This window comes from Equus asinus, chromosome 12, assembly GCF_041296235.1.
Source record: "Equus asinus isolate D_3611 breed Donkey chromosome 12, EquAss-T2T_v2, whole genome shotgun sequence".
Taxonomy (NCBI): Eukaryota; Metazoa; Chordata; class Mammalia; order Perissodactyla; family Equidae; genus Equus; species Equus asinus.
Genome location: NC_091801.1, coordinates 41,332,823 through 41,475,774, shown reverse-complemented (window position 1 = coordinate 41,475,774; position 142,952 = coordinate 41,332,823). Strand labels below are relative to the sequence as shown.

At 45.9% G+C, this 142,952-nt stretch overlaps 3 protein-coding genes and 1 long non-coding RNA gene across 11 annotated transcripts; 2 read left to right on the top strand and 2 right to left on the bottom strand.

The window, feature by feature from the left end:
• Positions 1-7,661: 7,661 nt before the first annotated feature.
• LOC123284618 (ral guanine nucleotide dissociation stimulator-like) lies at positions 7,662-10,418 on the bottom strand. The gene is made up of 7 exons (XM_070480930.1): positions 10,353-10,418; positions 10,199-10,252; positions 9,706-9,780; positions 9,109-9,141; positions 8,622-8,743; positions 8,312-8,415; positions 7,662-7,987 (listed from the first exon to the last, which is right to left on the bottom strand). The coding sequence occupies exons 2-7, from the start codon at positions 10,238-10,240 to the stop codon at positions 7,830-7,832; spliced, it is 534 nt and encodes a 177-aa protein (XP_070337031.1). The 5' UTR covers positions 10,241-10,252; positions 10,353-10,418; the 3' UTR covers positions 7,662-7,829.
• A 28,587-nt stretch (positions 10,419-39,005) lies between these two features.
• On the top strand, positions 39,006-41,735 carry LOC106841638 (ral guanine nucleotide dissociation stimulator-like). The gene is made up of 6 exons (XM_014857740.3): positions 39,006-39,195; positions 39,614-39,688; positions 40,253-40,285; positions 40,654-40,775; positions 40,982-41,085; positions 41,410-41,735. The coding sequence occupies exons 1-6, from the start codon at positions 39,154-39,156 to the stop codon at positions 41,565-41,567; spliced, it is 534 nt and encodes a 177-aa protein (XP_014713226.3). The 5' UTR covers positions 39,006-39,153; the 3' UTR covers positions 41,568-41,735.
• A 15,659-nt stretch (positions 41,736-57,394) lies between these two features.
• LOC123275652 (ligand-dependent nuclear receptor corepressor-like protein) lies at positions 57,395-124,429 on the top strand. 8 transcript variants are annotated; one of them, XR_011493262.1, is made up of 8 exons: positions 57,395-61,351; positions 91,081-91,154; positions 92,935-93,003; positions 108,424-109,647; positions 118,882-119,040; positions 119,640-119,805; positions 122,292-122,415; positions 122,914-124,429. XR_011493262.1 is itself a non-coding variant. In XM_070481343.1 (5 exons), exon 5 carries the CDS (start codon positions 111,052-111,054, stop codon positions 112,363-112,365), a length of 1,314 nt encoding a protein of 437 aa, XP_070337444.1. In that variant the 5' UTR covers positions 57,409-61,351; positions 91,081-91,154; positions 92,935-93,003; positions 108,424-109,647; positions 110,463-111,051; the 3' UTR covers positions 112,366-114,968. The 8 variants fall into 8 exon arrangements, 2 of the variants coding, with proteins under 2 accessions (XP_070337444.1, XP_070337445.1); XR_011493264.1 differs by lacking the exon at positions 108,424-109,647 and having other exon boundaries at positions 57,418-61,351; XR_011493261.1 differs by lacking the exons at positions 108,424-109,647; positions 122,292-122,415; positions 122,914-124,429 and adding an exon at positions 117,617-118,013 and having other exon boundaries at positions 57,404-61,351; positions 119,640-121,226.
• Positions 95,349-108,426, bottom strand: LOC123275814 (uncharacterized). The gene is made up of 2 exons (XR_011493265.1): positions 103,567-108,426; positions 95,349-103,198 (listed from the first exon to the last, which is right to left on the bottom strand). It is a non-coding gene; the product is annotated as an uncharacterized lncRNA (long non-coding RNA).
• Positions 124,430-142,952: the final 18,523 nt, after the last annotated feature.

Genomic DNA, 142,952 nt, shown 5'->3' with positions numbered 1-142,952 from the left:
GAGCAATTCATTTGATTTTTTTTGTTTCTTTTCCAGATTGGCGCCTGAACCAACATCTGTTGCCAATCTTTTTCTTCTTCTTCCCCTTCTTCTTCTCCCCAACCTCCCCTCCCCAGTTCATAGTTGTGTATCCTAGTTGTAGGACCTTCTGGTTGTGCCATGTGGGATGCCCTCTCAGCATGGCCTGATGAGCCGTGCCATGTCCCTGCCCAGGATCCCAACCCTGGGCTGCTGAAGCTGGGCACGGGAACTCCACCACGCGGCCGTGGGGCTGGCCCCCCAACTCATTGAATTTAACATGTGCTCTCTCTCTCTCTCTCTCTCTCTCTCTCTCTCTCTGGGTTGTCTTGTTTCAGTTTCGATGGGCTGGGGAGTAAGGTGAACATCCCTGAGGACTCCCCTTGCTGAGTGGACATGTGTGGTCCTGGTGAAAGCCCTCACCCAGTGGGGCTCCTAGAGATGTGACTCAGGGGCACTAATTCCCTTTTGGTGCCTGGCAAACTGGGACTCATCTTCCTCTGTCTGCTATTTGCTCTGTATTATGTCTGCTCCTTTGGAAGACAAAAATTTGTGTCCAAAGGGAAAGTTCCAGAAATGCTTCCAGGGATGATGATGGGACTTTGATTTCCAAGTGAGTATTTCTGGCATCTGATTCAATTCCGTTGTCATTAATCAAAAGCTGGCTCGTTCTGGATTGGTTCCATCCTTTCACAGCGATAGCACCATCTTCTACGGTCATTACCAAAAATGATCATTTCGTTTGAAAGCTCTTCCCTTAGAAGCCACTGCTGTGTTAGTACTTTATCAAGTTAAAACACTTAATTTTACATGCCTGGGTTTCTGTTTTGGTTTTTTGGTTTTTGAAAGCAGCTGAGCATGTTTGAACTGAAAATGAAAAGTATTTATTATGGAAGTACCCATGCTACCTCATTAGGATAGAATAGGACATATCATTTATTTGTTATAAGATGTGAAAATTCAGAAGTTTTCCCTTGATCGGTAAAATTGCCCCTCTCAAGAAAGTTTTTTTTCTTGATGTTCAGTAACTTGTTTTGGAGACCCACGGGGTCATGTCCAGTGAGATAGTTCTGTTGGAGTGAGGATAGTGCTGCTACAACCTGTCCTTCATGCCACCTGCGACATGCCCTACTCTGCACCACAGACCAAGGACGGTCCTTCTGAAGACAGGGCTATGTTTGCATTATGAGTTGAGAGATGCTGCAAAGACCTCCTATGGTTTCCCTTCTACCCTACACTACACAAATAGACACTTAGGCTTTTAAGTCTTGGCATTTCGTCTCGAGTGTCTGTTAAAACGTGAGTATCTAGGATAGAAAGCGGCTGTCATCCAGAATCTTACCAGGGTTTCCTGCTGGCCACTTTGGAGGACAGAGCAGAGTGACCCACTAGGGGAGGGGCGCATGACTGCCGGGCCTTGGGGAAGAGCTGACCGGAAGCTGACTCACCAAGGACCGTCCATGCTTGTCTTGGTTGGCAGTGACAGCAGCTGAACGCAACTTAAAGGATTTTAATTTGCATGCAGCTTTGCACAACAACTTTCCATCTTACTTCATCCTCCTTGCTTCCTGTGACATTTGGGGATAGGATAGTTTCAGGGATTCACTGAACATGTTTGCAATGTTCAAATAGTCTTGTATGATGTGTGCGCTTGTTAATTGAGGTATAATTGACATATACTTTATATTAGTTTCATTTGTACAATATAATGATTTGCATGTATCGTGAAATAATCACCACGATAAGTCTAACTAACGTCTGTCCCCAGACGTAGTCAATATTCATTTTCTGGGTGAGGACATGTTGTGTTTTAAGGTGCAGAAGAATCGGTAATGATGTCATACTTTTCCGTATACAACTTGATGAATTTGAACATAAGTGTCCACCCATGAGACCATCACCACCATCGAGGCCATAAACATATCCATCATCTACCAAAGTTTTCTCCCACCCCCTTTACTATTATCATTATTTTGCTTTAAGAACACTTAACAGAATATATACTCTGTTAGAAATTTTAAGGACAAAACACAATACCGTGAGATTGCTACATTATACGCTAGGTTTAATTTTTAGAGGAACCTCCAGACTATTTTCCATCATTACGGTATTAGTTTACATTCCCATCAGCAGTTGCAAGGCTTCCCTTGCCTCCACAACCTCACCAACATTTGTCACCTCTACTTTTTTTGATAATAGCCGCCCTAACCGGTGTCAAGTGATATCTCCTTGTGGTTTTGATTTGCATTTCCCTAAAGATTAGTGATGCTGAGCACCTTTTCATGTGGCTGTTGGCCATTTGTGTGTCTTCTTTGGAAAAATGGCTATTCTACTCCTTTGCCCATTTGTTAACTGAGTGCCTTGGTGTTTTTGCTATTGACCCGAGAGATGAAAAAAGAAAAAAAATGTCCAGGCATTATGGATGCTTCCCAGTTGATGCAGATGATTTTGTCTTTATGGTGATGACAAAATATCGTGTTGTGTGCTTTTTCTTCAGCAGTTATCATAAGACTAGCAGTAGAATGGCAAAGCAGATAATCAGGATCTCCCGGGTTTCCAGTTTTACAACACAAATAAGACGAGTGGTAAGGAATTTTTGATTATTTCAAGGAAATTATTGAGATCACAGTCCGTGGAATGTAGGACTGACAGGTCCACGAGGAAATTAAAGTGAGGACATGGTGATCTGGCATCACTTCCGATCGGAAGGAACAGGTATCTTCTGTATGAATGTTTGAAGACATATTGGAAATCAGGAATTTGTGGTGGATGAATACATTTTCTGAAGGGTTTATTTCTTTATTTAGGAGGAAGATTACCCTGAGCTAACATCTGTGCCAGTCTTCCTCTCCTTTGTCCGTGGGATGCCTCCACAGCGTGGCCGATGAGTGGAGTAGGTCTGCACCTGGGATCTGAACCCGCAAACCTCAGGCCCCTGAAGCAGAACACACACAACTTTAACCACTCAGCCATGGGGCTGGACTCTACCTTATTTAGTTGTGAACATGATCGTTTGGGTTATGTAAATGTCAGGACCTGGGAGTGAGTCGCTAAGAGTGGGGTAGTTGATAATGTCACAATTGATTTAGAACCCAAAGAGGCTAAGAGCAACAACTGGCCAATGGGTTAACCAAAGGAATAGTCAGAAAACACAGAAAGGATGGGAATGGGGATCTATAGTAAGCTGGGGGATCACGTGTCCTCAGAGAGAGTGCCAGGACTTGCACAGAGGAGAATGGCAAGAGCAATAAAAGAGAATAAAATCACACTGAAACAAGGAGGGGGTGTTACGAGATGGGGGAGGAAAACTGATCTGGAGCAGTCCTGAGTTTTGACCTTGAGCTTTCTGTCCTTGACCCAAATCTGCTTGACGATGTCCTGGGACACAGGTCAGAAGAGCTCCAGAGGGAGAGAGGAAGGGTGGAAGTACAGGGAAACTGAGATAATTGTCCTAAGAAGCCATGCTTCATTTCTCATTTGGGTCCAGTTTCATGATTACTTTTACAGGATGAGAGGAAAAGAAGTGATGATGGTCAAGTCTTCGCAGAGGAAGCTGCGTGATCGTGGGAATCAACCCAAACCAAAGCCCGGATTAAGAATTCCCATCTCTTTGAGGATGCGCAGTTACATATTCAGAAGGCCAGTTACTAGAATGCCATCCCACCCAGCAGTGAGGGGTCACTGGGAGAGCACGTGGCACCAGCCCCAACAGGTCTGCTGGCAGGAGAGAAGTGGCAAGCCCTTTGGAACTTGCCGTAGCCTTGCAAAATTGCACCTTGCAGCAGAGGTGAATTCCTGCGGGGTGCGCTCGCATGGGGTGCCCCGTCCGGTCCCATACACACCCCTGCCCTTCCTCAGATTTGGCAGAGATGATTCTGGGAACTGGTCTGGGCATCCCACAGCTCCACAGCCAACAATTGCTGGTGACTGTGGAAGATCTGAGCAAACAGGAGGGGACAGGGAAGAGGGCGGGAGAGAGCAATTGTGGACAGGCTCAGCAGCGAGGCAGAGAAAGTGAGCACCCAAGAAGGATGTGCTGACAGCACCAGGAAAGAGAGGAGACGCTGGTGCCCCTGCGATGGAGCCCGGCACTTCACTGACGTCTCCTTGAAGGGTCCCACGTTTTCTTGCTTGAGCTCTTGCAACTTCAAGACATACCAATCCTTTTCTTTTATTAAACTCCTCTGTGGGACATAGGAAGCATAGACAGGGATTTCTTGTGGAGGAGAGACTGGATTTCAGCTGAGTAGAGCAAGGAGGGCTTTCCGTTTCACGGTGCTCTCGCATTTTCCTTTCCGAAGTATATTATTTATCTGCGCTTGAAAGTCACAGAGAGTTACCGATTCGCGGGATGATTCCGTTGTCGCCCTCACAGCGACACAGTAAAACCTACCTAGTCGGAATGGATCATTCCTTCTGTGTAATACTCCGGTAGATTCCAAAGATCATTTCAAAAGCGCTGGTCTATCTCTGTTCTCAAATAAGAGGTCTGCTTCCAGGTCTCCATTTTTCTGCTCTTTATTGCATGTTAATTCAGAGTTGCAAGGAGGAAATACCACATTCGCCTCAATCTTTAGATCTCTATGTGCTGGAAATTGGATTCACAGAAATGGACAAGGCCTTTGAGGGATCGTGCTGTCAACAGAGACCTTTTCCGGCATCAGCAACGTGACAATAAACCGCTGCTTGTTAGGACTTGATTGTCTATTGGAGGGATGGAGCTTGCAGTATTATGGAAATCCTCTTTAGAATTGCTTACCTTCACGTGACAGATTTATCAGTTTCTGAGAGTGATGTGGTAAAAAATGACCTAGGGTGGCGCAGGGCTTAAACTGGCCCACTCCACTTTGGTGGCCCGGCATTGGCACGTTCGGGTCATGGTTGTGGACATTCACACCGCTTATCGGGCCATGCTGTGGCAGACATCCCACATGTTAAATAGAGGAAGATGGGCACACATCTTAGCCCAAGGCTAGTCTTCCTCAAGGGAAAAAAAAAAAAAACCGAGGAAGATTGGCAATGGATGTTAGCTCAGGGTGAATCTTAGCCCTTGGGCATCTTCAGCTGTGGTCATTTGCAAAATATGTAGACCATGCATGTACTGGGCAAGCCCAGGCAGGACAGCGCAACCGGCCTCCCGCCTGGATGCTTGGGGCTGCTTGTTGTGGAGCCTCTGCTGGAACCGTCTGGGTGGATTCAGTGCAGAGAATGATGACAACGGACTGCCTTGCTTCACCCTCAGAGTTTCCCCTGAGTTTTCTCCATCTTGACATGCAAAGCAGACACTGTGTGGAGCCCTCGTGTTCCTCTGGGACTCGGGCTTCCCTCTGCTCCTCAGCCTGGAGAGGAGGAAGCCCACGTGTGGACTTCAGGAGATTCCTGACCGCGTTTTGTGGGCTAGCACGTCCTGGGCTTGAAGTCCCCAGGGAATGAGCAGAATCCAATCCAGGTAGGACTGCCATGACCCGGACCCTTCAGGAAGGCAGGTTATGGTCCCCTAACCAGGCAGAGCACCATGACCAGCCGCGGGGTTTGTGGAGGGCGAAGGGAAGATGAAATGGGTCCTGGAAGAAGGTGCTTATAAATACCAGCTACCGAGAGGGAACCAGCTGCAAAAGCGTGCATTTGAGGAGTATGAGTATTATTTCTTGATTCTGTTTGGAATAAGTTAGAGTGCATGATATATTTGTGTGTGAGTGAACATATATATATAGCTCTCTCTCTAAAATTTATATCAAAGTAACATAAAGACTGATGAGATACAGGTGCTGCACATGTGGGCCTCTTTTTGTTGGCGATCAGTTCATTTTTGGCCATTGGAAGCCCAAAGAGGCAACGAGTTATTGTCCTCTGCCGTCTGGTAGGCTCATGACAAACAAAGCGCTGCAACCAAAGGGTCGGCTCTCAGGAGCCTCACGGCCCTGTGAGGGAAACCCCTTGGACACGGTGTCTTCCTCCTGGGCCTGGACTAGCCTTGGGACTTGGCACTTCTCTTTCTCTGTGGCGGGAAGGTACAGCCGGCTCCGGCTTCCATTTAGAAAGTCACCTTCCTGGATGGCTGTGCCATACCAAGAAGGGCCTGGGCTGCTGGGAACCAGCATTCCTCCTCAGCTGCTGGCCGTACTGAGGAGGCCTCCCTGGCAGGGTTCACGCTGCTGTGTGTCTGGGTGACACTTGCAGCCATCAGAAAGGAGGGGAGAACTCAGAAGGGCCAAGCACTTCCTGTGGTCCTAGTCTTACAGGGGCTTTCCCGGGGTGGGGCGGGGGGGGGGGGGGGCGTTCAAAATGCCAGGTGGTAACCCTCTAGCTCCTGGTCACCGGGTGGGTTCTTGGAGTGAGCTCGGAGCAGTGTCTGCTCACCACCAGACTGGAACCATTTAAGTGTTTTAATTTTGTCAGGCTGTGTTTACCCGTCATCCGTTTGCTTGCGTTCCCTGCTGGACCCCTCAACCACCCTCCTCTCACGACTCATCTCTGAAAGCTTCCAACGGGAAAGATTCACACCCACACCATAAACAGAGCATAAGGCTGGGCAAGAGAACACAGCCCTCCGAGGGGCTGCATGGACCGAGGGGCTCAGGTCCTCCTGCCCCGTTAGGATGAGTCAGAAACAACATGCCTGAGTGTGTGAACAGGTCATTGCCTGAGACCACACACCTCAGAACCACAGGGGCCCAGATGTCACCCTGGGCAGCGAGGGAGAGTATAGGTCATTCTTTGGCCAGGATTAGGGTATCTAATGTTTGCAAGGCAGACTCCACCCGTGATCCGTCAGACCCTGCCAGGGAGGAGTGGCCACGAGGTACGGGACAGAGAGGCTGAGGCATTGGAGGGAATTTCTGCCCTTCCAAGAATTGTAGAAGGAAGTGCACGGAGGCAGGGAATCCTGGTGGACAAGGAGCAGTGATGCGTCGGGAAGGAAGCCCAGATGCAGCCTTCAAAGCGGCATCACAGATCTGTCCCCCTGGATACCAAACTTGCAGGGAAAGGAATTCAGAGCCGTGGACCGGGATCCCAGAGGATTCCATCCAGGTGAAGGGTGAACATGGAGCCCCCAGAGGGGCCGGGGGAGGGAGGGTCCTGCCTGCCCTTAGTCCATCTGCACATGACCTTCTCCGGCCTTGACCCTCCACATGCACGTTTTGAGCTTTTACATCGTTCTCTGCACTTAGAGCTGCTGCTGTCCAGAGCCTGATTAGAAAACGACAAGTTCCTAACATCTGGTGAAGAGGAACCTCCACAAGAGAAGCCGAAAACGTGGCCTCTCCTCCAAAGGGGTGGAAAAGCAGCCACTGTCCTGGGGCAGGTCGTGGTGCTGGCCCGTGCCATTTGAAAGACACCCGCATTCCAGTGGTTGTTGCTCTGCCTGTGAAAGTACCTCCACCCTCTAAATGCCAGGAGTTCTGGGTGCTGTCTCTGCTCCTGGCCCACGTGAACCACACTGAAATGAACCCATCCTCTGAGTAAGGGGGGGCGCGGAGGTGTCCTTCAGTATCCAGGGAGGGGCCTGGCCCTTCTCCCTTCTCTCACATACAATAAGCCGAGACCCTGCAAGATTTCTTCATTCCAGGAGGAACGCGAGAGTCTGTGTCTCCTTGACACGAGCACAGGAGGGGAAAGAACCAGACCGTGACTCGCAGGCTGGAACAGAAACAGGATTTTAACATCAAATTCAAAACTAGCACTAACTATTAACACGAAAGAAATACGGCCCCTTCCCAAGTGGTAAACAGGCGCTGGGGTGGAGATGCCAGGCCTGTGGGGTGGGGTCGTCCCCTCCCTCTTGGGCTCCAGGGGTCCCAGGAAAAGGCTTAGAATGTTCTTCTCCCCATCAGCATGGGAGGAGCCGGCCTGGGGCCCCGCGTGTTTCCCAGCTGTGTCCCCGCCGCTGAAGAGCAGGCTGCACTCGAGCTGTTGGAAGGACCGGGATCTGCCACTGTTGCTGGGTTCTGCGTCGGGGGTCTGGTGACTGAAGAGAAGACACTGATGACTGGGGGGTCACACCAGTATCCCAGCCCAACACCTCAGCCCCACTGCATTCTGCTCCAAACCTTGTCCTGAGTGTTCAGTCAACACTACCCCATTGTCCCTGACATGGGAGCTGGCATTTCGCTTCACCCATTTCACAGAAGAGGAAGCTGAGTCCCACAAAGGTCAAGGGAATTGTCCCTCACAGGCCTGGGCAGCAGTGGAGCTGGGATCCCCGTGCCGGCTGTCCATCTCCCTAGGCCCGTGCTTAGCCCGAAGCTTTCCGGAGCCCCTGGCTTCAGTCCCTGCCTGTCTGGACACTCACCGAGCCCTGAGCTGAGAGATGCGCGGTTCTTCCTGGGCAGGAAAAACCGGCGCATCTTGCCGGCCCTCTCCTGTGGGGGCTCCAGGTGGCAGGACAGGCTGTAGCTAAAGGACAGAGTGGACTTTTCAGCTACCGGGAGCCACACCTCAGGTGACCCTCCCAGAGACGGCCAGCAGCTGGAGTCCCAGGGCCCCACGGGTGACCATGCGACAAGCCCCGGGACTGACCCGGAAGCCACGGGCACGGGCTCCCTGGAGCTGGCCATCAGAGAGAGTCCGCCTTGCCCTCACCAACTCCTGCCCCGCCTCACCTCTCATCCTCGCTGAGGGGCTCCATGGCCTCGAACCAGGCCCCAAATCGCTCCTCAGCCTCAATGTGGTAAAGATGGACTGCCTCCTGGAGCAGGAAGATCTGCTGGGTGACTTTGAATTCCTGGGAGAAAGGGCATGATGCAGACGGGGCCTGGGTGGGGGACGGTGCTGGGGACTCAGACAGGTGAGAAGAGGGTCAAGGAGCTGGTCTGGGGTCTTGGCCCACATGGGAACCCTCCTTCCCTCCAATTCCGTGCAGGACTTGCTCGTTCTCACACTTGGCTTGAAATAGCTCCTCCTGCAGGAAGGTGTCCTTGGTGCCAGCCCCTTCCCCCACGCACCAGTGGGACGGCTTTCCCAGCTCTGGGTGCCGAACTCTCCCAAGAAAAGCAAGGCCCAAGGCATCGGGCCAGAGAAGGTCTTCCCCGGAGGAGTCTCTGATTGCCACAGCCCCACCCACCGCACGGGGAGGCCACAGCTGCTCACCTCACTCCTTTTCTCATAATTGATCTCATTTCCCTGGAAGGCAGAGAGCCAAAGTCCATGAGCAACAGCCCCCTTAGCCCATAGCTAGCCCCCGTCTCCACCCTTTCTCAGGTTGCACTACCAGCAGGGTCGACCAGGGAGCAGGCGCTACCAGAAACAGGAATGGGTCCCGGGCAAGACTCTGAGCTCCAGAGCAAGGAGGCCACGGGGCTATGGCTCAGGGACATTCTAAGACAGCCCTCTCTGACAGACAGACAGACTGAGGCCTCAGGCAGGAAGGGATGCTCAGCCACTCGTGTGCTTCCTGCCTTGGAGGGGCCTGGCTTCACTCCCTGCAGGGGCGGGGCCTGAGGGAGAGGCTGAGTCCAGCTCAGACACACCCTCCAGCAGCTCCGCAGTCAGGCAGCCTGGACTGGCGGCTCACCTGGATCCTATATTCACTCATCACTAAGATGGGCATGACACCCAGCTCCCGGGGTGGCTGTGAGGCCCTCACGAGAGGACTCTGCCAAGGGTTGTGAGCTCAGGCCTCAGTGCAAGTCTCTCCTCCCAAATCTCCGAATCCTGATCCCCAGCCCCACCTCCAGGCTCACTCACCTCCAGGTAATCCTCCATGTTGGTGTCCAGCAGCAGCAGGTAATTGAGGAATGTGCCAAGGAAGGGGATGAGCCCCTGTGCCAGCAGGGTGGAGATGGTGATGAGATCCCGCTCTCAGGAGCCGTCAAAGACCTCTCCTCCACTCCTCACCCCAGCCTCCTGCCCAGCCCAAGCTACCCACCTAGGCGGCCTCCCCCCAGTTTCCTCCTCTTCTCTCCTCCAGGAACCCCAAACTCCTGCAGGCACCTCCCAGCAGCCGGCTCTGGCAAAACCCAGGGTACGTGGTCCCCGCCCCTCCCTGTCCCAAATCCGTTGTGCGCCCATCCGTTCCAGGCCTCCTCCTGGTCACTTCCAATGCAGGCATTTCAGGTCTGTGGCACCAGGAGCAGGGCTGGAGGAGAAAGGCTCCCTCTCTGCTGGTAGAGACCTCCGGCTAGGAAGGGGAGTCCCCTCTCCTGCGACTCCTGGGCCCCTCCTCCACAGGCACCCTTACCTTCTGGGCACCTATGGGGCCCGTCTCCAGGCTGGTCAACATAGAGGTCGCCTCCTGCCAGGGTGTTGACAGGGCCAGTGAGCCGATGCTCCCCTCCAAGTGTCCTCCCAGACCCCTCCCAGATCGGGGACCCTGGACATGTGGCCCCAGTCACCTGGTGCCCCTGCGGCTCCCACCTCCAGGGTGCTCTGCTTCCAGAGCCATCCCAGCTCCAACACTCACTCCTGTGTGACCTTGGGCCCGCCCAGGCCTCCCTGAACCTGTTACCTCGTCTGGAAGGTTTGACGAACTCTGTCTGCCTCCCACAGTCTCCTGAGGCCCAAGCGTCATCTGACCGTCATCACTGCTCTCCGCTCAAGCCTGCCTTTGGAGCCAGGTCCAAGCTCCCCACATTCCTCCCCACCCTTGAGCCTCGTCACCCACTGTGAGGCCTGCACCACGGCTCATCTCCCTCTGGCTCCCAGATGAGGAGACCAAGGCCCACACAGGGGCAGGGACTTGCTCAGGGGGCCCCAGAGGAGAGGCTGCTCCCCCTCCCAGCCACAGGCCCTGTCTCCTCTGCCCTTCACACCACCCTCTGCCCAGCCGCTGACCACAGTGCTGTCCTCGGGACTCTCAGACTGTGTTCGGGCCCCCAGCTGGGCCGAGCCATGGATGGAGGGAGATGAGGTGTCTCAGGAGGCCTGGTCAAGTGGCTTCTGCCAGCCCCAACCCCCAGGAGTCTCTGATCCCAGGCCGAGGCCAAGGCCTTGCTAAAGCCCTCAGCTCCCTAGGATCCCCTCAGGGAGTTCCCCTGCACAGAATTCTTTCTTCATCCGCTCAGGATGGGGACCCCGAATGCCACGTCTGACTAGCAGGGGAGGGGGCGACCAGGGCACTGCGGGGTGGCATTTCCTTTCTGTTTTACGAGGAAACTTCTGACGTCTGGGCAGGAAGGATCCCTGAAGAAGCCATCAGTTCCCTGGGCACTTGCCCTTGCCCTCCGGGGCACATGTCATCGCCAACAAGGACCTGGGTGAGCATCCCACTGGGACTGTCTGCAGCGCCCACTTTAGGGGCCAGAGTGGGGAGTCACCGAGGGGACACAGATCTGTCCCAGGTCCAGGGTCCGTCCCAAGGCTGGGAAGCCCCTGAGTGCCCCCGGCCCGTGGGATCCGGCAGTGCCCATCCCTCAGGCAGGCAGGGTGCCCTTCTTGCGAGGCACAGTGAAGACAGAAGGAGCAGTGGGGCCCTGGCTTCCTGAGCACAGACTGGGCTGACTTCGGAAGAAAGGAAGCCCGCCCACTCGCTCCAGCCAGTGGCCAGGAGGAAGATGCAGGGCAGCTGATGGAGCAGCATGGAAGCCAGACACCGGCACCTTCTGCCAGGTCCTCAGCCTCCTGGAACAGTCCAGCCCGCACCATTCTATCCCATGCCCCTGGCCTCCTGTCCCAAGCTGCCCCCACCTGCCCATGGAGCTAGCACATCCCTCTTCCTGTCCATCTTTTCCTGACCAACTTCACGTGACAGGAGAACCAAAGCTCATCCTGCCGGGTCCCCTCCCCTCTCGCTCCCCCTCCTTCCAGATGTGCAGCCTCCGTCTTACCTTCACCAGCTGCCTCCTGCTCACCCACTGGTCTTTGATGAACCTCTTCAACTTTCGAGAGCTCTTCCTGAGGGGAGAGGAAAGGAGGAAAGAAAACCCGGGGCGGTTGAAGGCGAAATGCCTTTTGTTGAGAACCCGGAAGGTTCCAAGGGCCTGGGGCCTGGACGAGGGTTTTCCCTGGGTTCTTCGGAGCTCTGAGGTCACCGTGGGACTCGGGTGGAGGCTCTCCTGCGGTCACCTGGGGCCTCCATTCCCACTCCGACTGAGCACACTGTTTCTAACAGTGTTGGTTGCCGATGAGGGCTCCGTTGCTGCGAAGTACACCCTTGGAAATCTCCAGTGTGGCTCAATCCAGGATGTGACAAGGGGGGAACCTGACTCCTGAAGCAGAACCACTGCCTAGGGTCTCAGAGAGTCTCAGAGACCCGAGAAAGGAGGCCAGTCCCCATCCCTAGGGTCCGCTGCCTCCCGGATGGTCCTAGCTGAATGAGGGGTCCATGGCAGTCGTACGGGGGATGTCTGGTCCGCCCTGGTGGTGCTTGGATGGAGCACGGCCTACCCACCTGGCAACTCGTCCCCATGTCTTTTGCAGACGGCTGATGGAGGGGCTCTGCAGAGCAGACACGATGGCACGCAGGGACGCATAATTGCCAAGGACTCGGCACTCCTGAGGAAGGGAAGGGAATGAGCTGCGACGGCGGGCTGGAGCCCTGCTTCCTCTGGCTTGTGTCCCCTCATGGGCTTCTGCTGTCCTGGATGAGGCAGATGCCCAGGGAAGCGAGGGAGGGCACACCTGGGAGCTGATGAGTAACGCTCGCGGGCAGGAAGATTTTAGCTCAACCCAGGGCGGGAAGGGAGCTTCCCACCACTGGGACCAGCACTCAAGGTCAGCAGGCCCTTGGCAGCAAGGGGCCTAGGACTTTGCCGAGGCCCAGACCACCGACTTCAAGGCTGAAAGCTGCGAGAGGAGAAGGGGCAGTCCCCCTGACTCCAGGGAGGGGCTCCCTGGGCCCTGCCACTACTGACCTTGGCCACCTGAATCCACAGCTCGACGACTCTGGCCCTGTCCTGGGCCGTCATGCTGAGGTCCCCAAGGCACGTCGTGATGACGCAGCCGGACACGTGAAGAAACTGGTTGATAGTGGCCCGAACGGTGGGAGCCAGGTACTCCTGGCTCCCATTGGGCCGCTGGCACCACACAAAACCCAGGCAGTGGCGGGGCTCCACCTTCTTGAACAGCTCCTGGGGAGGATGGGGACTGTCACCTGACCCTGCCACACCCGAGCTCAGAGTCTGCAGGCCCCCGCAGCCCCAGGCAGGAGGCACTGGTCAGCTGCAGCTCAGGAACCTGAGGAGGTGGCCTGAAGCTTCTGGGAGTCTCTGGGTTTTGTCTGTGTCCGCTGAGGCCGCCCAGCGCAGGATGACCGAGGACCCAATAGGGGCGGGGAAGAGAAGTCCCATTGGCTCGCAGCCCAGTCTTGCTTCCCCCAAGCACCAGAACACGGCTCACACCTGCCCATCTCAAGGGGCATCTTCCACCCGTTCTCATCACCCCCTGGTCCCACTCCCCTTTCAGATGCACGTTCCCCCGAGGCAGCAACAACCGTGGGCTTTGTTTGCCTGTCTTCCATGTAGGTAAGGACGCACTAGGTGTCTAATAAGCACGGAGGCTGTTGAGGCCTCCTGGGCCGATGGGTGAGTGACCCAGGACTTGGCAGCACTCCAGTGAGCTTCCCTCCCCCACCAGAGGGCTATTCTCTGCCCCGCTTCCTCTCTGTTCGACCTCATCCATCTGCACAGCCACTCTGCCCGGCAGGTGCCCGCCCTTGGTGTGCTCTCTACTGTCCATGTGGGGACAGCAAGGACTTGGGGGCCAGAAGGTGGCCCAGGTCACCCGGTGGGTAAGTGGGGGAGCTGTGACTTGCACCCACATCGTTGGATTGCGGCTGAGGGAACAGGAGGTCTGGGGCAGCTGATGGCCCAGCAAGGCGGGCCCCACCTAGCCCAAGAGCCCCGCTGCTCACCGCATCCATCCGGGTCAGCTGCTCGGCCACCAGCTTCGGAGGGAAGTCCAGCAGCTTAGGCCTCTCCTCTCTCAGCTCGGCGCTCGCTTCTGCGGTGACTTCGGCAGCTGGAGGCAGAGATCGTCCAAAAGTCAATGGCGCATCTTGCTCCAGCTCAGAAGCTGGCACTGGGGCTGAAGCTGATGGCGCTCGCTCCGGCCCTGGAGAGGCCGATGGAGGTGAGGCTGCTGGAGGTGAGGCTGCTGGTGGTGAGGCTGCCTCCAGCTCCGGCGCGGACGGTGGAACTACAGCTGGAGCTGCCTCTGGCCCCGGAGCTGGCCCTTGCTCTGGCTCTAGAGCCGGCAGGAGCTCTGGAACTGGTGCTGCAGCAGGAGAAAGAGAAAGTTTCACCTACGTACCCGACTTTACAAGACAGGAGAGACTCCGCTGTCTTGAAGGGAACCCCCGCCTGTGAACCCCACCACAGACAGTCTTCCCAGACTGCTGTCCCCTCACCTTCCAGCTCTGCCCTCCTGGGCCCCAGATGTTGCAGCTGGACCTGGGGAAGGTAGGCAGGGCCTCCCAGGTGCGACCCAGGCCAGATGACACGCAGAGAGGCCAGCCGCATCCTGAAAGAGGGAAAGGGCGTGGGCTCCCAGAAATCCTGCATTGGGTCCAGCCAGGTGCCCACCATAGAAGACGCGGTACTGGGCGGAAGCAGTTGGGCCACAGAGCCAGAGGCCTGGCCGTCACTTCCACACTGTCCTCCCAAGGCACCCTGCTTTGGGTCTGGGCCCTGTGCCTGCCCCTTTCCACCAGGGGGGAATCCCACCCCGGCGCTGACTCCTGTGTGGCCATCCTGGCAGTGGCAGGCCTGCTCATCCAGCAGGTGGAACACGGGGTTTGTGTGAGTCTCTTCTTCCCACTGCCACTCTTCTCGCAAAGAGGCTGGACACAGTCCAGCCCAGCCCTCCACACCCTTGTGCAAGTGGACTGAGGACTGAGGCCGATGTGTGAGCGGCTCGCTAACACCCCTTCTCTTCTGGGCCTGCTGGTGGTGGTCAGAAGGGGTGGATATGGAGAAGGGGAAGCGGAGGGAGACGGGACTGTGGTGGGGATGGGTCGCTAGGGAACAGCTCAAGCCAGCCTCCCCTCTGGTTCCCAGGGGCTCTGGGACCCCACCCACAGCTCTCTCTCACTCCTATCCCCTTGCAGTAGAAGCCATCAGACCTCAGCCCTCCCAGAGGAATCAAAAGATGAGTGAGATCAGAGTTGTGCCGGGCCCGCCCCAGCCACAGTCCTCTGTCCTCTTGTTCTCCCCCAGCCCTGTTCTGTGGAGACAGGAGGCCCTCGTCTGGCACTCAAAGAACACTCAGGTCTTTAGTTGGCGCTGGGGTCCATCATGCATGAGAACGTGGGAAGAGGCCTCCAGTCGTAAAGGAGCATAGGAGGGCATCCCCTGGGACAGGCGGGGGACAGGATCTGTGGATGATATGGTGTGTGACTATCTGAGTCTCAGGCTGCTGCGGGGGTCCAGGGGCTGTGTCTGCTTCATTCACTGCGTTGTGCCAAGTGTCTCTAAAGCTCCTCTAAAGCATGTCACAGGTGCTTAATATACAGTGTTCTCGAATGAACTCCAACCAGAAGCATCCCCGGTAGCTGAGTGGGCCTGGGGCCCCTCTGCGGCCCCGGAGACCCCTCCTTGGCTACTCCAAGGACCCTCCCCACGACCAGCTGGATGGAATCCCACACTCCCTGCCAGAGTGCTTTCCGTGTGCCTTTGCAAACTCAGAAAGGCCCCATCCCAGCGATGGGGGAGCAGACTGCTCTTCATCGGGGACAGGGAAAGAATAACCAGGAACAACCACGGCACGTCTCTCAGCCCCTTCTGTAGAGCCAGGCCCCAGGGAAGCACCTGCCGTGGCTCATCCCATTCGTGCCCACCAGAACCCGATGAAGTTTATCCTCTCCCACTCCACTTTGCAGAGGAGCAATCGAAGCTCAGAGAGATGGAGGGCCGTTTCCAAGACACACAGCTGGCAGTGGGCAGAGTCACCACTGTGCTGAGGAGGGGCTGGGCACTCACGTAGCAAGTAGGTGGTCCAGGACCCCGTGGGAGGTGAGGACAGCCGCGCAGTCGAACATGATGGTGGTGACGTTGGCCACGTTTCGAGGCGCCAAGGCTGGTCCTATGGACGGTGGCAGCCTCTCCAGCAGGCCTGCCTGGAGGGCCCGCATCCTGCAGGCCTCATTCCGCTGCCCGAGTGACTCTCCGCGCTGGGTGAGATGAGGAAGGACACAGAGTCACCAGCACCAGCGTGAACCTCCAGGAAGTCAAGGTCTGGAGGTCCCCCAGGAACTGTGAGCCCCTCAGGGATGTGTGCAGAGGAGGGACAGGATTGCCCACAGCCAACCGGTTTCCAGGCTTGAAAAGTCCAATTTGAGTTTGGGCGGGGGAAGGATTATACGATGAGTTCCTCAGGACACTTGGCTGGCTTGGCAAGGACAGACCGCCCCGCACCAAAGCGTGCATTAAGAGCACTGACCAGCGAATCCAACACAAACATCCCCATTCTAGAGATGAGAGGATGGAAGCTTCGGGCTGCCAAGCGGCTGCTCAGGGTCCTGTGGGTCGGAACTGAGAACCGCCCTAAGCCAGGGCTGCAGGACTCCCCCGCTCCCCCACCTGAGGCTTCATGTGCTCCTGACATGACGGGAAATGTCTGGTGGGAACCTCAGCCCTCCCCAGTCGGGAGACAGAGACGCTGTGAGGATCTGGCTGACTACAAGAAAGGACGCTGGTTTTTCTTTCTTTGACACGAAAGGGAGGTTTGAGACCCTCGTTACAGAGGTTTCAGATTCAGAAAATGGCAAATTTCAAAGATGCCCCTGGCCGAGTGTGAAGCGCAAACATCAGTGTTTTGTCTACTCCGCCTAGGGTTAGGAAAGAGCGACTTCCCACCCTCCTAGGTAGCTGGTGAGGAGGCGTGGAAGTCCAGATTCCTTTGGGACTGGGCCCTTGGGACACTCCAGTGGGAAAGCCCTGGGCGGGTCCAGGGGAGGGCTCCAGATTTGACTCTGGATTGTGGACACACCCCGGTGATCTCAGGGCCCCGGGTGTCACTCACTCTCCCCTCAGTCCAGCCCCGGGCAAGGTCGGTGGTCTGCTGCACTTGCCCCCTGTCCAGGGAGATGGAGCCGTAGGACCCATGCGCCAGCTCCTGGACCATCTCCTGGGTGGAGCTCTGCAAAGACAGCGTCCGGTGGCCGCGGCGGCAGGTAGCAGGGGCCTGCCTGCACTTGCCCACAGGGGGAAAACTCTCCCACACACCGAGCACAGACAGAGGGGCATCCGCATAGACCTCCAGACAGGGAGCGAATGAGATGACACCTCACGGGCTTGGGATTCACCTACGGGTAGGGCAGCTTGACTCCCAGCACTCACCTTCCATCCTGCCAGCCACCACCTGGGATATGAACACGACATACCGCCAGGCTTCCAAGCCCTAACCGTCTGCTCCCGTCCAGGGTAGCTCCACGCTCATCCCTGCCTTCCGTTACTCCATGCCCGCCAACACACACACACAATAAGGGTCAAGGGGTGTGGGGCTGCCCGCGTGGGAGGGTGGGATCACACTTGTGGCCTGACCCGGAGTGGCCCGCCCTGGGCTGCCTTGTGTTACCTGAGGGTTCCTTCTTCCGAATGGCCTGAGGTCTTGGAGGTGCGGTCTCAGCCAATGTCGACAGCGATGGAAAAGACTGTCATTGTTGGCTTTCTGTGCGCCAGAGCCTCGCAAAGAGGGGATACATGAACACATCCTCCTGTGTCGAGCGTCTCTGGTCAAATGGGCTATGTGTACAAAATGGCTGCCTGGTGACCAGAGTTCTAAGCTCTGTTGGGGTCGGTCGCCAAGGAAGTGAGGTCATGTCTCCAAGGTTCCAGGATGGGGGGCCCTTCCCTCCATCAGACCCACCCAAAGCCCCCTCGGGGCTGTTGACCGCTCACCCTCCTTGCCCGTGTCATCTCCCGAGCTGTACAGAAAGTTCCATCACAGCCCTCCCCACAGCTCCTTGGGATCGGAACCAGCGCCCCAGCTTTGAAGAGAGAGCGCCCAGTTCGGATCGCCTTTTTCCTAGCAGTTCTGTGTCCTGGAAAAGCCACTGTGCCTCTGAGGGCCTCCCCAGTCTCCCAACCTGCACGATGGGATGGCGCTAGAAACACATTCCCAGGGACGTCTTCGGGTGGACATGTGATAACGCCTCCCATATCTGGGAGGTGGTGCCACCTGGGTCTGGTCCCCGAACTTAGAGGTGGAAGAATTACAAGAAGGGGTGGATGCAGTCGGGAATACCTCTCCAAACAGGCCTGGATGCCAGCCGTGTGATTTGGGAAAAGTCACTGCCCCTTGGGGGCTCATTGTCAGGTCTGCACCTTCAAGGGTTGGAAGTTCGAGGAAATTCAGATATTGTCATTCACTAGCATTCAACCTTTCCCAGTCTCCTGTTGGCCTTAGAACCAGACCCAAGCGCCTCATTGTCGGCCTATGTGGTGGGTAGCCTCCACCAAGGCTCCCAGCGCTCCCTCCCTCCTGCTGTGCACATCCTTGTGGAACCACTACATCCCGAGTAACTGGTTTCTGAGCAATAGAATACAGCCCAGCTGATGGAATGTCACATCCAAGTTTTAATTACCAAAACTCTGTCACTTCCCTCTTGCTTGCTTTCCTGAGTTCCCTCCCTTTATCTCCCCCTCTGTTTCCATCTCTTGCGCTCTCTCTCTGTCACATTTCTGGAAATGAGATAGCAAGTGGCGATGATTTCAGTTGCCCTATGTAGAGGCCAAGGGAGGCGAGATCTGAGGGAGCGCCCAGCCAACAGTCACACGGAAACTCAGACTCTCAGTCCCAATGACTCCTGACACCACCCGTGTGAGTGACTTGGGAGCAAATCCTCCCCTAGTCTAGCCTCAGTTGAGACTGAAGGTCCTGCTTCGCGGAGACCTGGAGGCAGAGGCTCCCAGCTAAGCCGTGCCCAATGCCTAGACCACGGAAACCGGGAGAAGTTCAATATTCGTACTTCAGAGGTGCAACTTTTGGGAGCAGTGTTGTGAGAGAGAAACCCAAATGAACGCAGACTCCCGGGTTCCCTGATCTGGCCCCATTAACCGCCGCCCCTGCCGCAGCTCCTGTTGCTTCTCAGGCTCCCTCCAGCCGCCTGGGCAGCTTTCTGACCTCCTCTGCTCACGCTCACTTCTGCCCCAGAGTCTCTGCACCAACAGCGCCTTTCCCCCTGACTCCCTGTTCCCGGACCTACGCAGGCGTGGCTCAGTCTTGTCCTTCTGGTCACAGCCTAGGTCACTTCAGTGAGGCCTTTCAGAATCTCCCAGGCACAGTCTCTGCCACCACACATCTCACATCTGGAAGCGTCTTCAATTGTTTCCTCCTTCTTGCTCCCATTTGGATAAAGCGAGCCCAGGACGAGGGGCTGTCTGCTTTGGCTGAAGGAGACGTAATTCCTTCTGGTTACCCCGGGCACACGGCTGTCTCCTCCAGGCTGAGTTTTTCCCACCACCAGTCCATCGGGAAGGCACACTAGCCTTCCCTCTCTCCCGGGGGGCTGGTGTCCCAGGAACACGGTGAGCCGTCCTCTCTCCCTGTCATGCAGCACCAGCCCCTCACCCCACGGCCAGAGAACTAGCACCCAGTCTGAGACTCCACCACATCCTGAATTCAGTTACTGCTGAGACCCTCCCATCCATTTGGGGATTCCCTGGTACCTCCTGAGGGCGTCTTTCCCTGAGACCCCACTCCCAGCCTGCCCTTGCTTATTCCAGTAACAATGGCCTTTCCTCAGAGCCCTCCCAGTCTGGAGAAGAAATGTGTTGAAAGGTTCTCTGTGTTAATTTTCAGGGCCAGGGGAAATTGGTAGAAGTAATTTGGGTGTTTCTGTGCAATAGTTCCCAGGAAGAAGATTCAGCCCTAAAAAGAAATGAACTTCTGACACATGGTACAACATGGATGAACCTCGCAAACCTTACGCTCAGTGAAATAAACGCAACCCAGAAAGACACCTATGATACGGTTCCCCTTACATGACGTGCCGAGCACAGGCAAATTCATCGAGATGGAAGGAAGAATAGAAGTTCACGGGGGCTGGAGCTGAGGGTCATGGGGAGGCAGTGTTTAATGGGGACAGAGTTTCTGTTTGAGATGATGAAAAGAAGTCTTGGAAATGAACACGGTGATGGTTGCACAGTATTGTGAATGCATTTGATGCCACTGAATTGTCCACGGAAAAATGGTTCAAATGGCCAAGTCTAGGTTATGCATACTTTGCCACAATCAAAAGGCACTTAAAACTGCAGCGGGGGCTCAAGATGCAGGTTCTGGGGCCCTCAAGTCAGCATATGGGCCAGGTAGGTGTCCAGGGTCTGAGATCTTGGACCCTGGTGAGGCTCTGGAGTGGTCCTGATTGATGCTAGTTTACAAGTTCAAAGTAACAGGATTGGAGCAATTTCACCGATTGGGGGATAAGAAAGGAAACAACTGCATTCAGTCCCATCCAACGTGGAAGAGACCTTTTTCTTAATGGGAAGCAAATGTCAGTCCTTCAAGGAAGTCACTTCTCAACGTCTCTACCCCTCCCCAACCCCACCCGCTACTCCCAGAAAGACGCCGCAGTGCAGAGCTCGGGTACCGTGGTTGTGGCCTCATCCGTGAGTCATGTTTGGGGTCAGATCCCCTGTTTTCCTTCCCCAGCCATGTGACCCTGGGCATGTCACTCAACATGACTGAGCCTCCATTTCTTCAACCATAAAATGGGGAGAATCATCCTGGTAGGGAAATTATGAAGGTCACAAGACTTTCTCAGAGGAGGTAGCACATGGCAGAGGCATTATGCTGAGAGCCGCGCCCCACAGGTCACACGTTTTCTGATTCTGTTGATACGACCTTCTCAAAACAACAGCGTTATAAAGATGGAGAACAGACGAGTGAAGGCCAGGGGCTGGCCGGGCAGATGTGACTATGAAAGAGCAGCACGAGGGAGGGCCTGTGGGGATGGGACAGTTCTGTGTGTGGATTGCAGTGGTGGTGGCGCAAATCTGCCTGTGTCATAAAATGGCATAGAACCGCGCGCGCACACACACACACGCACACACACACACACCCCAGTGAGCTCATGTCAAACTAGCGACCTCAGAAGTCTGCGGTCTGTGGGTTTAACACTGTCGATTCATGTCCTGGTCGTGACGCTGTACTAGAGTCCCGCAAGATGTTAACCCCCGGCAGAAGCTGGTGGAAGGGTCCAAGGCACTCTGTACTATTTTTGTTGCAACTTCATGTGCTTTCATATTTATTCAAAGGGAAAAGTTAACAGTGAAAGACACAACAGGACACAGCCTGGCATGTAGTAAGTGGCAAACAACACGGTTCTCGGTGACAATTCTTTGCGATTGTAATTGCACGTTCATTTCCAGTCTCTCTCGATACACAGTGACCTTGGTGAGGGACGGACACACCTCACTAACGTCGTCTGCCCTCTGCCCAGCACAGAGCACGCGCCCACTCAATATTTGTCCACTAAATCCCCCGTGGTCCCTGCGCCAGGTGTTCTTACGTCCGTGTTCACTGACCCTCCACGACAACCTTAGGCAGTGTTATTCTTCGTGCTTGGCAGGTGAGGAAACTGAGGCACAGAGAGGGAAAGTAAATTGTTCCAGGTCAACACACTGGACCGACGAGGAGGTGCCATGCCCTGCTCTGGAGGAGAGCAGAGGCTGTCCATGGCAGCTCCAGGGTCCCTCACGGCGGCTCCTCTCTGCGACTGCCAGGTCCTAACTTTGAGGCCAAATAGCTTGACTTCCTAGAGGGAGCTGGAGAGAGAAGTCACCTACCTGTGGCGCTGAGGGGGTCGGTGGCACCAGTGGGTTCTGTGGGAGGAGCATGGAGGTCACAGCAGCTGAGGAGAAATGGTCTGGAGTGAGACCGGGGACTCCGAGGGGGGCATGGAGGCCACCGCGTGCATCTTTCCTATCCAGCCTGAGCCACTGATTGCGGGTCCTCTGGCTTCTTCTCCCGTGGGTGCCCTGGGATGAGGAGATCAGTCGCTCTCCCTAAGGGGCCTGCAGCACACGGTCATCAGAGCCCTGAGGACTCACCGCGGGGAGTGAGGGCTGAGGTCCGATGTGTAACCTGCTGTGAGAAAAGGAGACAGAATTGGCATGCAAGAGGGGCACGAATGTCCAAAATACAGCCCGAGGACCACCAGCCCCACCCACAACTGACACTTCCAGTCTACACGCTTCCACATTATGATTTAGGAGCAACTATCTCTTATTCCTAAAAGGCTGACAAATCAAAGATCCAGTCCCTGTTTTCATGAGTTTGCAATTTATGTGTGAGATCAATGCACTAACCTTGCTCGAACATGGGTTTGCAAATTGTGCTCTTCAGGTTCCAGAGGTATTTAGAGGTGCTGGCAGGGAGAGAGAGGAATAGCCAGACTCTTGAATGCCCATTGGCTTCAGAGGGATACTCTCTTTCATCTGACTGGAGAAAGGCTTCTGTGCCTCAGGCAAGGGGACGAATCACAGCCCCAGAGTGCAGAGCTGCAAAGGGAAGAGAAGGATTCACAAAGTGCAGGGCCTTGGGGTCCCTGAGCCTTGTTGCTCAGCTGGAAGACTAGACACACAGGATGGCTCCTGAGGAACACTGGAGAGTGCACATCCTCCTGGGGCCCATCCTTAGCTTCAGTATGGGGTTACTAAATAGATGCTCCCCATCGACGTAGAGGCTGTCGCTGTCCAGGATGAAGGAGCCCAGCTGAGTGCCCCCACAGGTCTCATGTCTCAGCTTCCGTGACAGCCCCTCTTTTTCCAGCTTAAGGCCCACAGTGTCAGGATGGAGAGTGAGGACAGTATCGTCTCCGCCGGCTGTTGCAGTTTTCTCAGGCCTGGAGCTGGAGGGACACAGGCATGGGGAGGTGGGGACTCCAGGCAGGGGCGCTGAAACGCCTCCCTGAGGGAGGGGGCAGAGACAGCAGGAAGACTGATGGGCAGCTTGGAACAGCCTTGGTGCTGGGGGAGGGTTGTAAGTGAATAGGACAGCCAAGGTCCCTGAACACAGAGGACGTAGCACCTCCAAATGTTGATGTCGGTGCTCAACTCTGAAAGGACGTTCATGATACGGCAACGCACACCCTAACAACAAAGCATGCGGCAGCGAGCGGAGGCAGGACTCTGGGCACAGGACCAGGTGAAGCAAGGCAACATCAAGTTGCTTAAATTGCAGCTCTGCCACTCACTATCTGCATGCCTCTGGGTAAGTCTCCCAACCCCTCTGGCTCCTTTTCTTCATCTGTCCAGTGAGGTGAGAGTTCAGACCTCACAGCACTTAGCACTAGTAACTGTTCGATGAAAAGCGGCCATTTTCCTTAGGTATTAATAGGGCCCACATTCTTGGTGTCAATGGACCTGGCAGGGAGAGAGACTGAGCCTTTTGAAGGCAACACTTAGGGCAAGCAGCCGTCCTGGGATGGAGGCGGCGATTGGGCTGTGTGGGATCTCAGAGCCAGAAACATCTCAGGGCCAGTGGAAAGGGAAGACACGCTGCATCACGGCTGCAGGACAATGGCGAGGACCTTTGGAGCTGGGTCATTTCATCCTCAGACAAACGGGTTCATGACTGGGAGGTTCACACGAGGGCTGAGGCCACCCAAGTGCTCATGCGGGGGTTCCCACGTTGAAACAATAGATAATGCTTCTAAAAGATTGATCAACATGCTCTTGTCCTGAGAAGAGTGGGGAGAGGCTCAGTAGCTGTGCACTGTTTCCTCATGAGATGCCTCTGTCCTTAGTAGTCCTTTTGGGGTTGCTTAACACTTGTCGTTTCAGCAGGTGCCCTTGCCCTGGAGGGAAGAGATAGCAGGGCTGCTGAGCGTTGGGCTAGAGTTTCAGTCTAGGGGGCCGGGCCCGTGGCCAAGTGGCTGAGTTTATGTGGTTTGCTTTAGTGGCCCAGGGTTTCACCCGTTTGGATCCTGGGTGCGGACCTGGCACCATTCATCAGGCCACGCTGAGGCCGTGTCTCACATAGTGCAACTAGAACGATCTGCAACTAGAATAGACAGCTATGTACTGGGAGGCACTGGGGAGAAGAAGAAGAGGAGGAAAGAAAACAACGTTTAGCAAAAGAATTTCAGTCTTGTCTCTCCTGTGTGTGAGGACCTCCACATTCCCAATCTTTGTTCCTCATAGCTGTCTCATTTCATCTTTTCTCTCGGTTTCTTTCTGTTGTTAACCACTTCAGACACTTGTCTGTTCTACTAATGTCCTAGCCTCTATCAGGCCTTTATCCTACCTCTTCCTGCAGAGCAGCTATGCCTGGCACCTCATTGCCGTTCAAATCTCAGCTCAACCATCAGCTGCTCTGAAAGACCTTGCCAGACCACCTTCTATGAAGTAGCACTTCTGAATACACACCTGGCCCTCAGGTTTTCTCTTCCCATATCACCCTGAGTATTTCTTTCATGGAATTTACTATCATTTGCTGTATTCAGTCTTTAGGCATTTGTCACCTTGGCGCCGAGTACCTAGTTGACACTCGCTTTATGCTGCTTGCTGGAATGAATGCATGAATGTAGCAATGTCTGTACGTGTCCACATTTGTGGGTTCTATTTGAACAGACAGAAAATCTTTCTGGATCTTAGTCATGACTTTGATTCTAGCCCTGTCTCCTCATCTGGCCCCAATGTGGATCTGAGAGCCCCTGAGTTTCCAGGAACCTGATATAGAGGCTTGATTGATGCCGTGGAACCTGTCGTACCCCAGCTCTGAAGATTCATTTTTAAAATTGAGTCCATGGGGGCTGGCCCGGTGGCGTAGCAGTTAAGTGTGCACACTCTGCTTCAGCGGTCTGTGGTTCCGGTGAACTGGCCCACTCAGCTCCCAGGCGTGGACCTATGTACCACTTCTCAAGCCACGCTTTGGCAGGCATCCCACGTATAAAATAGAGGAAGATCAGCACAGATGTTAGCTCAGGGCAAATCTTCCTCAGCACACAAGGAGGATTGGCAGTGCATGTTAGCTCAGGGTTAATCTTCCTCAAAAAAAAGAAGAAAAAAGTCAAGTCTATGAGTCTTTTTCATGCTTGTGTCCTGACCCAGGCTGGGCCTCCCCATCCCTTAATCCTGCCATGTGAGTCTGGAGTCATGGGATATAAACTGGAGTCCTGAAATTTGAATTCCGCCTTCAGGAATTCTTTGTTTCGTGAGTCAAGACCCTGCACATTTTCTACATGCTGTAGACATGATGCACACTCTCCACTTCCTCACCGCTCCGTCCTGACCAGCTCAACCATTTGTGTAACATGCCTAGTTCCAGCAGAGTGTTAAATATGTGACATGTGCTACAGACCAAGTTATGTCTGTGCGCCCCCAGATGGATTCCTGAGCAGTAGAGCACAGTGGTCACATGGTTTTTGGGGGGTCTGACAGGCCTGTGTTCCGATCCTAGTTCCCTGCTTCAAGACTGTGTGTCCCTGACCAGTTGCTAAACATCTCTGTGCCTCGGCCACCTCATCGGTCAATCGGAAGGGCTCAGTTTGCTTTTCTGCAGAACAAATTTAGCCCACATTCTGCTGAATGGTGATTTGTTCTGAATGCTGCTGGGAAGTTCTCCTGCCGGGGCTGGCTCAGCTGATCTCAGCTGAGGCTCACTGATGTGCCTGCGGTCGGCCGCTGGCTGGCGGACCTCGGGTCTCCCGCACATTCTCTCATCCCCCAGTGGGCACCTTGGGCTCATTGAGCTGCTCCGAGTTCCAGGAGCAGCAAGAAATGGCAAGCCCTAGTGTACACGTGCTTCCCAAGCCTCTGCTTCCGTCACATTCACTAACATCCATTAGCCAAGGCCTGTCATGTGGCCGAGCCCAGATTCAAGAGATGGGGAAGTAGACTCTGCTTCTCACTGGGGAGAGGAATTTGTGTGAGGATGGAAATGAAAAGTGCTTAGCAAAGGTCCCGACATGTAGACAATAAGCGGTAAAGGACTCGCACCCTTTCTTACACCCAACTGTGAGAAGGACCCCAGCACGTGGGAACCCCAGCATGAGCACTTGGGTGGCCTCAGCCCTCGTGTGAACCTCCCAGTCATGAACCCGTTTGTCTGAGGATGAAATGACCCAGCTCCAAAGGTCCTCGCCATTGTCCTGCAGCCGTGATGCAGCGTGTCTTCCCTTTCCACTGGCCCTGAGATGTTTCTGGCTCTGAGATCCCACACAGCCCAATCGCCGCCTCCATCCCAGGACGGCTGCTTGCCCTAAGTGTTGCCTTCAAAAGGCTCAGTCTCTCTCCCTGCCAGGTCCATTGACACCAAGAATGTGGGCCCTATTAATACCTAAGGAAAATGGCCGCTTTTCATCGAACAGTTACTAGTGCTAAGTGCTGTGAGGTCTGAACTCTCACCTCACTGGACAGATGAAGAAAAGGAGCCAGAGGGGTTGGGAGACTTACCCAGAGGCATGCAGAAAGTGAGTGGCAGAGCTGCAATTTAAGCAACTTGATGTTGCCTTGCTTCACCTGGTCCTGTGCCCAGAGTCCTGCCTCCGCTCGCTGCCGCATGCTTTGTTGTTAGGGTGTGCGTTGCCGTATCATGAACGTCCTTTCAGAGTTGAGCACCGACATCAACATTTGGAGGTGCTACGTCCTCTGTGTTCAGGGACCTTGGCTGTCCTATTCACTTACAACCCTCCCCCAGCACCAAGGCTGTTCCAAGCTGCCCATCAGTCTTCCTGCTGTCTCTGTCCCCTCCCTCAGGGAGGCGTTTCAACGCCCCTGCCTGGAGTCCCCACCTCCCCATGCCTGTGTCCCTCCAGCTCCAGGCCTGAGAAAACTGCAACAGCCGGCGGAGATGATACTGTCCTCACTCACCATCCTGACACTGTGGGCCTTAAGCTGGAAAAAGAGGGGCTGTCACGGAAGCTGAGACATGAGACCTGTGGGGGCACTCAGCTGGGCTCCTTCATCCTGGACAGCGACAGCCTCTACGTCGTTGGGGAGCATCTATTTAGTAACCCCATACTGAAGCTAAGGATGGGCCCCAGGAGGATGTGCACTCTCCAGTGTTCCTCAGGAGCCATCCTGTGTGTCTAGTCTTCCAGCTGAGCAACAAGGCTCAGGGACCCCAAGGCCCTGCACTTTGTGAATCCTTCTCTTCCCTTTGCAGCTCTGCACTCTGGGGCTGTGATTCGTCCCCTTGCCTGAGGCACAGAAGCCTTTCTCCAGTCAGATGAAAGAGAGTATCCCTCTGAAGCCAATGGGCATTCAAGAGTCTGGCTATTCCTCTCTCTCCCTGCCAGCACCTCTAAATACCTCTGGAACCTGAAGAGCACAATTTGCAAACCCATGTTCGAGCAAGGTTAGTGCATTGATCTCACACATAAATTGCAAACTCATGAAAACAGGGACTGGATCTTTGATTTGTCAGCCTTTTAGGAATAAGAGATAGTTGCTCCTAAATCATAATGTGGAAGCGTGTAGACTGGAAGTGTCAGTTGTGGGTGGGGCTGGTGGTCCTCGGGCTGTATTTTGGACATTCGTGCCCCTCTTGCATGCCAATTCTGTCTCCTTTTCTCACAGCAGGTTACACATCGGACCTCAGCCCTCACTCCCCGCGGTGAGTCCTCAGGGCTCTGATGACCGTGTGCTGCAGGCCCCTTAGGGAGAGCGACTGATCTCCTCATCCCAGGGCACCCACGGGAGAAGAAGCCAGAGGACCCGCAATCAGTGGCTCAGGCTGGATAGGAAAGATGCACGCGGTGGCCTCCATGCCCCCCTCGGAGTCCCCGGTCTCACTCCAGACCATTTCTCCTCAGCTGCTGTGACCTCCATGCTCCTCCCACAGAACCCACTGGTGCCACCGACCCCCTCAGCGCCACAGGTAGGTGACTTCTCTCTCCAGCTCCCTCTAGGAAGTCAAGCTATTTGGCCTCAAAGTTAGGACCTGGCAGTCGCAGAGAGGAGCCGCCGTGAGGGACCCTGGAGCTGCCATGGACAGCCTCTGCTCTCCTCCAGAGCAGGGCATGGCACCTCCTCGTCGGTCCAGTGTGTTGACCTGGAACAATTTACTTTCCCTCTCTGTGCCTCAGTTTCCTCACCTGCCAAGCACGAAGAATAACACTGCCTAAGGTTGTCGTGGAGGGTCAGTGAACACGGACGTAAGAACACCTGGCGCAGGGACCACGGGGGATTTAGTGGACAAATATTGAGTGGGCGCGTGCTCTGTGCTGGGCAGAGGGCAGACGACGTTAGTGAGGTGTGTCCGTCCCTCACCAAGGTCACTGTGTATCGAGAGAGACTGGAAATGAACGTGCAATTACAATCGCAAAGAATTGTCACCGAGAACCGTGTTGTTTGCCACTTACTACATGCCAGGCTGTGTCCTGTTGTGTCTTTCACTGTTAACTTTTCCCTTTGAATAAATATGAAAGCACATGAAGTTGCAACAAAAATAGTACAGAGTGCCTTGGACCCTTCCACCAGCTTCTGCCGGGGGTTAACATCTTGCGGGACTCTAGTACAGCGTCACGACCAGGACATGAATCGACAGTGTTAAACCCACAGACCGCAGACTTCTGAGGTCGCTAGTTTGACATGAGCTCACTGGGGTGTGTGTGTGTGTGCGTGTGTGTGTGCGCGCGGTTCAATGCCATTTTATGACACAGGCAGATTTGCGCCACCACCACCGCAATCCACACACAGAACTGTCCCATCCCCACAGGCCCTCCCTCGTGCTGCTCTTTCATAGTCACATCTGCCCGGCCAGCCCCTGGCCTTCACTCGTCTGTTCTCCATCTTTATAACGCTGTTGTTTTGAGAAGGTCGTATCAACAGAATCAGAAAACGTGTGACCTGTGGGGCGCGGCTCTCAGCATAATGCCTCTGCCATGTGCTACCTCCTCTGAGAAAGTCTTGTGACCTTCATAATTTCCCTACCAGGATGATTCTCCCCATTTTATGGTTGAAGAAATGGAGGCTCAGTCATGTTGAGTGACATGCCCAGGGTCACATGGCTGGGGAAGGAAAACAGGGGATCTGACCCCAAACATGACTCACGGATGAGGCCACAACCACGGTACCCGAGCTCTGCACTGCGGCGTCTTTCTGGGAGTAGCGGGTGGGGTTGGGGAGGGGTAGAGACGTTGAGAAGTGACTTCCTTGAAGGACTGACATTTGCTTCCCATTAAGAAAAAGGTCTCTTCCACGTTGGATGGGACTGAATGCAGTTGTTTCCTTTCTTATCCCCCAATCGGTGAAATTGCTCCAATCCTGTTACTTTGAACTTGTAAACTAGCATCAATCAGGACCACTCCAGAGCCTCACCAGGGTCCAAGATCTCAGACCCTGGACACCTACCTGGCCCATATGCTGACTTGAGGGCCCCAGAACCTGCATCTTGAGCCCCCGCTGCAGTTTTAAGTGCCTTTTGATTGTGGCAAAGTATGCATAACCTAGACTTGGCCATTTGAACCATTTTTCCGTGGACAATTCAGTGGCATCAAATGCATTCACAATACTGTGCAACCATCACCGTGTTCATTTCCAAGACTTCTTTTCATCATCTCAAACAGAAACTCTGTCCCCATTAAACACTGCCTCCCCATGACCCTCAGCTCCAGCCCCCGTGAACTTCTATTCTTCCTTCCATCTCGATGAATTTGCCTGTGCTCGGCACGTCATGTAAGGGGAACCGTATCATAGGTGTCTTTCTGGGTTGCGTTTATTTCACTGAGCGTAAGGTTTGCGAGGTTCATCCATGTTGTACCATGTGTCAGAAGTTCATTTCTTTTTAGGGCTGAATCTTCTTCCTGGGAACTATTGCACAGAAACACCCAAATTACTTCTACCAATTTCCCCTGGCCCTGAAAATTAACACAGAGAACCTTTCAACACATTTCTTCTCCAGACTGGGAGGGCTCTGAGGAAAGGCCATTGTTACTGGAATAAGCAAGGGCAGGCTGGGAGTGGGGTCTCAGGGAAAGACGCCCTCAGGAGGTACCAGGGAATCCCCAAATGGATGGGAGGGTCTCAGCAGTAACTGAATTCAGGATGTGGTGGAGTCTCAGACTGGGTGCTAGTTCTCTGGCCGTGGGGTGAGGGGCTGGTGCTGCATGACAGGGAGAGAGGACGGCTCACCGTGTTCCTGGGACACCAGCCCCCCGGGAGAGAGGGAAGGCTAGTGTGCCTTCCCGATGGACTGGTGGTGGGAAAAACTCAGCCTGGAGGAGACAGCCGTGTGCCCGGGGTAACCAGAAGGAATTACGTCTCCTTCAGCCAAAGCAGACAGCCCCTCGTCCTGGGCTCGCTTTATCCAAATGGGAGCAAGAAGGAGGAAACAATTGAAGACGCTTCCAGATGTGAGATGTGTGGTGGCAGAGACTGTGCCTGGGAGATTCTGAAAGGCCTCACTGAAGTGACCTAGGCTGTGACCAGAAGGACAAGACTGAGCCACGCCTGCGTAGGTCCGGGAACAGGGAGTCAGGGGGAAAGGCGCTGTTGGTGCAGAGACTCTGGGGCAGAAGTGAGCGTGAGCAGAGGAGGTCAGAAAGCTGCCCAGGCGGCTGGAGGGAGCCTGAGAAGCAACAGGAGCTGCGGCAGGGGCGGCGGTTAATGGGGCCAGATCAGGGAACCCGGGAGTCTGCGTTCATTTGGGTTTCTCTCTCACAACACTGCTCCCAAAAGTTGCACCTCTGAAGTACGAATATTGAACTTCTCCCGGTTTCCGTGGTCTAGGCATTGGGCACGGCTTAGCTGGGAGCCTCTGCCTCCAGGTCTCCGCGAAGCAGGACCTTCAGTCTCAACTGAGGCTAGACTAGGGGAGGATTTGCTCCCAAGTCACTCACACGGGTGGTGTCAGGAGTCATTGGGACTGAGAGTCTGAGTTTCCGTGTGACTGTTGGCTGGGCGCTCCCTCAGATCTCGCCTCCCTTGGCCTCTACATAGGGCAACTGAAATCATCGCCACTTGCTATCTCATTTCCAGAAATGTGACAGAGAGAGAGCGCAAGAGATGGAAACAGAGGGGGAGATAAAGGGAGGGAACTCAGGAAAGCAAGCAAGAGGGAAGTGACAGAGTTTTGGTAATTAAAACTTGGATGTGACATTCCATCAGCTGGGCTGTATTCTATTGCTCAGAAACCAGTTACTCGGGATGTAGTGGTTCCACAAGGATGTGCACAGCAGGAGGGAGGGAGCGCTGGGAGCCTTGGTGGAGGCTGCCCACCACATAGGCCGACAATGAGGCGCTTGGGTCTGGTTCTAAGGCCAACAGGAGACTGGGAAAGGTTGAATGCTAGTGAATGACAATATCTGAATTTCCTCGAACTTCCAACCCTTGAAGGTGCAGACCTGACAATGAGCCCCCAAGGGGCAGTGACTTTTCCCAAATCACACGGCTGGCATCCAGGCCTGTTTGGAGAGGTATTCCCGACTGCATCCACCCCTTCTTGTAATTCTTCCACCTCTAAGTTCGGGGACCAGACCCAGGTGGCACCACCTCCCAGATATGGGAGGCGTTATCACATGTCCACCCGAAGACGTCCCTGGGAATGTGTTTCTAGCGCCATCCCATCGTGCAGGTTGGGAGACTGGGGAGGCCCTCAGAGGCACAGTGGCTTTTCCAGGACACAGAACTGCTAGGAAAAAGGCGATCCGAACTGGGCGCTCTCTCTTCAAAGCTGGGGCGCTGGTTCCGATCCCAAGGAGCTGTGGGGAGGGCTGTGATGGAACTTTCTGTACAGCTCGGGAGATGACACGGGCAAGGAGGGTGAGTGGTCAACAGCCCCGAGGGGGCTTTGGGTGGGTCTGATGGAGGGAAGGGCCCCCCATCCTGGAACCTTGGAGACATGACCTCACTTCCTTGGCGACCGACCCCAACAGAGCTTAGAACTCTGGTCACCAGGCAGCCATTTTGTACACATAGCCCATTTGACCAGAGACACTCGACACAGGAGGATGTGTTCATGTATCCCCTCTTTGCGAGGCTCTGGCGCACAGAAAGCCAACAATGACAGTCTTTTCCGTCGCTGTCGACATTGGCTGAGACCGCACCTCCAAGACCTCAGGCCATTCGGAAGAAGGAACCCTCAGGTAACACAAGGCAGCCCAGGGCGGGCCACTCCGGGTCAGGCCACAAGTGTGATCCCACCCTCCCACGCGGGCAGCCCCACACCCCTTGACCCTTATTGTGTGTGTGTGTTGGCGGGCATGGAGTGACGGAAGGCAGGGATGAGCGTGGAGCTACCCTGGACGGGAGCAGACGGTTAGGGCTTGGAAGCCTGGCGGTATGTCGTGTTCATATCCCAGGTGGTGGCTGGCAGGATGGAAGGTGAGTGCTGGGAGTCAAGCTGCCCTACCCGTAGGTTAATCCCAAGCCCGTGAGGTGTCATCTCATTCGCTCCCTGTCTGGAGGTCTATGCGGATGCCCCTCTGTCTGTGCTCGGTGTGCGGGAGAGTTTTCCCCCTGTGGGCAAGTGCAGGCAGGCCCCTGCTACCTGCCGCCGCGGCCACCGGACGCTGTCTTTGCAGAACTCCACCCAGGAGATGGTCCAGGAGCTGGCGCATGGGTCCTACGGCTCCATCTCCCTGGACAGGGGGCAAGTGCAGCAGACCACCGACCTTGCCCGGGGCTGGACTGAGGGGAGAGTGAGTGACACCCGGGGCCCTGAGATCACCGGGGTGTGTCCACAATCCAGAGTCAAATCTGGAGCCCTCCCCTGGACCCGCCCAGGGCTTTCCCACTGGAGTGTCCCAAGGGCCCAGTCCCAAAGGAATCTGGACTTCCACGCCTCCTCACCAGCTACCTAGGAGGGTGGGAAGTCGCTCTTTCCTAACCCTAGGCGGAGTAGACAAAACACTGATGTTTGCGCTTCACACTCGGCCAGGGGCATCTTTGAAATTTGCCATTTTCTGAATCTGAAACCTCTGTAACGAGGGTCTCAAACCTCCCTTTCGTGTCAAAGAAAGAAAAACCAGCGTCCTTTCTTGTAGTCAGCCAGATCCTCACAGCGTCTCTGTCTCCCGACTGGGGAGGGCTGAGGTTCCCACCAGACATTTCCCTTCATGTCAGGAGCACATGAAGCCTCAGGTGGGGGAGCGGGGGAGTCCTGCAGCCCTGGCTTAGGGCAGTTCTCAGTTCCGACCCACAGGACCCTGAGCAGCCACTTGGCAGCCCGAAGCTTCCATCCTCTCATCTCTAGAATGGGGATGTTTGTGTTGGATTCGCTGGTCAGTGCTCTTAATGCACGCTTTGGTGCGGGGCGGTCTGTCCTTGCCAAGCCAGCCAAGTGTCCTGAGGAACTCATCGTATAATCCTTCCCCCGCCCAAACTCAAATTGGACTTTTCAAGCCTGGAAACCGGTTGGCTGTGGGCAATCCTGTCCCTCCTCTGCACACATCCCTGAGGGGCTCACAGTTCCTGGGGGACCTCCAGACCTTGACTTCCTGGAGGTTCACGCTGGTGCTGGTGACTCTGTGTCCTTCCTCATCTCACCCAGCGCGGAGAGTCACTCGGGCAGCGGAATGAGGCCTGCAGGATGCGGGCCCTCCAGGCAGGCCTGCTGGAGAGGCTGCCACCGTCCATAGGACCAGCCTTGGCGCCTCGAAACGTGGCCAACGTCACCACCATCATGTTCGACTGCGCGGCTGTCCTCACCTCCCACGGGGTCCTGGACCACCTGCTTGCTACGTGAGTGCCCAGCCCCTCCTCTGCACAGTGGTGACTCTGCCCACTGCCAGCTGTGTGTCTTGGAAACGGCCCTCCATCTCTCTGAGCTTCGATTGCTCCTCTGCAAAGTGGAGTGGGAGAGGATAAACTTCATCGGGTTCTGGTGGGCACGAATGGGATGAGCCACGGCAGGTGCTTCCCTGGGGCCTGGCTCTACAGAAGGGGCTGAGAGACGTGCCGTGGTTGTTCCTGGTTATTCTTTCCCTGTCCCCGATGAAGAGCAGTCTGCTCCACCATCGCTGGGATGGGGCCTTTCTGAGTTTGCAAAGGCACACGGAAAGCACTCTGGCAGGGAGTGTGGGATTCCATCCAGCTGGTCGTGGGGAGGGTCCTTGGAGTAGCCAAGGAGGGGTCTCCGGGGCCGCAGAGGGGCCCCAGGCCCACTCAGCTACCGGGGATGCTTCTGGTTGGAGTTCATTCGAGAACACTGTATATTAAGCACCTGTGACATGCTTTAGAGGAGCTTTAGAGACACTTGGCACAACGCAGTGAATGAAGCAGACACAGCCCCTGGACCCCCGCAGCAGCCTGAGACTCAAGTAGTCACACACCATATCATCCACAGATCCTGTCCCCCGCCTGTCCCAGGGGATGCCCTCCTATGCTGCTTTACGACTGGAGGCCTCTTCCCACGTTCTCATGCATGATGGACCCCAGCGCCAACTAAAGACCTGAGTGTTCTTTGAGTGCCAGACGAGGGCCTCCTGTCTCCACAGAACAGGGCTGGGGGAGAACAAGAGGACAGAGGACTGTGGCTGGGGCGGGCCCGGCACAACTCTGATCTCACTCATCTTTTGATTCCTCTGGGAGGGCTGAGGTCTGATGGCTTCTACTGCAAGGGGATAGGAGTGAGAGAGAGCTGTGGGTGGGGTCCCAGAGCCCCTGGGAACCAGAGGGGAGGCTGGCTTGAGCTGTTCCCTAGCGACCCATCCCCACCACAGTCCCGTCTCCCTCCGCTTCCCCTTCTCCATATCCACCCCTTCTGACCACCACCAGCAGGCCCAGAAGAGAAGGGGTGTTAGCGAGCCGCTCACACATTGGCCTCAGTCCTCAGTCCACTTGCACAAGGGCGTGGAGGGCTGGGCTGGACTGTGTCCAGCCTCTTTGTGAGAAGAGTGGCAGTGGGAAGAAGAGACTCACACAAACCCCGTGTTCCACCTGCTGGATGAGCAGGCCTGCCACTGCCAGGATGGCCACACAGGAGTCAGCGCCGGGGTGGGATTCCCCCCTGGTGGAAAGGGGCAGGCACAGGGCCCAGACCCAAAGCAGGGTGCCTTGGGAGGACAGTGTGGAAGTGACGGCCAGGCCTCTGGCTCTGTGGCCCAACTGCTTCCGCCCAGTACCGCGTCTTCTATGGTGGGCACCTGGCTGGACCCAATGCAGGATTTCTGGGAGCCCACGCCCTTTCCCTCTTTCAGGATGCGGCTGGCCTCTCTGCGTGTCATCTGGCCTGGGTCGCACCTGGGAGGCCCTGCCTACCTTCCCCAGGTCCAGCTGCAACATCTGGGGCCCAGGAGGGCAGAGCTGGAAGGTGAGGGGACAGCAGTCTGGGAAGACTGTCTGTGGTGGGGTTCATAGGCGGGGGTTCCCTTCAAGACAGCGGAGTCTCTCCTGTCTTGTAAAGTCGGGTACGTAGGTGAAACTTTCTCTTTCTCCTGCTGCAGCACCAGTTCCAGAGCTCCTGCCGGCTCTAGAGCCAGAGCAAGGGCCAGCTCCGGGGCCAGAGGCAGCTCCAGCTGTAGTTCCACCGTCCGCGCCGGAGCTGGAGGCAGCCTCACCACCAGCAGCCTCACCTCCAGCAGCCTCACCTCCATCGGCCTCTCCAGGGCCGGAGCGAGCGCCATCAGCTTCAGCCCCAGTGCCAGCTTCTGAGCTGGAGCAAGATGCGCCATTGACTTTTGGACGATCTCTGCCTCCAGCTGCCGAAGTCACCGCAGAAGCGAGCGCCGAGCTGAGAGAGGAGAGGCCTAAGCTGCTGGACTTCCCTCCGAAGCTGGTGGCCGAGCAGCTGACCCGGATGGATGCGGTGAGCAGCGGGGCTCTTGGGCTAGGTGGGGCCCGCCTTGGTGGGCCATCAGCTGCCCCAGACCTCCTGTTCCCTCAGCCGCAATCCAACGATGTGGGTGCAAGTCACAGCTCCCCCACTTACCCACCGGGTGACCTGGGCCACCTTCTGGCCCCCAAGTCCTTGCTGTCCCCACATGGACAGTAGAGAGCACACCAAGGGCGGGCACCTGCCGGGCAGAGTGGCTGTGCAGATGGATGAGGTCGAACAGAGAGGAAGTGGTGCAGAGAACAGCCCTCTGGTGGGGGAGGGAAGCTCACTGGAGTGCTGCCAAGTCCTGGGTCACTCACCCATCGGCCCAGGAGGCCTCAACAGCCTCCGTGCTTATTAGACACCTAGTGCGTCCTTACCTACATGGAAGACAGGCAAACAAAGCCCACGGTTGTTGCTGCCTCGGGGGAACGTGCATCTGAAAGGGGAGTGGGACCAGGGGGTGATGAGAACGGGTGGAAGATGCCCCTTGAGATGGGCAGGTGTGAGCCGTGTTCTGGTGCTTGGGGGAAGCAAGACTGGGCTGCGAGCCAATGGGACTTCTCTTCCCCGCCCCTATTGGGTCCTCGGTCATCCTGCGCTGGGCGGCCTCAGCGGACACAGACAAAACCCAGAGACTCCCAGAAGCTTCAGGCCACCTCCTCAGGTTCCTGAGCTGCAGCTGACCAGTGCCTCCTGCCTGGGGCTGCGGGGGCCTGCAGACTCTGAGCTCGGGTGTGGCAGGGTCAGGTGACAGTCCCCATCCTCCCCAGGAGCTGTTCAAGAAGGTGGAGCCCCGCCACTGCCTGGGTTTTGTGTGGTGCCAGCGGCCCAATGGGAGCCAGGAGTACCTGGCTCCCACCGTTCGGGCCACTATCAACCAGTTTCTTCACGTGTCCGGCTGCGTCATCACGACGTGCCTTGGGGACCTCAGCATGACGGCCCAGGACAGGGCCAGAGTCGTCGAGCTGTGGATTCAGGTGGCCAAGGTCAGTAGTGGCAGGGCCCAGGGAGCCCCTCCCTGGAGTCAGGGGGACTGCCCCTTCTCCTCTCGCAGCTTTCAGCCTTGAAGTCGGTGGTCTGGGCCTCGGCAAAGTCCTAGGCCCCTTGCTGCCAAGGGCCTGCTGACCTTGAGTGCTGGTCCCAGTGGTGGGAAGCTCCCTTCCCGCCCTGGGTTGAGCTAAAATCTTCCTGCCCGCGAGCGTTACTCATCAGCTCCCAGGTGTGCCCTCCCTCGCTTCCCTGGGCATCTGCCTCATCCAGGACAGCAGAAGCCCATGAGGGGACACAAGCCAGAGGAAGCAGGGCTCCAGCCCGCCGTCACAGCTCATTCCCTTCCCTTCCTCAGGAGTGCCGAGTCCTTGGCAATTATGCGTCCCTGCGTGCCATCGTGTCTGCTCTGCAGAGCCCCTCCATCAGCCGTCTGCAAAAGACATGGGGACGAGTTGCCAGGTGGGTAGGCCGTGCTCCATCCAAGCACCACCAGGGCGGACCAGACATCCCCCGTACGACTGCCATGGACCCCTCATTCAGCTAGGACCATCCGGGAGGCAGCGGACCCTAGGGATGGGGACTGGCCTCCTTTCTCGGGTCTCTGAGACTCTCTGAGACCCTAGGCAGTGGTTCTGCTTCAGGAGTCAGGTTCCCCCCTTGTCACATCCTGGATTGAGCCACACTGGAGATTTCCAAGGGTGTACTTCGCAGCAACGGAGCCCTCATCGGCAACCAACACTGTTAGAAACAGTGTGCTCAGTCGGAGTGGGAATGGAGGCCCCAGGTGACCGCAGGAGAGCCTCCACCCGAGTCCCACGGTGACCTCAGAGCTCCGAAGAACCCAGGGAAAACCCTCGTCCAGGCCCCAGGCCCTTGGAACCTTCCGGGTTCTCAACAAAAGGCATTTCGCCTTCAACCGCCCCGGGTTTTCTTTCCTCCTTTCCTCTCCCCTCAGGAAGAGCTCTCGAAAGTTGAAGAGGTTCATCAAAGACCAGTGGGTGAGCAGGAGGCAGCTGGTGAAGGTAAGACGGAGGCTGCACATCTGGAAGGAGGGGGAGCGAGAGGGGAGGGGACCCGGCAGGATGAGCTTTGGTTCTCCTGTCACGTGAAGTTGGTCAGGAAAAGATGGACAGGAAGAGGGATGTGCTAGCTCCATGGGCAGGTGGGGGCAGCTTGGGACAGGAGGCCAGGGGCATGGGATAGAATGGTGCGGGCTGGACTGTTCCAGGAGGCTGAGGACCTGGCAGAAGGTGCCGGTGTCTGGCTTCCATGCTGCTCCATCAGCTGCCCTGCATCTTCCTCCTGGCCACTGGCTGGAGCGAGTGGGCGGGCTTCCTTTCTTCCGAAGTCAGCCCAGTCTGTGCTCAGGAAGCCAGGGCCCCACTGCTCCTTCTGTCTTCACTGTGCCTCGCAAGAAGGGCACCCTGCCTGCCTGAGGGATGGGCACTGCCGGATCCCACGGGCCGGGGGCACTCAGGGGCTTCCCAGCCTTGGGACGGACCCTGGACCTGGGACAGATCTGTGTCCCCTCGGTGACTCCCCACTCTGGCCCCTAAAGTGGGCGCTGCAGACAGTCCCAGTGGGATGCTCACCCAGGTCCTTGTTGGCGATGACATGTGCCCCGGAGGGCAAGGGCAAGTGCCCAGGGAACTGATGGCTTCTTCAGGGATCCTTCCTGCCCAGACGTCAGAAGTTTCCTCGTAAAACAGAAAGGAAATGCCACCCCGCAGTGCCCTGGTCGCCCCCTCCCCTGCTAGTCAGACGTGGCATTCGGGGTCCCCATCCTGAGCGGATGAAGAAAGAATTCTGTGCAGGGGAACTCCCTGAGGGGATCCTAGGGAGCTGAGGGCTTTAGCAAGGCCTTGGCCTCGGCCTGGGATCAGAGACTCCTGGGGGTTGGGGCTGGCAGAAGCCACTTGACCAGGCCTCCTGAGACACCTCATCTCCCTCCATCCATGGCTCGGCCCAGCTGGGGGCCCGAACACAGTCTGAGAGTCCCGAGGACAGCACTGTGGTCAGCGGCTGGGCAGAGGGTGGTGTGAAGGGCAGAGGAGACAGGGCCTGTGGCTGGGAGGGGGAGCAGCCTCTCCTCTGGGGCCCCCTGAGCAAGTCCCTGCCCCTGTGTGGGCCTTGGTCTCCTCATCTGGGAGCCAGAGGGAGATGAGCCGTGGTGCAGGCCTCACAGTGGGTGACGAGGCTCAAGGGTGGGGAGGAATGTGGGGAGCTTGGACCTGGCTCCAAAGGCAGGCTTGAGCGGAGAGCAGTGATGACGGTCAGATGACGCTTGGGCCTCAGGAGACTGTGGGAGGCAGACAGAGTTCGTCAAACCTTCCAGACGAGGTAACAGGTTCAGGGAGGCCTGGGCGGGCCCAAGGTCACACAGGAGTGAGTGTTGGAGCTGGGATGGCTCTGGAAGCAGAGCACCCTGGAGGTGGGAGCCGCAGGGGCACCAGGTGACTGGGGCCACATGTCCAGGGTCCCCGATCTGGGAGGGGTCTGGGAGGACACTTGGAGGGGAGCATCGGCTCACTGGCCCTGTCAACACCCTGGCAGGAGGCGACCTCTATGTTGACCAGCCTGGAGACGGGCCCCATAGGTGCCCAGAAGGTAAGGGTGCCTGTGGAGGAGGGGCCCAGGAGTCGCAGGAGAGGGGACTCCCCTTCCTAGCCGGAGGTCTCTACCAGCAGAGAGGGAGCCTTTCTCCTCCAGCCCTGCTCCTGGTGCCACAGACCTGAAATGCCTGCATTGGAAGTGACCAGGAGGAGGCCTGGAACGGATGGGCGCACAACGGATTTGGGACAGGGAGGGGCGGGGACCACGTACCCTGGGTTTTGCCAGAGCCGGCTGCTGGGAGGTGCCTGCAGGAGTTTGGGGTTCCTGGAGGAGAGAAGAGGAGGAAACTGGGGGGAGGCCGCCTAGGTGGGTAGCTTGGGCTGGGCAGGAGGCTGGGGTGAGGAGTGGAGGAGAGGTCTTTGACGGCTCCTGAGAGCGGGATCTCATCACCATCTCCACCCTGCTGGCACAGGGGCTCATCCCCTTCCTTGGCACATTCCTCAATTACCTGCTGCTGCTGGACACCAACATGGAGGATTACCTGGAGGTGAGTGAGCCTGGAGGTGGGGCTGGGGATCAGGATTCGGAGATATGGGAGGAGAGACTTGCACTGAGGCCTGAGCTCACAACCCTTGGCAGAGTCCTCTCGTGAGGGCCTCACAGCCACCCCGGGAGCTGGGTGTCATGCCCATCTTAGTGATGAGTGAATATAGGATCCAGGTGAGCCGCCAGTCCAGGCTGCCTGACTGCGGAGCTGCTGGAGGGTGTGTCTGAGCTGGACTCAGCCTCTCCCTCAGGCCCCGCCCCTGCAGGGAGTGAAGCCAGGCCCCTCCAAGGCAGGAAGCACACGAGTGGCTGAGCATCCCTTCCTGCCTGAGGCCTCAGTCTGTCTGTCTGTCAGAGAGGGCTGTCTTAGAATGTCCCTGAGCCATAGCCCCGTGGCCTCCTTGCTCTGGAGCTCAGAGTCTTGCCCGGGACCCATTCCTGTTTCTGGTAGCGCCTGCTCCCTGGTCGACCCTGCTGGTAGTGCAACCTGAGAAAGGGTGGAGACGGGGGCTAGCTATGGGCTAAGGGGGCTGTTGCTCATGGACTTTGGCTCTCTGCCTTCCAGGGAAATGAGATCAATTATGAGAAAAGGAGTGAGGTGAGCAGCTGTGGCCTCCCCGTGCGGTGGGTGGGGCTGTGGCAATCAGAGACTCCTCCGGGGAAGACCTTCTCTGGCCCGATGCCTTGGGCCTTGCTTTTCTTGGGAGAGTTCGGCACCCAGAGCTGGGAAAGCCGTCCCACTGGTGCGTGGGGGAAGGGGCTGGCACCAAGGACACCTTCCCGCAGGAGGAGCTATTTCAAGCCAACTGTGAGAACGAGCAAGTCCTGCACGGAATTGGAGGGAAGGAGGGTTCCCATGTGGGCCAAGACCCCAGACCAGCTCCTTGACCCTCTTCTCAGAACCTGTCTGAGTCCCCAGCACGGTCCCCCACCCAGGCCCCGTCTGCATCATGCCCTTTCTCCCAGGAATTCAAAGTCACCCAGCAGATCTTCCTGCTCCAGGAGGCAGTCCATCTTTACCACATTGAGGCTGAGGAGCGATTTGGGGCCTGGTTCGAGGCCATGGAGCCCCTCAGCGAGGATGAGAGGTGAGGCGGGGCAGGAGTTGGTGAGGGCAAGGCGGACTCTCTCTGATGGCCAGCTCCAGGGAGCCCGTGCCCGTGGCTTCCGGGTCAGTCCCGGGGCTTGTCGCATGGTCACCCGTGGGGCCCTGGGACTCCAGCTGCTGGCCGTCTCTGGGAGGGTCACCTGAGGTGTGGCTCCCGGTAGCTGAAAAGTCCACTCTGTCCTTTAGCTACAGCCTGTCCTGCCACCTGGAGCCCCCACAGGAGAGGGCCGGCAAGATGCGCCGGTTTTTCCTGCCCAGGAAGAACCGCGCATCTCTCAGCTCAGGGCTCGGTGAGTGTCCAGACAGGCAGGGACTGAAGCCAGGGGCTCCGGAAAGCTTCGGGCTAAGCACGGGCCTAGGGAGATGGACAGCCGGCACGGGGATCCCAGCTCCACTGCTGCCCAGGCCTGTGAGGGACAATTCCCTTGACCTTTGTGGGACTCAGCTTCCTCTTCTGTGAAATGGGTGAAGCGAAATGCCAGCTCCCATGTCAGGGACAATGGGGTAGTGTTGACTGAACACTCAGGACAAGGTTTGGAGCAGAATGCAGTGGGGCTGAGGTGTTGGGCTGGGATACTGGTGTGACCCCCCAGTCATCAGTGTCTTCTCTTCAGTCACCAGACCCCCGACGCAGAACCCAGCAACAGTGGCAGATCCCGGTCCTTCCAACAGCTCGAGTGCAGCCTGCTCTTCAGCGGTGGGGACACAGCTGGGAAACACGCGGGGCCCCAGGCCGGCTCCTCCCATGCTGATGGGGAGAAGAACATTCTAAGCCTTTTCCTGGGACCCCTGGAGCCCAAGAGGGAGGGGACGACCCCACCCCACAGGCCTGGCATCTCCACCCCAGCGCCTGTTTACCACTTGGGAAGGGGCCGTATTTCTTTCGTGTTAATAGTTAGTGCTAGTTTTGAATTTGATGTTAAAATCCTGTTTCTGTTCCAGCCTGCGAGTCACGGTCTGGTTCTTTCCCCTCCTGTGCTCGTGTCAAGGAGACACAGACTCTCGCGTTCCTCCTGGAATGAAGAAATCTTGCAGGGTCTCGGCTTATTGTATGTGAGAGAAGGGAGAAGGGCCAGGCCCCTCCCTGGATACTGAAGGACACCTCCGCGCCCCCCCTTACTCAGAGGACGGGTTCATTTCAGTGTGGTTCACGTGGGCCAGGAGCAGAGACAGCACCCAGAACTCCTGGCATTTAGAGGGTGGAGGTACTTTCACAGGCAGAGCAACAACCACTGGAATGCGGGTGTCTTTCAAATGGCACGGGCCAGCACCACGACCTGCCCCAGGACAGTGGCTGCTTTTCCACCCCTTTGGAGGAGAGGCCACGTTTTCGGCTTCTCTTGTGGAGGTTCCTCTTCACCAGATGTTAGGAACTTGTCGTTTTCTAATCAGGCTCTGGATAGCAGCAGCTCTAAGTGCAGAGAACGATGTAAAAGCTCAAAACGTGCATGTGGAGGGTCAAGGCCGGAGAAGGTCATGTGCAGATGGACTAAGGGCAGGCAGGACCCTCCCTCCCCCGGTCCCTCTGGGGGCTCCATGTTCACCCTTCACCTGGATGGAATCCTCTGGGATCCCGGTCCACGGCTCTGAATTCCTTTCCCTGCAAGTTTGGTATCCAGGGGGACAGATCCGTGATGCCGCTTTGAAGGCTGCATCTGGGCTTCCTTCTCGACGCATCACTGCTCCTTGTCCACCAGGATTCCCTGCCTCCGTGCACTTCCTTCTACAATTCTTGGAAGGGCAGAAATTCCCTCGAATGCCTCGGCCTCTCTGTCCCGTACCTCGTGGCCACTCCTCCCTGGCAGGGTCTGACGGATCACGGGTGGAGTCTGCTTTGCAAACATTAGATACCCTAATCCTGGCCAAAGAATGACCTATACTCTCCCTCGCTGCCCAGGGTGACATCTGGGCCCCTGTGGTTCTGAGGTGTGTGGTCTCAGGCAATGACCTGTTCACACACTCAGGCATGTTGTTTCTGACTCATCCTAACGGGGCAGGAGGACCTGAGCCCCTCGGTCCATGCAGCCCCTCGGAGGGCTGTGTTCTCTTGCCCAGCCTTATGCTCCGTTTATGGTGTGGGTGTGAATGTTTCCCGTTGGAAGCTTTCAGAGATGAGTCGTGAGAGGAGGGTGGTTGAGGGGTCCAGCAGGGAACGCAAGCAAACGGATGACAGGTAAACACAGCCTGACAAAATTAAAACACTTAAATGGTTCCAGTCTGGTGGTGAGCAGACACTGCTCCGAGCTCACTCCAAGAACCCACCCGGTGACCAGGAGCTAGAGGGTTACCACCTGGCATTTTGAACGCCCCCCCCCCCGCCCCACCCCGGGAAAGCCCCTGTAAGACTAGGACCACAGGAAGTGCTTGGCCCTTCTGAGTTCTCCCCTCCTTTCTGATGGCTGCAAGTGTCACCCAGACACACAGCAGCGTGAACCCTGCCAGGGAGGCCTCCTCAGTATGGCCAGCAGCTGAGGAGGAATGCTGGTTCCCAGCAGCCCAGGCCCTTCTTGGTATGGCACAGCCATCCAGGAAGGTGACTTTCTAAATGGAAGCCGGAGCCGGCTGTACCTTCCCGCCACAGAGAAAGAGAAGTGCCAAGTCCCAAGGCTAGTCCAGGCCCAGGAGGAAGACACCGTGTCCAAGGGGTTTCCCTCACAGGGCCGTGAGGCTCCTGAGAGCCGACCCTTTGGTTGCAGCGCTTTGTTTGTCATGAGCCTACCAGACGGCAGAGGACAATAACTCGTTGCCTCTTTGGGCTTCCAATGGCCAAAAATGAACTGATCGCCAACAAAAAGAGGCCCACATGTGCAGCACCTGTATCTCATCAGTCTTTATGTTACTTTGATATAAATTTTAGAGAGACAGCTATATATATATGTTCACTCACACACAAATATATCATGCACTCTAACTTATTCCAAACAGAATCAAGAAATAATACTCATACTCCTCAAATGCACGCTTTTGCAGCTGGTTCCCTCTCGGTAGCTGGTATTTATAAGCACCTTCTTCCAGGACCCATTTCATCTTCCCTTCGCCCTCCACAAACCCCGCGGCTGGTCATGGTGCTCTGCCTGGTTAGGGGACCATAACCTGCCTTCCTGAAGGGTCTGGGTCATGGCAGTCCTACCTGGATTGGATTCTGCTCATTCCCTGGGGACTTCAAGCCCAGGACGTGCTAGCCCACAAAACGCCGTCAGGAATCTCCTGAAGTCCACACGTGGGCTTCCTCCTCTCCAGGCTGAGGAGCAGAGGGAAGCCCGAGTCCCAGAGGAACACGAGGGCTCCACACAGTGTCTGCTTTGCATGTCAAGATGGAGAAAACTCAGGGGAAACTCTGAGGGAGAAGCAAGGCAGTCCGTTGTCATCATTCTCTGCACTGAATCCACGCAGACGGTTCCAGCAGAGGCTCCACAACAAGCAGCCCCAAGCATCCAGGCAGGAGGCCGGCTGCGCTGTCCTGCCTGGGCTTGCCCAGTACATGCATGGTCTACATATTTTGCAAATGACCACAGCTGAAGATGCCCAAGGGCTAAGATTCACCCTGAGCTAACATCCATTGCCAACCTTCCTCGTTTTTTTTTTTTTCCCTTGAGGAAGACTAGCCTTGGGCTAAGATCTGTGCCCATCTTCCTCTATTTAACATTTGGGATGTCTGCCACAGCATGGCCCGATAAGCGGTGTGAATGTCCACAACCGTGACCCGAACGTGCCAATGCCGGGCCTCCAAAGTGGAGTGGGCCAGTTTAAGCCCTGCGCCACCCTAGGTCATTTTTTACCACATCACTCTCAGAAACTGATAAATCTGTCACGTGAAGGTAAGCAATTCTAAAGAGGATTTCCATAATACTGCAAGCTCCATCCCTCCAATAGACAATCAAGTCCTAACAAGCAGCGGTTTATTGTCACGTTGCTGATGCCGGAAAAGGTCTCTGTTGACAGCACGATCCCTCAAAGGCCTTGTCCATTTCTGTGAATCCAATTTCCAGCACATAGAGATCTAAAGATTGAGGCGAATGTGGTATTTCCTCCTTGCAACTCTGAATTAACATGCAATAAAGAGCAGAAAAATGGAGACCTGGAAGCAGACCTCTTATTTGAGAACAGAGATAGACCAGCGCTTTTGAAATGATCTTTGGAATCTACCAGAGTATTACACAGAAGGAATGATCCATTCCGACTAGGTAGGTTTTACTGTGTCGCTGTGAGGGCGACAACGGAATCATCCCGCGAATCGGTAACTCTCTGTGACTTTCAAGCGCAGATAAATAATATACTTCGGAAAGGAAAATGCGAGAGCACCGTGAAACGGAAAGCCCTCCTTGCTCTACTCAGCTGAAATCCAGTCTCTCCTCCACAAGAAATCCCTGTCTATGCTTCCTATGTCCCACAGAGGAGTTTAATAAAAGAAAAGGATTGGTATGTCTTGAAGTTGCAAGAGCTCAAGCAAGAAAACGTGGGACCCTTCAAGGAGACGTCAGTGAAGTGCCGGGCTCCATCGCAGGGGCACCAGCGTCTCCTCTCTTTCCTGGTGCTGTCAGCACATCCTTCTTGGGTGCTCACTTTCTCTGCCTCGCTGCTGAGCCTGTCCACAATTGCTCTCTCCCGCCCTCTTCCCTGTCCCCTCCTGTTTGCTCAGATCTTCCACAGTCACCAGCAATTGTTGGCTGTGGAGCTGTGGGATGCCCAGACCAGTTCCCAGAATCATCTCTGCCAAATCTGAGGAAGGGCAGGGGTGTGTATGGGACCGGACGGGGCACCCCATGCGAGCGCACCCCGCAGGAATTCACCTCTGCTGCAAGGTGCAATTTTGCAAGGCTACGGCAAGTTCCAAAGGGCTTGCCACTTCTCTCCTGCCAGCAGACCTGTTGGGGCTGGTGCCACGTGCTCTCCCAGTGACCCCTCACTGCTGGGTGGGATGGCATTCTAGTAACTGGCCTTCTGAATATGTAACTGCGCATCCTCAAAGAGATGGGAATTCTTAATCCGGGCTTTGGTTTGGGTTGATTCCCACGATCACGCAGCTTCCTCTGCGAAGACTTGACCATCATCACTTCTTTTCCTCTCATCCTGTAAAAGTAATCATGAAACTGGACCCAAATGAGAAATGAAGCATGGCTTCTTAGGACAATTATCTCAGTTTCCCTGTACTTCCACCCTTCCTCTCTCCCTCTGGAGCTCTTCTGACCTGTGTCCCAGGACATCGTCAAGCAGATTTGGGTCAAGGACAGAAAGCTCAAGGTCAAAACTCAGGACTGCTCCAGATCAGTTTTCCTCCCCCATCTCGTAACACCCCCTCCTTGTTTCAGTGTGATTTTATTCTCTTTTATTGCTCTTGCCATTCTCCTCTGTGCAAGTCCTGGCACTCTCTCTGAGGACACGTGATCCCCCAGCTTACTATAGATCCCCATTCCCATCCTTTCTGTGTTTTCTGACTATTCCTTTGGTTAACCCATTGGCCAGTTGTTGCTCTTAGCCTCTTTGGGTTCTAAATCAATTGTGACATTATCAACTACCCCACTCTTAGCGACTCACTCCCAGGTCCTGACATTTACATAAGCCAAACGATCATGTTCACAACTAAATAAGGTAGAGTCCAGCCCCATGGCTGAGTGGTTAAAGTTGTGTGTGCTCTGCTTCAGGGGCCTGAGGTTTGCGGGTTCAGATCCCAGGTGCAGACCTACTCCACTCATCGGCCACGCTGTGGAGGCATCCCACGGACAAAGGAGAGGAAGACTGGCACAGATGTTAGCTCAGGGTAATCTTCCTCCTAAATAAAGAAATAAACCCTTCAGAAAATGTATTCATCCACCACAAATTCCTGATTTCCAATATGTCTTCAAACATTCATACAGAAGATACCTGTTCCTTCCGATCGGAAGTGATGCCAGATCACCATGTCCTCACTTTAATTTCCTCGAGGACCTGTCAGTCCTACATTCCACGGACTGTGATCTCAATAATTTCCTTGAAATAATCAAAAATTCCTTACCACTCGTCTTATTTGTGTTGTAAAACTGGAAACCCGGGAGATCCTGATTATCTGCTTTGCCATTCTACTGCTAGTCTTATGATAACTGCTGAAGAAAAAGCACACAACACGATATTTTGTCATCACCATAAAGACAAAATCATCTGCATCAACTGGGAAGCATCCATAATGCCTGGACATTTTTTTTCTTTTTTCATCTCTCGGGTCAATAGCAAAAACACCAAGGCACTCAGTTAACAAATGGGCAAAGGAGTAGAATAGCCATTTTTCCAAAGAAGACACACAAATGGCCAACAGCCACATGAAAAGGTGCTCAGCATCACTAATCTTTAGGGAAATGCAAATCAAAACCACAAGGAGATATCACTTGACACCGGTTAGGGCGGCTATTATCAAAAAAAGTAGAGGTGACAAATGTTGGTGAGGTTGTGGAGGCAAGGGAAGCCTTGCAACTGCTGATGGGAATGTAAACTAATACTGTAATGATGGAAAATAGTCTGGAGGTTCCTCTAAAAATTAAACCTAGCGTATAATGTAGCAATCTCACGGTATTGTGTTTTGTCCTTAAAATTTCTAACAGAGTATATATTCTGTTAAGTGTTCTTAAAGCAAAATAATGATAATAGTAAAGGGGGTGGGAGAAAACTTTGGTAGATGATGGATATGTTTATGGCCTCGATGGTGGTGATGGTCTCATGGGTGGACACTTATGTTCAAATTCATCAAGTTGTATACGGAAAAGTATGACATCATTACCGATTCTTCTGCACCTTAAAACACAACATGTCCTCATCCAGAAGATGAATATTGACTACGTCTGGGGACAGACGTTAGTTAGACTTATCGTGGTGATTATTTCACGATACATGCAAATCATTATATTGTACAAATGAAACTAATATAAAGTATATGTCAATTATACCTCAATTAACAAGCGCACACATCATACAAGACTATTTGAACATTGTAAACAAGTTCAGTGAATCCCTGAAACTATCCTATCCCCAAATGTCACAGGAAGCAAGGAGGATGAAGTAAGATGGAAAGTTGTTGTGCAAAGCTGCATGCAAATTAAAATCCTTTAAGTTGCGTTCAGCTGCTGTCACTGCCAACCAAGACAAGCATGGACGGTCCTTGGTGAGTCAGCTTCCGGTCAGCTCTTCCCCAAGGCCCGGCAGTCATGTGCCCCTCCCCTAGTGGGTCACTCTGCTCTGTCCTCCAAAGTGGCCAGCAGGAAACCCTGGTAAGATTCTGGATGACAGCCGCTTTCTATCCTAGATACTCACGTTTTAACAGACACTCGAGACGAAATGCCAAGACTTAAAAGCCTAAGTGTCTATTTGTGTAGTGTAGGGTAGAAGGGAAACCATAGGAGGTCTTTGCAGCATCTCTCAACTCATAATGCAAACATAGCCCTGTCTTCAGAAGGACCGTCCTTGGTCTTTGGTGCAGAGTAGGGCATGTCGCAGGTGGCATGAAGGACAGGTTGTAGCAGCACTATCCTCACTCCAACAGAACTATCTCACTGGACATGACCCCGTGGGTCTCCAAAATAAGTTACTGAACATCAAGAAAAAAAACTTTCTTGAGAGGGGCAATTTTACCGATCAAGGGAAAACTTCTGAATTTTCGCATCTTATAACAAATAAATGATATGTCCTCTTCTATCCTAATGAGGTAGCATGGGTACTTCCATAATAAATACTTTTCATTTTCAGTTCAAACATGCTCAGCTGCTTTCAAAAACCAAAAAACCAAAACAGAAACCCAGGCATGTAAAATTAAGTGTTTTAGCTTGATAAAGTACTAACACAGCAGTGGCTTCTAAGGGAAGAGCTTTCAAACGAAATGATCACTTTTGGTAATGACCGTAGAAGATGGTGCTATCGCTGTGAAAGGATGGAACCAATCCAGAACGAGCCAGCTTTTGATTAATGACAACGGAATTGAATCAGATGCCAGAAATACTCACTTGGAAATCAAAGTCCCATCATCATCCCTGGAAGCATTTCTGGAACTTTCCCTTTGGACACAAATTTTTGTCTTCCAAAGGAGCAGACATAATACAGAGCAAATAGCAGACAGAGGAAGATGAGTCCCAGTTTGCCAGGCACCAAAAGGGAATTAGTGCCCCTGAGTCACATCTCTAGGAGCCCCACTGGGTGAGGGCTTTCACCAGGACCACACATGTCCACTCAGCAAGGGGAGTCCTCAGGGATGTTCACCTTACTCCCCAGCCCATCGAAACTGAAACAAGACAACCCAGAGAGAGAGAGAGAGAGAGAGAGAGAGAGAGAGCACATGTTAAATTCAATGAGTTGGGGGGCCAGCCCCACGGCCGCGTGGTGGAGTTCCCGTGCCCCGCTTCAGCAGCCCAGGGTTGGGATCCTGGGCAGGGACATGGCACGGCTCATCAGGCCATGCTGAGAGGGCATCCCACATGGCACAACCAGAAGGTCCTACAACTAGGATACACAACTATGAACTGGGGAGGGGAGGTTGGGGAGAAGAAGAAGGGGAAGAAGAAGAAAAAGATTGGCAACAGATGTTGGTTCAGGCGCCAATCTGGAAAAGAAACAAAAAAAATCAAATGAATTGCTCACGTAGGGCACGCAAAGCGTCTAACTGTGAGGTGCAACAATGGAAAAACAAACTTACTGGCCTCCTGGCAGGAACCTTGTTCTTTAATGAGCACAGGCCTCGTGCTTCACTGTCTCATCCCCTGGGAGGATGCTGTTTGGTGCGATAGAGGATGAACTTTCCCTGCAGAGGTAAACATGCATTTGTTCTTATAAAATCAGGATTCTGCTCTCTACTTTCATATCTCAGTTCTCAAATATCCACTGTGATTATAATCATTTTACTATTATTTGAGACAATTTCAAAGGTTACACAATATGCAATGAAAAGAATGTCCTAATTTGTTCCACAGTGGCCTGAAGGGAAAGTCACCAGACAACAGGCGGGGAGGGAAGGCTTACTTCAGCAGCAGTTTGAACAAAGGGATCTCGGAGGACCTGACGTTTTGAACTGAAACGGAGTATAGAGTAGGAATACGTGTGTGGATCCTGGGGCGGAGATGAAGGGTGACTGCTCAGTGTGCTGGCAGCAGCAGTGCTTGTTCTGTCAGGTGGTTCTGAGAGTTTGCGTTAAACATCACTCCCTGGATGTCAACTGTAGTCATCAGACGAGATCGGAGACCGAGAGGTGAAGGGGTGTCTAGTTGGCGAGGGGGAGTTAACAGCTTCCGTTGGAAATATGTTTGCTTAAGGTGCCTATAACATACACCTGTAGCATTATAGCTCAGAAATAAGATCTGGACGGGGTTTTTAGACATCGTCATCATAGAGATAACAGTGGAAGGCATTCAAAGAATAGAAGAAATGCACAAGAGTACTGAGACAACGTAGGGTCAATGGAGAGAATAGGGCTCACATTGAGTCCTGAGCTTTCGCAATAGTGCTGTGTGAGAAGGACCCTGTGAAGGACACCAGGGAGTGTGAGCTGGTTCACAGGCAGTCAGGAGCCTGAGATGTCGAGAAACCGAGGACAGGGAATCATTCCAAAAGACAATCGTGGCCCAGTTCTGCGTTTGTTCCAAGTAATAGAAAGATGCAGAAACACTCTTTGGATTTAATTATGGGGAGATAGCTGTGATATTATCAAGATTGATTAATACACAGACCATTGGTGATTCAGTAAGTCTGAAGTGTGGGGGAGTGAGGAGATGGTAATTCCATGAACACTGATCTTTCAGGTTCATTGTGAAGGGGAAGGAAGACATGGGGCGAGAACTAGACAGAAATGGGTTCAGGAGAGGCTGTTGTTTCAATAATGAAGAGATTGAATGAGTGAAAGGAATTCGATGGGGGAGGGGAGGGGAGGTTGCTAGTAGAGAATATGACATTTGGACTCAATAATAAAACTTCTCTAGAGAGGAGGAAGAAGGGAGACAATTAGGCTAAACCAAGGATCAAGATGAATTTTCAATGGAATCAGTAGAGGAGTCATTGATGGTTAAGAATGGTGGGATATTTGTAGACTTTGTGGCAGTGAGCTCAAGTATTTCTTGTAATGATCTAACTCATCAACATAGTAGGAGATGACCCCCTTGGTGGAAAGTGAGAGGAAAGGTCAGAAGTTTTTAGATTCGAAAGGCTCGGTGAAGGTCTGAAATATTTATGAAGCACGGAAGGATGCATCAATTATCAAGGCACCGTAGGATGTAAAGGGAAGGAAAAGGAGGACATTACGCTTCTCTCCTGTCAGGATGTGTGTCTGCTGGCACAGCCTGAGCCAGCAGCTGGGACGGCTGCTCCGTGTCCTGAGAAAACAGGGTCTGAGGTGGAAACCTACACCGTGGAGCGGGCCGGGCAGTTCTTCGGGAGATGTGCAGTGACATGTGGAGAGCCCGCGCTGCTCAAATCACAGCCTAATTTGCTAATGACATCTGAATCCCCCAATACACAAACACACACTGTGGTAATGTCTGGTAACACCAGCTAAATTGACAGGAAAAATGTCACAGCTCAGTGTCATAAGTGGACACTGAGCATCCTGGCTGCTAGAGTATTTCGGGTCTTCGTTGTTGTCAATCTGGATGTTTCAGACATGCATCTCTCTTCTCACCACTGAGACTGTGCCTGTCGCCTCCTACTCAACCTCTGAGGCCCCACTGTGATGCAGTCGTCTTCCCTGACGCTTCCTCCTTGGCTGGTTCACTGTGTGCTCTCTGTGCTCCTGACGGTTTGCCCCTCTTTAGAGCTCTTTGCACGTGGACCCAGAGTTATTTCTTTACCCTGCATCTTTCTGGCTGGTTTGTGAGCAGGGTCTGTCTCTTATTCATCTTTGCAGCTCTGTTCTTCCACACAAGAATGCCAGCAGAAGCTGAGGGACATACCCTAAAGGGAAGACTTAGTGATTGTATTATTGGCGGTACTTTGATGTTTTGTTTTGATTTTGGTGAGGGTGCTAGAGGGTGGACTGCCAATCAGTGCAAGTCCCAATCACTCAGTGCTCAGCTTATTATTTTGACTTGAATTTTACTAATGAGTTTGTGTCATTTACTCAATGTACAACATGCTTGATTGGGCTAAATGAGGAGAATTCCATAACTCAGGACCTGCAGGGAGGCTGATGCATGCACAACAATCTGCAGTACTGTCCCCAAAGTGGGATTACACAAGTCTGGGCAAAGTCCTCGGAGGACCAGGAGAGGGGGCCCAAGGAGGATGTGGTTGAAAACCAGAACAGTGATGACATTGCTTCACATTTTGCTGCCTTGACACCCTCAGACCTCAGGGCTTTGCTGTCTATGATCATTCTCAGAGTGCTGGGAAGCCCGTTAGGTATCGCACTACTGCCGTCCCCACTACTGTAGATTTTGGTAGAGTGTTTACCTTGGCTTTAATTGTGTCTCTACAGAGCCAGCCACCTGGTGGTCTGCTCATGTCGGGTCACACTTGATATTTAGCCTTTTGTGGTCAGAGACAGCGCTGTCCTGTGTATTCATTCCTCTGGGGCCTAGAACACAGCAGGTGTCCAATCACTAGGTGGAAGGCATCCATCCTCACAGAGCCTTCAACTCTGTGCTTTGTAATTGTCGACTTTAACAGAAAGATTTGAAAGTACAGTGCTTCGCAGTAATTTTCTGATATTGTCAAGAAAGACTGTCCCATCAAGAATATGAAGCGTATCTTTATGAAGTGTCTTTACTTGAATGGGGATTAAGTTGGCTGCCCTGGAGACATTTTCCTGTCATTTCTGTTCGTCTACTTGCTAGTTGCATTGTATCTTTGATAAGTACTTTCTCAAGATATTGAGCAGTGTTTGCTAAATCTTGACTTCTGTTTCTTTTATAGATAGTCACTGATGATTTTCCCCCATTCCTCTTGGTCCAAAACTCTTTCATAAAGAACAGATTTGAGTATCTTCTTATTCACTGTGGAGGCTTTTGTGGTCATGATGTATATCTCATAGACTAGACCTCAGGGATATTATGCTTTTGATTAAAGATGAGTATTTATTATATTATTATGGTGTATGTAGGAGGAGAAACATTGAGAAGGAATGATGGTTTTCAGTTTCTCAGGTATGTATATATATATATATATATATATATATATAAAAACATATATATTGAAAATTTTGGGGGCCGGCCCAGTGGCGCAGTGGTTAAGTTTGCACGTTCTGCTTCTCGGCAGCCTGGGGTTTGCTGGTTTGGATCCCAGGTGCGGACATGGCACCGCTTGGCAAAAGCCATGCTGTGGTAGGCATCCCACGTATAAAGTAGAGGACGATAGGCACGGATGTTAGCTCAGAGCCAGTCTTCCTCAGCAAAAAGAGGAGGATTGGCAGTAGTTAGCTCAGGGCTAATCTTCCTCAAAAAAAAAGTTTCTTAATAATGAACGTGTTACTTTTTAACTCAGGATAAGATAAAATTTAAAAAAAGAAGCTTGTTTATGATATAAAGGTGGAGTTGAGAACTGGCATATAATGCAGGTAAGTCATACCCAATGGAATTTACTGCAGAGCCGTGTGTTTTCATCCCTCCATTGACAAGGCGGACATTCACGCGGGTCCAACTCAGGCTGAGTTTGCCTGGTGACCAGCTCTTTCTTCTGACCATCACCTCTGGGATGTGAGTTGTTGTCAGTGGCTCTGCTGTGGGCACCAGGGCCGGTCACAAGGTCTGCTGCAAGCCCAGGAGAGTCCCCCATGATCCTGCTCCAGGGCCAGAACATCAGCATACTGGTGACTCCATGTGGCTTTGTTTCCTGGGTGTATCTTGTAGGTAGCCTTGTAGACTCATCGGGTCATATTCTGGTCCCTGGAATCTATGACCACGTGGCTCCTCTTACTGAAGAGGAAAAAAAAAAAATGTACGAAGCCATTGACCTGGACCTAGAAGAATACCGGAATAGCAGCCAGGTTAAGAAATTTCTGTTTGACACCAAGGTATGATCACAAGCTGATGGATAATCTGAACAAAGAATGATGGTAACAAATATTTTCCCAAGGCTTAACTTACCGTGTCCTGTTTATCTGCACATCTTAGAACTGAAAGCAGATGTTAATTCCAGGGGGGACTTTCACTTTCAAGGCCACTTCCCTGTGGTCTAGATCAAGCAGACCTTTATCTGGGGTCCCACTGGCACCGGACTCAGGCACCTAACCGTGGAGCAATTGCTCATTTCACAGATGCGTTTTTCCAAATCAGTTTTCTGGACTCAATCCCAAGCCGGCCTGCAGCCGGTGAGCTGGGCTCCCTAATTGTTTAAAGATTGAGAATAGTCTGAGGTTATTCCAGCTCCATGACCCTAATTGTTCATTTTTCTAGACAAAACCAAGAGACTTAGGGGCTAATCTGTAGACTGCTACGTCACTGCTGCCTTGGTGTAATAAGCAGACCCAAAGCCGAAAGCGTTACTGGCAAATTTAGATTTTTTCCTTTTCCCTTCTCCTCCTCCTCCTCCTCCTTTTTAAAACGCTTGCCTGCTAGGGTGTTTGCTAGCTATGGCTGGTTCCTGGGGGAACAGCCAAGAGAGGGAGAAGCATGCAGAAGAGAGTGATAGAGTTTATTATCATGAAGCGTAGCTCTTCCTCAGACTAGCTCTACAGCGGCCATAGCAAGATTGAAAACTGGCTCAAACATCTGCAGAGTTCTTTGAAGCCTTCTGAAAAATAAAATACATTTAGCACACAAATTATCATTGCAATGACTGGGATAGAAATTTATAACTGAACCCAAGTTTCTGAAAGGGCCCCTTTGCCATCTAGAAACTGCAAACTTCAGCGACGAGGGGCCCTCGCCAATGGGAGTGGCTTGGGCAGGCGAAGGCAGCAGAGATCTCGTGTCCTGAGGGGAAAGTCCACTTGTACTGTTTGTCCAGACATATCTAAGTGAGGCGATAATTAACTTGCCATTAACCGTGTCACAGATGTACAGAAATTGGTGATGCAAGCAATACAATTCAACTGAGTTTTAATTAAACATTCTTTCATACAATAAAATACTTTTATTTCAATTTAGGAGGAAATTCTAATGCACCTATGGAGGTACCCATCTCTTTCTATTCACGGGATTGAGGGCGCCTTTGAGGAGCCTGGAGCTAAAACAGTCATAGCTGGCCGAGTTGTAGGAAAATTTTCAATCCGTCTAGTCCCTCACATGAATATGTCCGTGGTGGAAACACAGGTAACAAACGTGCATTGTTCTTCTGTCCAGCAGCGCCGTTCCTGAGAGCCACATGCCACACAGTAGTGAGCAACTCAGTTGTTAGCATTGAAGTATCACTTTTTTCCAATACAGAAGGGACTGGAACAAATGTCAAGAAACCAATAGGATTTTTGTTCAGTAAAAATCTCTTTCCTCAATTATATGCAATTACAGTCATCAGACAAATAACCATTTGGAGTTGGAGTGATGGGAAATTTTTGAAAACTAAATGGTGCATAAAAAGGCAAGATGGGTTTTACACACAGACGGAGAAGCTACTTGTCTACGGCTGGACTGAGCCGGAAAATCTTTACCCCCAGCGTTAGTTTGTCCATGATGTCTGAAATCAACCCCCTGAAAGCAGCCACCTTAATGAAAACGTTTGTGTCTGGAAGGAGGTGTGTGTCTGAAGTATCGACCTATCATCAGTGCACCTCAAGTTGCACAGAAGGTAGACTCTGAGGAAGGGAGCTCAAGGAATACCTCGGCGCCCTCTCTCCATCCACTGTCCGCGTTTATCGTCGTCTTAGCGCTAATTACATTCTCAAAGATCCTCCTTCCCCTCTGCGTCCCTCCGTTTTTTTTGTTTCCATCTTCCTTCCTCCTTCCCTTTCTGGATGGACTGTTCCTCCTCCTCACAGCACACACTTTACATGAGCGCAGGATGGTCTTCGTCTTGCTCACGGCTATGTCCCAGCACCTAGAACAGTTCCTGCCACGTGACAGGTGTGCCTTAAATGTTTGTCGAAGGGATGAATATTTCAGAGTATGGAGTTTTTCTCTGGTGGATCTCCATAATGGCAACCGGAATGGAGCCCAGGGGAGAGAGAAAGATGCTGTCAATGAGCCTCCTTCACAGCTTAGCGTGAAATTGCTCCCACTTTTTGGAAATTTCCAAGTGTGTAATGTTCCCAAAATATTCCTTAAGATACTGATGAGTCCAAAAAGAGGGATATTCAAACTGAGAAGTTCTACTTGTATTGTGTTTCATAATTACCTCAAACATTCATCATATTTGTATGACCCACAATATCATTCAAGGTTTCATAATTACCCAAATTCATAATAAGCCGACATTAACAGTGAGACACTGTGGTCGGGGAGGGGTGGGGACAGGAGGGGGGATTGGAGGGTCTCGGGAGGGGTGGGAGTGAGAGCAAGCATTCCTCACACTGGGCGCAGCTCTCCGTCCTGGAGACCCGGCTCACTCCGCGTCCTCCCTGTGGAAGAGCTGAGGGAAAATCAGAACGCTTGAATGCGTCAGCTTGGGATTCCAATCAGTTTCTTGATACAAGGCTATGAGAGCTACTCAAAATTTTCTCTTACAACTGAAAATGTTACCTTTAGGTAAAGCAGCATCTTGAATATATATTTTCCAAAAGAAATCGTTCCAACCAGATGGTTGTTTCTATGGCACTAGGACTACACCCACGGATCGCAAATTATCTTTAAAGATAATCAGTATCTTGCAGCAAAAAGAGCCATCAAAACAGGTTAGACTTATGCTATTTTGATTGCTGGTCTACACTGGGAACAAGGGGTGGTACCCCGTAGGGCTGTAGATAAAGCAGACACTTTTAAAACTTCACTGTGGACTCTCCTTTTATATGGGCCGCATTACTGATGGTAAACGGTGTGGTTCAGGGCTCTTTACACACACCGTCTCATGAATCCTCCCAACAGCCTTCCCCGGGGTGCAGATTAAGGCGCGAGGAGATTAAATAATTTGCTGGAGGGCACTCAGCTAGAAGTAGCAAAGCCGGGGTTCAAACTCACGTTCTGGAGACCTGAATTTGGGGGAAAATGATGGACTTGGAAACCTCCCAACCCTCCTTCTGCAAAACTCATGGAAATATTGGCCGATACATAAAAACTTTTAAAAGCACAGCCGAACTTGCACGAAAGTAAAGGAAGTCCTCTGGGGTTAAAAATGAAGAAGCTAAACTGTGGTGGAGCGAGCAAGCTGGCACCGCGCTGCCCTGTGGGGACTTGCTCTTCCCGGTCACAGAGCTCTGGGTTTAATGGCCTCCAGACCTCCTTGGAGCACTAACTCTCTGCGTCTATGAGTACAAGGGACACAGACATCAAAAATTAGAGGACAAGTCCAACACCGAGAGCCCTACTTCTCTACACAATCATCCCCACTGCCCTCAATTGTAGCAGTATTTTACCAGTAAACTTTGGGGGTGAAGAAATGAGGAAGAAGAGTTAGGAAGTTAAATGGAATGCCAGCTGAAGAGAGATGTGTCATTGAAATGTGAAATTCAACAGTAAAGACACGAAGTACAGGAAAATGCAGGAATGCATAAGGCACCTTTTTGTCTGTCTGTGTGCTAAACCAGTCCTGCCAACAAAGGACAGTCGTCTGCCACATAATGAGTTTTTCGTCAACCACGGGCTGCATGTATGACAGTGGTCCCATAAGATTAGCACCATATCACCTAGGCGTGTGGTAGGCTATACCACCTAGGTTTGTGTGAGTACACAACAATTAAACCATCTAACAATTAAATCACCTAACGATGCATTTCTCAGAATGTATCCTGTCATTAAGCAATGCACGAGCGTACATCATCTTTATTCACATTCACACCTTGCTCTGTGGATCCAGAAGACACGGCATGTTCTCTTTTGTGTCTTCATTTATTTTTCATTCCCACTCCATCTCTGGCAACTTTCCCTATAGCCTAGAAGGTTTCAACTCATCTCTTTCTAAACCCCAGGATATCCATTAAAACTGTTTCCTGGGATACCTTGAAAGTTGAGTACAAACACTGCAACATTCAGGTGAAAGTTGAGTACAGCGATTTATTCATATGTTGGTTACAAAACACCAAAGACATGTGTTCCTAATATTTAATAGTAGTGTTTCTAATACTTAATTCGTGAAGCAACCATAAAAGTAGGTAGGTACATCTTCTTGTGGTACTCTGGCCAAAAATACGTGACCTCTTCCAATCGTGAAAAAACGTCAGATAAACCCAAACTGAGGGACATTTTACAAAACAACTGATCAGTACTCTTCAGCAGGGTCAAGGTCATGAAAGACAAGGGAAGACTGAGAAACAGTCACAGACAAGAGGAGACTAAGGAGCAATGACAAAATGCAGTGTGGGATTCTGCATTGGATCCTGGTACAGCAGAAGGGAAAGAGTGAAATTCAAATAAAGTCTGAGTCTAGTTAATAATATTATCCAATGTTAATTTCCTATTCTTGATAATTGTACAATAGTTATGTAAGATGTTAACATTAGGGAAAGCAGAGTAAGGAATATATGAGAACTCTCTCTGTACTACTTTTGCAACTTTTCTGTAAGGCTAACGTTAGTTTAAAATATTATTTAAAAATATTTTTTAAAAGTAGATAATAGTAAGTAAGGCAACCACAGTTTTCTTCTTGACTCTATTGACTATTTTAGAATATAAATTGCATGATATCAAGACGCTTACTTATCCCAGCCACCAAATTTCATGGTGGGGGAAAAAAAAAAAAGAAAGAAAGATAAAGTGAACACGACATTTGCGGAGATCACTGGGGGTAGTCTTCTCATTAATTTATTCAATGCCTTCTTTTCCTGTGTTTCAGTGTTTGGAACAGAACCAGATATGATCCGGGATGGATCAACCATACCAATTGCCAATATATTCCAGGATGTCATCCAAAAGAGTGTGCTGATGCTCCCGCTGGGCACTGTGGACGATGGAGAGCACGCGCAGAAGGAGAAAATCAACAGTGAGCAGGTTCTTGAGGGGGCTGATCTCTCAGTGTGCAAACCACAGGGTGTCCACATCAGTAACCTTCCGACATGCTGCGTATTGTAGACTGAATTTATGTCATCAAATCTTCCTGTTTAAATTGTAGACTACTTTTCCTCCATTATTTGAATGGAAATAACAGTTTCTCTTTATTTCTTCTTTTGTTAGGTGGAACTACATAGAGGGATCCCAATTATTTGCTGCCTTTTTCCTAGAGATGGCTAAGCTGCATTAACAATGACGGGAACCTTCCAGCTTACATCTGAGCTGCTGACATATCCCCTCTCTCACATCCCTGGACAGCAATAGAATCTAAATATCCAGAGAATTTCTGTCCAGTAAATAATATTTTCCCTCTTTAATACGTCTTTGGACATTTGGACCAGTAATAAACTATTTTAAAGGTAGAGACACCGGAAATGGCTTAATGTCTCTGTTGCACACCTCTCTAAAGTCACAGCTACCTTCAACAACTTGATTTCCCCAAGTCTGGCCGCAGTAGTCCCTGGACTGGACTCATTCTGCCCTTCCAGCACAAGGATGGTTCTTCGATTAGACTTCTCTTGCCATTTGATTGGTGGAATTGCTCTAGTTTGCTGTGTCCTGAGGTGCTCAGGACACATAATCATTCATCCACGGACTGTCAGTACTTATGTCACCGTTGCTTTCACCACACATTCCTTTTATATTGTTAATAAAAACATTGGTCTACCCCACCGACTACCATGATTTCCCTGGGGGTTCATTTTCAGATGAGTTATTGAAGCGTGATACATATTAACTTCTTGCCTCCCCTTCACTTTTTCCTTTCTTGAAAAGTTTTGAAACAGAAATGACCAATATTCACACTCTTATGCCATTTGGGATTCCTTGTGAGAAGATGCGTCTATCTTTATTCTAAGCCTCTTTACCTTTGCTGTGAGTGACGCCAGCCCACCGCCCCTCCTGCATCCTGTTCTGTCTCACTACCCCATCGGTAGAGGCCACTCTCCCTCTGACACCTGCGCACATGGAAATTCACCACAGCAGAATCAGCCCTGATGGAATTTCTCTCACCCCGTTGGAATTTTACTCAGTGACTACATCTAAATTGTTCAAAGCTTTAAATAGCATCAATTTTAGACAGAGAACTGATCAACCTGACATCAGTAACACATCCCAAATTTGAAGCTGTCAGCTCAGGTTGCATTCATCAGTCATTTCAGTCGACCAGCTTGTTTGGCTCGATTGGATTGGATGGTGTAAACAAATAAACAAAAGCATGTAATTTTTCTACAGCTAAGTATAAGTAAACAAATCACTTCAGTCTTTAGGAATTCACTATTTAAATAGCATTAATGGAGAAGAAGTTAAGGGTTTATTAAAAATGTTTCTCTTATGATTCCAAATAAAAACAAAGTGCCACACATTCCATCTCTTTGTGGGTGCTTGAAATGTCAGTTTTAAAGCTTGCTGCGTCATGTCTAAAACGGCTGGATCATGGGGCCAGCTTACCCTGCCTCTTGTCACAGAAACGGGACCCACCTGTGGCCTCAGCCTCGCTGAGGCATCCATAAGGAGCCACTTCTTCTCTGGTGCTGGACAACATCAAGTCCTCTTGGTTAAATATTCGCAGGTGTTTGGTACTCTTTACTATTTAAGCACAGTCCATGCTCGCCAGATTTGGTTGAATCTTGTGAGGTTTTCAGATTCCGTGGACCTACCTGATGTATTTGGCAGAGGTCCCAAGGACTAACTGTACACGAGGTTTCTGACGCCAATTTATATTTTAACAAGGGTGTTCATAGTAGTCAATTAACAAAAGTTGGTTGTAAAATAGAACCATTTCTGAGCAAGGGAACATCAGTTTTACCAAGTCACCAAATAAGAAGATGTATTTGCTGATCTTCATTCCTGCTGAATCTCTGAGACCTGCAGTGTCTTGGTCAATTATTCAGCTGCCACCAGGTGAGGAGAGGAGGAGGACGAATGAGGTCATTGAATCTAGGAGATTCCAACCCTGGGATGCCTGAGTCCAGAGCTGTGGTTTTCTGCCTCCCCGGGTCATGATGGGTCTCCCCAGCTCTCATTGATGGGTCCACGTTTTCTACCCAAACCCAAGCCATGTGGCTACCTGGGTCTTGCTGTGGTTTGGGAGCCAGATAGGAAGTATTTTCCAGACAGATTACATTCAGAGGGGTGACAGAAATCCGCCCAGTTATTAGCCACAAGACCAATTAACTAGTAATAAGAAGACAAAGAGGTTGGGGATAGAGAAATTTAAGTATTTGCTTTAAAAAATTTTACCAAAGAAGCATATGCACATGGATAAAGATGACCACCCAGTGATGACTCCAGGGATGGAGAGGGAGGAGGCGGGATCGCCCGGGGGTTACCCGCTCGGGGAGCCGCTGGAAGCGCCAGGTGGCCTTCCCGGTCAGACGCCGCCAGCCTCTCAGCCTGACGCGCGTCTCCCCTTCCTTAGATTGACTCCTTCGGCTTTCCGTTTTCCTCTTGGGGAGGGGTGGGACTTCCGGTTTCATCTCCGGAAGACGACGAGCCGGAGGAGTCAGTCCGAGGGGCCAGCAGGAGCGATTCCGTCGGCAAACGGGTAAGTTATTCTCTGGTCGGGCCGGGGGGGAGGCTTGGAGGCGGGGACCGTGCAGCGTCTGCGCGGGGCCTGGGGGCGGTGGCTTGAGGGCTCAGGCCCGGGCAGTTGGGCGCCGGGAGTCCCGCCAGGGCCCTTCGCTCTTCCTCCTCCCTCCTCCCCCCGCCTCCGCCCCTCCCCGCTCGCCGGTCCCTCCGGACGCCGCCCAGACTCGCCCGACGCCCGCCCGCCGCCCGCGCGGCGTCGCAGCCGCCCTGCCCCCGCCGTCACCTGCTCGCTCCGCGAGCCGTGCTCCCGGGGACCCGGCGGGCCTCCGTTTCCCCGCGGGCCCGGGCTCTCGGCGCGGGAGCGGCGCCCCGGGCGCCCCACGCACCCCTGCACGCAGTCGGGGCGCTTCCGACCGCCTGGCTTCTCCGACTGGAACGCGGGCGCCCAGGCTGGGAGCTGCCCGGTGTCGGTTTCTAGTCCGGGCGGTGGTGTCCGTGGCTGCCCGCCCACTCCCTGTTTTCCCCAGCGCCCCGATGCGCTGCTGCCACCCGCGCCTCCTTCGGTTGAGGATGCTGGTGCCCGAGAGCACCACGCCTGGAAGTGGACGGTCCTGGCCACTCAGGGTCCCGCTGCTCTCAGCAACTAGCGGGAGACCCCAGGCTGCCGCACGTCGCTGTTGGCAGCAGCGGGATCGTCCCTGGAGATACCCACCTCTTCCTAGTCGGCGAGCACGGCCTGAGGGTGCGTGCCCGCTTTCTGGAGCTTAGTCGGGGGGAGGTGGGTGCCAGGAGCTGCTGACCCCTGCGGTTGCGTTGAGTTTTGAATAGCCTGTTTATTGGGTTGGGGGGTTCTGGACTAGGACATCTTGGCAGGGTTGGCATCTGTGGACGCTTATGTAGGATTATTTTCTAGGTAATCATAGCCCGAATGGTGATTGTGTCGGGACTTTACAGTCCGTGCCGGTGGAACTAGTTACAGTATGCACCTGGTTTGCGGTGAAGCGTTAGTCCAGATGCAGCGCTGCCTGGGGAAGGTCACTAACACGTATTGATTAGAACATCGTTAGGAGAGCTCATTTGATGTATACTCTGTAGACTTCATGTAGCACGGCAGCCTTGTAGGGTCGGAATTACTATTCCCTTTCCACAAACTGAGACTAAAGTTAAACAGTTTGACCAAAGTTAAGGTCAGGATTAGCGTCTCAAGTGTTTGTGACTCATTGTTTTTCAAGTTTTGTAAGGTTACTGACTCCTGCTGGCACGTGTGAAAAACACTGAGGCAAGGCTCTCTAGTAGCTGGTGTCTTCTTGCGTGACATGCAAGGCAGGTGTGATTATTACTGATAATACAGTGGCTCCTGGTGCCTTTTTTAAAAAACCTGTTTATTTTGGAATAATCTCAGATTTACAGCAAAGCTGTGAGATAGCACAGAGAGTTCCACTTGTATTCAGCAAAGCAGAGTGGCTCCACTTGAGCAAACTGCTTCATGCCAGTCACCATTCTAGGTGCTGGAGAGAGTAACACGCTGCCCTAGATGATTTCAAGGTCTGGTGGAAGAGACAGATCCATAAACAAGTATAGTGCCTTTTGCTCAGTGCTGAAATGGAGAGAGGGGAGCACAGAGTGATTTATGTCTGACTGCCTGGGAAGGAGTGGCGCGAGCTTGCAGGATACAGCATTTGAGTTAGGTCTCAAGGATTAGTGGGTATTCACTTGATTGATGGGACATTTCTGCCCACATTCATGCTACCTAGGTTTGTGTTCGAAGAGAACTCTCTAACCTTTAGAAAGCGGACTCTTCTTATTTGATTCTCCTCTGTTCGTCTTTCTCACATCTCCTCTGAGAGGTTTTTGTCATAGTTTCCACAGGCTGTGAGAAGAATCGCGGTTTATAAATCCATGACTAGGAGATGAAATTAAGCTGTGTTTCTTAGTAATGGAAGTATCTAGATCTGTACGTTTTAAAATTCTTTCTCTTTCATAGCTGCTGAGTACTTCAGTGGTCTGATCACACACATTCTTTATGCGAGGTTGGAGCACAGTTCTTCTGAACTATGCCCACAGCAGAGGGGTATTTTGAGTGAGTGTGTTGGTCGTTGTGGGCTGCTCTAGGAAAACACCATAACCCCAGGTGGCTGAAACAACAGTCATTTACTTCTCCCAGTTCTGGAGGTTAAGTCCAAGATCAAGGTGCTGATTCCTGGTGAGGGCTCTTCCTTGCTTACAGCCAGCCACCTTCTTGCTGTGTCTTCACATGGCAGCGATGGAGAGAGAACTCTGGTCTCTCTTCCTCTTCTTCTAAAGACGCTGATCCCGTCTTGGAGACCCTACCGTTCTGTCCTCATCTAAACCTAAGCACCTCTCAAAGACCTCATTTCCAAATACCATCACATTGGTGATTAGGGCTTCGGCATCAAAATTGTGTGTGTCTGTGTAGGGGGGGCGGGGTGCACAATTTAGTCTGTAGTAGGTGGGTTTCTTGGAATTTTTGTTATTATGAGGAATTGCTCCAAAATAGGCTTGATAGAGAACTAAATAGGAAACTGTAAAATTAGCATTTATATGGCTTTTGCTACAGCAAAGTAGTAAACACAATTTTATTTAAAATCAGAAGAAATTATTGTAGATACGTTAAGTCTGATTCAGAGGCTGGTGGATGCCAAGAAGAAATTTTAATTGTTTCATTTGGATGAAAGAGAGAAATACGTGGTGAAATACTGCAGTGGTGTTTTCACTTTTAGGCCTTATACAAATGAATGCTTTCATGGTTATCAAATTAGGGTGTAAGGACTGTGGTAGTGAGCTATTGCAGTTCCCTCACTGATCAGGAGGCTGAGCCCCACAGAAGCTGAGCGGCTAATGCATTGTAGAGGTGAGTGGCAGAGCAAGGATTGGAATCAGGCCTCCAGATTCACGGGGCCAGTCTTTCTGCTGTTCCATCAGTGGTTCTCAAACTGATGGTGCATCAGAGTCAGCTAGGGGGGCTTGTGAAAACGCAGATGCTGGGCTGGGTCTCTGAATCAGCGGGTCTGGACTGGGACTGAGAATTTGCATTTCTGACAAGTTCCTGGGTGATGTTAAAGCTGCTGACTCTGAGGGCACACTTTGAGAACCCCGGCCTTATGTGATGTTGCCTTTGACCTCTTCTAAGAGGATAGTAAGTAAACGTCTGTGGGTTTATACCAGCTTGACCCTTCCTTGACGTTCAGAGAATCAAGTTCTTTAATTTTGTGTTGTGTACTGTAATGCACCAACAACATGATTAGATGGAAAAATGTACTAGAAATGGAGTATGTTTTAGAGTCATTTTGGCATCTTCAGGGATGATTTTTGGAGATAATTGTAGAGGTCAGAACCGCTTATGCAAAGGGGATACACTTGAGCTCCTAGCAGCAATCACACTAAAAAGGGTGCCGGTATTGATTGCTAGATTGTATGGGAGTGAAAAGTTCCTTCCAGTTTTGTTACTCTATGTTTTTCTTTCTCATTTTGTGTACTGAAATGTTCTTAATGTATCAAAATCTTATCAGGCCCCAGCACAGTTCCATGCCCATAGTAGATGTTAAATAAATATAAGTTGAATTGAATTAAAAAAGATTAATAGGGAAAATGAGGTAGATTATTTATCTGGAGAGACTTCAGTGCCCTAGGAAAGTTAGTCGGCTCTCTAGATTATCCCAATCACAGGTTTTTAGTGAATACTTACAGATTATTCTTGTTTATGCCTTATTTGCAATTCTTGGGTTTTTTTTAGCACAATTATTGGAGGAGGTAGCATATTTTTTTTTTCCTTTTTCTCCCCAAAGCCCCCCAGGACATAGTTGTAGATTCTTCATTGTAGGTCCTTCTAGTTGTGGCATGTGGGACACCACCTCAGCGTGGTTTGGTGAGCAGTGCCATGTCCACGCCCAGGATTCGAAGCAACGAAACACTGGGCCACCTGCAGTGGAGCGCAGGAACTTAACCGCTCAGCCACAGGGCCAGCCCCGAGGAGGTAGCATATTTTATGTAAGAGTTATTGAGTGATCCCCCATATCTCTTTATCATTCATCTGAAATTATTTTTACAAACTTTTTACTTTGAAATGATTATAGAAGTAGAAAAAAATGGCAAAAATAGCGCAGAGAATTCCTATATACCTTAGACCCAGCGTCCCTTTGTTAGCATCTTATGTAACCATAGTGCGGTTATTGAAACCAGGCAGTTGATACAGTTAATCTAAAGTCTTTATTCGGGTTTCACCCCTGATATCTTTTTTCTGGTCGAGGATCCAGTCCAGTAGCCCACACTGCATTTAGTTATGGTGTCTCCTTGGTCTCTTCCAATTTATGACAGTTTTTTATCTTTCGTGACCTTGGTACTTTTCCAGAGTACCGGTCAGGTATTTTGCAGAATGTCCCTCAGTTTGGATTTATCTGGTGTTCTTTCATGATTAAATTGAGGGTTAAGCATTTGTGACAAGAATACCACAGTGGTGAGGTTGTTCCCTTCTCAGTGCATCATATTGGCACATGTGTGATGTAGATAGGTCTCATCGCTGGTGAATGTTAACTTTTGATCTCTTGGTTGAGGTGTCTGACATGTTTCTGTGCTCTAAAGAAAAAAATTTTCCCTTTGTGATTAATGACTCTCATAAGTTTACTGATTGTAGTGCAGATGTTTAAATGAAATGAATATAGAATGTCAGAATCCTTTGAGCCTGACCCTAATTATGAGATCTTTCTTATCTTGGAGGCTTCATTATTATTTGTTAGATCCCAACATAGTAGGGAAGGGTAAAGCTGTAGACTTCTAGAAGAACAGTTATTTGTTCAAGAACTTGTACCTGATCTTGGTCAGTCTTAGTCTTGAATTGTCAACAGCGGAAGCTCTTTGTTCCAATTCTTTTTCTGTGGTTCTACGATCTGTCTCGCATCTGTCTTCCAGTGGATGACTTTCCATAACTACATTGCGTTTCTTCAGATTCTCCCTAGAGCATTTTTGTAGAAGATTTGTGTGCTTCAGTTCATCACAAGGCAGTTGCTCCAAGTATCCTCTTGTTGACCCACTTCCTAGTCCATACAGCTGAGTGTGTGTGTTCTCTTTGTAGACTATGCTGATGAAGTGCTGGAGATATTACATAGATACATAGACACATATAAATTGTCTCTATTTTCAAACTGTATATCCCTTTAATATCCCAACAGGAGTCAGTTGGAAGATATATATGTGGCCTGTCTCCCTCCCCCTCATCCCCCTCCAAAGCTCGTAAGCTCCTTAGAAGCAGGGAACAGATCTCTTTTTGTTTACCAGTCACTTGCTTGGTGCTTGGCATACACAAGGCACTCCATAAATATTTGAGAATAAAAGAATATCATATGTGCATCTTGTTAACTGGTTTTAGAAATTACCAGACTATTAGAAACATCTTTCCACATTAACACAGCTATGTAATCATCATAGTATTCCACTATAGTCATGCCTTGCTTAACAATGGGGATACGTTCTGAGAAATGTGTCAGTAAGTGATTTTATCATTGTGCAAACATCATAAAGTGTACTTTCACAAACCTAGATGGTCGAGCTGTTGACACGAATAAGCAATAATCATTCTACAGCGGGGAGTTTTACTCGAGCCAAGCTGAGGACTGCAGCCTGGGAGGGAGTGCAGCCTTCGTAAGTGCTGTGAAGAAGAGTGATTTTTCAGCACCATTATATACCATTTCCAAACAGACATACATCAAGTGTGACAGGGGTACATTCTTTCAAGGGTTCAAGGAGATACTTTGTTATAGATTAGTACATACACAGTGGGTCAGCATGACCCCAGTGTCATGGGAAAGGACACTTACCTTCAAAAAGTACTGGTGTCATAAGAAGAGAGGCATTGGTTCTTACCTTCAAAGAGTACATTCTGGGGCCGGCTCTGTGGCTGAGTGGCTAAGTTCGCGCACTCCGCTGCGGCGGCCCAGGGTTCGGATCCTGGGCATGGACATGGCACCGCTCATCAGGCCACGTTGAGGCGGCGTCGCACATCGCACAACTAGAAGGGACTGGAACTAAGATATACAACTGTGTACGGGGGGGGTTGGGGAGATAAAGCAGAAAAAAAATATTGAAAAAAAAGTACATTCTTTATTTTGGGACAATATACAACGAACATTTGACAGGCTGTAAGTCAGGCTTCTTTGGTTTAAATAAAATTTAGTCCAAATCGCATTTAAACCAGAACGGCTTCCCCATACACCTCAATATATAAAATTTTCTTCTATCATAGCCTCCTACACATGTAGGCTCTGTGGTACTAATCTCATGGGATCGCCATCATCTACGTGATCTACTGTTGACTGAAACGTCCTTAGATGGCGCATGACCGTATATGGATGTGCTGCAGCGGCTTCGTCTGTAACCCATCCTGCGTTGTTGGAGATTAGGTTGTTTCCAATTTTTTCTGTTATAAAGAGTTCCATGGTGAATATTCCTAAATATGTATTTTGTTCAGTTGTTTCCTTAAGATAAGTTCTGTAAAGAGTCATTGATAGCTCAAAGAAGATATGTATTTTAAGGCTTTTGATATATTGCAAATAACCCTCTAGAAAGTTTGTATAGATTTATATTCCAGCCAGTACTGTTGAGAATGCTCATTTTGCCACACTTTCCCCAATGTTCAACTTTCAGTTTTTTAGAATAAGACTAAATTTAGAGTTAAAAAAATTTTTTTGTGTGTTAACGATTTGCACCTTTGTTTTTCTTCTTCTTCTCCCCAAAGCTCCCCAGTGCATAGCTGTGTATTGTACTTGTAGGCCTTCCTGGTTGTGCTCTGTGGGACGCTGCCTCAGCATGGCCTGATGAGTGGTGCCATGGCCCTGCCTGCAGCCAGGATCCGAGCTGTCAAAAGCTGGGGCTGCTGAAGCCGAGTGTGTAAACTTAACCACTTGGCCACAGGGCTGGCCTCTTTTTTTTTTTTTTGTGGTATTTTTAAGGATTCTTCCTGGAGTATGGTGGGGTGGGGATCATAGTCTGACTAATTTGCTAATAACCCTCCAAGTTTTCCGTATTGAAATTATCCAGTTTTTGGTTTGCCTCGATGAGAGAGCAGAATAAACCTCAATAAGGTAGGGGTTAACAGGAATCATTATCCTCTCTGAAGTTATAGTTGGTCATATCTGTGGGCCTTAGCCAATAGGAAACTTCTTGAGAGTGGGATACATTTCTAATTCATATCATTCAGAAAAATCAACTACAGGTGAATTAAAGGCTTAAATGCAGAAGGCAAAACTATGAAATTTTTGGAAGACAATGTAGGACAGTAATTGTGTGACTCTAATACAAGGAAGAGCTGCTTAAACAGATCACAGAAGGTGTAGACCATAAAGGAAAAGATTGACCGCTTTGACAGCATTAATTTGACAGCTTGTGGTTATGAAAAGAAACCATCAAGAAAGTGAACAGACAAGTCACAAGTGAGAATAGATATTTTCAGGACGTATTATTGAGAAAGGATTGTATCTAGAAAGGTAAACAGTGACAAATCAGTAAGAACAATAGAAAAATGGGCCTATGACCCAAGTAGGCATCTCACAGAAGAGGAAACCTGCATGCAGAGATTCTCGACTTCATTAGTAATGAGGGAAAGGCAGTTTAGGACCAACGTGGTGTATAGTTTCATAACATTGGGTTGGCAACAGTGTAAAAATCTGACAATGTCTGCTGTTTAGGAAGGTCGGAAATAACTGGAATGCTTACACACAACTGGTGGGATTGCAAATTGGTACCATAACTTTGGGATTACCTAGTAAAGTTAAAGATGGATGTACACTTTGACCCAGTGATTCTACTCCTGGGTCTTTATCCTGGAGCAGTGCTTCTAAATTGTGTTTTCAGCATCTCACAGGAACTTACTATAAATGCAGAATTGGGGGCTCCACCCTAGACCTATTGAATCAGAAGCTTTGGGGATGAGCCAGCTTTCAGTCTTAACAAGCCGTTCAGGTGGTTTAATGCATGCTAAAATTGGCAAACTGCTGCCCCAGAGAAACGCATGTATGTGAGTGCCTGAGGACATGACAAGAATGCTCACAGTTGCACTGTTTGTAAAAGGCAAAAACTGGAAGCAGTGTCCATCAGAGGAGAATGGATAAATTGTATTCCTATAGGAGTGCAACTGAATGGATTTTAGCCACCTGCACCACTGAGGATTATTGTCAGGAATATCATATTGAGGAAAAAAAGCTACTTCCAGAAGAATGCACATAGTGTTTTTCCTTTTTTAAAGTTTTGAAACATGTAAAGCAAAAGTCCATACTGTTAGGAATACAGATATGGCAAAGTAATGAAACAGATTAATTACAAACACATTCAAATTAGTGGGTAGCTCTATTAGAAGAGAGAAGGTGATAGGGATCCCGAAACGGAACTGAAAGATTAGGAATTTAATTTTTTTTTTTTTTTTTTTTTGGTGGGGAAGACTCGTCTCGAGCTAACATCTGGTGCCTGTCTCCCTCTGTTTTGTGTGTGGGATGCCTCCACAGCATTGCTGATGAGTGGAGTAGGTTTGTATCTGGGACGCGAACCTGTGAACCCAGGCTCCTGAAGCTGAGTGTGCAGAATTTTAACTGCTTGGTCATGGGGCTGGCCCCCTGAATTTAATTTTCTTAAACTGTGATCTGTACTCAGGGTTTTGTTATGTTATGCTTAGTGCCTCGCACATATTCAAATTATTTTTTGTACCTGCCAAATTTTTAAAAAACATACACTTATGTCTTTTCTTTTTGCGAAGTCTGTCTACACAGGGACTATTCAGTTTGTATGAAAAAGATCTGGTGGGGTGATGGTGGGGAAGATATGTTCTTGCAGCATTATGGTCTGAAAGTCCTTTCAGCAGTAGGGATATCAAACAGAAGATTGTTTTTGATGATGATGATGGTTAATACTTGCTGAGCACTTGCCAGGTGCCAAACACTGGTCTAAGGACATTACGTACTGAGTTTATCCTCAGTTAACTGAGGATTGAGCCTCACAGTGAGCATATGGGGGTTGGTACCACGACTCCTCCTGTTTCCTAGGGGAGGAAAGGTGTGTGGATACAGAGGTGAAAACGGTAGAGGCTGTCTGACTCCTAAACACTCTGTCAGACCTGGTCAGAGGGAGAGGACAGCCAGACAAGAGTGTTATGCCTGAGAGCGTTGGAGTTTCGAGACAAAAAGGAAAAGTCAAAATAGGAATGGGAGTGTGGAAGACTGTGGAGAGGGAAGGCTGTATATACCCGCATTTTTGAAGTTGCTTTCTTTATCTTAGTAGGTTTGTTTCTAAACCAGCGTATATGATGGTCATTCTAGCAGATGCTGAGTCCCTAAAGCAGAAAAGTAATTGCATTTTGTTTTTAGTTTTAAGGATTGCACCTTCCAGTTCATTAGAAATTGGTAAGATCACACCATAGGATTTGGGAAATCTTACTTCTTTGCCTAGGCAATTGGTTGCTAAAAAGGGCACTTTGGGGGACTCTCCCTTTGCCTATTGTTTTCTAGCCTTTGATAATTTTTTTGTATCATAATTATCTCATATTATGAGGACTATTTCTTAGATAAACATTGGTTATATTGTAAACTTTATTTTAAGCCACCGTAGTATGACAGTCACTCCTTAAAATTAACAAATACGGAAAAAATTAAAAGATGTTCCAGAAGCCATAAGTCAAATTATATGAAACCAAATAGCACTGCTGTTTTTGTTTGGTATTCAATTCAGAGTGCTCAAATTGTCTAAACCACATGAACTGTCAAGCATTTGTAATTGTGTAATGTCATACTTTGCAGCAGAGTCAGCCCCTCACTAAGCTGACAGCCAGGAGAGTCCTTCCATAACAGGGATGTCTGCATTTGAGACACACGTAGTGCTTGTTGGAGATCCGAACATAGGCTTCTTGAAACAAATTTTAAGTACTTCAGCTCTTCTGGTTTCAGATGCATTTTGCTGAAGCTGGACAATCTCAGTCTTAATTGCCAGTGCTTTTCAATGTGTTGCATGTTCCTATTTCTCTTTTATTTTCTCTTATATGCTTTTTCCCCCCTTTAAACAAAAACACAAAAAGTTTTAAATAAAAACAAGTAAGGTAATAGGAAGCCTAATAGGAAAAAGATATTTATTGTTTGATGCCTTTGGAATAATAGCAGTGTAATCATCAAATGTAGCCAAAGCCCAGCATGCTTGTCAGTTACTAAGGATAATGGAAACTTTGTGTTTTAAACCTAGAGCAAGCAACAAACCACTTCTTTCAAAGTGTGTAATTCACTTGTGATTTCTGCTGATCGTGGATTCCGGACCAGAATTTGATGCGTATTATTGGATCAATTATTCTAGAATGAGAAATCACAGTTATAGAAGTTCATATAACTATAAAACCATTAGAATTTAAACTAAGGTGGTAATCTACTTTTAAAAATAGCTTAGACAATTTAGATCATTCGAGGAGAGGTAGTAGGAATTATAGTCTTTCAAAAAATGAGACCAAATGGTTTTCATTAAGAATCTTCAGGGTCTGTAATCTGGTTTTCCATATGGGTGGTGTTTAACACCCTAGGATTTCAGGGTGGGAGGTGGAGGCAGTGTTTGCTAAAAGTGACATTCCTCAGAGTCATTTTGCATGAGAGATTGTTTTGGAATCCCTGTGTGACATCCCTATTGAGTGCAGTTTGTTTACTCTCCTTCCTGATTCACCTTTCTTCTCCTTTTTTCCCCTCTTCTCCACACTTAAGGTCTCTGTCTAGTAAATATATGTTAGGTTTATATTATTTTTTTTTGAAGTTAGAAGGGACTTTACTCCAGGGGGTCCCAAATCTGGCTCATCAGAATCACTCAGGGAGCTCTCTGAAACTACAGATCCTTGTCCTTACCCCAGACTCTCTTAATCAGGATCTCTCCATGGGTGGGACCAAGGGATTCATGTTTGGCTGATTAGCTAAATTGATAAATGATTGGTATTGGCTGTGGTTCCCTTGTGTTACAGACGTGGAGGTAGTAAGTCCAGGCATGCTCTTCCAGGGACAGTTGCATTTCTCAGAAAAGGTTGTCGAAGGTCTCGAAAAGCCTTCATTAATGGTAGAGTGACAAGCGATATGATAATTTTTGGGCATTGGTATGTGGCAGAGATGGCTAGCTGTCCATCTAAATCAGTTCTGTCCTTCCATAAGATACAGTTCTACAGCTCCAGGTTTCACTTTTCAGATTCCCTTGCAGCGAAGCAGGTATGAGTGGAAGTGGTAGATGCCCCTGTCCGGGAGGGGGAAATTTCCCCCTTATTCCTCTTGAGTTCTTGTGGCTGGCCTCATAGTAAAATTAACACAAGACAGATTAAAGAGAAAACTCGAATGTAATGCGTACACGTGGGAGATCATAAAATTAACGCTCAGAAGTGACCAAAGCAGGCAGCTTTTATACTTTTTACACACAGAAACACTAAATTTGTGAGGATTTGACAGGACAAAGATACTTAGGTTTGGGTGCTTCATTAGTAAGCAATCTAAGCAGAGTTTGGACTTATGGTGGTAAATTAGTAAAAAAGTAACAAGGTGTGTTTATACAGGCCTCTCCGCCTTGAATTCCACCCCCTCCCAGCCCCACCCTTTTTGCTTGAGGAGGATTGTTCCTGAGCTATCATCTGTGCCAACCTTCCTCTGTTTTATGTGGGATGATGCTACAGTGTGGCTTGATGAGCGGTGCTAGGTCCGCCCCGGGATCCAGACCTGCAAACCCTGGGCCGCCGAAGCAGAGCACGCCAACTTAACCCTTATGCCATTGGGTCAGCCTCGTGAGGAAGCTGTTTTTCACATGGGAGATTCGTTTGCTGCTTTCAGGGGGAAATGGAAAGGGTCAAAATGCAATTTTTGCATCAGCTGCTTCTCAAATAACTAAGTCAAAATAATCAGTGTGCCATTGTAGCATACTTTGGGGGCGGTCTGCCCTGGGTCCCAGCACTGCTTTTGAGTCAAGATTGCAAGACTACTGTTAGTTATGTCTGACCAGATGCTGAAAGTCAAAGGTCAGCAGATGGAAGCAGAGCTGGTTGGGACCTGGAGAAGAATTGTCTCAGAGCACGTCTCGATGATATTTTACCAAGAGTCTGCTGCTTCCAGGCTTGCTTTCTTCAGTCAGCTGAATGCAGGGAACGAGGAAGCTCCAGGGCAGAGCTGCAAGATGGAAGGAGCCAGGATCCCTGAGTCGGCCTGGAACAGACCGCCTGCTGACCAGGAACACCTGCCGTGGAAGTTTACCAGAGCGAGAGAGAGACTTCTGTTGTGCTTTGGCCAGTTGTCAGTGCACTTTTTATACCAGTATGGTATTAGGGCATTATCTTCTTGTTAGATGGATTCTAGCCACTGTATCCAAATCTCAAAGGAAAGGCAGGTTCTGAGTATGTAGAAAATTAGTATTCTGCAGTTTTCCTTCTCCACGTGTATAATTCTGTTATCTATTCCTCAGAATGTAGACGTGTGATGTGACAGAGTTGGGACATTTTATTAGGCTGCAGTACTTTCTTAGAGGTGTAATCTGAAGGAGGCTACTACTCATGTGAAAACTGGTGAATGAGGATTTGTGATGCCAACTGTGAAGGTTGCCAGCAGTGGAGGAGAGACTGATCTTCAGAGCACTCTTGTTTAATAATGATCTTAGGGCTAAGAATTATTAGTTTTTATTGATTTCCTAGAATTTACATAATTGAAAAGTTAGCAAATGTATAAGGTGTGTATGATGTGGCATTTTCCAAACTTAAGTCATTTCCCTACTCCTTCATCGTTTCTGCTGTGTTTTATACCACAGCATTTTATCTCACTCTTGTTTTTTGTTTGTTGTTCTGTTTGTTTGGTAACGTCTGTTGCCAAGCTTCCTTTTTTTGCTTGAGGAAGATTCTCCCTGAGCTAACATCTGTGCCAGTCTTCCTCTATTTTGCATGTGGGATGCTGCCACAGCATGGCCGATGAGTGGTGTAGGTCTGCACCTGGGACCCGAACCCACGAACCTGGGCCACTGAAGTGGAGTGTGCCGAACTTAACCACTACACCACAGGGCCGGCCCCTTTCTCACTTTTTTTTTTTGAAAACTTAGCATTGTCATAAGAAGTAATACATGTGGAGTCATAGGTTGGTGTGTTACTTTTTCCTAATATCTATTTGAATAATACATACTTATTTAAAAATCCCAACATGTGGTAGATAACTTTATTTGAAACGCCACTAGTGATATTTCTGTCATACTTGGGAAATACTGTTCACATAATGAATATTATTTTTTAGGATCTTCAGTGCTTAATCCATAAAATTCTAATAGAAATAGATGCAGTCACAGGAAACTAGCGGACGTACTGTGTCTAACAGGGCTTTGGTTACAGCTTTTTCCTATCACAGATTAGTATTCTGTTTGATTAATATCTACATTTGTTTGTGACTGAGGGACAACGAAAACAGTGTATTTAAATAATTTTTGAACAGTGTTAAGCAGGATGTGCTTCTAAAGTTAGTGAGGAATGGGCCTAAGGAAGTGCTAATGAACGTGAAATTAGGGTAAAAAAATCTTGGAAAATACTGATACTTGTGGTAGAGAAAGAATTTGATAATCCCGTGATCCGAGGGTGAAGAAGATAATGAGGCTTGAACGGCCCGGGGAAGCGTTGTTAGATTACTGACTTAAATTTCAGGTATTGAGGAAAGAATTCCAGTAGGGAAGTTTTTCGCATTTTCCTCCTCTTCTCCTTTTATTTGCCCATATCTTTTTGTTCACTTGAGAGTATGTAAGATGTTGTCCTGGGGACATTTCCTATCAGTGTCAGCAGGAAAGAGTACTTTGTTGGAGGGGTGCCCTGGCGATCCTTGGTAGCTGAGGAAGTACCCACGTGCTTCTTCTCTCCCCTCTCAAATGGTTTTAAAGTTCTAGAATTTGCCTAAACCATTGGATTTATATATAATTTAAATGCTAACTTCTTCCGTCATTTTGGTAAGTTTGTCCCTTGGTGTATAAATTAATACTTTAAATTTGTTCTAAAACATCTGTGTTTAAAGTTGAAAAGCAAGTTGCTTATTTCAGGTGTTCCAGAACTTTGTAGATGAGTCTTATACACTATAGACATTGAGCACATTGAAACTTAGTCTTTTTGGTTTTCCTTTTGAAGAGTCTAACTTCATATATAGTCCTGTTTTTGCTCCTGACTTCCTTTACCCATTTTTTAGGATTTGAATCATTAACACCCTATACCAGCAGGCAGGATAGTAAAAGCAGGCAAGGTAAATAAAGGAAAAGTGATAGAACTTCAGATGAGTTAATTTTGTAATTTGTGTTAGATCAGTTAAAACAGGAGTATGTTAAAATAGTCAAAGAACAATCATTTAAACTTTGGAGATTTTTTGCCCTTTTCTCACTTATAACAATTAATTGACAGTGAGATGTGAGAGACACTGACAGAGCTTTAGTGAAAAGCAGCAAAATGGAATTCAGAAGGAGAATTTAGAGGGAAAACTTGAAAATGGAAATGCAGTTTTGCTAGGTGAAAACTAAGGAAAAGGGGATCAGGAAAGTTACAGAAAAATGATAGCATTCTCGAATGAATGGCATAACGTTTGTAGAGAGAACCTGCTGAGATGGTGAAAGAATCTAGAGATGTGTGTGATTGCAAACCTCCCCCCTTTTTTAGCGAATAGACCGTTTAAACTAAATTAAGAAAAGGATATAAAGTCTGTTGTTTCAGTTTTAATATTTCATGACTGATTTTATAGATGAAATTATATTTTACAATAAATAGGAAGAAGAATTTATGTAGCCTGTTCTATTTGATGTGAAACAGCAAATCTCGTCTCTCTGTAGCTGTGAAGAAAATTCGTTATAATGTCTTTAGTTGTAAGAGATGGTTTCATTGTGATTAGTTCCATTGATAATAAAACAACCTTTTCAAATGGCATACGACACGAATGATCGTGTGTGTCTGCTTTTAATGGCATTGAAATTTTTTCATTTTCTGTTTTACTCATAGAATTTTCCTTTTTTTATGCTGTTTTCCTGTTCCAATAAGAATTTTCTTCCTTTTAAAAAAAATCAAAACAATTAGATGGAAATATTAACAAAGCATTAATTTTAAAAATACATTTTGAAAGGAGATATATTGAATTTTAACTTTTTGTGTAAAATCTTTCCTACTACACAAGATAGCTTTGTCAGAGGTGGTTAAGATCGCCATAAAATTGACTTTATTACTGGATCAATTTAATGTATTTGGAAAATAGTACTTGAAGTGTAGGACCATTTTAATAAAAGAAACGGCCTAGTAAGAAAACTGGGCTAATGTTACAGTTTATTTTTGTCCCATGACTTGTCACGTTATGTTGCTGTTAACTACATCCTCACGAGTAGTGTTGGGAAGGGGAGACTCTTTGATAATGAAAGGGGTGAGGTCTGTTTATTCTGTTACAGTCACCATGGCTTGATCCCTATTAGTATGGCTTTTTAATGATTGTTTTAGCTGTAACTTGAGCACTAAACAAATATTCTAATTTTTAACTTGCAGGCAAAATCAAATTAGGTATTTGAAACAGAACATGAGGATCCCCTGGAATAGGAACAGTATTCTATTCTGACTTGAGTGTGAATTTTTTTCTCTCTGTCGATAGTTTTATTTACTCTGACCATTTGGGCTTAAGAGCACATAGTTCTAGCTTGTCTTCGGTTTGTCCTTGGACTCTGGCTGGGGAAGGTTATTTTTAGAAGTAGGCTAGACATGGCATGTGAGATGCTTTGGAGGTGGAACTTAATCAGATGTGAGTCCTGTGACCAGAGGCCCCTACATCTCCGAAGTTTGAATGCCTCCTGCTAGGTGAGGGTGAGGAAGTTTTGTATTCTGTGTGGCCAAAAGGAGTGTGACTCATTCAGCCCCAGTGGCATGTGGCTGTATAGGTGTTTACTGCATGGGCTGCCCCCTCAGGTTTGGGGAAGAGTAGAAATAGAGGTTGCTAACATTTCTGAGCTTAGCTGGACAGGAACTCATGGCTACTGTTATCTTTGAGGCAAGTTGTTTGCTATAAATGATTCTAGGGGCCAATAAGAATGAATGCCTTCATCCAAAATGAGGTTTTTCAGGAAACATGAAGACATTTCTTTTATTCCATACAAATCTAAATTTGAAACTCTCTACCTCATGTCTTTGTTAGTTAGCTCTTTAATAATTCTTGATTTTAGTATCCCAGTTTTTCATTGTAAGCCATGTCAAGTCTGGTTTTGGTAGTGGGAGAGGCATAAATGTAAATGTCAGTTTATTAAGTTTTGAAATCTTTCAGAAGTTTGATGGGAATTCTTCTCTTCAACCAGTATACTTCATGGACCTCCTCCCGTGTCCCTTAATACTATTGTGATAGTATAGAACATTCTTGTTAAAGGTTGGAGGGTATAGGAAAGGAAATCTATGTAAAATATATACAAACGAGGGGTGAACTTGAGCTCTATCTACTCTTGCCAAGGTGCAAAGGAGAGAGAGGGCATTATATTAGTTATCTACCGATGTGTAACACATTATGTCAGAACTTAGTGGCTTAAAGCAAATAAGCATTTATTATCCCCCAGTTTCTGTGGGTCAGGGTGTGGAGTAGGCTCATTACCCAGTTGGTTGTGGCTGCAGTCAGGATTTTGTAGGGGCTGCAATCATCTGAAGGCTTGCCTGGGGCTGGAGGAGCTGCTCTGCAGGCAGCTCACTCCCATGGCTGTTGGCAGGAGGCCCCAGTTCCTCTTTGGCTCTTGGTAGGAGGCTTCGGTTCCTTGCCCCCTGGGCCTCCATGTGCACAGGCTGCAGAAGTGTTCTTGCGACAGGTCCCCCACTTCCCTGGGCGGAGTGATCAAGAGAGGGGGCAAGCAGGATACCGGCACCTCTGTGACTGTGTCTCCAGAGCCGAAAACCCTCACTGCTACTGTTTTCTGTCCCTTGCAAGCACTTGGTCACCAAGGCCAGCCCACACCAAGGGGAGGGAATTAGGCTCCACCTTTTGAAGGGAGTGTCAGAGAATTTGTGGACTCATTCTGAATCGCCACAGGCATTTTCCTAGTGGGGGAAGGTAGAGTTAACAGACTTACCCTCAGGAATGCAATGCAGCCTGTCCCTGGCACCTTGAGGAGGTGGGTTTGGCTGGACCCGAGTGTTCAGGAGCTGATCCCATTGTGAATAAACAACTATGTTACACATCCACTTGTGGTAAAATTGCTTCTGATGTTACCAATAAATGGTTTTTAGGGTGTTAAATTTTACTCTTTTGTCACGGAAGAAGTTATTCAACTTGTGACCGTTAGCATTTTCATAGAAGAGTGATTTTTTTCTTTGTAGGATCAGATACTTTATTTTGTGGTCTCTGTTACAAAGTGATGTTTCTGATGGGAGAGTGTGGTGAGAGGAGGATTACATAAAGCACAGCTCCCTTTGGTTACCCTTAGGTTATGCACATGGTGTTTTGTAACGACAACGAATACTACAGTTTTCTCCTGAACAGACTATATATGGACTTGGTGGTACTTTATTAAATCAGGTAATCGTATAAGACATATACTTTCGATAAAAGGTCCAATTGAAAATGGTAGATTAAGAAAGAGATCTGAGCAGTCCGCTAATTTCCGTTTATTCCTGTCTTGCTCAGCTCGCAGTAGGCCTGTAGGAAGTCTTACCTGTCCTACCTTGCCCTTCCAGGAGGAGACTGTGCTGTAGGATCTCCACAACTTCTGGAGTTCGTCCTTTTTTGAGCTCCTCAAAGGGAAAGGGCAAAAGAGCATTGGGAGCTTTTATAAATGCACGTGTGTGCACGCCAGCCATGCTGCACACTATCCCCTGTTGTGACTTTACCATGGGCCTGGTGCCAACACGTGCTAACTGCACACTGCTTGCACCACTAATTTGGGTAAGTCTAGGAGGGGTGAAGGGTGAGATGGCGTGGGATGGAGGCAGGGAGAAGGTGGTTTCCTGTGTGGGTGGCCTTGTACCAGTGAGAGAGGATGTCTGTGAGTGTGTGTGTGTGTGTGAGGGTGTGTGTGTGAGTGTGTGTGTGTGAGTGAGAGAGGGTGTGAGAAAGAGACAGAAAGCAAGCTCAAGCTGCCTTAATGTCTACTGGTTAGAAAAGAGAGAAGAGATGAAAAGAGAAGTGAAGACTGGAACAAAATAAGTGAAAACTGGAACAAAAAGGAGGGAAATGAGGGGAGAGACTTCACGTGTGCTGCCCATAGTCAAGATAGCATGTGAAGTGGTTGAGAAGTTAACGTTTCCTGGAATAATTTCTTTAAAATGCTGAAAGAAACTTCCTGTGAGAAGCGGCCACCAGGTGTCATCAGAAGGCTGCTAGTGATTTGTTTTGTTCTTGTTCTTAAAGAGTATTGGAGTGTTTCGATTTCTTTCTTGCAAGTGTGTTTTTTTTTTCTTCTTTTTAAACCATAGCAGAGACTGTTTCAGTCAGAGCGGGGACTTTCTTTTGGGAGTTTCTTGCTGGGCTAATAATTTTTTATGGGTAACACTGAAGATCAAGTTACATGTAACTTTTTAGTCAAGGAACAGCTAGTTGAGAATTTGGATAAGAGTTGATAGTCTAAGTGGAATTGCATATTTGAAAATCTTTGTGGAGTTGGATGTTGTTGAATTTGCATAGGCAGCATGTGCTTTAAGATTTGGGAATAACGTATCTCATTATTGTAGTCTGAACACCTGCTATGTCTTGTGAGTCTTGAAACCTGACTATGGGAAGAAATTCGAGGCTCATTTTCTTTCTCCAGTGGAACAAGTCCCAGTTCTTTCAGAGAGGACAGAGATGATGCCTTTCTTAAGGGCCAACAGTGAATCCCCTGCTTGTTCTGTTGTTTGCTTTGTTCTTGAGGGAATTAACGATGCTTTCTGGTACACAGTAGGCTTGCAATAAGTGTTTGTTGAATGAGTAAACGAAATCTGTCTCCAGAAAAATGAGCCCTTAAACTGTCCCAATTGGGTGATTTTTGAATTCTTCTTTAAGAAAGACCCCATCCCCTGTCTCCGTTGGTTACAAGGTACTTGTTCGAATAAGCTTTCTGATGAAGATTTTTCTTTTTAATTTATATTTGCATAAATTTCCTCATTTCTGTTTCATCTCCTGTAGATCACTATAAGATACTTTTCTAGATCACTTTAAGATACTTTTTACATCACCTTGCACTCCCGCTTACTGACATCATTCTAGTTCTGGGCTTTATCAGTTAAACTATTAGAATGTACTTTTTCTGTCTCGAGGCTTTCTCGACCTATACTATGTCCTGTGTACTGAAAAATTAACCTTCCTAAAGCGGTGCTGTGTTTTGGTGACTCCCCACTGACGCTACTGGATAAATCCCAGCTTTGAAGTCAGAGCCTTCTGTGATCTGGTCCGGGCTGGTCATTTGCCTTTGTTTTAAGTTGCTGTGCAGTAGACAGCCAGTGCTGTCGCTGTCTGGACTGCTCACAGCCTTGCACACTCACTGTGTGTGTTTTTGGCTTTGCTTAATCCCTTCCTTCTACTTGAGATGTTTAACTCTTCCTATCTGCTTCCTCAACAAAAGATAAAAACGGTTTTAGTTTCTTCAAGGTTTAGCTGAAATAACATTTCTACTATTTTAGCCAGCTATTCTACTTGGGAGTAGGATCTCTTGCTCATTATACTGCTATAGATCTTGGTGTGTATCACACACGTGATCCTGTTTGGCCTTGTGTGAATTCCTTTGCGTATATGTCACATGGCTCCTAATAGAATATGAGCCTAGTGAGGGCAAAGAATGGGTTCATATCAGTGTACTTCCTTTCATATGCTAGGCACTCAATATATATTTGTTGAATGTTTGTTCTTTCTTGATATAATGAGATGATGAATTGACGACCTCAGATGTGTATGGATGAGATTTGTGCACCATACAGCTTTGCGAAATGTGAAATTGCCCTATAGATGAAGCGCAATCTGTTCTTTTGTGTATTTTACTAAAGAATGTCAACTGAATTCCTGGGGAAGGGGAAATGCTGATATGTCCTCCCCTGTCTTCAGGACACAGATGGCCCAGACGTGTTTGTGGCTCAGTGAAGGTGAGGGAGCTGCTGAGCTGCCAGTCCACAAAGATTGATGAAATCTGAGAACTTCAGAGGAAAGAGCTGGCGTGGCACCAAGGCCATTAGCATATGGAATCCTTATCAAGTGTATCTCGGCTTACTTGCACATTGAATTTTCAGTTAGACTTCTTTTAGTTTACTTAATTACCTGCTTATAACAATTCAAATAAATCCTGAGAAGTTATGTTTTGTGTAGCTAGGGAGCTGACTTCATGTAGATTAACACTGGAGTCCAAAATCGGAGAGAAGGGAAGAGTCTCACGTATAAACTTCACATTGTGTCTTTGTACTCAGTTCACTTTGGGTTCTGTCTAATGGAATGCAGTGCCTTAAAACATTACATGGTTGTGTTTTCAACTAGTTTTATCTTCTGTAGTATATTTATTTTCTAGAAGGATATATTTTAAATGTTTTGGCACCGATAAAATGTAGAGAAATGTAAATATAATAGCAATTAGACAATTTCATTTTTAAGATTAGTAATTTCTCTTTCAGTGAAGAGAAGGTGAGTCATGTATGGTAATTTTTCTATTTAAAATGGGGTACTAGCATTATAGCATATGCATATATATTTTTCTTTAAAATCAATGAGTATTCAGTATTGGTACTAAATTCAAACCTGGTTGTTCTTTAACATTTTCTAAAATTGATCTTCCCTTAATGGGCTTTGCGTAGATAGGACAGAAGTTGAGCCTCATGTTCAGTGATTTCTCTCCTATTTCGGAGCCCAGTAAATCTTCACTATGGCCATCACTCCGTCACTTAATCCACTTCATGTACTTACACTCTCAGCGATATCCTAGATTCAGTGTTCAAAGCCTAAAGTTCAGCCAAGTTCCCTCATTAGAATTCCCACCTTTGGTTAGTCTCGTCATAGAATTTTGAGAGAAAAGACCCGAAGCTCACTCTTCTACATGAACCTCATAAAAGTTAGCATTTCCTAGCTTAGAATGGAACCAGGGACACGGTACGAATGTCAGAGCCTTAGGACTTCTCCCCTCCTCACGCCTGAATTGTTGTAAGTCATTCTAGTTCTTCCACGTGGGATGCTGCCACAGAATGGCTTGATGAGCAGCGTGCAGGTCTGCGCCCAGGATCGGAACCGGTGAACCCTGAGTCACCGGAGCGGAGCACATGAACTTAACCAATCGGCCATGGGGCTGGCCAGCTAATCTTTTATGTAAACTTAATTCTCGGTCAAGATGTCCTGGATGCTCTTGGTATTTTTAATCTCACATTGTTCATTTTCACTCTTAACTTCAGTCTACAGAATATGTCAAAATGGGCGCCCACAGAGAACCTTTCTACACTGAAGTTTTTTTTCTTGGACTGATTCTTCAGGCCTAGAAGCTCTCTTTATTGGGCAAGTGACAGGGTAGCAAGTTCCTCCCCGGCTCTCAGTATCAAGAAGGGTTTGATTATAAAAGAGAGCTTCTCTAAACCTGTTCAGGAAAATAAATAGTAAAATATACGTCTGTCATTTTCATAGGACTACCTCATTGCCAGAAAGAGTCCTACAATCTTTTCCGCGTTGTCATGTACCTCTACTTAAAGGGCATAAAAGAATATCAGGAATCACTTTGAAGAATTAATCTAGCCCAACACACCCTTATAAAGAAGATTTAATAGTTTATTTAATAGTTTATTTGACCACCTACTCAAAATTTGTTTCTCTTCAGTTTTCCTCTAATTCTGCAATTTTGTTACAGTTTTACCTAAGTTTCAAACAGATAATCACAATTTAAATTAAAAACACACACTTCACAATATAGGAACAGCGTGACTGAAAGATAAATTGTACATCTCAAGTTAGCACAACAAAATCTGTTTGATAAACTGCCAAATAAATCTTTGAGTTGCCTCCCCTACCCTTGAACTGATTTTTTCTCTTAAGGGCATAATTAAGCTTTCATTCAGAATGCCGTGTACCTCACATTGCGATTATTGCTCTTATCAAAATCAACCAGTTGTTCTCCTCAACTTGCCCTGAAATTTTAACTCCTCCGGAAAGCTCTCAGTTGCACACTCTCTACAAACATTCCACCCATCTCTGGTATCCAATGCCCACAGCAACTCAAGGAGGAGTTTGCAATTTTAATACGTTCCAGAAACAGGAGTTGAAAAATGACGAATTCACGATGATGAGAGGAAATTCTGGAGGTTTTTAAAAAAGAAAAGATTCTATCATATTACTGGACTGTAAGAAATATCACTAGCAATCTTTTTTCATACAATCCTAGAGTTCATTAACATTAAACCTTTGATCATGTAAGTAGAGTTGCATGACCCCATTTCATTACTGTTATTAAAAATAATGGTACCTACCCTGTATCTCCCAATCCATGAAGGAAAATCACCTACAAGAGAAAAAATTAATAAACAATGCCCAAATAAACCCACACAGAATCGATACACACTAGCGTTGGTCAATTCTGGATGCCAGAATTTCAGAACACTACCTTCAGCAAATCAGACTCCATAGAGCTCTCTTCAGTGGGAAAAATACTTACTTTCTCTCACTGTAGTTCCGAAGATAATTAATGTGCGGCTTTAGCACTTAAAGAGGTCCCAGTTAGACATTCTTAAGTGCAAACAACATTCTAGGAAAAATAGTTTGTTTCAAGTCAAACCATGCAAGTCTCATGTAAACTGTAGACTTTTTCCATCACAAAAAGGAGCTTCCGGGGTTAAAAAGACATTTGAGCTCCTCGTACACGGTTTTCTAAAAAACAGCACCCTGTGATGTCATAAGTTGCCAATCTTCAAACTTCCTTAATTCAGGACACGAGTGCAAGGTAAGAAAATAAAGTCATTTTCTTGAGGACTTCAGACTTCCCTCACCCACAAAGAAGAGAGAAACGAGCAGCGGAGCCACCTCGAGTTAGGGTGCCTGGCCGCTAACGCCGGTCCCTACAAGCTGGGGCCGGCGGCGGGGTCCCGGGGGACCAGGGCCGCACTCGCTCCGCAATGCAGAGGGCTCGGGGCTGACGGGGGCGGGCGCGCTGATCCTCCGGCCCGGCCGCAGCCCCGGCGCCCTCCTGACACCGACCACCCCACCCCACCCAGCCCACCCCGGACCCGGCGGAGGGAACCCACCCACCGGCCGCCAGGCGGTCAGCGACGCCGACCCTGCGCGAAGGGGCAGTGGTGAGCAGCGGGCCGAGGGTCCCCTCCGAGCCCCGGCTGCCGCCACTCACCGCAGCAGTGGCCTTCCGGGCGGCGGGGATGATGGCGGGAAGCGGGGCAGACATGTTATTACCGCACATACACCGGCTCGACCTACAACGCGCGTCGCAGGCAGAAGGGAGACAGGGCTCCCGGCCCGCCCCACCGGGCGCGCGCACAGGTGTCGGCGGCCCGGCGGCGCTCTTTCCTGCCGGGCGTCCGGGACACCCTGGGGGAGACGCTCTCAGCCCCAGCGGGACTGCGTGGTCCCTGGAGCCTGGGCTTGCCTTCTGCTCCTGGGGCGCGATAGTGAAAAGAATGAGCCCCAAAGCCAGTCATCCGCAACCCCACATACTCCTTTGTTTCCTGAAGCTGGGGTGGACTCGTTTGCGCTGGGAGAGGTCGGTCGAGCTTTCGCTGTATTTCCGTTTGGGGCTACACCAGTGTGCAGTTTTGGAGTCGACTCCCCTCCTCCTTTAAACTTCAGCTGAAAGAGAAAACATTCAGTTGTCACCGAGAATGCACAACTTATTGATCGATGGATAGTGACATAGTACTGATTTAAGCATGAGAGTAGACGGTCCCTTTTCTGCACAGGTGGGTCAATGCATATTAAATACATGGTAGGATCTGGGAAAGTGCAAGAAATAGAAACCCGTAGAACCAAAATGGCCAGACCTTCCGAAGTTTATCGTTCAGTGGAGAAAGTTAAATGATAGACACAGTCCTTAGGGAGTACAGTGTAAGATAGAGAAAGAAGCTGGTGAACAAAAGGCTTTAAAACACACACACACACACACACACACACTCCACTTTAATTCATTTGATAACCAGAATGCAGTCGTACTGTTTTTTATCTTTGTTGTCTTGGATTTGAGTGCTGAGAATTTGGGGGGCTCTCAAAAATGTTAAATTGATGCTGATTTATTGAAAATGATAATGTGACATTTCACTTATGAGTCTACAATTATGTCAGGCTTTTAAGTACTTGGTTGTGATTTAAGTATTTGGTTGTGATGTTAATAGAGACTAAAACTATCTTTAGCTCTTATGTCAACCTATATGAAGCTGTCTGGGGGGCAAGCTCAAAAAATGAGTTTATTTGGGAATAGCCGAGGAATTGCAATTCTGGACGTGCAAACTATGGTGAACCATAGGCAAGTTGGAAGAGACCTGGGGAAAGTTAGTTTTTATTAGGTGTTAGGAGGAAATTAAGGAGGGTTATTTAGAATAAAAGTTCATGGGAGAAGAACAAGAGTGTAAGGTTGTGACAATGCGTTGTCGCTGCGGCAGGGACGGATCTTCCTTCCTTTTCTTAAAAGCAGGAGATGAAATTCCTAGGTGAAGATGTCCTCTGTTGCACCAGCAGAAAAGTTACATTCTTATCATCACGGATAAGAAGTTGGGACTGAGAGAATTTTATACAAATAGGCCTCGTTAAAATACTTCTTATCGTCCATCTTCCTGCCAGTTAAGCAGGCAGCAGTGAGTGGTATGTACGTGAGAGGTCCCCCTTCAGGGTTTCATGACTCCATTTTAAAAGAGGTTTTCCTTTATTTTCGCACTTACTATGAACAAAACATGTTCCAAGACACTACTAGTCTGAGTTTTTCTGTGATGTAATATGTAGAGTTCCAGGTGCCACCAAGCGGTTCTATCAACTGACTTCCGTTAGTTGGGAGTAGGACAGCTCAATTTTATCTAGAGACATGCACAGCATAACAGCGTTTGGGTCAAGGACGGAGGGCATATAGGAGGGTGGGTCCCGTAAGATTAGTACCATATAGCCTAGGTGTGTAGTAGTCTATACCATCTAGGTTTGTGTGAGTACACTCTATGATGAATTGTGTAAGTACGCTCAATGGTGAAACTGCCTAACACATTTCTCAGAATGTATCCCCATCATTGAGCAATGCGTGGCTATATTTCTGTCATCCTCCCCTCTTCGCCAGTCCAAATGCTGCTATTCCTGCAAGATTCACCGAAGTCTTACATCCTCTAAGGAACCTTAGTGTTCTAATTAATCTCTTTGTCCCCCAGATAAGAGAAAGAAAGAAATATAGTAATAGAGAAACGACAAAATTAGCATTATTTTCAGAGGATGATTATGCTAAGGTGTTTAAAGCAAAAGCCAACTGAGTAAATTTGAAGATCGAATTGGCTCTATTCAACAATTCATGAATTGAGCAGCATCCCAGCTAGCAAATAGAAGGGAGGTCCAAGGAGCTATGCAAAGTGGAAGGCTGTTATGGGCAGAAGGGACAGAATAAAGGAAGTTTCTAGCAAAGAGCAGATTCGGGCAAGATCACCTTCCTTTGGGGAAGAGTAGTGTGGGGATCTATGAGGCAGATTACTCACTCATGCCGACCAGGTAATTCCAGATTGACTAGTTAAAGGTCACATTCCTGTGAGAGACTGAAAGTGCAATTAAGTCTTGATTTATTGATGTGGGACTTAGCACAAGTGACACCATTTTGTTCCTGTTTTTTCTTTTTTAACAGTTCTCCCCCTTTGCATGAGACTCTTAGCATAACTTGAAAGATGTGATCAAAATTTAAGGCATTAGTGCCACTCTCAGCTACCGCTCTGTTGGTCTCGCAGCTTTTACTGTTTCTCCGTGTTATAGTCACAGGTCATGATGAGGTTTTCTGCTGAATCCTGTGGTATTCACAGGTCACGACTTCACATTCATTTGCTTGATGGTTAGCAGCTGCAAACACGCATTTAAAGCTTTTGAGAGAATGCAGTGCATCAGGGAGATTACTATGAGTGTTACTGGTAGGATCATTCCCATGTCTGGAGTGCACTTCAGAGCCATGGTCCCCAAGACCCAAACCAATCAAAATCCAATAAGTGAAAGAAATACTCTGTTGAAGGAGTCACCTTTTTAAGCCAAGTGGCGTACTCAGTGATTTTATGTAGCTAAATTTCAGCTTCCCCAGAAGTGTTAATCCAGGTGCAGCGGGTGGTGGCCACAGCACAGACACATCCTTGCTCAGCTAACAAATGATCAAGGGCTGTCATATTATCAAGAACTACTTTGAGCTGAGAGTCTAGAGATTTTCATTGGGCAGCTATTGCTTTAGCAGCGAATTCTGCAATACTTTCAAGAGTTAAGGAGGGATTTCTGATCACAGCCTCATTTGTACTCACTCCTAACAAAGGAAGTAGGGACCTGCCAAAAGAAGCACATCCTGAATCATGAAGGCCTCCTGGCAGGTCTTTTCGAATTGGATGATTAGGGGAGTTGACCAATGAAGTGTCTTAGCCTATTTGAGAACAGTTGAGTGGCACAGTTAGATAACCTAAGGGGCATTGCCCAGTTATGTGTTAGCCATCTAAGCATTTATAGGTCCAAGGAGAATGATCACCACCACCGATGAAATTAAATCCTGTTGGGGCATAAACCATTACTGCTCAGGTGGCATTGTTCATGGGTTCCAGCATCATGAACAGATTGGAGTTTTTGATGATGAATCCAGCTGTCTGAAAGGTTGCTCTCCCTTAGTAATGGCTTGGGAGATATGATGGTGGCATTATCTTGCCAGGCCAATGCCAGAGTAAAGGAAAGAAAGAGAGGAAGACAGTGTTTCATGTTCAGTTACAATGGGAAATCTTGATCTGGTGTCTTGGGTGGAAGCAGTCTACGTCAATGTCAGCTGCTTCTCCTGCTCGTCAGTTTGATTCAGAGGTCTTCAGTGTTTGTAAAGGACCAGAGGTCAGGAGGAGCTTTCTTCCACTGTGAGATGTGTAGCCAAGGTTTAAGTCCTGGAGGTTTGGCTGCCATCTGGGTCGGGAGGAAGACCTAGTATAGTCCTTCCCAAGGAGATTCAAGGACAGTCTTTGGTCTCAGTGATTCCAAATCAGAAGGATGGGAGGAAATAGGAAACATTAGGTTGGAGAGTGGTAGCCAGATATTTGAGAAAATTAGAAGAATTTAGGATCCAGTTCAGTTTACAGGTATATAACAAAACCTCAAAGACGATTAACAGGGTTAGAATCTAAATATCTACAAAGGTGCAAACATAATTTTTCTCTCTACAATTACCCCAATTTTTACCAAAGATAATCAGAGTAAAACTAATTTGTTTGTATTAAACTTGGCCTGATTATTTACATGAGTGTAGCAAGAATGGTGATTGACCACATAAGCTCTTTTAAGACTGCTTTGCTGGAACTTTTTATAAGGAATCTCAGATTTGACTCTTTCAAAGCCTCTGAGGCCAGGAAGCCAAGCCAAGTTTCAAGCAGTTCCTTACAGCTGTCTGGTCATGTCTGAATCTATGCATATCTCTCTCAACTATGACATTCCAGTCAAAGCCTTGGTAACATAGCCAATGTTTTCAATTGTACCCTGTTAGAAGGAGAACAGATTCTTCTTGAAATTATGCAAGTAACTTACTGTATTGCCATGAAAAGAACACTTGAGTTTCTAAATTCTGGAGGGATCATACAGGGAGAAAAAGTAAATGTTTCCTCTTTGTTTACAAAGGTATACTTTACCAATTGTAAATCATAGGTAGCTTAAGAGAAAAAGTTTCCTTAAATCTGGAAAAGCAAAACACTAAAGAACCAGAAATGTTTCAAACAAGAAGTCGTAAAAATTATAACTATCCTTCTCAGCTTATTCAGTCCCAGGTTATGAATTCTTGTTCTGCTTGAACCCAGTTGTTTCTTTTCGTTCTGGAAATTCTTTTAATCTGAAAAACTAATTCTAAAATTCATAAACATGTAGGAGTATCCAGGAATGTTAAAAAAGAAATAGAGTAATTGGCAGTTTATTGAAGGGGATTAGAATGCACCACCCAAAATATGCCATATGGATTATTTTGAGTTAAGGCCATTGAGAATCAACAGATACAGAAAGAAGCCTTCTTGGAGATTCTTTCTCTGACTAAGAGCAGAAACTTCTAAAAACTGAGGGCTGCCATAAATCTCTTCTCCTAAGGGAGTTTTATGGCTATGAAGAAGACAGAAAATCGGCACCAACATGAGCCTGCACAAACAAATTTTAATAAATAACCTTTATCTTTCCTTAGTTTCCCCCTATATTTACCTCCTCACAATTTACCACCCTTAGAAGCTCAAACCTCTTTTCCTTTGTCTTGTCGTTTCTTCACAAATTTATTTCCCTTTGTTAAAATGGTAACAGTCTGACTGCCTCTTTAGGATTTTCATGTCATTTCTGAGGCCCCTCCACCATATACATGTGAAATAAACCTTTTTCTCCTGTTAATCTGTCTTTTGTCAGTTCAATTTGCAAGACCCCAGTTATTGAATCTGAGAAAGTAAAGGAAAGAATTTTTTTCCTCCTCATCAACATCGTCTAGAATTACAAAAATTACAAGAGTAAATTACCAATGTAGGAAAGGATAAGCAGATCAGGTCATTTACTGAATGCCCTTAGTTACTCAGATTTATTTCTAGAACAGAATTAAAACTCCAGAAAAAAAAAAAAGCACACGGGAGAAATAAGTACATATTAGAGGTGGCATTTCAAATCAGTGGAAAATGATAATTTTTCAGCAAATGATATTAAAGTAATTGGCTACATTTGGGAGAAAATTCAGGTGGTTCCTCCATTATTCCTCCCACCAAATTTTAGTCAGTATCCAGAAATTCAAATGACTAGCATTTACAAGGAAGTGCCCAACTTTTCTAATAATTAAAGAAGTACAAATTAAAACAATTTATTACTTTAGATCCATGATATTGGAAAGAGTGGAACAAGGTTAAATTGCGTACACTGCTAATGGTGTGTGGTATAAAAGGGAATGACCCTGAAGAACAATTTGGGAAGATCCAGTAAAGTGGCAGATGTGCATAGCTATGACCCAGCAACTCTACTCTGGGGGCCTACTTTGGAAACCCTCACATGTACGTACACAGAGAGACATATAAGAATATTAACTGCAGCGCTCTTCCTAAATTGAAAACTGAGAACAACCTAGACACTCATCAACAAGAAAACAGATAAATTCATTTATATGTGAAAAGACGTTAAAGTACCATATATTGTTTCTTTCCGATGTTTTATTAAGATATGTGATGTACAATGAACTGCACATACCTAAAGTGTACAATTTGATAAGTTTTGTTTTATTATATACTACTCAAACTATAACCACAATCAAAATAAGGAACATATCCATCACACACAAAACTTCTCTTGCTCCTTTGTAGTCTATCCCTGTCTCTTCCCTCTGTGCCCCATCCCCAGGAAACCTCTGATTATTTTGTCACAGTAGATTTGTTTGCATTTTCTAACACTTCTTTCTCTCAGCATCACTGTTTAGAGATTCATCCATGTTGTTGTATCAGTTGTCATTTCTTTTATTGCTAAGTAGCACCCATTATATAGATATAACACAATTTGTTTATCTGTTCCCCCGCTGATGGGCTTTTGAGTTGTTTCCGGTTTGGGGCTATTACAGATAAAGCTGCTATAAAGAATCTTGTACAAGTTTTCATGTGCATGTATGTTCACATTTCTCTAGGAGTGGGACTACTGAATCAACTGGAAGGTGAAGTCTTGACTGTTTAAGAACCTGCCAAAATGTTTTCCAAAATGGTTAGTTTAAACATCTGATCAAATCTTTTGCCCATGTGATAAACTGGATTGTCTTATTATTATTGAGTTGTAAGAAGTTTATGTCTATTCTAGATAGAGTTACTTTGTCAGATAGATGTTTTGAAAACACTTTCTCTCAATCTGTGGCTGGATCGTCTATTTTCTTATGTGTCTTTTAAGGAACAAAAATTTTTAATTTTCATGAAGTCAAATTTATTGACTTTTCTTTTATAGTTTATGCCTTTTATTTTAGTTTATGCTTTATTTAAGAAATTTTTGCTTAACCCAACATCACTAAGATTTTCTCCTATATTTTCTTCTAGAAAATTTATAATTTTGGCTCTTATATTTAGACACTTATTATGATCCATTTTGAACTAATATTTCCATATGGTGTGAAACAACGATTAAGACCTTTTTTTGCGTATGGCTCTCCAATTTCCTATCACCATTTATTGAAAAGATGATCATTTCCTCTTTGAATTCTCTTGGCTTCTTTGTCAAAAATCATTTGTCCACAGGATAGCCACATAAAAAGAATGAAGTTGTACAGCTATCTCATACCATATACAAAAATTTACTCAAATGGATCAAAGAGCTAAACGTAAGAGCTAAACCTATAAACTCTTACAAGACTACGTAGATTTAAGTCTTTGTGACCTTGGATTAGGCAATGGTTTCTCAGATTTGAATAGACATTTCTCCAAAGAAGATATACAAATGGCCAATAAACACATGAAAACATACTCAACATAATTAACTAATAGGGAAATGCAAATTAAAACCAAATGAGATACCACTTCACATCTGCTTGGATGGCCATAATCACAAAAGACAGGTAAGTGTTGGCTAGGGTGTAGAGAAATTGGAACATTCATGCTGTTGGGAATGTAAAATAGTGCAGCTGCTTGGGATATTTTCCAAAGTCTGGCAGTTCTTCAAAAGGTTAAACATAAAGTTACCCAGCAATTTCACTCCCAAGTATATAACCAAGATAACTGAAAACGTATGTCCTCGCAAAAACTTGTAAACAAATGCTCATAGCAGAATGATTTGTAAAAGCCCCAAAGGGGAAGCAAATGTCCATCAACTCATGAATAAATAACCAAAAGGTGGTATATCCGTACAATGAAATATTACTAAGCAAGGAAAAGAAATGATACATGCTACAACATTGAAAGCATTCAACTAAGTAAAGAATCCAGTCACAAAAGACCACATATTGTATGATACCATTTATGTGAAATGTCTAGAATAGGCGAGTCCATTGAAACAGAAAGTAGATTGGTGGCTGCCTAGGGCCAGGGAAGGAGGATTCAGGAGGAAATGGGGAGTGACTGCTAATTGATACAGGGTTTCTTTTGTGGGTGACCTAAATTTTCTAAAATTAAATAGTAATGATGGTTGCGCAACTCTCTGAATATACGAAAAACCATTTAATCGTACATTTAAAATGCGTGAATTGTATTGTATGTGAATTATATCTTAATAAAACTGTTATTTTAAAAATCTATTGTCCATAAATTTGTGAGTCTACTTCTGAACTCTCTATGGTGTTCCACTGGCCTGTGACTATTCCAATACCACGTTGTCTGGATTACTGTCTCTTTATGATAAGCTTGGAATCAAGTAGTTTTAGTCCTTCTACTTTGCTCTTCTATTTCCAAGTTGTTTGGCTATTCTATATCCTTTGTAGTTCCATATTAATTTTAGGGTTGACTAATTTATTTCTTCAAAAGAACCTATTGAGATTTTCATTGAGATTCTCTCAAATCTACAGGTCAATTTGAGGAAAAATGACAACTGAGTCTTCCGATCCATGAACCAGTATCTCTCTCCATGTATTAAGGTAATCTTGGATTTCTGTCAGCAATGTTTTACACTTCTCAGTGTATAGTCCTGAATATCTTTTATCAAATTTATTCCTAGAAAATCCATGTTTACGTTATTGAAAATGGTACTTTAAATTTCAGTTTGACCATTTATTGCTAGACATAGAAACGTAACTAATTTTTGCATATTGACCTCATATCTGCAATCTTGCTATACTCACTTAAAAGTTCTAGTAGCTTTTATTTGTAGATTCCTTAGGGTTTTCTTAGACAATTATGCACTTGAAAATAAAGACAGTTTTACTTCTTTTCCAATCTGCATGTTTGATTTTTTCTTTTGCCTTACGGTACTGTCTAGGACATCCAATAGAAGTGGTAGGTAAACATTGTTGCTTCATTCCAGATCTTAGGGTAAAAGCATTCAGTCGTGCATCCTGAAATATAAGGTCAACTGTAGGGTTTTTGTAGATACTCGTTATCAGGTGGAAAGAATTCCCTTTTATTCCTTGTTGGCTGAGAGTTATTGTACTGAATGAATCTTTGTGCATCGAATGTTTTTATATATATATTAAAATGATTATTTTTTCTTTAGTTTGTTAATATGGTAAACTATATTAATTGACTTTAACATTAAGTCAACTTTGCATTCCTGGGTTAAACCCCACTTGGTCATGGTATATTTTGTTTTTTCACTCAATTCATGATAAGTTGTTTGTTCAAAAATTGTGCAGAATTTTTCCATCTATTTTCATGAGGGATATTGGTTTATAGTTCTTTTTTCTTGTAATGTCTTTATCTGGTTTTGGTATCAGGATAATGTTGGCTTCATAAAGTGAGTTGGACGGTATTCCTTCCTCTTTAAAAGTCTGGAAGATTTTGCGTAGAACTGGTATACTCCCTTCTGGGATGTTTGGAAGAACGTGGGGGGGAAATAGGGAAATGCTTGTCAAGGGGTACAAACTTGTAGTTATAAGACAAATAACCTTTGGGTCCTATTGTACAGCATAGTGATTATAGTTAATAATACTGTATTGTATACTTGAAATTTTTTAAGAGAGTAGTTTTGTTTGAGGAAGATTAGCTCTGAGCTAGCATCTGCCACCAATCTTCCTCTTTTTGCTGAGGAAGATTGGCCCTTAGCTAACATATGTGCCCATCTTCCTCTACTTTACATGTGGGACGCCTGCCACAGCATGGCTTGATAAGTGGTTCCCATGTCCGTGCCCAGGATCCGAACCGGTGAACCCTGGGCCGCTAAAGCAGATCACGCAAACTTAACTGCTATGCCACTGGGCCAGCCCCAAGACAGTAGATCTGAAGTGTTCTCACCACACACAACAAAAAAGTAACTATGATGGATGTGTTAGTTAACTTGACTGTAATAATCATTTCACAATGTATATGTATATCAACTGTTTGCGTTGTACACCTTAAGTACATGCAATTTTTATTGTCAATTATACTTCTGTAAAGTTTGAAAAAAAATGTTTAGTAGAATTCACCCATAAAGTCATCTAGGCCTGAAGTGGAAATCACTTTCCTTAGTAGGCATAAAGCTAGTTATGTTCTTTATATCTTTTTATTAAGGGTAAAAAAAACAGCTTTATTGAGATATAATTTACATACCATACCACTCACCCATTACAAGTGTACAATTCAGTGGGTTTTGATATATTACATTATTGATCTTTTAAAATTGTGGTAAAATATATTCAACATAAAATTTGTCATTTTAACCATTTTTAAGTGTACAATTCAGTAGCACTAATTCCATTCAAAATGTTGTGCAGCCTTCACCACTATTTTCAAAACTTTTTCATCACCGCCAACAGAAAGTCTGTAATTGTTAAGCAATAAGTCTCCACCCTACCCTCTCTCTAACCCCTGGTTATGTCTACTCTACTTTCTATTTCTATGAATTTGCCTATTCTAGATACTTCATATAAGTGGATTCATACAGTATTTGTCCATTTGCATGGCTTATTTCATTTAGCATAATGTTTTCAGTGTTCATCCATGCTGTGTCATGTATCAGATCTTTATTCCTTTTTATCATTGAATAATATACCTTTGTACATATGCACTACATTTTGCTTATCCTTTCATCTGTGGATGGACACTTGGATTGTTTTCACCTTTTGGTTTTAGTGAATAATGCTTCAGTGAACATTGACATAAAAATATCTGTTTGAGTCCCTGCTTTGAACTCCTTTGGATATATACTTTCAGCTTTCAACATCTGACCATGATGCGTCTTGGTGTAGCCCTCCTTTCATTTATCCGACTTCGAGTTTGTTGAGCTTCAGGGATATATATTGTTTTTATCATATTTGGGAAGTTTTCGATCACTACATAGTCAATATTTTTCTGCTCTTTTCTCTCTCTCCTCTCCTTCTGTTACTTCCATTACACATAGGTTGGTGTGCCTAATGGTGTTCCACAATTCTCTAAGGCTCTGTTCATTTTTCCTCATTCTTTTTTCTCTCTGCTCCTCAGATTGCATAATCTCCATCAGTCTGTGTTTAAGTTTTCTGGTTTGTCCATCTTTCGGTTCAGATTTATTGTTGGGCTCCTTTAGTGAGTGATTGTCCAGCCACACCCTTGATGTTCTCTCCAGAACAGATTTTCTCATTTTTTTGTAATGTAGATAGGTTGAGAACTTTCAAATCTTCAGTTTTGGTTTCTTTTTCTAACTTGCACCTCAAAACTCTTCCAGCCTCCACCCATTCCCCAGTTCTAAAGCCACTTCCACAATTTTAAGTATCTGTTACAGCAGCACCCTACATCCTGGTACCAAAATCTGTATTAGTTTGCTAGGGCTGCCTTAACAAATTACCACAGACTGGGGGGCTTAAACTACAGAAATTAATTTTTTCACAGTTCTGGAGGTGAGGAGTCCAAGATCAAGTTGTGGGCAGAGCTGTTTCTTCTGAGGCCTCTCTCCTTGTTTTGTAGGTTACTGTCTTCTCCCTGTGTCTTCACGAGGTCTTGCCTTTAGACGAGTCTTTGTCCAAATTTCTTCTTCTTGTTTGGACGCCAGTCATCTTGGATTAGAGCCCATCCTAATGACCTCATTTTAGCTTAATTACCTCATTAAAGACCTTTTCTCCAAATACAATCACATTATGAGGTACTGGGAGTTAGGACTTCAACATACGAATTTTTCAGGAACACAGTTCAGCCCGTGACATACTTCCTGGTATGGAACCTGCATCCTGTCAGCAAGCTGGGGTGTGGGTGCTCAGGGCCCGGTGTTTTCAACCTGCTCCTACCTGTGGTAGAGTTCCACCTTCCAAGTAGGGGCTACTTGGGGTAACAGAGCCCCAGTCCTCTTGGCTACATTTGCCTGGAATAGAACTTCTGCAACATGAAGCTGAGAACGTTAGAGACTGCAGCAGCCTGCTCTCCCAGGGAGAAACTCTCACCCTAGACTGCGAGCTAAGAGGAGAGAGAGGGTCTCATTTTCTTGTAAAGCTAGATCACTCCGACTTGTAGGAGGGGTGGAGGTAGGAGTGGGACATGGCTCAAATGGCACAGACTTGCTGTTTTTACCCAGATTTACTAGATTTTCCTGAATAAATGTTTTTTAATTTGCTGTATGCCATTAGGACAATTTCCAGAAAATTTAAATTTAAAAATAATAATGATTTTTACCATTTTTCTTTTTTTGAGGAAGATTAGCCCTGAGCTAACATCTGCTGCCAGTCCTCCTCTTTTTTTGCTGAGGAAGACTGGCCCTGAGCTAACATCTGTGCCCATCTTGCTCTACTTTATATGTGGGATGCCTACCACAGCATGGCTTGCCAAGTGGTGCCATGTCCACACCCAGGATCCGAAGCGGCGAACCCCGGGCCGCCAAAGTGCAATGTGCGAACTTAACCACTGTGCCACAGGCTGGCTCCAATTTTGATCATTTAAATGATCGTTTCATGGGGAAATGTTCTGCCGAGCTCCTTATACCACCATTCTGGAAGTCCTGTCTCTATTACTTCTTGAGTCAACTTGGCTAGTTTGTGTCTTTCAAGGAATTTGTCTATTCAATCTAAGTCATTAGTTTGTTGGCGTAAAATTGTCTACTCTATTCCCGTATCACTTTTAATGTTTGAAGGTTCTGTAGTGATGTCTTCTCTCTCTTTCCTGATATTATTTATTTGTGTGTTTTCTCTTTTTTATCCTTATAGGACTTGCTTGAGATTTGTCAATTTATTGATCTCAGACAAATCGTTTTTGGTTTAATTGGTTTTCTCTCCTTTTTGGTTGTTTTTTATTTTTATTGATTTCTTTTATTTACTTTTTTCCTACTTATTTGGGTTTATTTTGGTCTTCTTTTTCTGGCTTCTTAAGCTTTAACCATAGTTTTGAGAATTTTCTTCTCTTCTAATATGAGTTTTTAATGCTATAAATTTTCCTCTAAGAACTGCCTGGCTATACCCCACAAATTTTGATATGTCATGCTTTCATTTCCATTCTATTCAAAATATTTTAAAATTTCTTCTGGGATTTGTTCTTTGATGCATGAGGTATTTAGAAATACGTTTAGATTCCATATATATGCGGATTTTTCAGTTATCTTTTTTTTTTTTTAAGATTTTATTTTTTTCCTTTTTCTCCCCAAAGCCCCCTGGTACATAGTTGTATATTCTTCGTTGTGGGTCCTTCTAGTTGTGGCGTGTGGGACGCTGCCTCAGCGTGGTTTGATGAGCAGTGCCATGTCCGCGCCCAGGATTCAAACCAACGAAACACTGGGCCGCCTGCAGCGGAGCGCGCGATGTTAACCACTCGGCCACGGGGCCAGCCCCTCAGTTCTCTTTCAAATACTGTTTTCTCTGAGTTTGAAAATTTTTGTAATTGAGGTCACATTGGTTTTTAATATTGTGTAAATTTCAGGTGTACATCATTATATTTCAGCTTCTGTATAAGTTACATCATGTCCACCACCAAAAGTCTAGTTTCCATCTGTCACCATATATATGTGCCCCTTTACCCCTTTTGGCCTTCCCCCACCCTCTTCTCCTTTGGTAACCACCAATCTGTTCTCTGTTTCTGTGTGTGTGTTTGTTTGTTTATATTCCACATGAGTGAAATCATACAGTATTTGTCCTTCTCTGTCTAACATTTCACTTAGCATAATACCCTCAAGGTCCATCCATGTTGTCGCAAATGGCACAATTCCGTCTTTTTTATGGCTGGGTAGGATTCCATTGTGTACATATACCACATCTTTATCCATCATCTGTTGATGGGCACTTAGGTTGCTTCCCGGTTGTGGCTATTGTGAATAATGCTGCAATGAACATAGGGGTACATGTATCTTTTCAAATTAGTGTTTTCGTCTTCTTTGGATGTCTACCCCGAAGTGGAATAGCTGGATTGTATGGTAGTTCTATTCTTAATATTTTGAGAAATCCCCATACTGTTTTCCGTAGCGGCTGTAGCAGTTTGCATTCCCACGAGCAGTATATGAGGCTCCCCTTTTCTCCACATCCTCTGCAACTCTTGTTATTTCGTGTCATTTTAGTAATAGCCATTCCGATGGATGTCAGGTGATATCTCATTGTAGCTTTGGTTTGCATTTCTCTAATTATCAGTGATGTTGAACATCTTTTCTTTTCTTTCCTTTTTGGAGAAGATTAGCCCTGAGCTAACTTCTGCTGCCAATCCTCCTTTTTTTGCTGAGGAAGACTGGCCCTGAGCTAACATCCGTGCCCATCTTCCTCTATTTTATGTGGGATGCCTGCCACAGCCTGGCTTGAGAAGCATTGTGTAGGTCTGCCCCCGGGATCTGAACTGGAGACCCCAGGTTGCCAAAGTGGAAGGTGTGAACTTAACCGCTGTGCCAACGGGCCGTCCCCTGAACATCTTTTCATGTGCCTGTTGGCCATCTGTAAATCTTCTTTGGAAAAATGTCTGTTCATATCCTCTGCCCATTTTTTGATTGGATTGTTTGTTTTGTTGTTGTTGAGTTGTGTGAGTTCTTTCTATATTTTGGAAATTAACCCCTTATTGGATATATGACTTGCAAATACTTTCTCCTAGTTGGTGGGTTGTCTTTTCATTTTGTTGATGGGGAAGACTTTTAGTTTGATGTAGTCCTGTTTGTTAATTTTTTTCTTTGTTTCCAGTGCCTGAGGAGACATGGTATTCAAAAAGATACTGCTAAGACTAATGTTGAAGAGCATACTGCCTATGTTTTCAGCTAGGAGTATTATGGTTTCATGTCTTACATTCATCTCTTTAATCCATTTTGAGTTGATTTTTGTGTATGGTGTAAGATAATAGTCTACTTTCATTCTTTTGCCTGTGGCTGTCCAGTTTTCCCAACACCATTTATTGAAGAGACTTTCCTTTCTCTATTGTCTGTACCTAGCTCCTTTGTCGAAAATTAGCTGTCCGTAAATGTGTGGTTTTATTTCTGGACTCTCAGTTCTGTTCCATCGAGCTGTGTGCGTGTTGTGTACCAGTACCATGCTGTTGTGATTACTGTAGTTTTGTAGTATGTTTTGAATTCAGAGATTGTGATACCTCCAGCTTTGTTGGTTTTTCTCGAGATTGCTTTGGCTTGTTGTTAGTTTCTAATGTAATACCATTGTGGCCAGAAAGCATAGTTTTTATTATTTGAATTCTTTTACATTTATTGAGACTTTCTTTACGGCCAATCTTACCGTCTATCTTGGTCAGTGATCCAGTTGTATTTGGGAAAATGTTAGGTAGAATGTTGGTTGATAGAGTTATTCAAGTCTTCCTTTACTGATTTTTCTGTCTACTTCATTTGTCATTTATTGAGAGAAGGGTATTGACATCTCTAATAGTGGCTATAATTGTGGATTGGTGCAGTTCTTTTAATTTTATCATTTTCTGTTTTATGTATCTTGAAGTTCTGTCATTAGGTGAATATGTATTTAGTGTTGTTCTTCTTTTCCATACAATTTGACAGTCTCTACCTTTTCGTGACAGTCTCTATCTTTTCATGTTTCAAAAATCTCTACCTTTTGATTTTTTTTTTACAGCATTCACAGTTAAAATGATTACTGGTTGTTGTGATTAAAGTGGTCAAATGCACCATTGTGCTATTTATTCATTCTCTTTCTTATTTGTGATCTCTTTGTATTTTTTTTCTACCTTCTTTTAGAAGGCAGAAAATTTTACATTTTCTAATTCCATTTAATCTCCTTTATTCACTTGTTAGGAATAAGTCAATATTCTTTTCATATTATCTGTACTCTTTGTTTTCTTTATTTTATAAGTTGTTTTAGGGTTTATATTAGACATCTTTCACTTATTACGCTCTACCTTCTGATCATATTATTATCCTTCATGTATAGTATAAGCTCATTACAATAGTTTACTTTGATTTCACCTTTCCTAGATTTTAGGTTATTGTGGATATACATTTTATTTCTACATATATTAGTAACCCCACATGCATTGTTACATTTTTGTTTTAACCAGTCAGTAATGTTTTAAAGATATTTAAAAATTAGGGAAAAGTGTATTTTGTATTTACTCACAAACTTTCCGTTTCCAGTGCTCTTTATTTCCTTGTGTATATCCAGATTTATAGTTGGTATCATTTTTCTTCTGTCTGGAGGATTTTCTTTAATATTTATTATAATGCTGGGCTGCTGGTGATGAATTTTAGCTTTGATATGTCTGAAATAGTATTTATTTCATTTTCATTTCTGAAATGTATGTTTACTGTATATAGAATTCTGGGCAACCATTATTTTTCTTTCAGCTCTTTAAAGGTGTTGCTCCGTTGTCTTCTGGCTTTCATTCAATCCAGTGAGAAGTCTGCTGTAATTCTCATTTTTCTTCTGTACACGTGTCTTTTTTTGGGCTGCTTTTAAGTTTTTTCCTTATCACTGATTTTAAGCAGTATGATTATGATGTGCATTGGTGTAGTTTTCTTTGTTTCTTCTGCTTGGGGTTCATTGAGCTTCTTGGAAATATGAGTTTATGGTTTTCATTAAATTTGGAAAAATTTCATCTGTAAGTCCTTCAAAATTTTTTGTCCTATCCCTCTCCTCCTTTTTGGGAGTGCAGTTATATCTATATTAGGGCACATGATGTTTTTCTATAGCTCACTGATATTTGTTTTTTTCCAATCTTTCCTCTCTCTCATTTTAGATGATTTCTGTTGTCTTTAAGTTCATTAATCTTCTTCTACAGTGTCTAACCTGTTGATAATTTTAACCATACTATTTTTCTTCTCAGACATTGTATTTTCACTTGTAGATGTTTATTTGTGGTTTGTTTTGTTTGTTTCCTTTTAGATTAACAAAGGTTCTTTTACCATGCTAAAAATATAAAATATACCATCTTAACCATTTATAAGTGTAGCACAATTCAGTAGTGTTAAGTAAATTCATATTGCTGAGGAATAGATTTCTTTTACATCTTCCATATCTCCTTAAAATGCTCATCTTTCATCCTTTTTGAACATATGAACTATATTTATACTAAGTGTTTAAACGTTCTTGCCAACTATTTCTGTCATCTCTGGGTCTGTTCATATTGATTGATTTTTCTTTTTATTTTAGGTCTTATTTTCCTGTCTTGCATATCTGGTAATTTTTTTTTGTCAAGTGCCACATATTGTGAATTTTATTTTCTTAGTTGTTGGAGTTTCTGTATTTTTTTTCTAAAATATTTTCAGGCTTTGTTTTGAGATTCAGTTAAGCCATTTGTAATCAACTCTGCCATTTTGAGGCTTGCTGTCTTGCTTTCTTAGGTGGGTCCAGTACAACTTTTACTATAGGACTAATTTGGTCCCAACACTGATGTGATACCCTTTTGAGAATGTCCTTGTATTAGGAGGTTCTTTTTATTTGGCTAGTGGGAATATAGAGTATTACCAGCCCTGTGTGAGTTCTGGGATGGCTAGCTTGAATCTTTCTCATGGTCTTTCACTGGCCTTGAGTAGTTTCCTCACACACCTGCATTGATCAGTACTCATTTGGAGCTCTTCCTGTGCAGATCTGTCTTCTCTCATACTTCATCCCATAAATGCTCATAAGATTTCCTTGTATGAACTCTGTATCTTTAGCTCCTGGAACCAGCAGGCTCCGTTTGGGTACTTCCTGCCTGCACACAGCCTAAAAATTCTCTCCAGGCTGTAAGCTGGGGCAATAATATGGCTCACATCTTTTGTTTCATTTCTCTCAGAGATCATTATCTTTCACTGACTGTTGTCTAATATCTGGACACCACTGTATGTTTTGTCCGGTTTCTTAGTTGTGTGTGGTGGGAGGATAAGTCTTGTTGTTTTCTTTTTAATCCAGTTGTTTTCCCCCGTCATTGCTAGAACCCCAAATCTCAAAAATACTGCATCTTGATAGCAGATACATACAGATGTAGTAAAACTACAAAGAAAAGCACAAGAAGGATAAATTCTCAATTCAGAATAGTGGTTACTTCTGGGGAAGCTGGGAGAAAGAGGAATGTGATTAGGTATAAAAAGAGACCTATAGGGGGCCAGCCCCATGGCCGAGTGGTTAAGGTCATGCTCTCCACTTCCACGGCCTGGGGTTCGCTGGTTCGGATCCGGGGCATAGACCTACACACCGCTCATCAAGCCATGCTGTGGCAGCCTCCCACATAGAAGAACTAGAATGACTTATAACTAGGATATAGAACTATGCACTGGGGCTTTGGGGAGAAAAAAAAGAGGAAGGTTGGCAACAGATGTTAGCTCAGGGCCAATCTTCCTCACCAAAAAGCGTGCAAAAACAAGACCTATGACTATTTTTATAATATTTTATTTCATAAGCAGGGTATTGGGCACATAGGTATTTGGCTTAGTGTTAGTCACATTTAATATCAGTCCTGAAATATTTCGCAATTGAAAGATTTCAAACAGAACAAAGGATTAAGTTTTTTAAAAAGACAAACTGGAAATACTAGAAGAAAAAGCAGGTATGTCTTAGTGGTGTCTATAACCTTGATTGAACCTTTTACTCCCTCTACAAATGGATGTATAATATGTAAGAAATAGTCTTCAAATTAATATTATCAATCATTCATAAAAAACATTGAGCCGGTCTTGTGCCCATTTCTTTGATTTTTGCTCTGAGAAGTTGATATGGAGAATATATGTATTTCCAGACTGTTCTTGACTTTTAGAAAAGTTTAAGGCAACTTGACTGAAGTGAGCCAACTAGAATCCTGAGTAGGGAGAATGAGGTCACATTCTGTGGATTCATTCTTCCAGGTCTGCAAAACAGTAAGAAACCATTTCCTCAGTATTAGAGGGATCAGATAGCGGCAAGACTCACCAAACTGTCTTCTATTTCTACCATATGCCTCCCAGAGGAACCAGAACTAGCAATTCTAATGGCCTTGCACAGTTGTAGGAGAACTCCTGCCACTACCACGCATGTATCTATGACTTTCCCTCCTTTATATTTTCCCCTGTGAACATGAAGGACTATAGTAGTAGTTAATTATGTTTTCCGAATATTTCTGATTCTCTGCCTTCCAGGACATGGTAGGACTGCAATTCCCAGAGTCTTGGTTTGGGTGGGGTCATGTGAATAGTTCTGGTTAATAAAGTATAGGTGGAAGAAATCTGTGTCACTTACAGACTAGAGCTTTTCATTGCTGGTGTGAGGCCCTTCAGAATCTTACTTCCTTTTGTCACAGCAACCTGCAAGTTTCAGTTTGGTGGCTGCTCTCTCAGCCTGGGTCCTGGAATTAGATAAAAACTAGAGTTCCCAGATGATCCTTGATGAGATTATGATATAATCAAGAAATAAACCTTTGCTGAGAAAGTGCTAAAAATTCCTTTGTATCATTCAGTTCAAATGTCCCTTCAGAGAGGCAGTCCTTGACCACGCAGTCTAAAACCCACCACAAATATCAGTTGCTGTCTAACACAATCCCCTGTTTAATTGTCTTCATAGTACTCTTTACTTTCAGAAATGGTTTTATCTATCTGCACTTCTTTATTCTATTCCCCACCCCCTGCCCAAAAAAGCCCCCAGAATACTCCATGAGAATAGAAGACTTGCCTGTTTGATTCACTGCAGTATTCCCAGCACTTTGAGGATAGAGAGACATGAAAGAATCAGATTAGCCTAATTCTTATAGGCCATGGTAAGTGCAGTGTGAAGTCACTGAAGGGTAATGAGACTCTGACTACTTTTGGAGAATGGACTGGAAGCGGGCAACAGTGGAAGTGAAAGTAGATCAGTCAGTAAACTCTAGCATTGTTCTAGGCAAGATAAAGGGGGGTTGAACAAGTATGGTGTTTGTAGATCAAAAAGATAGGTCTTGTTTATGTGGGAATTAGGGAAGAGAAGCATCAAGAAGACTCTTAGGTTGCTGGCTTTAGTAACTAGATAAATGGAGGTGCCATTTAATGAGATGGGGAATATAAGGGAAGAGCACTTTGGGGGGACTGTGGCAGAGAGTTGGATATCTAGAATTTCCTTTTGACTATGTTATGAAGACATCCTAGTCAAGATATCAATTAAACAGCTAGGTACTGTCCATGAAAATAATCCATAACCAATCTATAAACGAAAATTTGGGTGAATTTGTTCTGAGCTGAAATCTGAGGACCATGGCCCGGGGCCTTTCTTCCCACAGGAAGAAAAGGCACCAAAGAAGTGAGGTGTACAGAGTGGTTATATATCCACAAGCAGGACGTTTCACATATGATTGAAATGTCCCTCCCACAATAGTCACAAGATTGCCCTGTCAGCACAGCACTTGATGGACACAGCAGGTAGTAGGTCTGCTATCTCAGAGGGCGTAGCAGGAGGCAAGTCTGTTGTCTTGAGCTGGGCAGTCACAGGTGAGCACAGCAATCAGTTTCTAGCCTAAGGAAAGACACTTAAGCCTTAAGGAGATGCCAACTTTGGGAGAGGGAGGGAAGTTGCACCTTTATCTCAAGGGCCTTTGTTCTTGCCATAGGGAATATCTAAAGCAGATATACAATGCATGCTCAACAGCCACGGTCAGGCCCTTTTGGAAAGACAAGGTCAGGCCGAATTAGGTTTACACCAAATGGCTTCCTCATATTCTCCAATATATCCTATTGCTTGCCATTTTTATTTGTCAATACAAACAAGTTGAACTCAGATTTGGGATGCAGATATAAACCTGAGAATTTATAAACCATTTAAGATCACCTGTGTTGGGGAAGTGGGAGAATTCCCCCCCCCCCCTTTTTTTTTAAGGTTCTTATGGCTGGTCAAATAATTTAAAAGGCAGGTTAGCAGGAGAAAAATCAAACAAAGTTTAATAGCATGTATACATGGGAGAAACTCAGGAGAAACAGTAACTCAGTCATCTGGCTGAGGCTGCCTGTTTAAATTTCTTCAGCTACAGACAAGGAGGATGTTGGGGGTAGTGATTTGGAGCTTCAAAGGGGAGGAAGGCAACTCCTGGAAATGGAAAAGCAAATGTTTGGTAAATAGAACTTTGATAAGAATGGGCTTAGCAAGGATCCTCCCAGTCTACCAGATACCCAGAGTTATCTAAGGTGATGGCTTGTCCTGGGGACTGGCCTTTATTTTAAATTTCTTTTAGGCAGTTGGGGAGAAGGTGGAATGTTCTTCCTGAGTCTTCTGAGCCTTTATTTTCTTCAGCTTGAAATAATCCACATACCAGAGTGGTGCATCTTGTGGTGGGCCAGTGGCGGGGGGGGGGGGGGGGGTCATGCCCTGAACCCCATCACCTGCATAGGAAAAATAGATTTCAACATTTAGGGGTTAGATAGTATAAGAGGAGCCACTAAAAGTGAGAGAAGCATGGGCTATCCAGAAACCCAACAAGAAAAGTATTTCAAGGAGCAAGTGCTCAACTGCTTTGAATGCTGCTAAGAACTCATTTAAGAGAACAGAGAATTTATATTTTTTTCAGCTTTATTGAGGTACAATTAACATTAAAAAATTGTACATATTTAATGTATACATTGTGATGAAGTTGGACAATATGCTTACACCCATGATACCATCACCACAATCCTGGTAATAAATATATCCATCACCTCCAAAAGATTTCTTACGTCCCTTTGCTTTTGTGTGTGTGTGTGGGAAGAACATTTAACATAAGACTTATCCTCTTAAGTTTATAATGTTGTAGATCTCTAGAACTTATGTATCCTGCATAACTAAAACTTTATGCTGAACAACAACTCTCCATTTTCCCCACTCCCGTCCCCTGGCAACCAGCAATCTATTTTCTGTTTGTCTAAGTTTGACTATTTTAGATACCTCCTGTAGGAGAAATCATGCTATATTTGTCATTCTGTGACTGACTTGTTTCAGTCAGCATAATATCTTTTTTTTTATTGAGTTAATGATAGGTTACCATCTTGTGTGATTTCAGTTGTACATTAATGTTTGTCATTCGTGTTGTAGGTGCACCATCTCACCCTTTGTGCCCGCCCCCACCCCACCTTTCCCCTGGTAGCCACTAATCTGTTCTCTTTGTCCACATTTTTAAATTCCTCCTATGAGTGGAGTCATACAGAGATTATCCTTCTCTAACTGGCTTATTTCACTTAACGTAATTCCCTCAAGGTCCATCCATGTTGTTGCAAATGGGATGATTTTGTTCTGTTTTGCAGCTGAGTAGTATTCCATTGTATATATATATACCACAACTTCTTTATCCATTCATCTGTTGATGGGCACTTAGGTTGCTTCCATGTCTTGGCTATTGTAAATAATGCTGCAGTGAACATTGGGGTGCATAGGACTTTTGGGATTGCTGACTTCAAGCTCTTTGGATAGATACCCAGTAGTGGAATGGCTGGATCGTATGGTAGTTCTATTTTTAGTTTTTTGAGGAATCTCCATACTGTTTTCCATAGTGGCTGCAGTAGTTTGCATTCCCACCAGCAGTGTATGAGGGTTCCATTCTCTCCAGAACCTCTCCAACATTTGTTACTATTAGCTTTAGATATTTTTGTCATTCTAATGGGTGTAAGTTGATATCTCAGTGTAGTTTTCATTTGCATTTTCCTGATGATCAGCGATGATGAGCGTCTTTTCATGTGCCTATTAGCCATCTGTATATCATCTTTGGAGAAATGTCTGTTCATGTCTCCAGCCCATTTTTTGATCGGGTTGTTTGATTTTTTGTTGTTGAGTTGTGAGAGTTCCTTATATATTATGGATATCAAGCCTTTGTCAGATATATGACTTGCAAATATTTTTTCCCAGTTAGTGGGTTGTTTTTTTGTTTCAATCCTGTTTTATGTGCCTTGAAGAAGCTCTTTAGCCTGATGAAGTCCCATTTGTTTACTCTTTCTATTGTTTCCCTTCTCTGAGAAGACATGGTGTCCGAAAAGATCCTTTTAATACTGATGTCAAAGAGTGTACTGCCTACGTTTTCTTCTAGAAGCCTTATGGTTTCAGGTCTCACCTTTAGGTCTTTGATCCATTTTGAGTTTATTTTAGTGAATGGTGAAAAAGAATGGTCAGTTTCCATTCTTTTACATGTGGCTTTCCAGTTTTCCCAGCACCATTTTTGGAAAAGACTTTCTTTTCTCCATTGTATGCACTCAGCTCCTTTGTCGAAGATAAGCTGTCCATAGATGTGTGGTTTTATTTCTGGGTTTTCAATTCTATTCCATTGATCTGTTCACCTGTTTTTGTACCAGTACCATGCTGTTTTGATTACTGTAGCTTTGTAGTAAGTTTTGAAGTCAGGGATTGTGATGCCTCCCGTTTTGTTCTTTTTTCTCAGGATTGCTTTAGCAATTCGGGGTCTTTTGTGGCCCCATGTAAATTTTAGGATTCTTTGTTCTAATTCTGTAAAGAATGTCATTGGGATTCTGATGAGATAGCGTTGAATCTGTAGATTGCTTTAGGTAGAACGGACGTTTTAACTATGTTTATTCTTCCCATCCATGTACATGGAATGTCTTTCCATCTCCTTATGTCGTCATCCAATTCTCTCAGAAAGGCCTTGCAATTTTCATTATATAGGTCCTTCACTTCCTTGGTTAAATTTACCCCGAGGTATTTTATTCTTTTTGTTGCGATTGTGAATGGTATTCAGTTAGCATAATATCTTCCGGGTCCATCTATGCTTTTACAAATGGTAGTATTTCCTTAATTTTTAAGTTTGAATAATGTTTAATTGTGTGTATATCCCACATTTTCCTCATTTTCTTTATCCGCTTGTCTATTGATGGACATTTGAGTTGTTTCTATATCTTGACTATTGTGAATAATGCTGCAATAAATGTGGGAGTGTAGATATCTCTTCACAATCCTAATTTCAAGTCTTTGCACATATACCCAGGAGTAGAATTGCAGGATCATGTGGTAGCCTATTTTAATGTGGTTTGTTTTGGTGAGGAAGATTGACCCTGAGCTAACACACCTGTTGCCAATCTTCCTCTTTTTGCTTGAGGAAGACTGTCGCTGAGCTAACATCTGTGCTAATCTTCCTCTACTGTATGTGGGATGCTTTCACAGCGTGGCTTGACGAATGGTGCTAGGTCCATGCCCAGGATCTGAACCTCCGAACCCCAGGTCGCCAAAGTGGAGCACACGAACTTAACCACTATGCCAACGGGTTGGCCCCAATCTTCCTCTACTTTTTGTACATGGGATGCCACCACAGAGTGGCTTGATGAATGGTGTGTCGGCCCACACCTGGGATCTGAACCCATGAAACCCCAGCTGCCAAAGTGGAGCGAATGAACTTCACCACTATACTACCAGGCCAGCCTCTATTTTTAATTTCTCTTTTTTTTTGAGGAAGACTGGCCCTAAGCTAACATCTGCTGCCAATCTTCCCCTTTGTGCTTGAGGAAGAGAGGCCTTGAACTAACATCTGTGCCAATCTCCCTCTATTTTATATGTGGGTTGCTACCACAGCATGGCTTGACAAGCGGTGAATGTCTGCACCCAGGATCTGAACCTGCAAACCTGGGCTGCAGAAGCGGAGAGAGCTGAATTTAACCACTACACCACCGGGCCAGCCCCTACTTTTAATTTTTTGAGGAACCTCCATACTGTTTTCCATAGTGGCTGCACCATTTTGCATTCCCACCAACAGTGTACAAGGGTTCCAATTTCTCCACATCCTTGCCAACACTTGCCATTTTCTGTTTTTTGGTAATAGTCATCCTAACATTTGTGGGTGATATCTCAATTGTGATTTTGATTTGCATTTCTTATCAGATTTGGCAATATGGAGGTTATTCATAGGAAAACATATGAATCAAAGAGGAGGAAAAGAGAGTCCACGTAGAACTCTCAAGAAGTTTTGCTATGAAAGCAAGCAGAGAAATAAGCTCAGCGAGAGGGATTACGGGGTAAAGAAAAGTGGTGTTTTGTCTTTGTTTTTTTAAGATGAGCGATTTTACAACATTTTTTATGATGAAGAGACCATCCAGCCTGAGGAGAGATTGATGATGCAGTAAAGAGAGGGGATACGGAAAACAACTAAACCCCTAACTAGGTGGCAGACGTAGGAGTCCATATCACAGCTGGAAAGACTGAACATTAACAGAAGAAAAGCCACTTCCTTCTCTTTACTATGATGCAGAAGATAAATGCAGTTGTAGGAAGGATTGTACATTTCGTGGTGGGATGTGGGAGAAATTCCCTATCTCGTGACTTTTTTCTGAAGTATAAAGGAAAATCATTGGCCAAGAGAGAACATACAAAATAGTCATCGCGGAGAGCGAAAAAGTAAGTTTCCTAAAACCCTGGAAAAGGATGACCGGCTTAAGGTTTGTGATCATGAATTTAAAGAAAGCTTGTCAGCCTGAAAGCCAGTTCTTTGTGGCCAGGAAAGAGGGCAATAATGAAAAGTGTTCTAGAGAGAGCAAATACAGTAATTGTTGTAGCTTCTTATTTACCCTAAATGATCACTTAAAGTGTATAAGTACATTATAATCTATAACAATGTTAAAGAAAATATATAGCTAACAGAAGTTGGCAAGTAGAAGGAGCAAAGAAGTGTGAGAGGTTAGGTGTGTAAGTATCTTCATCTCGCACAGAGTGAGGAGCTAATGTATAATTTTGACAGTTGAAAATCCAAAAAACAGATGTTTGAAGTACTTACCTTATTTAAATTATACGGTTTATCATAAAATAACTAAAATACTAAGAGGAAATAGTTTAAATTATCTAAATCCTCACCTGTCATAAGATAAGTGAATCCACAATGTCAAAAATTGATAAAACAATTAGTGATTGAGATCCTTTAATTTATAAATATGGAGGCAGTCCCCGGAAGAAATAAAAAAAAAAGTGAAAAGTAATTACCTGTGGAGAACTTTTGTTCCTCATTATTATTTTGTATGACTTGATTTTTTTCATAACAAATGTATGCGTTAGTATACTTTAATAAAATTAAAACAGAAACTATTTAGCTGTGAATGAAGGCCTTGAAGTCAGGGCCAAGCTTTGATACAAGTGGGTAGGTTTTGTCGAGGTGACATTTATTTCCAGCCCCTTCCCGTGCCCTCTGATTGGTTCTCTCGGAATTGGTTTTCTCCCAGTATCAAAGGGATTCACTGCCCTCCTGCCCCTGGCTTCCTCCCGCACATCTCTGGTTGTTTTCTGCTCCTCAACTTTGATCATTACAAAATGAGTCTATTCTTGGTCTCATTCTTAAAATGATTTGTTTTTGGCGCTCCGGGGCTCGCGCCCCTGCCTCGTGCCTGCGCCGCTCGTATGTAAATGAGGGCGCGGGACACGGGACGCGGGACGCGGATGGACAAGGGAAGAGAGAGAGTGGCCGCTGCCCTCGCCGCCCGGTGCCGGAGCCCTCGGTGCGCGGCGGAGAGGAGAGGATGCCGGCGGGAACTCGAGTCTTGGCGCCACCGTCTCATGCACTGTGTAGGTTTTGAGAGTATTTTAGAAGGGCTTTATGGACCACGGCTACGAAGAGACCTGAGTTTATTTGAAGGATTGTCTACCATCTCTTGATTCTTCACAGTCAACACCAACAGAGGAACTATCATCTCAGGGCCAGTCCAACACTGAAAGACTGAATGCCAAGCAGAAAATTACCTAAATGCACTCTTTCGAAAGAAAGATCTTCCTCAGAACTGTGATCCTAACATTCCCCTAGTTGCTCAGGAATTAATGAAAAAGATGATACGTCAGTTTGCAATTGAGTATATTTCAAAAAGTGGTAAAATTCAAGAGAATAGAAATGGTTCAATTGGACCAAGTCTAATATGTAAAAGTATTCAAATGAATCAAGCAGAAAACTCCCTTCAGGAAGAACAGGAAGGCCCCTTAGACCTCACTGTGAATCGAATGCAAGAACAAAATACTCAGCAAGGGGATGGAGTGTTAGATCTCTCTACAAAGAAAACCAGCATAAAATCTGAAGAGTCATCCATATGCGATCCTTCTGAAAATTCAATGGCTGGGAGACTACAGAGAAACAGAGAGGACTATGTGGAAAGAAGTGCTGAGTTTGCAGATGGTTTGCTCTCAAAAGCTTTGAAAGACATTCAGTCTGGAGCACTGGACAGAAATAAAGCAGGCATACCTCAAAAAACTTTACTTCTCCACTTAGAAGCCTTACCAGCAGGGAAGCCTGCATCTTTTAAAAACAAAACTCGAGATTTCAATGATAGTTACTCATATAAAGACAGTGAAGAAACTTGTGCAGTGCTGCAAAAAGTAGCCCTGTGGGCAAGAGCTCAAGCAGAGCGCACAGAAAAAAGTAAACTCAATCTACTTGAAACCTCAGGATTAAAATTCCCAACAGCTTCCAGTTACCTCCATCAGTTAACTCTACAGAAGATGGTTGCTCAATTTAAAGAAAAAAATGAAAGCCTACAATATGAAACTTCACATCCTACTGTACAGTTAAAAATTCCTCAACTACGAGTAAGTTCTGTTTCAAAACCACAACCTGATGGTCCTGGTCTGCTGGATGTTATGTATCAAGTTTCCAAAACCTCTCCAGTCCCAGAAGGATCAGCTCTCCAAAAACTGAAAAATATACTCCCTAAACAGAAGAAAATAGAATGTTCTGGGCCCGTAACTCACTCAAGTGTTGACTCTTACTTTCTACACGGGGACTTCTCTCCTTTGTGTCTTAATTCTAAAAATGGAACAGTTGATGGAACCTCTGAAAATACTGAAGATGGATTGGATCGAAAAGATAATAAGCAGCCCAGGAAAAACCGTGGCCGTTATCGGCAGTATGATCATGAAATAATGGAAGAGGCTATTGCAATGGTAATGAGTGGAAAAATGAGTGCTTCCAAAGCACAAGGAATTTATGGGGTACCTCACGGCACTTTAGAATACAAGGTAGAAGAAAGATCTGGAACACTGAAGACTCCTCCTCCGAAGAAACTCCGAGTACCAGACACTGGGTTATATAGTATGACAGATTCAGGGACTGGCAGCTGCAAAAACAGCAGCAAGCCTGTGTAGATTACTTGTTAGGAAAGTGTTTGTACGTGTGTATGTGCGTGTGTTTGTGTGTGTGTGTGTGCACAGGTGTGTGTTTGTGTGTCTGTATACACACACGTGGGAATTACAGATGCTCACTCTGACAGGAGACATGAAAGTTTGCAGTTCAAAAACCACTTACATGCCTTTTGAAAAAAAGTTTTATTCAGGGTTTTCACTGTGGACAGAATTATATAGTTGCTTACTTAATTCTGATAGTTTGTATTTAATCCTTGTATAAATAGGTGAAAAAGATTCAGGTTTTCTTTAGTAGTCAATAGCATAAAGCGTTGTGGGAAAACAAGTAATTGTCAAGTGAAACATTTTTATAGGTGAAAGACCACCCCAGCCATTCAGTTAAACCATCTTATAATGGAAATATGCTATTAATAGTTTTTAAACATTTTTACCTAACATACTTACCGTTACTGTAAGTACGTCAAACAACCAATCAGAGTTTAAATACGCAGCTATCTCCATACTAAGAAAAATTAATATATACAGTATTAGGACACTACAGTGCATTCTATGAATATAGAATATGAATATGAAATGCACTCAAGTGCATCCACCAGGAATAGACAAGAAAACCTTAAATGATATGTATAATGAAATTTAATATTTATCATTTAACAGTTGTAGCAGGAAGTTGGGGTTTATAAGGTATACACTTTTTGAAAAAAACTGACACATTGTTAACCCCAGGAGCTATAAAATCCTTTAATATAAGATGGAATACTAAGAACAAAAAGTAATTTAAATTTAATTATTAAAATAATTTAATTTTGTTTTTCATTTGAAAAATAAGCTAATGTGTAAGATTAGAAAAGAAAGTTGGAATGCAACTTAGAGCATGTTTATAATGTCCACAGACAAAGCTTGAGAATGATCATTTTGGTTTAAATGTGCTGGTTGGTTGATGTTATGACTACTTTAAGTTTTAAGGATTGTGACAGACTCCTACTATTGAAAAACCTCAGTGTAACTTTAATGTATTTCCTGCTGTGACATTTCAAAACATTTTCAGTTTATCAAAATGAATTACAGATGTCATTTTGGTGAGCGATACATTATCATTTTGCTAATAACCAAATTTGCAGTTTGTTCAGGGTCTTAAATAGATTTACAAATATTTAACACTGAAGCTGTTTTGAACTTTCAGTAATGTAAAATCTACTAATTGGGCAGTTAGAAGCTGGGCAGTGCATTTTAACTTTTACTAGCCTCATAAAAGAGACCAGTAATTTTTATATAGCAGTTTTAAAATGTGGTTCAGAGTATCCATGTTGGATTTATGGAGTATGCCGTTTTAGTGGTAAAATGTTATAAAGCATGTGCCTCCATATAAAGATTGGGGATTTGCTTCATATGTTCACACTTCTCCGAGTGCCCCTTTGCTCTGTTAAAAGTCAGGTTCTGATCATTTTTCTAAGCCAGTTTTCCTAAGTCCAAAAGGAATACTTAAAGCTGAATTTAAAAAATAAGTGCACCTTGTCAAATACTTGTGTTTTTACACTTGTGTTTGTGTGTATCTAATAATCACATATACATGTAATACTAAAGAGATTTTCAGCTATTACATTGAAAAACTGCTTACATATGTATAAGGAAACTGAAGAGAGGAAAATACACAACCAAGTAGATATTTGGTCTCTTCGATCCATACTGAACCCTCTTCAGCAATTAATGTTACCTGCATGCTAGGGTATGAATCCTCTCGCTCTTTTTTTTTCCCCCCAAGAAAGTATACATAATAGATTGCAAAACAGCAGATGTCAGGGTCATCTTTCTTTTTAAAGAATTAAGCCATATTTTGTGAGGGCCAGAACTTGGATGATTTAATGTATTTCCCCTCCCCGCCCCCCGCGCCCCCAGTGAAAAGCAAAGTTAATGTTTCAACACAATTTTATTGACCTCTTTATACAGAATTTTACTTGCAAAAATTTGGGGGCTTGAAGGCATTACATAATATTTATATTGTATTGAGCTTTTTTATTCCTCACACTATATTTACATTAATAAATTGATTGAGAAGTTTATAGTAAAGGGATACTTACAGAACACTTTTATATCATTTAAAAGATGACCTGACCAAAAACTTGACAGGATTCATAAAATCAGGGATCATTTTGCTATTGACTTCACAGTGCTCAGTAGTTTTATAGGTAATATTATAGTTAATTTGCCGCGTTTTAGTACTTGTGTTATTTATTTTTGGTCAGAAATAGTAAATTAAATATTTTTTGATAGTTTGTAGGTAATGATCAACTCCTAACTTTTAAAAGAAACAAAATGTTTCTAGTTATTGAGTTCCCTTTTGATTATACAAACTTGGAAAGGCAGGGAAATTTATGGGTTCCTCTTCCCCCCCAGTGATTCCATTAAGATATTCTCTATGTTAAACTTTCAAAGTACTTTATAAATTTAGTTACCAGTTATTACTTATTAATTATTTTCTGAAAAATCCAGTTTCAGCAGACTTTTAATGAAGGTGAAAGCAACCATTATGTGCTTTGTACTTATTTGAATGTTCCTCAAGTATTTTATATTTTAAAAAAAGAAAAAAAAAGAAGGCAAAGGAAAAACAGTGCCTCTGTTTTTAGAAAACTCCTGCTCAGTAAAGTTGTTTAAACCATTTCTGGTAGCTAATGATAATTTTATATTGTATACTAACTTTAGTGAGACTGATTTTTTTAGTTGTTTACAGTACAAATACTTGTATTTGTTTTTTAATGGCAGTATTTCCATTGTCGCAGTAATTTAGTAAAACTCTGGCTGCCTTGATTTTGACAGATTTTGTTAATATAAACTGATTGTTAGGCAATTAGTTATATTTATGCATAAATCAATTGCTCTATAATTCATGAATTATTTATTACAATATTTTCTAATGAATTCATGTATCTGTCTTGTGTTGTGAATGTACTGTAATTCTCTTCCTACTTTGTGGTGTTATATATCTAAATCTGATTGTATGAATTTTAATTGTTCAGTTAACGTGTTTCTAGGTTGTAATTTGTAGTAAAGCTCTTCAATGCTTTTGCACTTAAATTTAAAAAAAAATAAATAAATAAAAAATAAAAATGATTTGGTTTTGGCTCATGGTAAAGATCAGTAATAATCTAATAACTGAAATTCCCTTCCTCCTCCTGTTCCCATCCCTGCCAAATATTATTTAATGTGTGATCTCATTTAGGGAGATTAGATGGGAGAGTTTTATATGCATGTTTTTGTTTTTTAATCTCAGAAACAGAGGGTTAAATTGATCAGATGCTTCACTTCACGGTGTATTAGTATTATGGTTCATACCAAGTACCTCATGTGATAAATTTATCCCCTTTTATTTTCATCCCCCTCTCTCATTCTCTACCCACCTTGAGAATTTTAACTCTAAATAATGAGCTCAAAAGAATTCATCTCTGTTGGCAGACTGTTAAGGCACTGGGATAGGTAGGGGAAAATTATTTGGGAGTGTGTGAGAAAGAGGCCTTCCCAAGGAACTTCAAATTACACCATCTTTACAGGGCTTGTTTTATTCTTTTTACATAATGATTCAGTAGTCACTATCAACTGGGACTGGAATTAGGATGGACTTTAAATCTCTCGTTGAGATGTTTTCTTATGGCAAGGTCTCATTAACATCATTTAAACAGAGTGTAGCACAACACCCCCAGCAGGTGGGTGCTTAATAAGTATTATCATGCAATGATAATGATGCTGTAAAACTATAGGCTTCAGGTAAGGGTTGATGACTTATTCACCACACACCTTAACCTACATTCTTAAAACACAGATGAAACTCGTTAAATTATTTTGACAGTTTTATATGCTTCATCAACATGTTGGATATGGGATAAACAAACGGCCTACAATTAACTACAAACAATTATTTCCACTATTATTAACGGATGTTCACCAATAACATTATATAACCTACACAACAAAGAGCATCTACTTGCAAGAAATGCAGCACATTGTTTTTTATTTCCTGTATCTCATCTATTCAATACACATTTTTTCCATGAGAAACATTATTGGTGTTAACACTCATCCGAAAGTTCATTACGTAATGCAAACGATTTTCTAGGTAGAGAAAAAAATTGTATATATTTCTGTAGATTAGGGCACGTTTTGCAACATATTTTGTAATTTTCCTCTCAGAAGTATGAAAATTCTAAAGAAAAGATTATGAAATATATTGAAGTAAAACCTCTTAAAGGCAGGAACTAGCTTTTTTTTTTTCAGTATTTTGTACTTCTAAATAGAGTCTGGACTTTATCTTCACATTGTTTTATAGAACTCATATATCTGTATTTTTCTTGAATTTGCATTATTAGGTCCACAAGAGACGTACTTTTTTTTTTTAACTTTTATAAAATACTCCATTTGGGAAAGTCTGTCCTACTAGATTTCAAACAACGTGGGAGCAAGATCTTGTTTGACTTCATCCACGTATATTTTTCAGTAACAAGTTTCAGTGTCTTGCTCATAAATATTGCTTAAATAAAGCATGAATGCAAATTTTTCTTTCTGTAGTATTTTATACTTGTTTTAAAATAAGTTGAAAAGGGTTTAATTAAACATAGAAGTAGCTCCCCTCCAAAAATTTCTCTCCTTCACTATTTGTGATCACTAAGAGGAACCAGAAAGAACAACTCCCCAGCGAGACAAGTGAAATATAAAAAGAGTAAGAGAAAGAAAAAGAAAGGAACCTTGTCTTCTATACCACATTCACTTAAGACAAAAATAGGGAAGCTATTTTTTAGCTTGAAAATAATGTTATGTATTCTATGCTGCAGATATTCAATTTTATATCCTAGGAAACACTACTGTTCTACTAGGAGGCAGTGTAAGTGTGAGTCCTGGCTCTGCCGCTTGTTGTGAGACCTTGGTCAAGCTACCCGACCTTGCCAACCCTTACCGTCCCGGTCCGTAAAAGGTAGTAACATCTACCTCCACAAGCGATTGATCGAATAAGGCTGACAACACAGCGATGACACGTGCCAAGCGCTCCTGTGGCACCTGTCATCACGAGCAGCTCAGTGAAGTTCGTTATCTCAGCGACTCGGTGGGTCAATGCAGTACACGTAGAAGCACACTGATGGGAGTGCGTAGGTTGAATTTCATTACACAGGTTAGTATTAGCCAGGCATTTTACTAGCTGGACTCTGAGTATTGTTTAATCTCACTGTGTTTAATTAGCCAAATTCAAAATTAGTAATTCTGCGCTCAGGTTATCTCATTCTCCACGGCGCGGTCAGAGAAGACACTGCCTCTTGAGGATCGCAGACTGCAGCGTTTGCAGTGCGCGTTTGCTGTGGCGGAAGAGAACACCGGACGTTCAAGCCCGGGCTCAAGCCACGATCTCTCAAACCATGAAGACATCTGCAGCGAATTTACCAAAAAAAAAAAAAAAGGCAGAGCAACACCGACATGTCAATCTTCTAAAGCTTCCGAAGCCGCTGCCGGAGTCCAGGGCGCTGGCGCGCTCGCGGCATTGCGACAGGGGCGGGGCCGCAGCCGTAAAGCAGCGTCCCAGACCACGTGGGTCCAGGGCTCGGGACCTGCTCCGGACCCTGCCCCGGGTTAGCCTGGCCAACTGAAAGCCGAATCCGGGCTCCAGGAAACTGGTAAGTGGCTGGTGGCGTTGCGGGCAAGCGCTGGCGCACGGGGCGATGGAAGCGGCCCTGCACTGCCCGCGCTTTCCGGGGACTGCTTATTCCAGAGGGTATTGGGATGGAGGTAGGGTTTCTGAGTCCCTGTTCTCCTTAACTGCAGAGGAAAATCTTCTCGCGTGGTCTCAACTCGTAATACGGTTTATACTTAAAAGCATAACTATGCTAGGGCGTAGGAGCGAAGTCGCACTGCAAAATGATTGTCCCGTTCAAAATTGGAATTAAAATGAAGGACTTTTCCAGTATAGCTTCATGGGAAAGAGTTGAATTGATTTATTCCGTTAGATGTCTCTTCAAATCACTAAATACAGCCAGAAAAGCTGTTAGGTGGCGTACTGTAATTTTGAAAATCAGTCCGTTGCCTTCGTGAAGTGACGGGAAGTAAATTAAGAAAAATGTTTTCTTTATTAAAAATTAATCTTTAAATAAAATAATATATGGGTAGCAATGACATATTTACAATTCCAAAATAAAATTTCTGAACTATCATGTAAGCTTTGTTTGTTGTGGATGTTTAACTCTAGGTGTTTTTCCGTTCCAGCCTGTTGTAGAATCCTTATCCCCATCCCATCCTTGGAAGTTTGCCTTTGAAACACAGCTTGCACTTTGGTTGCAAGAATTAGGTACATCTTCAGAGGCAAAGATGCTGATTTAGAGTGTTTGGACGCTAGAGCGGCTAGGACAGTGCTTGGCACAAGGTAGTGTTAGCTAGTACTGGTTGGTTGGATGAATAAATGGTGTAACAAAAAATATACAACGAAAAGATGAGATACAGTTTATAAAAAGGCATCTGTAGATCATAAAACTTTGTTCTTTCCTTTAGGAAAGACGACCGAGGGGGCGGAGAAGAGGTAGAAGATGTGGCAGAGGCGACAGATAAAGGAGAACGACAGAGAGGAACCCGGCCCCGAATGGGCTTTGAGGGAGGCCAGACTCCATTTTACATACGAATCCCAAAATACGGGTTTAATGAAGGACATAGGTAGGTTGTTCTGCTTTTTAAAGTAGAAAGCCCTGTTTTTCGCTGAGAATCACCTAAAAGATAGCTTGGTAGAAATTGATAGTCACTTTGAAGCAAACTTTTGCCCCTGTTCCTCTGAAGCATCTTTAGTCGTGCGATTAGTTTGGAATAGTAGGGAAAAAAGCCCAGACATTGAGCCTGCAAAATGGAGATAATGATGCCTGTTCTCCTGGTTGTTTAGAGGCTTAGCAATAATATATATAAAAACCTGGCTCATTGTGATTACCCAATAAATGACAACTACCATGGTTACTTTGAGTTCCATTAATGCATAATTCAGATAGTGGGTTAAATTTTCCCCAGATTTGTGTGTTGATTTGTGTAAATGAGTGAAGTAAAATGCTTAAGAGGCAAATTATTTTTAGCAAAATAAAGGAAATGCTGGTTTTGTTTCGTTACCAAAAATCAAGCAGTATAACGTTTCTGTTGTAGTCAGGAGGGTCTTATTTTGTTACCATCTAAATTGTTGGAGGAAAATAGAGAACAAAACTTTTAAGTTGATTTGGAGAACTTAGAGGAAGAGAGTTGAGTTTTCCAACTGTTACTCTCTTGTTTTGTAGCTTCAGACGCCAGTATCAGCCTTTGAGTCTCAACAGGCTGCAGTATCTTATTGATTTGGGTCGAGTTGATCCTACTCAGCCTATTGACTTAACCCAGCTTGTCAATGGGAGAGGTGTGACCATCCAGCCATATAAAAGGGATTATGGTGTCCAGCTGGTAGAGGAGGTAAGTCTGGATTAGTATTTTTGGAGTTAGATAGGAGGCTATTTCTGATTTTCATATAATCTATACTCTGCCTCCTTTGTTTTTATCCCTTTTGAATTGTTATAACCATTACATAGTGGTGATTGTGTTTATACTCAGTTGTGGTTTTAGAAAGCCAGCATGATGACGTTGAGGGGCCTCTGTTCCCATGGTCCGGGAATGCTCTTCTCCCGTGTGTCCGTTCAGCTTGTTCCCTCCCTCCCTTTGGTTCTCTGTTCAGATCTGATAATATCAGAAAGGTCTTTTTTGATTTTCTTTTATAAAGGAACACTCAGCCCCCACCCGCTTCCCCCACAGTCGTACTCTGTCTGCATTACTCTGCCCGAAGTATTTTTTTCTTTGAATATATGAACACCTGACATTTATTACTAAGTAATGCATTTATTTTTCATTGTCTTCCTCAGTGTGATGTAAGTTCTTTGAGAGCAGGTACTGTGATTCATTCCTATGTTTGCAATATTGGAAATATTGGCTCATGATAATAACTCAGTATTTATGGAGGAAAGGGATCAAATCCAATTCTAATCGCAGTAAAGGACTTTTCTATTTATAGAAGTTGGCCAGGAATTTCATAAGCAAATAAACGTGTTGTTAAGTAACTACTCCTCCTTCTTGTTGTCAGTAATGTAACTGTGTGAGTAACTTAGTGTCCACTAGAGGGAGGCATATGTTTACGGAAAAACCTTTTAGATTCCTTTGAAAAAGTAAACCTTATGGATAAAGGATTTTCAAATAAGATGATTTGAAGATAGATTACCAAATATGCGATTAAGTCTCAGTATCCTACTCTGGGTGTATAAGGGAATGCACATGTAAATTGACATGGAAAAATCCGTGACCTCTTCAGCTGTTAAACTGCGCATCCCAGCAACTCACAGGTATGTGTCTATTAAACTAACAAAAATAATCCTGAAAACGACACCAGGGCAGTGGTTGTGTAAGTACAGTTCCACATCGTTTACAGCTCTGTAAATTGATTTCAGATTTGTAGTAAATAGTGGATAATAAGACTTTCTGATCCTTCAGCATAAAATTACCAATTTGGAAAGATATGTTTTCAAGGAAAAACAAAATAAACCTAACTGATAGAAAGACATTCCTAAAAATGCTTTTATAATACTTAAAATACTGAAACTAACCCCAATGTCCAAGGATGGGGAGTGGTCAAGCAATCTATGGAATAGTAATTAAAAAATCACAAATTATAGGGGCTGGCCCTGTGGCCTAGTGGTTAAGTTTGGCGCCCTCCCCTTCTGTGGCCTGGGTTCAGTTCCTGGGTACAGACCCACACCACTCGTCGACGGCCATGCTCTGGCAGCAACCCGCAGACAAAATAGAGAAAGACTGGCAACAGATGTTAGCTCAGGGTGAATCTTCCTCAGCAGAAAAAAAAAAAATCACAAATAATATGGCAAGACCTTACTTTATTGAGTCAAACGTACCATAATTATTAAAATGCAGGTCGGTATCATAGATGGAAAAAGTGTATCTTAGAATTGATGGAATATTTTTTAAATATATTAAAGGTTCATAATTAATAAAAGGAACTTGATTGGGAGCCAGCTTGTTTCAACCACACCAAAATAGGAAAAAATTCTTATCACTACATAAAGAATGGTAATGATGCCATCTTTTTATTTTTGTCAGAATCTGTTTTGAAATTAAAATATAGCACATCCTAACTAAAGTGATCAAAAGTAGAACTTAAAAAAGTTCAGGACTACATTTTTCAGTGTTGACCATGGTAGGGAAAGGTAAAGTTATTTTCTGTCAGTTTAGAGGCTGTAACAAAGTCAATAACGAATGCAAAGTGAATTTCTGTTGTCCTTTGCTCCCTTTTTTCCTAGAGGGGGTGACCCCTCCAAAGCTCAGATATTTTATTCTTTCGCTGATTCTAGCCCACTCGTCCCCCTCTTTAACCTTCTCTTGGCCTCTTGCTTATTAAGGGATAGGAAGATAAGTCATGATCTGTATCCTACAGCGTAATGTTGTGGTTAAGAACACATACTGTGGCTGGACTGTCTGGGTTAGAATCCTAGCTTTGTGATTTTGGGCAAGTTATTTAACCTTTCTGTGCTTCAGTTTCCCCATCTGTGAAGTTGGTTTAGCAATAATTCTGTCATAGGGTTGTTAGGAGGGTTAAACAGCCAACTATTACCGAAGTACTGGGAATGGGTGCTTATATTGGTGTCTACGAAATACATCAAGTGAAAATATAGTCATCTCTGCTCACAGGGAAGGAAAATTGGTAAAAGAAGGGGGCCTAGAAAATGTAAAAGAATTTGATGTTATTTGATAGGACCTCGAAGCAGAAGTCTTTGAAGTAGGAATTGCTGTTACATTGTGGGCATTTTGGAGGAGAAAACACAGTGTAAAAAGGAAGCTTGCCATAGTTAATTTACTTGTAGCCAAGCTAGCTACTCACAGACTATTTTGACGTGTTACAGGGTGCTGATACCTTTAAGGCGAAAGTTAATATTGAAGTACAGTTGGCTTCGGAACGAGCCATTGCTGCAATTGAAGAGAGTGGTGGTGTCGTTACTACAGCCTTCTGTGATCCCAGAAGTCTGGGTAAGCTTGCTCTGCAGTCATTTTCTTCTCTCCCTCTTTGTCTCATGCTGACTGCATGTGAGGATTGTAAAAGTCCTCATGGCTCTTTGACTTGCCGTTTGGACACCTCTGTTTTCTGTTTCAGGATTTCTTATTAGTGCTGTGGCTGGTGGGGCTCTGTCCTCTGATAGACCTCAGCCAGTAGGTCATAAAAAGGTTTTGTTTTTGTTTTGAACGCAGGGCTTAAATACAATGTTACCTATGTCTAGAAACTCACTAATGGTTGGTAACCCAGGAGTAACTCTGACTTTCAAGATACAAACTTTTGAAAATTAAGCATTTCCATTTGTTTACTTAAAACAAGCTTATTTAATTAAAAAAGTTCTTGGAATTAAGTTCTCATCTTGGTCATATTTAAAAATTAATGATTATAAAATACCATTATTAAAAGAAAATCATCATGTAAATAAAATAGTCAACATTTGCATTTCTCTTTTTTTAATTTAAAAATTGTTTTAGAAATTCTCTGCAAACCTGTTCCATTCTTTCTGCGTGGACAACCCATTCCAAAACGAATGCTTCCACCTGAAGCACTGGTGCCGTATTATACTGATGCAAAGAATCGTGGTGACCTGGCGGATCCGGCCAAATTTCCTGAAGGAAGACTTGAACTCGCCCAGAAGTATGGTTATATTTTACCTGACGTTACTAAAGATGAACTCTTCAAAGTGCTTACTACTCGAAAGGACCCAAGGCAGATTTTCTTTGGTCTTGCTCCTGGACGGGTGGTGAATATGGCAGATAAGAAAATCCTGAAACCTACAGAGGAGAATGTCCTCAAGTATTACAGCTCATGAATTCCCTTCCAAGAAAGCAGAGTTGGAAAAGAGGACTGGAAAAGGAGGCAATGCGATAAAACAAAGAATTGGTGCGGTCACTGTGTTTGAGTGATGTCTACAACCTGACTCTCAATAATACTTTCATCTTGGTCATTGTATTATTTATTATCATAGTCATTATCAAGGAAACTCTGCCTAGCAATGGCTTAAACAAATTAGAGTTTTTTTCTTATTTTTTATCACCTAAGAAGAATTGGTAGTGATGGTAATAGCCACAGCAGTTCAATAATCTTGCAGTTTCTGTATCTGCAATTCTCAGGGCCTCTCCCCAAGACCCTAAGATGATCACCATGGCTTCAGTAAGAATAACCTTAAAGGGCAGGAAGAAGCGGGGAGAATGGTTCAAGCTATAGCTGCCCTGTTCATAAGGAAGCAAAAGTTTTCTCATGCCCACCCCTTGCAGACTTTCATGTACATCTTATTATCCATAGCTGTGTCATTTGATTCCCTCTAAGGGCAATGAGGCTGACGCACTGAGACTTAACTATGCCTGCCTCTACAGTTGGTAGATGGGAGAGGCAGAACATCCTTGGGGATGGAAATTGATTAGCCAACCACTAAGGACTGCCAAAGTCATCAAAAAAGTTATTCATTCAGTATATATTTGTTGAATGTCAAGTATTCTAGGTTCTATTTAAATAACATAATATACATATATTTTATAGGGTACTTGATATTTACAAAATATATTTTTATAAATATAAAATAATTAAAAATACTTGAGAAAAGGTGCACTACTCCAAAAAAAGATCATAATAGAAGTTTTCAATGTACATTTTTTAAAATGTGCTTTCAAAAACTGTACCTAGGCATTCTGGAAAATGGAATGAAAACAGGTATTGCAGTTTGAATGGTACTACGCTAGAAAACAAAAGTAGATAGTTGCAGCAAAAACTTGTAGATATAAAGATGTTTCTGTGAGAACATAAAGGGCTGATGTACCCATAATGCACATGACAGAGGGTTTCACAATGTGCTGCCAGGCACCGTAGCTTTTAGATACTCGTCGATCCGTTGCTGCTGCTGTTAAGTTGGTTTTTCTTACTAATGCAATAGGATAGACTTCGGGTAGATGATGATCACACATTGTGTCCTGTGAGAAAATATTGGGCCGTGGAAAAGAGAAAATTAAAAGGGATGATTTAATTTTGAAGTTACATATATGATCCTGAAAGAGAGAAACAATAGGAATAGTATTATCTTATAATAGCACAACTATTTATTTGGTAATTTAAGACAACTGTTTAATATTATCTTTATTATGTTCAAGATTATCATTATTATGTTTAAGATATTATGTTTCTAAGACATAATTTTCACTCTGATCTCATTAGTAACAATATAACAAAAGTTGAGGCAAATTCATTTTTGTTTTCAATCTGAAAAAAGTCACTTTTGGAAGTTTCAACAATGGAAAAAGTGCTATAAATGTGTTTCATTAAATTGTTCTTTTAAAAATGTATTTTGAAAGTCTACAACAATGTATGAACACACCATTTTACTATTAATTTCTTCTCCTGTACATATCCGTGAGACCAGAATAAAAATGGACTATTTTCCTGGCTAGATATGCATTTATTTCATAAGGGAGCTCCTAATTGCAAAAATACTTGGGTGAAACCATCATCTCCATTCTGTGGATCCATTCCCAACGTCAGATGGAGAGACGAATGTGACTGGATTTCACCTGTTCAGCTTGTAACCCCAACCTTTGTCTCCACTTGGAATAAAGTTGTGTACTTTGGCCATCAAAAGGAACTTCCCATTCACCATCTGGCCCTTCAGCAGTCCCCTAAGCACTAAAAATAAAAGTAAGACTAAACGGGTGAAATTAATTTTAATGATTTGTTTTAGTTAAGCCAATATTTCCAAGTATTGTCATTTCAATATGTACGTAGTGTACACTTAGTAATGAGATATTTGATCTTCTTTTTTTGTACTAAGTTTTCAAAATCCGGCTTTTACAGCATATCTCAATTCAGACTATCTGCATTTCAAGTGTTCAATAGCCAAATGTGGCTAATGGCTACTGTGTTGGACAGTCCAACTCCAGAGTATCTGGGATTTAGCTACTCTGTTTCCAGTTGACTAAAGCAGCACATCTACCGTGACAATCAAGTTCGGTGGTGGGTTAAAATAGTTCTATATAAATTGATGTGCATAATGAAGATGCATGCCTAATTAAAATACAAAACCACCTCCCCTTGGAGAGAAATCAAGCAGGTACCATAAGCCAAAACATAGACCACACATCAGAAAATATTTAGATAATCATCACAAATCTGCTTTTAATTTTGAAATATTTGAAACATAACCATCCAATATTAGAAGACTAACAGAAAATATTTGAAGTAATCCAATAGTACAAAATAGAGGCAATAAAAGTTATGAGTATTTAATAAATGTTGTGTTTAATAACATGGACAATATAGCCATGAAGTATCTTTAAGTAAAAAGAGTTAGAAGACACTGTGTCTGATATTACTTAATTTTGGTAAAGTAAAAATATTTATCATTATTTGAACAAATACATAGTAAAAAAGATTGAAAATCTATCGATCAAACTCTTTAAAATGTAATATATAGACGTCTGGTTTATGAAAATTTTGTATCTTTTCCACATGCTTATCTATGTTTTCTAAAGGCACCATTTTTTGTTCATAACAAAAAATAAAATAAGGCATGGCACTGTGCATGAGTAGCTAATCTGAAAAACCTTCCACTGTAAACGCCTGGATATGCAAGACAAATTATATCAAGCATTCTTGTACCTGCAAAATTGAGGTCATATAAAGGAAAGCACAATGCCTCGTTTGCCACAAAGAAGAAGGAGTTCAGAACAAGCTCAATGAGCATCCAGTGCTGAGGCTGGTGTACCGCTTCCCTAAGTTGATGGGTATGTGAGGATGGGTGGGGAGCTTCTCTAGAACCTAGAGGATTGGGTTTTACTATCCCTACAGGAAGAGGAACTCTGTACTGGGACCCTGAAGGATCCGTGTTTCACAATGAAACCCCTACAGTAAAACTAACCCTCAGTGAAAAACTTGGCTGAAATATAAACCCACAAACACAGGGAGTTGACAGACAAGTATTTGTTTTTTTCTTGGACTCCAGCTGGGATTCCTCTAAGAATTTGTCACTAAATGTGTGCCATCCAGTTGGTGTGGCTTCAGTGTCCACCACAACTGTACCTAGGAAAAGTCTAGCCGAAAAATAAATATGAAAGTATATTCTAAATTAATTGCATTTCCGTAGCAAGAGAAACTCTACACCCAGGCTACACAACAGTTTCAAGATAAAGCATTATGAAGTTTTAGCTTCTAGTATAAATATAAATTTACAAATCCTATATTGGGGTTTCTATTGTTAGCTAACAAATTCTTACAAAACTACTGGCTGAAAACCACCTTTCCATATACTTATGGGTTCTGTGGGTTTAGAATTCAGGAAAAGCATAGGAGGAAGGTTCTACATGTTGCACGGTGTCTGGGGCACAGGCTCGTGAAGACTTGACAGGTCAGGGTGACTCCGTGGCTGGTGGCTGGAATCAATCAGAGGAGTCTTCACATGTCTGTGAGTTGATTTTGGCTGTAGTCTGGGTCCTCAGTGAGGGTTCACAGGAGCACCAGCATTTGGCCTCTCCACGTGACTTGGGATTTCCACTGCATGGTGGCCCCAAGGTTCCAAAAGCAAGTGTCTTTGCAAACAAGTCAGAATCAACATTGCCTTTTATGACATAGCTTCAGGAGTCCTGCAGCATCACATCTGCTGTATTCTATTTGTTAAAAGTGAGTTACTTATATCGGCTGAGATTTGAAGGAAGGGGACACGGAAACTGCCCTCAATGAGAAGAGTGTTAAAGGATTTATGGACATATTTTAAAAACACCACAGTCTGCATTTGGGCTACAAATTATTTAAATTCCTCTCACTTGCAAAACATACTTACCTTCTCCCAAGACCCCTCAAAAATTTTATTTCATTACAGCATTTGGGTCCGGTTCAAGGCCCAGGATCTCATAATCTAAATCAGATCCAGGCCAGATTAAGTTCTTCAGATACAGTTACCCTTGATATGAAGACCTGTGAAGCAAAGAGGTAAGTTTTCTGCCCCCTCTAGCCACACCCCTCTTCCAAACATACACATCTATGGGGATACAGGCATTGGATAACTGCTACTGATATACCCACTTAAAAAGATGGCAAAAAAAAAAAAATTGTTCTGTAACAGTGATACAGTGTCGGATACATATGCTGTGTATCCACAGCAATTCTGAGGTACACCCAGGTGCATGCTGGCAGTTCTCTGATGTAGGCTCAGCCCTACTCTCTGGAGGGTTTTTTTCTTGCTTTTGTTTTGCTTTCCCCATGGTGCTTGGCTTTGACTTCTGGTTTCTTGGTTCTGTACTCTGACAAGCTGCACAGTATTTCCATAGATAAAGCATGACAAATTATGAGCTAAAGATGCCAAGTTATAAGGCCCATTATGAAAAAACCTAACATGATTGAATGTAATTAATATCAACTGAAAGTAGGTTTAGAATGCTAAGAATTTATAAAAGTGTTATGATAAATTGCAAAAAGCATATTTTCAATGATTAAGACACAATCTTAAAATCTGAAAAATAAGATACCACGAAGGGGTAGGTATAAAAAGGTAGAATTTTATAAACAAAAGTTTTATTAAAATTTAAAACACCTTACACGGGTAAAATAACAGTTTAGATACAACTGAAGATAGAATTAGTTAACCAGAAGAAAGGACTAAAGGGAATGCAGATTAGAGTGAAAAACAAATATGTAAGGTTTAATGAGCTTGTGGGATAAAACTATATGGTCTAACATATCTAATGGAATGTCTTTGAGGAAAGGAAAGAGGCAATATATGATGTGAAAATGATTGAAAATATTCCAGACTTATCTTAAATCGTTAGATCCCAGAAGTATAATTACCCCCCAAAAGGATAAATAACAATAAATCTATACCTAGAAATATTCTAAAGGAGATTTCAGAGTCAGATCTTACAAGCAGCCTGGGGAAAAAAGACAGGATAACTACAAAAAACAGTAAGCTTGACGTTAAAGTTGACATCAATAAAATGTCGAAAGATAATATTATATATTCATGGTGCTCAGAAAAATTAACTATCATTCTAGAATTCCAACCCCAGGTAAACTACCATTAAGAGTAGGCATGAAATAGACATTTTCTAGAGAAACCACGAGGCAGGAGGTGTCTACCACTTATAGACATTCATAAAAGAACTTACAAAGGGTGTCATTTAGGAGGAGGGAAGTCTCCACACTAGGAAGGAATAGGATACTAGATCCAATGGGGATCGAAGAATCTGTTAGATACATGGGTAAGTCCAATTAAGGTTTACCCAAGTTCTGGAGATATAAAAAATTATGGAAAAGAAAATTGTGTAAGACAGGAGGCAGTGGAGTAACTGGAAGTAACAGATAATAAGCATCTTGTATATCTTGGGAGGAGACTAATCATAACTCACTTTCGACATTCTTAAATGAATTACGGTTATTAAAATTGTTGAAATATCACAAAAGTCAGAGAGAGAAGATAAAACTGTTTCAGGAATATAGAAGAGAGGGGACTTTGAAAATTCTCTCATGACAAAAGCACTTAGAATATTGCAAACATCATTGTAAAGGTATACTGAAATGCTCATGATTGAAAGTGTAACACCTCGGCTCCAAAAACAAAGAGTGAATGGACAGCTGGAGTGGAAAGTGAGAGCTGACACAGCCGCTGTGCCAGGAGGCACGTCTGTATAGTGGTGACCGAAGGCTTGGCTGATAGTCGTCCACAAGACAACGTGTAAGTTCTACACTAGGGCTGAAAGGGAGCACCGATGCTTCAGCCGTGCTTGTGGCAACTGTTGATAGTGGTGATCAAAGGGCTTGAGTGCTAATGGTCACATAGGATGTGGGAATTTGAGAAACAGATTTGAGCATGAAGCCTGGACTTGCAAAGGATCTCTGCTCTCCGTGTAAATGTGGACCAAAAGAAAATGCCCACCTTCAATAGGAAATGAAAAGAAATATTGTCTGCTTCAGTTCTGGCTGTGGAAAGGGTAGAAAAAAAATTTTCCCCCTAACATTTTATGACCACATGCTTCCATTCACATGGATTTTTGTGCTAATATTTGTATTGCTTTACTTATGAGGTCTGGGAACTCAGACGACACAGGATTTCTGAGATAAAGTCGCACCAAATGGAAACTTTCAATCTAAAATAACAAAATACAAGAGGAAGCAAGCTATCATGATGTCAGCAGCAGACAGAAACAAATCGCATCATTAATCTGTCAAGAAGAGCAGAATCGAATTATTGGGCGGAGACTATGTGGTGTAGACTGGCTAGCTGTTCTCTCAGTGTGTTTCATCTTCCTCTCGGATTCAGAGATGGAGTCATTACATTTCCAAGTTTCCCTTATGGTTGGCTATGGCCGTATGACCAAGTTCTGGCCTATGGAATGTGTCACTTTCAGGCCTACTTGATGTAAACTTCCAAAATGCAATCCTCCATTCTCAACCTTGCAGAATGGAGAGAACAGTATGGGTTTGGAGGAGGAGGATCCAAGATGTATACTCAAATAGGCACAAGGAAGACCACTCAGCCCCAAATACCTGTTGATCTGATTTCTGTTTGCAAGGAATATGTGGCACAGAGACTGATTGCGTTTTTGCAGCAACAGCTAGCACTAAACAAATCAATAAACTATAAAATATGTGTAAGTGATTAAACAGATAAAAGAAGGAATTGAAAATAAGAAAAAGAAAAACTCTTTCAGTAAGGACCAGGCAGATTTGGAAAACAACCAAAGTGAATACCTATAAACTATATGCATCATCTTGTATATCTTGGGAGGAGACTAATCATAACTAGCTTTAGACATGAATTACAGTTATTAAAATTGTTAAAATATCACGAAAGTAAGAGAGAAAGAAGATAAAACCCTGTTTCAGGAATCATATGAAAGCCTGGGGGAGGGTGTGGTCTTTACTCCCAGGGATCATCATCTGTATTATTGATCCTTCAGCCAGTTGCAGCTATGTGACAGTGAGGTCCAGAGATGGTCCTCTGCTTCAAGCAAATTTGGAAATATTCCCTTTAGCGGCTGCCACTCTGATCCTAGATTAATCCATAAAAGCTATGATCTTAAGCATTTTCCATCAAGCTAATGAAGCTCAGCCATCAGGGTCCCTACACTTGCTTGCACTCCTTAAGGGCCTTGGGATAAAATCCAGCAGTTTGTTCACCTGGTCAGAGATTTTTTTGTAATGTTGAAATAGTTTTAAATGCAATTGACTCCTGTCTCCAACTCTCAACTTTCCCTACATCCCACATTCTCTCGTATCAGAAGGCTTGAGAACGACAAAGCTGACTTAGGGTATGACTAAATTTGGCTGAATGGCACTGATTTTTGAGGTTTGCAGTCACATCTGTATTGTTATTTAGAACAGATGTAGCAAGATGACCACTCTCCACTGTGCTGATTCATCCTGCACCGTTGTGACACAACAGTGTCACAAAATACGTCAGGTGCAGCTCATGTCCTTTTTTTCATTGGAGTAAAGGCTTCTACCACAGTTCCTCATGCTGTTGACTATTTCAATATTTTACAATAGTTTACATTTTCTTTGGGAATTTGGCTATTATGTGAAATATGTTGACTACAGAGCAACTTGAGTTTTTCTTTATCATTTAAATGTAATAAGATGCTCATTATACAGCTGTTCAAGCCTTGTAAGGTGAGTACAGCAAGGTTTTGAAAACTAAAACATATTTTTGCTGAATTAGAGGAGAAACCCATTCACAAATGAGATGCAAAATATGTATTTAAAAAGCTAATAAAGTTTGAATCCTCTATCTTAACTGAAATGGCATTTGGAAGAGTTTCAATGAACCCTGTTAGAAGTGGCAGATTCCTGGTTGGGTGTAGGAAGTTGCTGTGGATGGGTGGCACGGAGGCTCCAATATTTCACATCCCTCGGTTTCTGTGCCCTTCGCCATGTGACTTGCAGCGTCTGCCAACTCAGCCCTTCGAAACAGGCCTAGACTTGTGAGCTGCTTTGGTCCACAGAGTGGGCAAATGTGCCAGTGTGCCAGTTCTGACCCTAGGCCTTCAGAAGCTGTGTGTGCCTGTGGAGTTGATTCCCCCTCTGTCGTGATCATGAGAACACGTCTGTGTAGCCTGTTGGGGGATCAGGAACCATGTGGAGGAGCGATGCCTCACTCCCCCTAGAGGACATTCCAGACCAGCCAGCACCCAGCTGACAAGCCAGCTGAATGCGGACACCTGAGTGAGCCCAACAGAGCTCGGCAGAGCCCGTCCGAGACCAGCGCAAGCAGCCAGCTACCCCCGAGACTGTGCAGAAATGGTCAGTAACAGGTTTTTTGTTCTACCCAAGTTATGTTTTGAAGTGGGTTTATTATGCTCGTTATTGTGACAACAGATGCCTGACATAGAGGGATGCATTCTTTGTTTTTGTTTTTATTAATGAAAGAAAGAAGAGGAAAAACAGCTAAGAATTAGGGAAATATGGGAAATGTAATAAAATGAGCCCTAAACTTCATAGACATTATTCAAATACTGTAGTGGGCTGCACGGTGGTCCCCAAAAGATATGTCCACCTCCTAACCCCTGAAATTGGTGACTGTTACCTTATTTGGAAAGAGGGCCTTTGCAGCTGTAGTTAAATTACGGATTTGAGATGAGATCATCCTGTAGGATCCAGGTGGGCCCTCAATCCAGTGACAGCTGTTCTTATAAGACACACACAAGAGAAGACAGACATAGAAGAGGGGGCGACGTGAGGGCAGAGACACATTGGAGGGATGTGGCCACCAGCTGAGGAAGCTTCAGCCACCAGAAGCCACAGGGGCGTGAAGTGGATGCTCCCCGCAGTCTCTGCAGGGAACGCGGCCCTGCCGACAACTGGATCTGAGAATCTTGCCTCCAGAGCTGGAGGAGAGGACATTTATGGTTTTTTTAGGCACCAAGTTTGTGGCAACTTGTTACAGTGACCCTAGGAAATTAATGCAGGTACCCAGAAGTAATTTGTAGTCAAAACATTTTAGATTCTGACCAAGCCGCTGCCTCAGAAACCACATGAGCCTCTTATTGTCTGTGATGGTCTCTAGGGAATGAGCTGGTCAGAGTCAGGAAGGAGGGGCTCGAGACCTTCCCATCTGTTCACCAGCAGCGATGCCCTGACACTCACCTGAGCAGGGGCCCTGGGGGGCCCAAGTCCAGGCCTGAAAATGACCAAGTGGTCCCTTGTGAGGGGGCTCAGAGTCTGGAGGAGAGAAGGACAAATGCACAAAAGCAGGGACATGTGAAAGAAAAGAACAAGTGCTAACCCGAAAATGAAGAGTGTGTGAGGGAGGGCTGGGCAGTCACTGGGTGGGAGAGTCTGAAAGGCCTCACTGAGGTGACATCTCCTGGGGCCAGGAAGAGAAGAGGGAGCCAACCCTGCCCAAGTCTGGGAGTAGCGTGGCGGGGAGGAGGCACCACTGGGCAGAGACTCACAGGCAGAAGTGAGTTTGATCAGAGGAGGCTAGAAAGGTGGCCAGTGTGGCTGGAGGGAGCCTGGGAAGAGCGAACAGCAGATGGGATGGATGGTAGGGCCAGGGCCTGGGGCCTGGTGGACTGTGTTGGCTATCTGCTCCTCTCTGGCAACATTACTCGAAAACTTAGCTCTTAGAAAGCACCATATCTAATAGCTCACAATTGCTGTGGGCCTGGACTCCAGGCACGGCTTAGCTGGGTGTCTGCCTCAAGGTCTCTATGGAGTTGGGGCTTTGGCCTCAGCTGAGGCTCCGCTGTGGTGGGATTTGCTCCAATGTTGCTCACATGACTATGGTTGGGATTCAGTTTGGACTGGGAGCCTGAGTTCCTTTCTGCCTGTCGGCATGGGCGCTCTCTAGGCTGCCGTTTTGCTGACCAGCACCTGATATTCGATTCCGTCTGCTCCGCTCCTTCTCCTCAACACACAGTCAAAAGGAGGAAATAATACTCTGCAGACAGCGCACTCAGCGTTCAAACTTGAACACGGGTTAACAACAGAGGGAAACTGGGTGGTTGTGAACAAGCGTGGTAAGGGATTGCTAAGAGAATTTCATCCTTTTTTGGAATCTTTCAAAGTTTTATGAAAACTTTAATGTGTTTGAAAGTGGAGAAAGTAAAGAAACGATTCCTCGTTGCTCCCTCTGGTCCAGCCCTCTCCGTGCTCCCAGCCCCATGCTGCACACCTTCCACCCCAGCGCCTGTCAGCCTGGGTTGCTTGAACTCACCTGGTGAAACATCTGGGTCCTCATGTGCTTCTGCTCTCACTCATGTCTGTGGCCTGTGTCCACCGCAGGCCTGAGCCCATTGCCTCCCGTGCACAGTTAGAGAGAGAATCCTCCCCACACCGAGACCAAGGGACGGAGGACAAAGCCACCATCTCCCACACTTCCTCTCTGCAAGAGCATCCTGAATGGAGAAGGGAATAAATGAATCAATTAGTGAAAATGTTGGGAAGGGGCTAGTTTCTTGACTCCCTGATCTGCCATGTGAGGACAGGGCACTAATATTTCCTGGTGCATTTAGAAGATCAAGGCCAAGAGGAGAAATCTGCCCAGCTGGCAAAGACGGACCAGCTCAGGAGTGTGAACAAGTACCTACTCACCTGTGTGTCGGTGTCAGGAGCTCAGCCCCACCTGTCTCCCTCTGTGTCCTCATCCAGGGACAGTCTGAAAACCAAGCAGATAAAGCAAAGAAAGAGAAACATGCCATGAGAATCCAGGCTTTAATAACATTGCTAGAACCAGCAGTCATGAATCCCCCCCCAGACATACACCTGCCAGTGACCCTGCCCAACCCATGCACCTGCAGGTGACCTGAGACAAACAGGACAGCCTTCTCCTCTCCCAGGGCTAGGGGTAAGAAGGCTTGGACACTGCTGCTCATAAGGAAGACAGTAATAGCCCCACTTGTAGGTAAGATGATATTCAGAGCCTTTTAAACTTGAATTAGACCTCCCATTTGGAAGTATTATTTAATTAATATTTAATGCCTGGGATTAACACCAAATCCTAGGAAACCCTCACAATTATCACTTGGGAATTCTTGTCTCTACAAGGACACCGCTCTGGAATTTCTGAGGCATTAATTCTTGGTTAGGTGCACACACGTTTCTTCTCCAGCACCCGCCCCAGCCCTCTCTAGCCCCCACCCTCCCTGCCGTACCCTGCCCCCTGCTCCCTGACACACCCATCCCCAACTATCTTGGCTCTCCTCCAGGTGGGATTCAGGCAACATGAGGACATTGACCCTGACTTGCCCTCCATGGCCTTGGACATGTGGCCAGGCCACTTTGGGATCTCCTAATGGTGGGTGAAACATGTCAAGGACTCACATCGTGTGAGAAGGTTCACTGACTCTCATTGTGCATATCAGGGACTAAAGAGCCCTCACACAGGAAAGAAGCAGGAGGACACACGTCAGAAGTCTACTGGTGTGTGCCACGATCCCAACAGGGCAGATAGGCTCAGCAAATGCAGAGTGCAGGAATTTAATTTGGGGAGTAATTTAGTTGACTTCTTCCTGAAACTGAGGATGAAGAGGTTAAAAAATCTTTCCTGGACTAGAAGTAGAGAAAAAACCTTTGAGATAATTTTTGCTAACTGCAACTGTGCATACTCAGCATAATCAACTGTTGTTCAAAACTAACCAGATCTTTCTGTCCCTCCCTAGTATGTGAGCGAGCGAGTTGTCTTTCCCAGGAAGTAAAGGTCCAGACATCAAGATTCAGCCTCACAAGGCCAAATGCAGGCTGACGATGAAAACTAACCAGAAAAGTCCGGAGAGTCAAAGGAAAAAAAATCTCAGCCTTCAAGGCCAAGTGCAGGCTGACGGGAAGGAACCAACCAGCAAGGCAACATGCTCCCCCTCCCCTGCCTAAAAGCCCAGCACAAGCTGCCTCCTCTGTCTAAAACCCCAGATAAAAACCCTTATCTTCTTCCCTTCGAGGAGGTGGATATGAGTTCTATCTCCCATCTCCTAGTCTGCTTGCCTTTTGATAATAAACCTCTTTCCTTGCCACAAGCCTGGCATTTCCAGTTTTGGGCCTTTCAGTGTAACAGGTAATGAACCTGTGTTTGCGTTCAGTAATATTCACATATCTTAGTGAAATGGTGTCTGGAGATCTGTCTTTGTAATTAACATCACCAGGATTATACCTTCTTCTCACAATTTATGTGTATTAAAGCATGTGTCACCTCCAAAGTACTACCCGCATCAACGTTAATAATTCTAAATACGGCATGGACGAATAATGCAGTGTGTCAGGAACAGGGGTGGGGTACAACCTTTAGATCCCGAGCTCCTGAATAGAGAAACCATGTCTGGTAGTACGAATTGAAACCCAGTGAGTGGGAAATACACGTATTGGCTCATATAATATTTCCCTGAGGTTTCCGGAGGTGTTACCCCTTTGACAAGTGAGGTGACCTGCGCTCAGAAAGCTTTAGTGATACCCCAAAATTCCATGCTACAAAATGAAGAGCTAGAGTGTAAACCTACCTCTGTTGTCTCTGAATCTCAAACTTCGAAACGTGCTAGTCTTGAGGGAGTAGGTCCCAGACCCAAGTTGTACCTGGGTGTCCCCTCAGATGAACGATCAGACACTCTTCCCTCTCACCATGACTCTTCTCCTTTCAGCAAGTTCCCACAGTTACTCCCCATGTTAAGCTGCTCCTAATTCAGGGGAACTTTCAGTGCATTGACCCAAATTCCCAAATATCAGCCCTCTGCTCTCCTCTGTTTTACGGATGTTTCACCTCCACTTACTCATGTCAGCACATATGCACCAGGAACAAACGTGCTCACGGCCCTCCAACCTTTTACCGCATCTGATGATCCCAGCTGACTCCAAAAACTGGATCGCCCTTCTCGTGGCTGCATCTGCCGCAGCACGTGATTAAAACACTGACCAGGTCTAATTGTGGCGTCACAAATCTCCCAGTGGCTTTCAAAATGATGAGACATCCTACGGTGCCTTGATAATTGATGCATCCTTCCGTGCTTCATAAATATTTCAGACCTTCACCGAGCCTTTCAAATCTAAAAAGTTCTTGCCTTTCCCCTCACTTTCCACCAATGGGATCATCTCCTACTATGTTGATGAGTTAGATCATTACAAGAAATACTTGAGCTCACTGCCACAAAGTCTACAAATATCCCACCATTCTTAACCATCAATGACTCCTCTACTGATTCCATTGAAAATAACATCTTGATCCTTGGTTTAGCCTAATTGTCTCCCTTCTTCCTCTTCTCTAGAGAAGTTTTATTATTGAGTCCAAATGTCATGTTCTCTGCTAGCAACCTCCCCTCCCCCATCGAATTCCTTTCACTCATTCAATCTCTTCATTATTGAAACAACAGCCTCTCCTGAACCCATTTCTCTCTAGTTCTCGCCCCATGTCTTCCTTCCCCTTCACAATGAACCTGAAGGATCAGTGTTCATGGAATTACCATCTCCTCACTCCCCCACACTTCAGACTTACTGAATCACCAATGGTCTGTGTATTAATCAATCTTGATAATATCACAGCTATCTCCCCATAATTAAATGCAAAGAGTGTTTCTGCATCTTTCTAATACTTGGAACAAAAGCAGAACTGGGCCACGATTTTATTTTGGAATGATTCCCTGTCCTCGGTTTCTCGACATCTCAGGCTGCTGACTGCCTGTGAACCAGCTCACACTCCCTGGTGTCCTTCACAGGGTCCTTCTCACACAGCACTATTGCGAAAGCTCAGGACTCAATGTGAGCCCTATTCTCTCCATTGACCCTACTTTGTCTCAGTACTCTTGTGCATTTCTTCTATTGCTTCAATGCCTTCCACTGTTATCTCTATGATGACGATGTCTAAAAACCCCGTCCAGATCTTATTTCTGAGGTAATGCTACAGGTGTATGTTATAGGCACCTTAAGCAAACATATTTCCAATGGAAGCTGTTAACTCCCCCTCGCCAACTAGACACCCCTTCACCTCTCAGTCTCCGATCTCGTCTGATGACTACAGTTGACATCCAGGGAGTGATGTTTAACGCAAACTCTCAGAACCACCTGACAGAACAAGCACTGCTGCTGCCAGCACACTGAGCAGTCACCCTTCATCTCCGCCCCAGGATCCACACACGTATTCCTACTCTATACTCCGTTTCAGTTCAAAACGTCAGGTCCTCCGAGATCCCTTTGTTCAAACTGCTGCTGAAGTAAGCCTTCCCTCCCCGCCTGTTGTCTGGTGACTTTCCCTTCAGGCCACTGTGGAACAAATTAGGACATTCTTTTCATTGCATATTGTGTAACCTTTGAAATTGTCTCAAATAATAGTAAAATGATTATAATCACAGTGGATATTTGAGAACTGAGATATGAAAGTAGAGAGCAGAATCCTGATTTTATAAGAACAAATGCATGTTTACCTCTGCAGGGAAAGTTCATCCTCTATCGCACCAAACAGCATCCTCCCAGGGGATGAGACAGTGAAGCACGAGGCCTGTGCTCATTAAAGAACAAGGTTCCTGCCAGGAGGCCAGTAAGTTTGTTTTTCCATTGTTGCACCTCACAGTTAGACGCTTTGCGTGCCCTACGTGAGCAATTCATTTGATTTTTTTTGTTTCTTTTCCAGATTGGCGCCTGAACCAACATCTGTTGCCAATCTTTTTCTTCTTCTTCCCCTTCTTCTTCTCCCCAACCTCCCCTCCCCAGTTCATAGTTGTGTATCCTAGTTGTAGGACCTTCTGGTTGTGCCATGTGGGATGCCCTCTCAGCATGGCCTGATGAGCCGTGCCATGTCCCTGCCCAGGATCCCAACCCTGGGCTGCTGAAGCGGGGCACGGGAACTCCACCACGCGGCCGTGGGGCTGGCCCCCCAACTCATTGAATTTAACATGTGCTCTCTCTCTCTCTCTCTCTCTCTCTGGGTTGTCTTGTTTCAGTTTCGATGGGCTGGGGAGTAAGGTGAACATCCCTGAGGACTCCCCTTGCTGAGTGGACATGTGTGGTCCTGGTGAAAGCCCTCACCCAGTGGGGCTCCTAGAGATGTGACTCAGGGCCACTAATTCCCTTTTGGTGCCTGGCAAACTGGGACTCATCTTCCTCTGTCTGCTATTTGCTCTGTATTATGTCTGCTCCTTTGGAAGACAAAAATTTGTGTCCAAAGGGAAAGTTCCAGAAATGCTTCCAGGGATGATGATGGGACTTTGATTTCCAAGTGAGTATTTCTGGCATCTGATTCAATTCCGTTGTCATTAATCAAAAGCTGGCTCGTTCTGGATTGGTTCCATCCTTTCACAGCGATAGCACCATCTTCTACGGTCATTACCAAAAGTGATCATTTCGTTTGAAAGCTCTTCCCTTAGAAGCCACTGCTGTGTTAGTACTTTATCAAGCTAAAACACTTAATTTTACATGCCTGGGTTTCTGTTTTGGTTTTTTGGTTTTTGAAAGCAGCTGAGCATGTTTGAACTGAAAATGAAAAGTATTTATTATGGAAGTACCCATGCTACCTCATTAGGATAGAAGAGGACATATCATTTATTTGTTATAAGATGCGAAAATTCAGAAGTTTTCCCTTGATCGGTAAAATTGCCCCTCTCAAGAAAGTTTTTTTTCTTGATGTTCAGTAACTTATTTTGGAGACCCACGGGGTCATGTCCAGTGAGATAGTTCTGTTGGAGTGAGGATAGTGCTGCTACAACCTGTCCTTCATGCCACCTGCGACATGCCCTACTCTGCACCAAAGACCAAGGACGGTCCTTCTGAAGACAGGGCTATGTTTGCATTATGAGTTGAGAGATGCTGCAAAGACCTCCTATGGTTTCCCTTCTACCCTACACTACACAAATAGACACTTAGGCTTTTAAGTCTTGGCATTTCGTCTCGAGTGTCTGTTAAAACGTGAGTATCTAGGATAGAAAGCGGCTGTCATCCAGAATCTTACCAGGGTTTCCTGCTGGCCACTTTGGAGGACAGAGCAGAGTGACCCACTAGGGGAGGGGCACATGACTGCCGGGCCTTGGGGAAGAGCTGACCGGAAGCTGACTCACCAAGGACCGTCCATGCTTGTCTTGGTTGGCAGTGACAGCAGCTGAACGCAACTTAAAGGATTTTAATTTGCATGCAGCTTTGCACAACAACTTTCCATCTTACTTCATCCTCCTTGCTTCCTGTGACATTTGGGGATAGGATAGTTTCAGGGATTCACTGAACTTGTTTACAATGTTCAAATAGTCTTGTATGATGTGTGCGCTTGTTAATTGAGGTATAATTGACATATACTTTATATTAGTTTCATTTGTACAATATAATGATTTGCATGTATCGTGAAATAATCACCACGATAAGTCTAACTAACGTCTGTCCCCAGACGTAGTCAATATTCATCTTCTGGATGAGGACATGTTGTGTTTTAAGGTGCAGAAGAATCGGTAATGATGTCATACTTTTCCGTATACAACTTGATGAATTTGAACATAAGTGTCCACCCATGAGACCATCACCACCATCGAGGCCATAAACATATCCATCATCTACCAAAGTTTTCTCCCACCCCCTTTACTATTATCATTATTTTGCTTTAAGAACACTTAACAGAATATATACTCTGTTAGAAATTTTAAGGACAAAACACAATACCGTGAGATTGCTACATTATACGCTAGGTTTAATTTTTAGAGGAACCTCCAGACTATTTTCCATCATTACGGTATTAGTTTACATTCCCATCAGCAGTTGCAAGGCTTCCCTTGCCTCCACAACCTCACCAACATTTGTCACCTCTACTTTTTTTGATAATAGCCGCCCTAACCGGTGTCAAGTGATATCTCCTTGTGGTTTTGATTTGCATTTCCCTAAAGATTAGTGATGCTGAGCACCTTTTCATGTGGCTGTTGGCCATTTGTGTGTCTTCTTTGGAAAAATGGCTATTCTACTCCTTTGCCCATTTGTTAACTGAGTGCCTTGGTGTTTTTGCTATTGACCCGAGAGATGAAAAAAGAAAAAAAATGTCCAGGCATTATGGATGCTTCCCAGTTGATGCAGATGATTTTGTCTTTATGGTGATGACAAAATATCGTGTTGTGTGCTTTTTCTTCAGCAGTTATCATAAGACTAGCAGTAGAATGGCAAAGCAGATAATCAGGATCTCCCGGGTTTCCAGTTTTACAACACAAATAAGACGAGTGGTAAGGAATTTTTGATTATTTCAAGGAAATTATTGAGATCACAGTCCGTGGAATGTAGGACTGACAGGTCCACGAGGAAATTAAAGTGAGGACATGGTGATCTGGCATCACTTCCGATCTGAAGGAACAGGTATCTTCTGTATGAATGTTTGAAGACATATTGGAAATCAGGAATTTGTGGTGGATGAATACATTTTCTGAAGGGTTTATTTCTTTATTTAGGAGGAAGATTACCCTGAGCTAACATCTGTGCCAGTCTTCCTCTCCTTTGTCCGTGGGATGCCTCCACAGCGTGGCCGATGAGTGGAGTAGGTCTGCACCTGGGATCTGAACCCGCAAACCTCAGGCCCCTGAAGCAGAACACACACAACTTTAACCACTCAGCCATGGGGCTGGACTCTACCTTATTTAGTTGTGAACATGATCGTTTGGCTTATGTAGATGTCAGGACCTGGGAGTGAGTCGCTAAGAGTGGGGTAGTTGATAATGTCACAATTGATTTAGAACCCAAAGAGGCTAAGAGCAACAACTGGCCAATGGGTTAACCAAAGGAATAGTCAGAAAACACAGAAAGGATGGGAATGGGGATCTATAGTAAGCTGGGGGATCACGTGTCCTCAGAGAGAGTGCCAGGACTTGCACAGAGGAGAATGGCAAGAGCAATAAAAGAGAATAAAATCACACTGAAACAAGGAGGGGGTGTTACGAGATGGGGGAGGAAAACTGATCTGGAGCAGTCCTGAGTTTTGACCTTGAGCTTTCTGTCCTTGACCCAAATCTGCTTGACGATGTCCTGGGACACAGGTCAGAAGAGCTCCAGAGGGAGAGAGGAAGGGTGGAAGTACAGGGAAACTGAGATAATTGTCCTAAGAAGCCATGCTTCATTTCTCATTTGGGTCCAGTTTCATGATTACTTTTACAGGATGAGAGGAAAAGAAGTGAGGATGGTCAAGTCTTCGCAGAGGAAGCTGCGTGATCGTGGGAATCAACCCAAACCAAAGCCCGGATTAAGAATTCCCATCTCTTTGAGGATGCGCAGTTACATATTCAGAAGGCCAGTTACTAGAATGCCATCCCACCCAGCAGTGAGGGGTCACTGGGAGAGCACGTGGGACCAGCCCCAACAGGTCTGCTGGCAGGAGAGAAGTGGCAAGCCCTTTGGAACTTGCCGTAGCCTTGCAAAATTGCACCTTGCAGCAGAGGTGAATTCCTGCGGGGTGCGCTCGCATGGGGTGCCCCGTCCAGTCCCATACACACCCCTGCCCTTCCTCAGATTTGGCAGAGATGATTCTGGGAACTGGTCTGGGTATCCCACAGCTCCACAGCCAACAATTGCTGGTGACTGTGGAAGATCTGAGCAAACAGGAGGGGACAGGGAAGAGGGCGGGAGAGAGCAATTGTGGACAGGCTCAGCAGCGAGGCAGAGAAAGTGAGCGCCCAAGAAGGATGTGCTGACAGCACCAGGAAAGAGAGGAGACGCTGGTGCCCCTGCGATGGAGCCCGGCACTTCACTGACGTCTCCTTGAAGGGTCCCACGTTTTCTTGCTTGAGCTCTTGCAACTTCAAGACATACCAATCCTTTTCTTTTATTAAACTCCTCTGTGGGACATAGGAAGCATAGACAGGGATTTCTTGTGGAGGAGAGACTGGATTTCAGCTGAGTAGAGCAAGGAGGGCTTTCCGTTTCACGGTGCTCTCGCATTTTCCTTTCCGAAGTATATTATTTATCTGCGCTTGAAAGTCACAGAGAGTTACCGATTCGCGGGATGATTCCGTTGTCGCCCTCACAGCGACACAGTAAAACCTACCTAGTCGGAATGGATCATTCCTTCTGTGTAATACTCCGGTAGATTCCAAAGATCATTTCAAAAGCGCTGGTATATCTCTGTTCTCAAATAAGAGGTCTGCTTCCAGGTCTCCATTTTTCTGCTCTTTATTGCATGTTAATTCAGAGTTGCAAGGAGGAAATACCACATTCGCCTCAATCTTTAGATCTCTATGTGCTGGAAATTGGATTCACAGAAATGGACAAGGCCTTTGAGGGATCGTGCTGTCAACAGAGACCTTTTCCGGCATCAGCAACGTGACAATAAACCGCTGCTTGTTAGGACTTGATTGTCTATTGGAGGGATGGAGCTTGCAGTATTATGGAAATCCTCTTTAGAATTGCTTACCTTCACGTGACAGATTTATCAGTTTCTGAGAGTGATGTGGTAAAAAATGACCTAGGGTGGCGCAGGGCTTAAACTGGCCCACTCCACTTTGGAGGCCCGGCATTGGCACGTTCGGGTCACGGTTGTGGACATTCACACCGCTTATCGGGCCATGCTGTGGCAGACATCCCACATGTTAAATAGAGGAAGATGGGCACACATCTTAGCCCAAGGCTAGTCTTC

Bases quoted from the DNA above. Each gene is read 5' to 3' on its own strand.
- LOC123284618 (XM_070480930.1), bottom strand. From the start codon at position 10,240: ATGTTGACCAGCCTGGAGACGGGCCCCATAGGTGCCCAGAAG. The intron at 9,142-9,705 runs GTGAGTGAGCCT...TCTGCCTTCCAG, and splicing joins ACATGGAGGATTACCTGGAG to GGAAATGAGATCAATTATGA. The intron at 8,744-9,108 runs GTGAGCAGCTGT...CCTTTCTCCCAG, and splicing joins ATTATGAGAAAAGGAGTGAG to GAATTCAAAGTCACCCAGCA.
- LOC106841638 (XM_014857740.3), top strand. From the start codon at position 39,154: ATGTTGACCAGCCTGGAGACGGGCCCCATAGGTGCCCAGAAG. The intron at 40,776-40,981 runs GTGAGGCGGGGC...TCTGTCCTTTAG, and splicing joins CCCCTCAGCGAGGATGAGAG to CTACAGCCTGTCCTGCCACC. The intron at 41,086-41,409 runs GTGAGTGTCCAG...TCTTCTCTTCAG, and splicing joins ATCTCTCAGCTCAGGGCTCG to TCACCAGACCCCCGACGCAG.
- LOC123275652 (XM_070481343.1), top strand. From the start codon at position 111,052: ATGAAAAAGATGATACGTCAGTTTGCAATTGAGTATATTTCAAAAAGT.